The sequence below is a fragment of the Hyperolius riggenbachi genome, chromosome 2, assembly GCF_040937935.1.
Source record: "Hyperolius riggenbachi isolate aHypRig1 chromosome 2, aHypRig1.pri, whole genome shotgun sequence".
In the NCBI taxonomy this organism is placed as follows: domain Eukaryota; kingdom Metazoa; phylum Chordata; class Amphibia; order Anura; family Hyperoliidae; genus Hyperolius; species Hyperolius riggenbachi.
In genome coordinates, this window is record NC_090647.1 from 289569541 (window position 1) to 289713719 (window position 144179).

General features: G+C 42.7%; 1 protein-coding gene across 1 annotated transcript; it reads left to right on the forward strand.

The window, feature by feature from the left end:
- The first annotated feature begins 21056 nt into the window (after nt 1–21056).
- Nucleotides 21057–116467, forward strand: COL9A2 (collagen type IX alpha 2 chain). The gene is made up of 32 exons (XM_068268933.1): nt 21057–21247; nt 25871–25945; nt 40302–40334; nt 42883–42945; nt 48540–48593; nt 53078–53113; nt 53211–53234; nt 54806–54859; nt 59080–59133; nt 66079–66126; nt 81696–81752; nt 81915–81968; nt 85614–85667; nt 85971–86024; nt 88091–88144; nt 88512–88565; nt 91017–91070; nt 92666–92719; nt 92826–92879; nt 93821–93865; nt 96426–96479; nt 97459–97512; nt 97694–97747; nt 99729–99800; nt 102005–102040; nt 102154–102198; nt 105120–105152; nt 105235–105381; nt 105560–105614; nt 108171–108359; nt 111504–111581; nt 113451–116467. The coding sequence occupies exons 1-32, from the start codon at nt 21188–21190 to the stop codon at nt 113645–113647; spliced, it is 2049 nt and encodes a 682-aa protein (XP_068125034.1). The 5' UTR covers nt 21057–21187; the 3' UTR covers nt 113648–116467.
- Nucleotides 116468–144179: the final 27712 nt, after the last annotated feature.

Below are 144179 nucleotides of genomic sequence, written 5' to 3' on the forward strand. Positions count from 1 at the left end.
ACTCCTGCACGCATTATCGCAGCCGCCCTTTAGATGGGAGATGAATGAATGAGAATGCAGTGTCAATTGATCGCCGGCATCAGTGAGATCCCTGTGGTCATTGTAACTACCGAAGTAACACTTCCACGCATTACTTCCTATTCAGATAGTACGCTAACAGGAAATAATGCATGAAGACATCTTGTGGCCAAATAGTAAAATTACATCTACATACATTTATTTTAATACAAAAAATCCACATATACATTTAAAATGAACCCCTTACCTCCCACACTCCCTCATACAGTGGGATGCGAACGTTTCGGCAACCTTGTTAATCGTCATAATTTTCCTGTATAAATCGCTGGTTGTTATGATAAAAGATGTCAGTTAAATATTCCATATAGGAGACACACACAGTGATTTTTGAGAAGTTAAATGAAGTTTATTGCATTTACAGATAGTGTGAAATAATTGTTTAAATAAAATTAGGCAGGTGCATACATTTGGGGAATGTTGTCATTTTATAGATTCCAAAACCTTTAGAACTAATTATTGGAACTCAAATTGGCTTGGTAAGCTTAGTGACCCCTGACCTACATACACAGGTGAATCCAATTATGAGAAAGAGTATTTAAGGGGGGTCAATTGTAAGTTTCCTTCCTCTTTTAATTTTTTTCTGAAGAGTAGCAACATGGGGTCTCAAAACAACTCTCAAATGACTTGAGACAAAGACTACAAAGAGAAAGGGAAACTGAGAGCCCAATATAGTGTACTATTGTAATGGAACGCGGAAAAGCTGCCGCGTGTACTGACAGCAAGGCGGCTGATTCCGCGCGGCAGTTTGCACGCAGCAGCGTGCGTCTGGTGTGGCTGGGTCTGTTAGTTCACACAGATTGAGAAATACACGCGCGCGCGCTGAAAGGCAGAACCTTTATGACAGCAGAGGAGGGATCAGCTGACCAGGTTGGTCAGGTGACCTCAGAGCAAGTGACTATTGGTCAATCATTGATGGGTGGCGCCGGAGAGCGCTGCTCTATATATAGTTACTGCTAGTCAGTCTGCCTAGGTTGTCTGCCGTTGCGAACACTTACGTGGAAGCACTCAGACCTTAGTCAGATCCTACAGTGTGTTAGAACCAGGAGGACCTGGGAATTCACACTGAGCCAATTTGTCAGATGCGGTATCTGACCTAATGCTGGGTCATCCTGAGCCGAAGTCTGTTGATGAGGCCATTTCATTGGCAGTCAGGGTTGATCGTCGCCTACGTTACCAAAAACAGACTCGGAGTAGGAACAATGTGAGATATGTTTCCTACGCCTCTCCTCCACCCGTTTCACCTCCACCAGAACCAATGCAGATTGGTTGGTCAAAATCGTCCCGGGTGGAGCAGAATCGCAGAAAAACAGAACAGCTCTGTCTATACTGTGCAGAGGAGGGTCACAGAGTGCAGAATTGTCCCAAGAAGTCGGGAAACGCTGCCGCCTAGGTGTAGTCGGAGGTAATACCCTAGGCGCGCAGTCTTTACCTCTAGACGATAAACGTTTGCTCCTCCCTTGTACTATATCTTGGGAAGATCAAACAGAGGCCACTGAGGCCTTCATCAACTCTGGCTCAGCAGCCAATTTTATGGATTACGAATTTGCTAAAAAATTGGGGATTTCTATTTCCCCTTTGAATCAACAAATTCTGGTCACTGCAGTGGACGACTCTCCTCTGCAGAGTAAATACCCTCTGTCTCAGACCCCAGAGTTAAGGGTTACGGTGGGGGTGTTACATAAAGAGAATCTACAGTTTCTGGTCTTGCGGATGACGAATTTCACGATCATTCTTGGTATGCCATGGTTACAACTTCACTCTCCTCAGATCAATTGGGCTTCAGGTCAGCTAACGAGCTGGTCTACCCATTGTCATCATCATTGTTTAGCGAAGGTAACCTTGGATAACACCAAGATTCAGGTGGAAGGTTTGCCAAGCCAGTATGCAGAATTTGCGGACGTGTTTAGTCCCAAGTCAGCAGATAAACTTCCTCCTCACCGTTCTTTTGATTGTCCCATTGATCTCAGGTCTGGTTGTATGCCCCCTAGAGGTCATCTCTATAATTTATCTGGGCCAGAGAAATTAGCTATGCAAGAATACATCCGAGAAAACTTAGCTAAAGGCTTTATTCGTCCCTCTCGGTCACCAGCAGGGGCAGGATTCTTTTTTGTGAAAAAGAAGGATGGAGGCCTCCGTCCATGCATTGATTATCGGGGCTTAAATAAGATTACAGTAAAAAATCATTACCCTTTGCCTCTAATTGACGATTTGTTTACCCAGGTCACCAATGCTAAGATTTTCTCGAAGCTGGATTTGAGGGGTGCATACAACCTTGTGTGTATCAGGGACGGTGATGAATGGAAGACGGCCTTTAACACACCCGACGGGCATTACGAGTACCTAGTGATGCCCTTCGGGTTGTGTAACGCCCCGGCTGTCTTCCAAGAGCTGATTAACGAGGTGTTCAGAGAGGTGTTGGGCAAATTCGTCTTGGTGTACTTAGACGATATACTGATTTTCTCATCCAACCTCTCAGAACACAGGAAACATGTTGGGTTTGTGTTACGGAAGTTGAGACAGAATATGCTGTATGCAAAATTGGAAAAATGCATTTTCGAAGTGACCTCTGTCGCCTTTCTGGGGTACATAATCTTGGCCTCTCTACGGACCCTGGAAAGGTTTCAGCTGTCTTGGAATGGCCTCAGCCTGTAGGACTGAAAGCTCTCCAGAGATTCCTGGGGTTCGCCAACTACTACAGGAGGTTCATAAAAGGGTACTCTATGGTGATCTCGCCTCTCACCAGTCTCACCAAAAAAGGGGTAGATACTCCCCACTGGTCCCCAGAGGCCCATGCTGCTTTCCCCACTCTGAAGAAATTGTTCTGTTCTGCACCCATATTGAGACATGTAGACGTCACCTTTCCCTTTATCGTGGAGGTAGATGCCTCAGAGGTAGGGGTAGCGGCTGTGCTGTCTCAGCGTTCTGGTTTACAGGGAAAACTGCATCCTTGTGCCTATTTTTCCCGTAGATTTTCACCCGCACAGAAAAACTACGATATAGGCAATCGGGAACTTCTAGCCATCAAGTTGGCCTTTGAGGAATGGCGACATTGGCTAGAAGGGGCAGAACACACCATTACAGTTTACACTGACCACAAAAATTTGGAGTACATTGAGGGCGCTAAGAGGCTTAGCCCCCGACAGGCCCGGTGGTCGTTATTTTTCTCAAGATTCAGATTTGTAATCACGTATACCCCTGGTAGTAAGAACATCAAGGCTGATGCCTTATCCAGGTGTTTTGAGCCCGAGACAGCACAGCCCTCAGACCCTGAGACCATTATACCTCAGAAGGTGGTCCTGGCAGCCACTGAGACCTGGAAAGACTGGACTGTCACTCTGAGTCAATTTCAACAGGCTGTTCCAGAGGGGAAGCCTGAGGGGGTCATGTTTGTACCATTGCCTTTTCGCCTACAACTGTTGCAGCTGTTTCATTCCCACAAGAATGCTGGGCATCCGGGGGCCACCAGAACTCAGGATCTAATTGCTAGATGTGCTTGGTGGCCGTCATTGGCAACAGACTGTAAGGAGTATGTAAGTGAGTGTGCAGTGTGTGCTAGGAGCAAACCCTCTCGTCAGGCACCTGTTGGAACATTGCAGCCTTTACCAGTTCCGAGTGAACCTTGGACCCATTTGTCCATGGATTTTGTGTGCGAACTCCCCAGGTCTGAGGGCATGACGGTCATTTGGGTGGTAGTCGATCGATTCAGTAAGATGGCTCATTTTGTCCCCCTGAAAGGACTCCCCTCGGCCCAGGAATTGGCTGATCTATTCATCTAGCACATTTTCCGGCTGCATGCTATTCCGGAAAGTATAGTGTCAGATCGGGGAGTCCAATTTGTATCTAAGTTTTGGAGGGCATTCTGCCATCAGTTAGACATGGATCTTTCTTTTTCATCAGGCTACCACCCACAGACCAATGGCCAGACCGAAAGAGTCAATCAGTCCCTGGAACAGTTTCTGAGATGTTATGTTGCAGATGCACAAACCGACTGGGTAAATTTTTTGCCGTTTGCAGAATTTGCACACAACAATCTGAAAAGTTCCTCTTCAGGATTTTCCCCATTTCAGGTGGTGACGGGAAGGTCACCTAAGTTTGCCCCATTGCCAGTGGCTTCTACTCCGTTTCCAGCCCTGGAGAATTGGCAGAAGTCTTTAAAGCAAATTTTGGAATGGTTAAAGCAAATTTGGGGAGGGCTTTTCAGAACCAGAAGAAACAGGCTGACAGGAGATGTTCCATAGAATGGGAATTTTTTCCAGGGGATTTGGTCTGGGTGTCCACACGACATTTGGCTCTAAAGCAACTGTCACCCAAACTAGGCTCTAGATTTGTCGGTCCTTTTCCAGTGACCAGAAAATCAATAATGTCACCTATGCCATTGATCTCCCTACCAGCATGCGAGGTGTGAGATCATTCCATGTGTCTTTACTCAAGCCGGCGGTACACGTGGATTCCGCTCCGCCCCCCCCCCCCTGAGGAGTGGACTCCGGACACTTCCCACCAGGCTTTCCAGGGTGCAAGTCATGGAATTCTCTCTTCAATTCCTCTGCCTGCATACGACAGTCTGGCACCCAAGTACTCTCCTCTATGCCATATCCTTTCCAGTGAACCAAATACTGCACGGAGTTCTGCACAAGCCGTGAGTCCAGAATCTTTTCAATCTCATACTCAGGTTGGTCATCAATCAACACTCCGTGCAGTATTTGGTTCACTGGAAAGGATATGGCATAGAGGAGAGAACTTGGGTGCCAGACTGTCGTATGCAGGCAGAGGAATTGAAGAGAGAATTCCATGACTTGCACCCTGGAAAGCCTGGTGGGAAGTGTCCGGAGTCCACTCCTCAGGGGGGGTACTGTAATGGAACGCGGAAAAGCCGCCGCGTGTACTGACAGCAAGGCGGCCTATTTCCGCGTCCAGTGCGGCGGTTTGCACGCAGCAGCGTGCATCTGGTGTGGCCGGGTCTGTTAGTTCACACAGATTGAGAAATACGCGCGTGCGCGCTGAAAGGCAGAACCTTTATGACAGCAGAGGAGGGATCAGCTGACCAGGGTGGTCAGCTGACCTCAGAACAAGTGACTATTGGTCAATCACTGATGGGTGGCGCCGGAGAGCGCTGCTCTATATATAGTTACTGCTGGTCAGTCTCAGGTTGTCTGCCGTTGCGAACACTTACGTGGAAGCACTCAGACCTTAGTCAGATCCTACAGTGTGTTAGAACCAGGAGGACCTGGGAATTCACACTGAGCCAGATTACTTCTGTTTATCATTGTGTTATACTTCAGACTAGTTCCAGGGTGTCGAGACCACGGACCTCACACCCAAAATTAGGGACTTTGTGTTATCATTGTGTTATACTTCCTTCTGTCTCTGTACCTTGTCTGTCCGTGTGTTGCCGACCTGGCTTGCCCGACCTTGAGAGCTATCTCTCTCCTTAAGAGATAGTCTCCAGACCTGCTAGTGACATCCACCTTCAGGTGTCACTCACTCACAGGTCCTTCCTACTTTCAGCCTGGGACTCCACCCCTTTGGAGGTCTCAGGTTTTTGCACTTCTCAGAAGGCAGTATCGCCCATACTGCCAAAGACCGCCTGCTCCTCGGGTGGTCATACTCAAAGTCATTACTGTTGCACCAAACACTCACAATATATAGGTGTCCAGAGGTTAGTTATATTTGGATTATCGGTGATTCTGCAGATCATCAATTATCGGGTATATATCTGTATTCTTGGTGATACTGCAGATCGCCAATAATCAGATTCTCTCTGTGTGCTGACACCGATCGTTACAAGTATGTATATTAAGAGTTAATGGATAGTAAGTAAAATAATAATACTCACAAACCAGGGTCACCGTATAGGTAACCACTGTAAATGCAGATGAGGAGATTAAGACCTGTCCCAACTCAGGATTAAGATGCCAATCTCTGTAGATTAGAAGAAAAAGGGGTAAAACACCCCTCCACCAGGGGTGGACACAGGTATCACAGAAAAAGGAAACAGGGGCGCCAACAGGATAAAATATACTAACATTTCTAGGGAGACAGTGGTGGACTTACCTCCCCGAAGCAGACATGAAACTGTCGATTTTCAAACAAATTAAATGTATTCACATACTCCAGAATACAAAGCAACGCGTTTCACAGGTATATTCCTGCTTCCTCAGGCAATAACAAGGAGGAGTATACAACAGTGTAGTCTAGTGATAACGCCAGGTGCATCTGTTTTAGAAATTTTAGTATATTTTATCATGTTGGCGCCTCTGTTTCCTTTTTCTGAAGACAAAGACTGTTCAGCACCATGGCTTAGGGGAAGGGTACAGAAAGCTGTCTCAGAGATTTCATCTGTCTGTTTCCACAGTTTGGAAAACATTGAGGAAATGGAAGACCACAAGCTCAGTTCAAGTTAAAGAGACTCCGTAACAAAAATTGCATCCTGTTTTTTATCATCCTACAAGTTCCAAAAGCTATTCTAATGTGTTATGCCTTACTGCAGCACTTTCTGCTATCACAGTCTCTGTAATAAATCAATGTATCTTTCCCCTGTCAGACTTGTCAGCCTGTGTCTGGAAGGCTGCCAAGTTCTTCAGTGTTGTGGTTCTGCTATGAACTCCCCTTCCAGGCCCCTCTATGCACACTGCCTGTGTATTATTTAGATTAGGGCAGCTTTTCTCTTCTCTCTTATCTTTTACAAGCTGGATAAATCGTCCTCTGAGCTGGCTGGGCTTTTACATACTGAGGAAATTCAGACAAGGGCAAAGCTGTTTGCAGGAAGAAAAGAGCAGCCTGAAACTTCAGTGCATGAGAGATGCAGGGGGAAAGAAACACACAATGATCTCTTGAGATTCAAAAGGAAGGGTGTATAAAGCCTGCTTGTGTATGGATGTATTTTCTATGTGTGGACATACTGTACATCAACCTACTTCCTGTTTTGGTGGCCATTTTGTTTGTTTATAAACAAACTTTTTAAAACTGTTTTTAACCACTTTTAATGCGGCGGGGAGTGGCGAAATTGTGACAGAGGGTAAAAGGAGATGTCCCCTAACGCACTGGTATGTTTACTTTTGTGCGATTTTAACAATACAGATTCTCTTTAAGGCTCAAACTGGCAGACTAAGAAAAATATCAGATAAACAGAAGCGACAAACGGTGAGAACAGTTAGAGTAAACCCACAGACCAGCACCAAAGACCTACAACATCATCTTGCTGCAGATGGAGTCACTGTGCATCGTTCAACCATTCGGGGGAATTTACACAAGGAGATGCTTTATGTGACAGTGATGCAGAGGAAGCCTTTTCTCCACCCACAGCACAAACAGAGCCACTTGAGATATGCTAAAGCACATTTGACAAGCCAGCTTCATTTTAGAATAAGGTGCTGGGGACTGATGAAACTAAAATATAGTTACTTGGGCATAACAAGGGGCGTTATGCATAGAGGAAAAAGAACACAGCATTCTAAGAAAAACACCTGCTACCTACAGTAAAATATGGTGGTGGTTCCATCATGCTGTGGGGCTGAGAAATAATGCATTTTTCCCTTTTTATTCTTCTTCTTCTTATTTCTCATTTTATTCTTATTAAAATGCGTTTAGAATAAAATAATTCTTGGCAAACTGTACCACCCAAAGAAAGCCTAATTGGTGGCGAAAAAAACAATATATAGGTTGTTTTGTTGTGATAAGTAGTAATGACGTTATAGTTAAATTAATGGATGGAGCACTGAAAGGGGAAAATTGCTCTGGTACAGAAGAGGAAAAACCCCTCAGTAGTGAAGTGGTTAAATTATATCCTCTATTTTGAATGTTCAAGAATTATTGCCCATATTTATCAACAGCTAGCAGTCTTCACAATATTCATAATGTGACAATTAGCATGCTCGTCATTTTAAAGAGGAACTGTAACGACAAAACGGCCCCTGGGGGGTACTCACCTCGGGTGGGGGAAGCCTCAGGATCCTAATGAGGCTTCCCACGCCGTCCTGCGTCCCTCGGGGGTCTCGCTGTAGCCCTCCGTGCAGCGGTGACGCAATATTTACCTTCCTGGCTCCTGCGCAGGCGCTCTGATGCCTCTCGGCGCCGAAGTAGGCGGAAATACCCGATCGCCGTCGGGTCTGCTCTACTGCGCAGGCGCAAGTTTCCGGCGCCTGCGCAGTAGAGCGGACCCGACGGAGATCGGGTATTTCCGTCTATTTCCGTGCCGAAAGTCGCCACAGCGCCCCCGCTGGAGCCAGCAAAGGTAAATATTGAACTGACAGTCGGCACAGTCGCCGGCTGTTCGGAGGGCTGCGGCGAGACCCCCGTGGGACAGAGGACGGCGTGGGAAGCCTCATTAGGATCCGGAGGCTTCCCCCACCCGAGGTGAGTACCCCCCAGGGGAGGTTTTTGTTGTTACAGAGTCTCTTTAAAGATTACCAAACAGGCAGTGGCGTAGCTAAGGAGCTATGGGCCCCGATGCACGTTTGACATTGTAGCCACTCATGCACTCTATACATAATAATTGATACGGAGCACCAAAGCCTGCCAATGGCAACTACAGTGTCAGAGGTGCAAGAAGGGGATGGGGAACAGTTTGTTAATGATTACCACCATTCAAAGTATCTATAGAAGTGATTATTATGAGCACAGGACCAATAGAAAGCTAATACTGTGGTTGAGGGAAGGCCCCTCGGGGCCCCTCTGGCCCAAGGGCCCCGATGAAGTCGCAACCTCTGCACCCCCTATTGCTACGCCCCTGAAAACAGGCCTGCCACATTGAAAGAAGAGTATGCTGTTGGCTTTTGTGGTAAATACATTTCCAGAATCCGTCCCTTCCTTTCACAAGAAGCAACTATAATGCTTGTGCATGCCCTAATCATCTCCCGTCTTGACTACTGCAACACCCTACTCTGTGGTCTACCAAAAAGCAGACTGGCACCTCTCCAATCCCTACTAAACTCTGCTGCCCGTCTCATCCACCTCTCTTCTAGATCCTCCGAGGCAGCCCCTCTCTGCCAATCCCTCCATCGGTTACCAGTTGCCCAAAGGATCCAGTTTAAACTTCTCACGCTTGCATACAAAGCTCTACACAAGCTATCGCCTCCATACATTTCCTCTTTAATCTTCAGATACCTCCCTGCCCGGACCCTCCGTTCCTCACATGAGATCCTTTTGTCCTCCAGCCTTGTCACCTCCTCTCACTCTCGCATCCAAGAGTTCTCACGGACTATCCCTTTCCTTTGGAACTCTCTCCCTCAGCCAGTTCGTCATGCCACGAGTCTGGAAACCTTTAAACGTACTCTGAAAACACACCTGTTCAGACAAGCCTATAATTTGCTATAGGTAGCACTGAAGGCACACTGGCTCACCCACTAATCCTTATGTTTCCTTCCCTTTTGTTTCCTCCACACTACCCTCTAGATTGTAAGCTCGCAAGGGCCTCCTCCTAGTGGTTTTCATACATCTGTAATTTTAACATATGTGCATGTACCAACTACACATCAACCATGTATGTATCTGTATTTATTCTATTCAATGTCATGACTGTACAGTGTCTTGTATTTCTTATGTATATTTGTTCCCCTTTATTTGTTTGTATTATGTACAGCGCTACGGAAGATGTTGGTGCTATATAAATAAAACATAATAATAATAAAAATAGAATATTTTTTATTTTTTCAAACAGCCATTCGCTGTTTATGCGGGGGATTTCCACTTTAAAGCCCAATCTACACGATACGATTCTTTGTGCGATTCGATTACAATTCTATTTACGATCCGATTAAATCCGACATGTCCGATCAGGATTCAATTCAATTCGATTTGCCATTGCAATTGTCGGATTTAATCGGATCGTAAATAGAATCGTAATCGAATCGCACATAGAATTGTATCGTGTAGATGGGGCTTTAAAGTGGTGATCTGCGGTAGTAACTGAAGTGAGTGTGGGCCTCTTTTTTTCTGACCAGTGGCTGTTTTCCACATTCTGATCCAAGGGTACATTCAAACTAATTACACTTTAGATCAGAACTTTGAGTAATTATGGGGGGTTGACCAAACCACTAATCATTTCCATAAAAAATAGTTCTCCAATCAATATTTTTTTATTTTTATTTTGTTTTATTATTATTTTTCTTGCACACATCAGCAGTACTTAGAGTGTGCCTGTCCAATAGAAACAGAAATATCTTCATCAGCACGCTCTTGTGCCAAGGCAGTATTTTGCATTATAGTTTGAAGACACTTCATTAAAGTGTGCTAATATGAAGTATATACTGATAATAAATTAATTATGAAAGAAAGAACAGAATGGAAAGAAAAAGGGAAAGACAGAAAGAAAAAAGAGAAAATCAAGGAAAGGAAGATCTCCTCTTTATAAAGATAGCAATCTCAAAGGGGCAATTTGCTTACAAAAATGACGATCAAAAAGTTGATAGCCCATTCACTAAACTGGGGTTTGACAAACCAGCAATCTCTCATCTCTCTGAAAATAACTATCAGTACTTTTGAAAGGAATTAACACTTTCTACAGGATTTCCAGGTCCTCTGTGAGCTGAGTTGATCTCCATTATCACCAGGCATGGTCGGAAGAGCCCATTTCCGTTTCCGGGACAATTCCGCATACCGTCATACCGAAATTCCGCATACCGGCACATTCAGGCGGTATTCCGCGGTATTCCGCATGTATTTTCCGTAATTTTTATCCGGACTTCCGGAATTTTCGAATAATTGTGTCTATGTTGTCTATTGTCAATAAAGTTGTTGTATATTACGGAAACGTGATTGAAAAGTGTACTTTCGTAAATTTCAGCCTTTTTTATGGAAATGCTGTTTTTTTATATGCGCACTGTTTGGGGGCTGGCGCCCAGGCGGAATTTCGCGTCCATGAGCTTGTTGTCATGATTGGTCAACTCATTCCGCATCTCCTGATTGGTCAATTCATTCTGATTCCGATTTTGCCGAAATTCCGCATTATTCCGCATTCCGGTTTGACGTTTCCGGATTCAGCGGAACCATGCGGAAACCCCAATTCCGGCGGAATTTCGGTATTTTAGCTTCCGCGGAATTCGGAAGCTCATGCCTGATTATCACGCTTGGTAGTATGCGAGTGCACAGTAGTCAGTATAATTCATAGTCCAACAAAGCTAGGCTCATACACGAGTAGTCAGATGGCAGCGGTACAATGGGTCGAGACAAGGCTTGGTCAATAACAGGCTGAGGTCATACACAGAATATCAGAAGGCTAAGGTACAATAGGTCGAGACAAAGGCTTGGTCGTTTAACTGGCTGAGGTCATACACGGAATATCAGATGGCTGCAGTACAATAGGCTGAGGCAAAAGGCTTGGTCGTTAACCGGCTGGGGTCATACACAATGGTCAAATGGCTGAGGTACAGAAGGGTGAAGCGAAATCAAGGTCTAAAGACAAGCAAACATACACAATAAATCAGAATACTGGACTGGCTGGAGTATATATATATCGTCAGTGTCTGCATTTATATATAGCTCAATAACTATCTGGGCTAATCACAATCTCAAAAACAATAAATCACAAAGACAGAGTGCCCTGCACCAGCGTACTGAATGCTGTCACAGGCAAGGACTGAATGACAGACGGGTTTAAATTAACTAAAGCCCGCCCAAGCCGGCCCCAACCTGCAGCAACCAATCAGTGCCTGACCAAGCTGTCAGCTGACACTCATTGCCAACGTCGGGGGGGCATAAGAGTGGCTCTGAGCTGTGCACCCGCCCAGGGATGCCGGGGAGACGCGCACTCCCAGTCACCGCTGCAGGGGTGCTGGGGAACCGCCAGGCAAAGAAGCTCGCGGCCACACTCTGCGATCTGAGCCGGCCGAGCCAGCGCTTGAACCGCTGACAGGTGAGTCCCTCCATCCATATTTGTAAAGGGGCAGTAAGCATGGGCGTCCGCACGTTGGGCAAAATGGGGCATGCGCCCTACCCCCTCCCTGGCCAGCTGCTGCCTCCCCCTAGCCAGTGTCTCTCTCTCTGCCTTTCTGCTCTCTCTCTCTCTCTCTCTCTCTGCCTTTCTGCTGTCTGTTTCTCTCTCTGTCTTTCTGCTGCCTGTTATGTGTGGTCCGGTATTAGTCATGGAGAGAATCTGAGTACGTACTCTTGGAAGTTTCCTGTCTGTGAATCCTGTTACATTGTGAGAAATAGCTGTTTACAGCTGTTTCCAACTGCTAAAACAGCAAGCAGCAGTTACATCACTTGCCAGCATTAAAAATGTCACCATGTGATAAATGTCAGAATATAAATCAGGGATTTAAAATATTTTAGAATGGGCAAACACTGACAAAATCATTTATACATATTTTTTGTAAAAATTAAGCACTTTTTTATTACATTATTTTCACTGGAGTTCCTCTTTAAAGTTTCGAAAGCTTGCAAAGGAATCTTGTACAGTTAGTCGTTAACCTTCTTGCCGGTTATCGCGAGCTCAGCTCGGGGTAACCTGCGCAGAAGGATTATTCTGGCCCCGCTGGGCCGATTGAAACATTTTTTTTTACCCCACGCAGCTAGCACTTTGCTAGCTGCATGCATATTCCGATCGCCGCCACTTGCCGCAGATTCGCCGCTACCTGCCGTGCCCCCCCCCTCCAGACCCCTTGCAGAGCCTGGCCAATTAGTGCCAGGCAGCGCTGAGGGGTGGATCGGGATTCCCTCTGACGTCCCGACGTCCATGATGTCGGTGACGTCATCCCGCCCCGTCGCCATTTCCTGCTTGCAAAGATCGTCGGAGGCGATCGATATGGGTAGGGGGATGCCGCTTGTCAGCGGCTATCATGTAGCGAGCCCTGGGCTCGCTACATGATTTAAAAATTTTTTTTTTTAAAAGTGCTGCGCCGCCCCCTTGCCGTCAGAATTGGAACGGCAAGGGGGTTAAAGGTATCACCTAAACAACTTTTGTTGTTATGTCTTCGAATCTTCTGCTGTCTGTCTGCCTCTCTGTCTTTTTGCTGTCTCTCTCTCTCTCTCTGTGTCTTTCTATCTCTCTCTCTGCCTTTTTGCTGTCTCTTTCTCTCTCTCTCTTTCTCTCTCTCTCTCTCTCTGCCTTTCTGCTCTCTCTCTCTGCCTTTCTGCTGTCTCTCTTTGCTGCCTCTCTCTCTCTCTCTCTCTCTCTCTCTCTCTCTCTGCCTCTCAGCTGTCACTCTCCCTCTCAGCTGTCTCTCTCTGCAGTCTCTCTCTCTGCCTTTCTGCTGTCCTTACCACACACTGGCACCCTCTTCCTACCCACTGGCACCCTCCTCCCGCCCATCGTCACCCTCTCCCACCCACTGGCACTCTCCTGCAAAATCTGGGGTGTGGCTTAATGCCACGCAGGGGGCATGGCTTAATTTTCCCTGTCATTACCTAAACTGGGGGGCATCTGTGTTCGAGGCACTTACAATCTAATCCCTACCATAGCCCTAGTCTAATGTCCCATCATTGGTAAGTTCATGTAAATTCGGCTCCACCTGTGACCACACCCACATCGTGGTTCATGGCCATGCCCATTTTCAGTGCACAGTGCGCCACATGACCCCCCCCCCCTCACTCATTCCCCCCCCCCCCCCCCCTGGAAAATGTTATGTGGACGCCCATGGCAGTAAGGCTGATCACCAATTGGTGTTTACCACAATGAAAGTGGAAAAGCCATCATCTTTAGGGGCTTTTGTTTTAAACGCCTGTTTGCCACTTTGCAGCACTCACCACTGGGCACAATGCAAGGCAACTGTGCACAGATGACTACTTTTTAAGGCACTGTATGCAAGTGCGCCTGATGATGGAAAGGCAGCTCACTCCTCTCCCCTAGTGCCTCCCCAACTCCTTCCCTATGCAGAGTCCTGAGCAGAGTGTAAATGACAGGATACTCACCTGGCTCTCGACATTCCACTGACCAGATCTCCCTTCAGTCTGGGGCACCGCTAGCTACTCAATACTGAGGGTACCTCTGGCTACCTAATGCTAAGGGACACCTGTAACTACCTATGATGGGCATGGGAAGTAAGGGAGAAGTGACAGCTGGGACAGCTAGAACACTTGCAGTCCGGTCCGGTGGAGGTTTGTAGGTTCATGGAGGGTGAAGTCTAGGGTCCTAGGACATGTGTGCCTATAGGCTCCTGTGATGTAAATCCAAGCCTGCACACACTAGATGAAACTCAGCTTAGAATGTAGTTTGTGTACCGTGGCCCCCAATGCTCCCTGATGCCTCGGAAAGCAATCAGCCGGCAGGCTAGCAATGCGTCTGTACAGTCTCAGCTCTGCTATGTCACCCAAGGAATTGGGTCCAGCTCCCCACCATGTGACATGCTTCACAATGCTTAAAGGAGCACTATGGCAAAAAATTGTAACATTTAAAATATGTGCAAACATATACAAATAAGAAGTACATTTTTTCCAGAGTAAAATGAGCCATTAATTACTTATTTTCTCTTATGTTGCTGTCATAGTAGGTGGTAGAATCTGACAGAAGTGACAGGTTTTGGACTAGTCCGTCTCTTCATAGGGGATTCTCAGGGATTTATTTATTTTCAAAAGCACGTAGTGAAGGGTAGTTGCTCTGTCCAACTGTCAAAAAACTGTAGTGAGCAGGGAAGCTGGCCAGCATCATTGTATACAGTAAATCCGTTTTAGGGAATATCTTTATAAAGAATAAAAGCCTTGCTGAAAATCCCCTATGAAGAGATGGACTAGTCCAAAACCTGTCGCTTCTGTCAGATTTCTACTACTTACTGTAAGTGACAGCAACCTAAGAGAACAGTAATTTATGGCTTATTTTACTCTGGAAAAAAAACGTACTTCTTATTTGTTTATGTTTGCACATATTTTACATTTTTCTCCATAGTGCCCCTTTAAAGTGGTCCTGAACTCTTGCATAGGACACAAGGGAAATAGAGAGAAATGCACTCTACGTGCTTTTAGAGAGAAGAGACTGTTGAATTCCCCCTCATCTTCAAGTGATCATAAGTGTAATTTGATCTCTCAGCTGTGTCAGCACAGAAATTTGGCAGTCCTGGCAGACACAGCTAATATGTAAACACAGGATGTGAACCCTTTGGCTGCTTCCATGAAAGCAAGGAGTAGGCACACTGCAGATTTATCACATGAGTTCTGTAAGCTGTAACAAAGAAATGTTTTTAGAGCATAGAGGACGTTCTGAGTTCAGTTCTGCTTTAAGGCTTCATTAACGTGAATCTAGTTTTAGAGAGCCATTTTAGGGCAACTGTAGAAGGCAATCAAAAAGAGCTGATCACTACGGGGAAAAAAATAGATTGCCGTTTTTAAAATCCTGTATACTGTAATGTTATCAAGGTGCCGATCTTCTGAACGTTAAAACTGAAGAACAAAGACATGAAGACCCGCTAATCTAAATTAGTTATCATTAGGCCTATTCCTCCAAACTCGGTGAGATATAATTGCATGATTAATCTTGGTAAACTTAGAGGAACTGTAGAGAAAATTACATAATGAATAAAATAGCTTTTTTTCCCCCAATATTAATTTATAGATTGTTTAGTCAGTGTTTGGCCCTTGTAAAATCTTTCCTCTCCCTGATTTACATTCTGAAATGTATCACAAGTGGCAACATCTTTAGTTTTTCCAGGTGGTCTGTACGGAATGTTCGTTACTGAGAGTTCTATGCACAGAGAGAGATAATACTTGATTGGCAGTTGGAAATTTTATCAGCCACACAGACCCCCTGATGATCTATTTGAAGAAAAGGTAAATAGTTCTCATGGGAAAAGGGGGTATCAGCTACTGATTGAATGAAGTTCAATCCTTGGTTAAAGTTCCTCTATAGTGTGCAGACAGCACACGCTATCAGTATTGATGTAATATATGCGTTATTGGAGCACAAAAAAATCACATACCAATCACATACGGTGCTATGCAATTTCCTTGCAACTTCCATTTTATTTTCTGATGACTCATCTGGAAGAACACACACACAATCACTAGAGATGGCCCGAATGGTTCGAGCGCAAACTTCGGTGGTTTGCGTTCGCTAACGGAGGTGAACTTTACGGCGGTTCAACCCGCCCCCTATACTACAGCATTAGGGTCAACTTTGACCCTATACATCGCAGTCAGCAGGCACAGGGTAGCCAGTAAGGCTACACTCCCTCCTGGAGCCCCACCCCCCTCATAAAAAGCAGGCAGCGTCAGCCATTTCACTCAATCGTGTGGCTGCAGTAATTAGGGAAGGGAGAGGTGCTGCAGAGACATTAGGGAAAGCTTAGTTAGGCTACAATTAGGCTTGTTAGGTTGCTCTTTCTTGCTGATACTTATTGCTAAAAAGCACTCCTCATCCTCAACAGCTCTTTTGAGAGCTAATGTTGTTCTTGTGATCTATTTTTTGTGTGTGTGTCCCACAGACACTTGTGTTGCATATACAGCCCTGTCAGTCAGTTGCAGATGCTGGACCTTGGCCCCTTGGTAATACCTACTGTGCCACTGCCAGGCCCAGCACATTAAGTGACTACCTGTGTGTGTGACAGCTGCACATTTGTAATACCAATCACTGCATATACCTACTTGTTGTTCAGTGCACCCACCTACCTACGTGACCGCACGCAGTGTCACTGCACCTGTTCACGGTATCTGTGTGTGTGTGAGACAGCAGCACATTTGTAATACCAATCACTGCATACCCACCTGTTGTTGTTCAGTGCACCTACCTACCTACCTACCTACCTACCTACGTGAGCGCACGCAGTGTTATATACCACCAGTCAGTGCACCTGTTCATGGTACCTGTGTGGGTGATAGCTGCACATTTGTAATACCAGTCACTGCATACCTGTTCACTGCACCTGTGTGACCGCACACTGTTTTATATACCAGTCCATGCATACCTGTTAACTGCACCTGTGTAATCGCACATTGTTGTACCAGCAGTCACTGCAACCTGTTCACTGCACCTGTGTAACCACACATTGTTGTAGCAGCAGTCACTGCAACCTGTTCACTGCACCTGTGTAACCGTAAATTGTATTAGCCAAGTCAGTGCATACCCTTCACTTCATCCCTCCAAATATGGACAAAACAAGAGACAGAGCCAGAGGCAGGCCACCTGGCAGGTCTGTTCGAGGTCACGCTGTTGTTATTTCGTGCAGCCCTCAACCAAAGTACAGTGTTCAGAAGAAGGCACGTGCCATCAACCCCCAATATTGTCAGGACGTAGTTGACTATTTAACACAGAACACCTCATCTTCCTCAGCTTCCGCATGGAAGCGTGACATATCTTCCTCCTCCTGCTCTGATTCTGGTACCCCACTTAACACTCCGTCGGCAGCCATCACCAAAGTGCCATCATTACAGGGCTCCCGTAGAACCGTGTAGGGACAACTACCTTACGAAGGCGCATGATTACAAAGCACAAACTGCAATGGGATGACCACCCGAGGATAAGCAGCACACAAAAGCAAAGCCACACACCGCAGTGTAAGATACCAGGCTGCAATTCTTTAAAAAAAAAAGCGATACCTAAACTGTACCGTGATGTTCAAAGGCAAGTGGTGACATCTCTGGCACACAGCGTTTGGTCAAAGGTCCATCTGATCTGACCACGGATGCCTGGTCTGCAAAGCACGCTCAGGCCTGCCCGAAGACTAAGTCAGTCCCCACACACAGCATCTCTGCCTCCCCCAAGACTAAGTCGGTCCCCACACAGCATCTCTGCCTGCAGGAAAAAAGGTGAAGAAAACCGCTCACTCTACCCCAGGAGAGTGCCAGGACCAGGATAGCCAATCCAATTAGGAACTTAGAAGTAGGAGAGAGCCCGCACAATGTCCATAAAAGTGAAATCCTTTATTGTGGAAGTATCCAAAAATCACACTACATCATACAACTAACATGTTTCACACCTGTTTGTCCTTAATCAACTATGGTTAAGGACAAACAGGTCCGAAACATGTTAGTTGTATGATGTGGTGTGATTTTTGGATACGTCCACAATAAAGGATTTCACTTTTATGGACATTGTGCGGGCTCTCTCCTACTTCTAAATCTCTGCCTGCAGGCTGCTTGACTGCCTTCTCCGCCACCACCAACAGGGTCCAGGACTCCAGGCGGATTCCTGCTAGCAGCGGCCGCTATAATAATTTTTCTGGTGCGTGTACATGCCTGCCTTATTTTTCTGGCAGCACTGCAGCTGCAACAACAAAACAAAAGACATGTACATGTGTCAATTCCCCTTCATGATCATTATCTTGCCACGGTGAAGGTGCTTGCGTATCACAATGAAGCAATGACCGACGGCTATATGAGTGTCACGGGGGGGGGGGAGGGGGGGGACACCCAGGATAATAAGGTTGTTGCTTCATTGTGGACAGACCAAATTCGATCAGCTGGACAGTCACTGTTGTTCTGTCTTTGAGCTACCTCATCCCGGCGACCATATGGGCTTCAAAACCGCCATGGCCTGCACTCTCGCCATGGTGTGCACCAGTCCAGCAAGGCCGTCACTACACAAGCAGCTGTTTGTGGTGCGTTACACAGTGAGTTTGGTCTGTCAGTGTGAAGCAGTACTCTAATTACACTCCCTGATTGATGTATACACATGCAAGATGTTTTAAAGCACTTTAGGCCTCCAATTTAGCATGCAATGTGATTTCTGCCCTTAAAATGCTGCTTTGCGTCAAATCCAAATTTTCCCCCTGGACTTTTGGGGTGTATCCCACTCATCCATGCAAAAACTCAGATGTTAGAACCCTTGAAACATCTTTTCCATCACTTTTGTGGCCAGCATAAATGTTTCTAGTTTTCAAAGTTCGCATCCTCATTGAAGTCTACTGCGGTTCACGAAAGTTCTCGCGAACCGAACTTTTGCAGGAAGTTTGTGTTCGAGGTTCACGAACGGAAAATCGGAGGTTCGAGCCATCTCTAACAATCACACCATGAGAATATGATTAATCAAAAATTGAGCCAAGACGCATTAAAAAACACTTTGGTGTAAATAGAAAAAATCTGCTGAAGAAAACTATCCTACAAAAAAAGTAAGCTATCACGGTGTTGTGGTGGGTGTGCTGCTGTATACCTGTGTGCAGCATCATAACGCACTGCATGCACTGTGTTACAGCAAAGCGCACGTTTTAACTGTGACAGTGAAGCATGCTTTTCATTGACTGTATGTATCATTGTACGCCACGGTATGCGGCGCAATGCGCAGATAACATTCAGCCCTTCTTTCCCAAATTCTTTGCGTTGCGTTTCTGCTTTTAAAGGAAACACAACAGCCAATGTGAACCCAGCCTTCAGCTACATTCACAATAGGGTGTTGCGGTGTGATGTAGCGGCCGCATTATAATGCAGAACGTCGCCCTGTAATGTATAACATGTGACATTCACAGTGCAGCTGGTGTGTTCTAACGTAGTGCAACCTCCCAATGCACTGCATGCAGTGCTTTATTGCATAATGCGTGCCTTAACAGTTACAGTGAAGCATACTTTTCATTGACTGTATGCTTCACTGTATGTGATGCAACGCTCGTTTAACGTGCAGTGCAAATTTTTTATTCTGTTGCGTATTCTGTTTTTGCAGGGAACACAATGCACCTCCCACTGTTTATGTATCCAAAGGGAATTTTTACATTCATTATAAATGGGCATAAACACAGATTGTTACTGCATAAGCCTTGTTGCAAGTTGTTATTAAAAATGTCTCTTCACTTTAATCTGCAGCCAGCCATAAGTTCCCAAAAGTGTTGGCACCCACTAGGCCCCAAGCACCTGCTTAGGTTGCCTGTAGGATAATCCTGCTCTGACTCCTATGTGTCAGAAACAGTGGAACAGTCATGTTTTATATCCAAATCCACTTAAAATAAAATAAAGCAATGTTGCCATTAATCAACTGCAATAAATAGTGCTCCACTATCTGTACTAAATATTTCAACAGAAACAGTCCCTAAACACATACCTATTGGTTTCTGACTAGTCCGCAGTGACTTATTAGCCTCTAGGAAAATTGGGCTTTCACTGACCCAAACGTTACATTTCATAAGAATGTTGTTCTTCAGATGAGGTCTACAAGGTCAGCGCTCATTTCATATTATTTACATTACTGCACAGACTGGCCAACTGTACTGCTGTCTTTAGACTGGTTTGATCTGAGAGTTATTGTACACCAAACAATTACATTCTTCATCACACAGTGAAGCAAACTAACACTGAAGTGAGAATGAGCTGAGCCTTTAGGGAAGGTTGCTGCCCTCTAGTGCTCAATAAGCAAAGTATAGCATACGACTCACCTAATGCCAGACTGTGCTGCTTTCAGGACTTTTATCATACCCACATGCTGAGGTGTTCTCCCCCAGCAAAGATTGGGTTACCAGTTTTTCTTTTCCTTCTTCTTCCAGGCACTCCCCTCTGTAGTAAGAGCTTACAATGGGGCATATTATGAGAGCAGGCTGAGGTTATTATAACAGGAAGTCTATAAAGGAAAGCATATGCCTTGGATAGAGGAATATCTGTCTGCTCTGAACAAGCAGCCATTCACTCTTCTCCCCCTTCTGCTGATGTGCACCAGAAACCTGTACAGCAGTCTTCTCTCTCTCCTTGTGCTATGTTATACTTGATTCTCTGTCTATAAGCTAGCTTACACTGAATAAAATGTTTATTTCATGCTATGTGGTATATCATTGTTGAGCTTTAGCTCTATTGTGTATTCTGTCATTTATTAATTTATTGTATAGGGATTTTTATATATAATGGCCATGTAGGAAATTTGGTCTGTGATTAAGATTTCGTGCAAAACCTCTCTTTATTCTTAGCTTACAAGCACTTGAAATGCAATGATTCAATATATACCAGGAGCCAGAAATAGCTGGGATTGAAATGACATACCTGAGATGTCTAGTTAATAGTAAGTAGGGGGAGGCCCCTGTCTATTGCTCACAACCAATAGTATAGTTTCCACACTTAGCAGCTCATTTCATATTCATGGCCTCTCCTACTTTCATCAAGCTTACCTCAGTGTGCTAGTGTCAGGGAGCAGCAACCCACATCATCCTATATTTGGGATCTGGTAACACAGGGCTAGCTGGAGCTCTTGCCTTGCTAGCAGGATTTTTGCACAAGCCCTGTGCAGCCAGCTTCCCCCTCCCCGCAGATCCTCTGGCATCCAGGAGCTAGCAGCACCATGGCCAGCCTGCAGCTCTGTGTGATCCTTCAGCTCATCTGCTTATCCCTGGCACAGTTTGTAAGTCTCTTCTACTTTTTTTTCTTTTTACTTCAACCTTACTGTGGATGTATCTAAACAGTAATCAGTAAAATATTGTATTTGCTTTATGTTCCTTTTCAGATATTCATTGTGGTATTTTTTTCCTTTTTTTTTTTCATAATGAGCTAAAGTGTGATTTTCTTAGGCCAGTACTGGGTGAGATGCACTACAACTAAAAAAGTAATCAGTTAAAATCTTACAGAACCGTCAGGTTTTGGACTATTACAACTGTCAACATACTAAGATACCAGCCAGTCTCCATACACACTTGCACACTATTTTGGCAGTTAGTTTGGTTGCACACTATTTTGGTAGTTACTTAGCAACTGCTGTTCAGGAAATGCTTTTAAAAACAAAGAAATCCATGAGAATCCCCCGTGAAGAGATGGACTAGTCCAAAACTTGTCGGTTGTGTCAGATTTTAACTGCTTACTTTTTTGCTGGAGTGGTCTTTCAATGGCTGTTAAAAGAATAGATGCATTGTCTGTTGCCCTAAGCATATGAACTGTTCTCTTTCAGGGACTGATTTATTAATGATGGTGCAAAGAAAAATAAAGCAAGAGTGGAGAAGTTGCCTAGAGCAACCAAGCAGAGTTATTTTTTTCACTGAACAGCTGAAACCTGACTGGTTGCTCTGGGAAACTGTTTGCATCCATTTTCAGTGAGTGAATCTTGCTAATTCATCTTCACAGAGCTGAGGCCCAGGAATACTCTCATCAGCCTCACCACATCCCAGTCTAACTATCACCATCTTCTGTCTTAGCAAAAGAAAGTGAATTCTTTACTGCCATGGGTTACAGCATTTTTACACACTTGTTATGGATTAAAAAGTTTTTCTATTTGCCCTGAGGGGCCAGTGAGAATTCAATTTAAGTGGCTGGTTTATGAAATCTTAGGCTAAGGAGGGTAAAAGTAATCGATTTGGTTGCTACAGGCAACAAGCACACATGTTTTTCTTTAGAACACTATTCATACATGAAGGTGTACATGTAATAAGATTAAATGAACTAACCTTTACAGTGCAGTTTACTGATGTTTTAGCACTGCTCTACTAGAATAACTACATAAAAATGGTCAAGATTGAAAAGGCTATTGTGATGTGCTGATGCGGTGAACTACCATTTGATTTTGAATTTTTACATAGAACTTTTTTTGTAGTGTGATAATTGTATGAAATGGGATTCATTTTCTATTTAGAGTCTGGCTGGACTATTTCCATTAGGGATGCAGTTAGAAAGCAATGCAGAATGCTAGAAGGAAAATAGTGTATTAGGCTCCCTGCACACTGCAAATCCGTTTTCCGATTCCGTTTCCGATTCCGTTTCCGATTCCGTTTCCGATTTTCCCTGAATACATTCAACAGAAAAACGGATCAAAAAACGCAGCATGCAGTAAAGATTAAAAATCGGAATCGGAATCGGATGTAAAAACAGATTAAAAAGCGGAATCGGAATCGGAAATGTATGCAGTGTGCAAGAGGCCTTAAACAGGTAAATGAGGCTCTTGTCTGTGGTCATTATAGAAAAGGCTTTTTGCGTAGAGAGGGAGGAAGGTGTTTGTAGGTCAGGAGGCTGGAGGAATGCAGAACCCTGAGACATTTGGCATTCATATGTGAGAACAAAGTTTACCATTCAGAAGCCAGGAGTCTCATCCTGTTCCCCACACACTCACAGAGGCCCCGAACACAAACAAATGAAAAGACAGAATGCCTGCGGCTGTCTTGCCATTTTTATGCAGTCCCGCAGGGAAGGCCTCATACCATTGATTGTTAGCTGTTTAGACAATTCCTGAATTCCATACCTATTTTTACAGGCATGCATACAAATTCCACATTACAAGAATACACTCAATTCCAAGGTTTATAGGCAGCCACTCCATGGCTATTGGGGGAGGGGGGGGGGAGGGGGGGGGGAAGGGGGGGGGGTCACAGACAGCACAGGGTGATCAGACATGACATGCAAATACAATCCAACTGGTCCCCGTGCACCTTGTATATGACCTACCTATATACAGGAATGCTCAGTTCAGGTGAGCAATCCTGTTGCAATAACTCAAGGTTTTCTAAACTGTCTAATCGTTACTACACAATAGCATTCAGCCAATAGCATCTGAAGAGTAGAAGGCATAGACAAGGGAGCATGATGTGATACCTGTAGAATGTATCTGTGAGGTCAGACGTTACCAGCAGATGTATATGGTTATTGGTTATCTCTCCATACAGACCCTAGACCCTATTGGCTGCTCAGCATCTTCTGACTGCCATGTACACTCCACTTAGCCAAGTAACATGTCATGTCCTATAGAGAGGAGACAGGATGGAGAACCAAGCCCTCTATTGACAATGCATGGCTCAGTCTCCTCAGGCCATATGTAATGAGTGCGTGCAGAAGATGGTCCATGCCTGTCCAGACATCATATTGTTGCCCAAGGTGATTGCAAACAATCGTTTTCAGCTCTTTCTGATGTCTACCTAGCTGGTTATAATTGGAACGGACTGTTTATTAGGCCTTCACGCTGCATTGCTGTTGGTAAAGTTTCCTATTCTGACAGGACACTCTGAAATCTGATTGTGTGGCAAGTTTAAAATACTTGTAACTTCTGTGGAATGAACTTTATTTATGGTGTTTTGATAAGAAGGCGACTCTTTAAATACTACAGAGGTCAGACAACTGATTCTGCCAAACATTATTCTATTGCTTCAAAAGTCAGTAAATGAATTGCAATCTTTCACCAGAGGTGTCTGGTTTAGGTTTCCAGTCTCCAGAGACTGCCTACTTGCTGAGGGTCAGTGACTTGCTAAACCATGGGGTGTGTATGACTCCAGAAGACCTAGCCAGGTCTATAAATAAATAGAAAATACATGCAGCAATGGCAGTTCACATGTTTCTGACTTCCCGTACTTTAAACAATGTTTATCCTATTGCTGTAGTGGTAAACTGCAGAAGGGACACGATGGCGGTTACTCTCTTGGCATGCAGTTTTATATGTTTGGACAGCATTGTATAAGCTTTACACAGTTATCAGGGTCCTAACCACTGGAGGTATTGCTGGAAGGGTGCCCGGCTGATCCATGAGGCTTAGGCCTTAACGGGAATCTGAAGCAAGAGGTACATGGAGGCTGCCATATGTATCTCCCTTTAAACAATACCAGTTACTTGGCAGTCATGCATATCATTCTGGCATCAGCAGTGTCTGAATGGGAGCTATCATCCCCCAGGCCCCTAGACCTCTCTCCACACCCTAGGCAAATGCCTAGGTTTGCCTTGTGGATGATACAGCTCTGCTTTAGTATATAAAACACACACAAAGCCACTGTTGTATAAATAGATCACAACAAGACCTTTGCATGAATTGTGGCATTACATGGCCCTCTGACATTCTCTTTAAGATGTCCTTTGCATCTATTATCTTTCATTTATGTGCTGCATTTGTATTAGTTCTGGATGTTCTGATAATGTGATGTTATGCTCAGCTGTATGTTATTGTACTTTAGTCCTGCTGTGCTTTGAGGTACAGCATCTTCCTTCAACACAGCAGCACGGCGGTTATGTGCTAGATTTCATAACCAATGCCCTGCGTTATAAAGTTACATAAATATAACAACAGGAAATAATAATGACAGTGAGCACATTGAGAAATAAAGGTCTATAGTCTGTATTCAAAAATAAGTAAACAAAAGAATACCTTTACCCTGACATTCTCCGAGCAAGGCCTATAAACTTCTAGTATCCTTATTATAGCATGTAAACATACTGTATGTAATAAGCCTGGGAAAAATAACATTGTTCTATTTATAAATCACTAGCCAAAAACAAGCAGTTACATTTCACTTGACATAAACTTCCTCAAAAAAATCATAATTGCACATTTTAACCTTGTGTGTTCAACAAGTCTGGTCTGATTAACAAAACTCGATTTCCATGGTTTTCATTAAAAGTGTTTTCAGATATTTCTCTGTAAACAAATGGATAAGGACTATGATGCTCCAGAAACATGTAACATCTACATATCACCAGCTGTAGCTCTGCTAGTGTTGTCTAGTGCAGCTGCTAGTGGCTCTGTCCCTAACAGGCAGCAGCGTGTATCAGCGCATAGATGTGTTGTAGCCAGTAACACATCCTTGCTACAAAGTTGCTGGTATGCCATGTGTGCTGTCATAGTCCATGCCGTGCTGTTAGAGGGAAGAATGTCACACAATAAGAAGGGAGGTGGGGGCTAGTCAAATCTATTTGTACTGGGTGATGCCTGCCAGTCTCACACTGTTATTTGTGATGTGGGAATTTGTAATTCACTAGTAATTGCTTACACGTGGAAACATTTAACTGCAAGATTTCCTTCTGTTCCTCCCCCCAGGCAAATAACAAATAAACATCTATGTATATTCATTTACATGCTTATTGTGTTTATTGTCACACAAATGACTAATTAATATGCTATATAATGGCATTGTAATGAGTATTCAACTGAAGACATGTAACAAAAAACATTATTGCACACCTTAACCCATTAATGTCATGATCAGCAAGCAAAATTAGATATCTCCTATAATAGGATTTATTTAATTTGATTTTGAATGTCTGTTTCTTTCTTTCTTTTCTTTAGAGAGGTCCAGCAGGTCCGCCTGGGCCTCCAGGTCCACCAGGCCCTTCAGGGATACCGGGATCAGATGGCATTGATGTGAGTACACATTCAGAAACAAAGACCCTCTTGTGTGTACCAGCCTGAGAGCTGAGCACTTTTGCAAAACAGCCACTAGATGGCAGACTTGTGCAGCATCACACACTATTCTGTCCTATACTTCCAGACATACAAGAATGCTTTATCTTTATATGTCATTCTACAATACACTACAGTCATTAATATCAGTTACTTTCTATTTTGTCTTGTTTTCTGCTTTCTTTTGAAATTGCAAGCAAGACTTACTAAGTCACGTTGGTGTTAACATTATTAAAAACTTTATGTGTCAACACAAAAAAATGGGAAAACGTGTCATCCTGATTCAAAAGTTTCTGTCTTATGTGAAACAGCCCAAAACTTTAAAATCATACTTAAGCTTTTCTTGCTCTTGGTAAATTCAATAGCTGAAAATAGATACATATATGATCCACTAAACTAAAATGTGTTTGTTTCTACGTTTACTCATTTTTTTCAAGTTATTCTTAAGGTGGTCTCCGAATCAGCGAATGATTATTACCGAATAAATATTCGTATGAATGATTGAAAATGATCGTTTGGCACCACTAATGGGTGAAAGTCTCCTAACCAATCCCATTAGATTAATGATATTGATCCAGTTCTAGGATTGATCCCATTAATCTGATCAAATTGGTTAGGAGATTTTTGTTCGTTGGTAGTCCCAAAAGATAATTTCTGATCATTCATATGAATAATCGTTCAGTAACGATCGTTCTGCAAATTGCATCGTTAGTGGCCACCTTTACATGGATAAAGTCACACTGTCCAGTGATGAATTAATGTTACATACCTTACTTTTTAATACTTTTTGTTTACTGATGATCTTTTTTGTTGTCAAACCTAACATCTAATGAAAAACAAACAAAACAAAAAATCCATGGTGTTTGGCTGAATGTATCCATATATATTTTATGCCTCCTGCCCTAACCTTACCTACAATCCACCCTAGGGCTGGTTCACATTGGGGCGATTTTTCAGCGCTTTGCTGATCACCGGCAATCAGCAAAGCGCTGCTACAATGTATCCCTATGGATACATTCACACTGCAGCGGTTACGATTTCGATTAATGGCAAACGCACTGCATGCAGCGTTTTGGGGACGATTGCTCTGTGATTCTCGTTCTATTGAATGGAAATCACAAGCGCAAATCATGCTGAATCACAGCAAAATGCCAGATTTGGGCTGATAAATCGCGATTACGAACGCGAAAGCGCCCAATGTGAACCAGCCCTTGCACCCCTCTTCCCAATAACAATCACCAATGTATTTTACGTACCCACCTATCTCTCATCCCCACTGCCCTGCTCTTCCCTCTGTACTGGTTATTTTTCAGCTCACTGCCATCTTTCAGGAAACGCTTGCAATTAGATCTTGCAAGCAAGTTCACAAGCTTTGATGTCTTTCTTTTGATTTTTATTTCTACCTTTGAATGGAACTTTACTGAAATAATTAATGCTTACTTGTTACAGTGTGATCTGCTGTGGCATGACCTTCCCAGAGTCCAGTATCTCTCATTCACGTATCCCATGGGGCTATGGGCTTTTCACATCCCTCTTATGTCCCAGCTATACTATTGAATGACAAGTGGGTCTCAGGCTGATCTTAAACCAATGCAGCTAACTGCTGCTGATGTCATGCAGTAGAGACAAACTGGCATCAAAATGATATCAAAATCCCTTGTTTACTAGCCCATAAAATACCTGTGCTTTCATACCTTAAGAGATCTCAACGCAAGTGATGTTTGTCTGGAAGAAATGTGCAAGAGTAAAGAGATCTCCAGGGGGTAACATTACCAAGCGTAAATCCTGGATTTGCTGTATTTGTTTCCATGGACGGGGACAGTTGGAATAAAATGAGTTCTCCCACAGTAAGCGAATACAAGTGTGGCTAAAAAGAAAATCCTATATGGCTAACTTCTGTTCTGCCTGACCGGGTTGGCTCTAGAGAATATATGACTCCTGTCCAGACAGACAATCATTGTCTGATCCAACAATAAGTAATCAGTTCAGAAAATGATCATTAATATCTGTATGGATGGGACCGGGTCCTAGTGTATCCTCTTCCATACTGTGTCTGTGCTGACCACTGGAGCAGCTACGTACTTTGAGTCAGGTGGGTGGACAGGGACTGTGCTGTGTTTCATTAACCAGTTAGCAGCTTCAAACGTAGTTATAGCAGTTATAGTTACTTCATCTCTTCCTTCACCAGCGGCTGTGAACTTCTGACAAGTCATCTGGGTACCGATCACATGATATGACATGTGATCAGGATCCAGGAGACCATGTCAGTGTTACAGTGCCACCCGATGGAAGAGATGAAAGAGACTCTTCCATCTCCCCTCTTCCACCCCCGTGTGGCGCTGTAATGCTAACATGGTCTCCTGTATCCCGATCACGTCATATCATGTGATCAGAACCAAGAAGACATGTCGGGATTACACCGCCAACGTGGTGTAGGAAGAAGAAACCGATCCAGCCATCCAGACAGGTAACTATAAAAGCTCCCTGCCGCCATAGCTCCCAACTGTCCCTCTTTTGGCAGCCCTGTCCCTCTTTCCTCCTCATTTGTCCCCCTTTCAGGACTTTGTCCCTCTTTCTATGTAAATATTTATATTTCTCTACTAAAAATGTGTTTGATTGACTTTATTCCCATCCTTTTAATTGATATATTACTACTATTAAAATGATAATACGAAGGAAAATGAACCAGGATAGAAAGGACCAGTGTGGTTTGAATAATAAAACAACATATTTTTCTTATGAAATATTTATGGTACGTGTGACTAGGGGTGTGATGGGGGCGTGATCAGGGGTGTGGCAGGGGCATGGCTTAATTGTCCTCTTTCTGATTTCGAAAAGTTGGGAGGTATGCCTGCCACCCACTCTGCATACCCTGCCAAGCCTGCTATGCTGAGTAAAGCACACATCCCCAGCAGCTGGAAAAAATGTTAAAGGGTTAAGCTATGCCTCCAGGCTTACACTTGTGCTTCTTGAGCTGGCAGGGGCGTGGCTTAAGCCCAACTGACTAGAAACTGAGCGGATCGTTCAGAAACAGCCTTATCAGTCCGCCGACAGTGCGTACACACACACTACTGTCGGCTGAACGTTCGCCCAGTGGGAGAGAGTGACGGACCCGTAATTTCCGGATGTAGTGCATGTGTACGCACCTTTAAAGCTTTTAGCTTCTATTTACATTTCTGGATAGTTGACTATATTTCCAATAAGCTGTTCGGCAAACTCTTTTGCATAGATAACAACTGAAGTTTTTTGTTTTTTTTTTAACTCTTGCTGTACTAGAAAAACAGAAAGGGACTTCTGACAATTTCTTAGTGGGGCTAATACTATGTATACATATGTTTATCTCATCATGTCACATGTCACTTCAGCTATGCTTTATGACTGTAAAAGAAGCAGGAACGTTGAACTGCCGGGGAAAAGGGACCTTACTGTGCTGTCCTGTCAACAGACACACTTTTAAAAATTTGATGAGTGTAGAATTGTAGTAATGGCTTCAGAATTGGCAAGGTTTACCATCATGTGACTGTGGAAAAAGTCTATGGGATCTGAACTAAGTGATTCAATAAAACTCATTATCGACTTATCAAATGCTTAGTCCACATTTTTAGTTTATGATTTACTATAATTAAAGGGAACCTGAAGCCAGAAGCATATGGAGGCTTCCATATTAATTTCCTTTTAAACAATACCAGTTGCCTGGCAGCCCTGCGGGTCTGTTTGGCTGACCATTGTACTGCTTGTTACTCCCTTTCCATGTGCTGACTGTGCTATGCATTGTGTGATGATTTTTTGATACTTTTTGTAATAAATTAGCATTTTTATATGGATATGCTCGGCCTGCTGTTCTCTCTATTGATCTACTAAAGCTGCTACTTTTTGGTCTGAGCACTCCATTGGGCCAGTGAGGCAAGGACCTGTACACCTGTTTCTCTTTATCCTGCTATTTGGCTGCATTAGTGTCTAAATCAGTGCTGGGCAAACTACAGCCCCCAGGCTGTATCCCTGTAAATCATGTACCTGTAATTGCCTCTACTCTCCCCCTCTCTCTCTGCAGAGTCGCGTGTGGGCGATAAGAGTGGGGTAAAACTCGCCAGTTTGACCATTTTTAGCATCGCATCTCTATAGCAACAGGGTGGCACTTGACTGGCTGTCAGGACGTGCAGCATGTAATACATTGGGGCGTCCTGGCGGTGTGTCACGTGATGTCCTGTTGCCATGGAGACATGATGCTGGAATCAGCAATCAGGTGAGTTTTAACCCACTCTTATTGCCCGCTCATGACTCTGCAGGGAGGAAGGGAGGAGGGAAAGTATTTTAGGAATATGGTCTGTGGTCTGCAGCAAGCGGCCCAGGCCGTGTAAAGTTTGTCCAGGCTTGGTCTAAGTCACACCAGAAACAAACATGCAGCTATTCTTGTCGTTGACAAAAATGTCAGAAACCCCAGATCTGCATATGCTTGTTCAGGGTCTATGTCTACAAGAGACAAATAATCAGTAGGGTGTCAGGCAACTGGTATTGCTTAAAAGGAAATAAATATGGCAGCCTCCATATCCCTCTCACTTCAGGTTCCCTTTAACGGGAATCTGAAGATAAAATAAACGTATGATATAATGAATGAATTGTATGTGTAGTATAGCTAAGAAATAAAACATTAGCAGCACAGTTGTGAGTCTGATATTGTTTCCAGTACAGGAAGGGTTAAGAAACTTCAGTTGTTATCTGTGCAAAAGAGCTTCACTGAGCTCTTCGACTAAAGTCGTGGACAGCACTGTCTTTTGAAGCTGTCTTTTGAGGCTGTCCCAACTGTCTATCATTGTTTCTTGTTTGTTTATGGTTTTCCTGCAGAGGAAAGTTGAAAAAGTCATTAGCTCTGCTCTGCAGGGCTGTATTTCTGCAGGGCTGTATTTAGGGTTTGGGCTCCCCTAGGCACCCCACACCTATGGCGCCCCCCCGGAGGGTGTAGGCGGGGTGAAAATGGGCGTGGCCCCAGAATGCAGAGGGCGTGGCCATAACATACAGTGGGTGTGACCAATTAAAATTTCCTAGTAAGAGTGCAGCCCAAAGTCGGTGGGGCCATGGTTTCTCCCCGGGTATGAGTAAAATGACCCTAAAAAAGCAGGAAATGTTCCCCCCCAAAAAAAACCCAAAATACACACATTAGCCAGTGTTCTCTCACACAAAATAGTGGTAGGTATTAGAATGTGAGCTCCCCTGAGAAAAGTCAATAACATGACTATGTTCTCTGCAAAGTGCTGCAGAAGATGCCAGTGCTATATAACTACATAATAATATGGTAGGACATTAGACTATGGCAGGATTAGATTGTAAGCTCCTCAGAGGATAATCAGTGACATGACTACGTACTCTGAAGTACTGCTGTAGATGGCAGTACAATATAGTACAGTAGTATGGCAGCATGGTGGTGTAGTGGTTAGCGCTCTCGCATTGCAGCGCTGGGTTCCCGGTTCAAATCCCAGCCAGGTCAACATCTGCAAGAAGTTTGTCTGTTCTCCCTGTGTCTGTGTGGGTTTCCTTCAGACACTCTGGTTTCCTCCCACATCCCAATACGATACAGATAAGTTAATTGGCTTCCCCCTAAAAATTGGCCCTAGTGTATGATACATACATACACACACATATGACTATGGTAGGTATAAGATTGTGAGCCCCTCTGTGGGACAGTTAGTGACAAGACAATACATACTCTGTACAGCGCTGCGTAATATGTTGGCACTATATAAATAATTAGTATCAGTATAAAGTAGCCAGGTGTTCCCAATATAGACATACTATAAGTGTCCCCAGTATAGATAGCCAAGTCTATAGGTATCCCCAGTTTAGGTAGTAGTCAGGGGCTTAACTAGAAATCACTGGGCCCCCTTGCGAAAATTTGTATGGGCCCCCCCCATAGGTGCCAAATAATCGTAATGGGGCAGCGTTTCACCATAAAATAATCATAATGCAGCAATGTTTCACCATAAGATAATCGCAATGTGGGCAACATTTCACCAGAAAATAAACGCAATGAGTGCAACATTTCACCAAAAGATAAACGCAATGAGTGCAACATTTCAGCAGAAAATAAATGCAATGAGTGCAACATTTCAGCAATGAGTGCAACATTTCACCAGATAACAATCATACAGTGGGCAGCATTTCACCAGAGAATAATCGCAATGAGTGCAGCATTTCACCAGAGAATAATCGCAATGAGTGCAACATTTTACCAGAGAATAATCACAATAAGTGCAACATTTCACCAGATAATAATCGTACAGTGGGCAGCATTTCACCAGAAAATAATCGTACAGTGGACAGAATTTCACCAGAAAATAATCGCACCCTGGGTAACATTTCACCGGAAAATAATCGTACAGTGGGCAGCATTTCACCAGAAAATAATCGCAACGTGGGCAGCATTTCAGCAGAAAATCGCACAGAGGGCTGCATAACACCACAAAATAATAGGTGTCCCCAGTTTAGGAAGTTGGTATATAGATGTCCCCCAGTTTAGGTAGTAGATATATAGGTGTCCCCCAGTTTAGGAAGTCTGTATATAGGTGTCCCCCAGTTTAGGTAGTATATTTATAGGTGTCCCCCAGTTTAGGAAGTCGCTATGTAGGTGTCCCCCAGTTTAGGAAGTAGGTATATATGTGTCCCCCAGTTTAGAAAGTAGGTATATAGGTATCCCCCAGTTTAGGTAGTAGGTATATAGGTGTCCCCCAGTTTAGGTAGTAGGTATATAGGTGTCCCCCAGTTTAGGAAGTAGGTATATAGGTGTCCCCCAGTTTAGGAAGTCGCTATGTAGGTGTCCCCAGTTTAGGAAGTAGGTATATATGTGTCCCCCAGTTTAGGTAGTAGGTATGTAGGTGTCCCCCAGTTTAGGTAGTAGGTATATATGTGTCCTCTAGTTTAGGTAGTAGGTATATATATGTGTCCCCAGTTTAGGTAGTAGATATATAGGTGTCCCCCAGTTTAGGAAGTAGATATATAGGTGTCCCCCAGTTTAGGTAGTAGGTATGTAGGTGTCCCCCAGTTTAGGAAGTAGGTATATAGGTGTCCCCCAGTTTAGGAAGTAGGTATATAGGTATCCCCCAGTTTAGGTAGTAGGTATATAGGTGTCCCCCAGTTTAGGTAGTAGGTATATAGGTGTCCCCCAGTTTAGGAAGTAGGTATATAGGTGTCCCCCAGTTTAGGTAGTACATATATAGGTGTCCCCCAGTTTAGGTAGTAGGTACATAGGTGTCCCCCAGTTTAGGAAGTAGGTATATAGGTGTCCCCCAGTTTAGGAAGTAAATATATAAGTGTCCCCCAGTTTAGGAAGTAGGTATATAGGTGTCCCCCAGTTTAGGAAGTAAATATATAAGTGTCCCCCAGTTTAGGTAGTAGGTATATAGGTGTCCCCCAGTTTAGGTAGTAGGTATATAGGTGTCCCCCAGTTTAGGTAGTAGGTATATAGGTGTCCCCCAGTTTAGGTAGTAGGTATATAGGTGTCCCGCAGTTTAGGAAGTAGGTATATAGGTGTCCCCCAGTTTAGGAAGTAGGTATACAAGTGTCCCCCAGTTTAGGAAGTAGGTATATAGTTGTCCACCAGTTTAAGAAGTAGATATAATGAGTGTCCCCCAGTTTAGGTAGCCTAGAAAGTGGAGCAGCGGAGAAGCAGGGACGTCCCCTCCCTCACCTGGAGCTCCCGCTCCCCCTCCCAGTCAGTGCAGCCAGAGCAGAGACGAGTCCAGTCCAAGGGCAGCAGCCGGAGAACATCTTACCTCTTCTTCCTGGCGCGCGAGGGAATCCAATCTCTGCATGCCACTGCCAGGTCTAGTGATGTCACTGCTTAGACCAGCCAACGGCATGAAGAGTCTTACTCCAGCATCGGGAAATCTCCTTGGCCGGCCACTACTACTCTGCTGGAGGGGGGAGCATGTTCCCCTCCATGTGTGTGCGCTCCCGTCTCCGTCGCCAATTGTATCGAAAGACCATCATTTTTCCTTTTTTGGCCAATGGCCATATCGCCATTCTTTAGAGTACTAGGGTGCCAAACTAGCAAAATTAAAGATGATTTTGCTGATTACCGTTAGGTACGCTATGCCTGTGACATTTTGCAAAAATATTTCCATGGGAAATAATCCATATACCGTGTGCAGTTAATACATGCTAATCAGTGACTGTTACTACTGCTGGCATAGTGGCGGCTGACAGTCAGTGCCTGTTACTGAATGTGGCACCACAGCTAGGGCCTGCGGGCCGTATGGTATTAACAATTGTAAAGAGCTTTGGGGGCCACAAGGAAAGGCTTGACAGGCCGCATTTGGCCCCTGGAGCCAGAGTGGACATGCCTGATCTAGGCTGTTTATCTAGACAGAATTCTCCTCCCAGAGCTTTTTGGAAGACCATGGGCCTGATTCACAAAGCGGTGCTAACAGTTAGCACGCTAGTGAAAAGCCCTTTATCACACCTAGGGCCTGATTCACAAAGCGGTGCTAACAGTTAGCACCCTGGTGAAAAGCCCTTTATCATGCCTAAACTCAGTTTAGGCATGATAAGTTTAGGTGTGATAAGTTTAGGCGTGATAAGTTTAGGCATGATAAGTTTAGGTGTGATAAGTTTAGGCATGATAAGTTTAAGCACCAACTGCGTTAGCACCGCAGTGCACAGCTGATCAAAAGTTTTGCACTAGCAAAGTCTGGTGCACTTTGCATAGAGTTTAATGGCGCTGCTTTGCGTGCGGGACTTTGCACGCTATCTACACTTATCTAAACTTATCATGCCTAAACTTATCACACCTAAACTTATCATGCCTAAACTTATCACACCTAAACTGGCTTTTCACCAGCGTGGTGCAATGGTTATCATGCCTAAAGTCTCTAACTGGGTTAGCACCGCTTTGTGAATCGAGCCCTTAAACTCAGTTTAGGCATGATAAGTTTAGGTGTGATAAGTTTTTAGGCGTGATAAGTTTAAGCACCAACTGCGTTAGCACCGCGGTGTACAGCTGATCAAAAGTTTTGCGCTAGCAAAGTCTGGTGCACTTTGCATAGAGTTTAATGGCGCTGCTTTGCGTGCGGGACTTTGCCCGCGATCTAAACTTATCTAAACTTATCATGCCTAAACTTATCATGCCTAAACTGAGTTTAGGCATGATAAAATGGTTATCACACCTAGGGCTCGATTCACCAAGCGGTGCAAAGTGTTAGCACCGTGGTGAAAAGGCCCTTATCACGCCTAAAGTCACTTTAGGCATGATAAGAAGAAACTCGCGCGAAGTTGCCGCGCGCAAAGTTTTGCGCGCGCAACCGCGCGCGTGCGCGCGCAGCGTCCCCGCTTCGCGCGAAGCTCCCATTAAGCCCTATGGGACTTTGCGCGCGCTCTCACGCGCGAACGCGCGAACGCGCGTACGCGCGGTAACTTCGCGCGAAGAGCAGGAAAAAGCGGTGATAACTCAGTGGTGAAAAGGTCATCACGCCTAAAGTCTTTTAGGCGTGATAACTGGGTTATCACCGCTTTGTGAATCGAGCCCCTAAAGTCTTTAACTGGGTTATCACGGCTTTGTGAATCGAGCCCAATGTGTTGTTTCTACTTACTTCGGAAAACACAGTGTAAACAAACATTCTGCAGTGATGCACCTATCGGCAGTATAGGTGTTGAGACCTGTGGAAAATATACATGTGTAAATTAGGTTGCCGAAAAATGTTACAGTGGGCAAATGCTGACTAATTAATTTAGAAATGAATATTGTGCAATCTAAGCGATTATAATCATTAAGTTACATTCAGTAAAGTTCCTCTTTAATTTTCAATCTCAGGAAATATGTCAAGCAATAAGAAAATGCTACTTTATGGCCTTTCCACCACTTACCACCTGAACTAATATTTCAACCATAGAGTGGAGTTTCTTTTAAGACCTCCTGCAGTGTGATAATTAAAATACATCAGGTGGAAATATCTCCATTGATTGAACAGATGGTTTCTTTTTATCAGCTAATGAGATTTAGATGACTTTAATTTATTTCCTTTAATCTTAGTGGCATAGGTATATTGTTTACTCCATACTTCTTGTTTATCCATGCATGCTTCCGATCTGGCAAAGGGTATGTGGACAGACAGACAGGCATTGAGCATCATTTCAATGCATTACCCCTAATGGCCTTCAAACTTTAGACTGGTAAACAAGTCTTTGCTGTAACATCAAAGCTACAGATCTTTCTAATGCTGCCACTAATTTGAGACAGCTGTAGAAAAATAAATATTTCATTTAAACTATTTCTTTGATAGACTGAAATTGGTAATTAAAGCATGTAAATAAGATTTTTCTTCCAGAAATCAAAGTTACACTAATACAAAGAAAATGTATTGATTAAAGTATGCATAAACCATATAATCCATGAGGAGGGGTTCTAGAGAGTGAATCATTTTAAACTAATGATGTGAATGTAGATCATAAAATGGGTATCATCATGCTTTGGCAATCTTCAGTTTCTCAGGGTAGCAATGGGTAAGCTGAGAAGCACATACAGCCGGCCAATCATCTGCAGGCTTTCTCTTAGATCCTACTAACTGATGTCTGGGGAAACAGGGCCGAGAAGCCGTATTCCAGGTGACAGGCTATGGCTGGCCGTGTTCAGCTGTGAATGGAATGCCTCCATTTACGGCTGGTGGGTTGAAAGTGATGTTCAGTGCTCCCCTGATCTTGGCCTGAAAGAATTGCTCCTAATAACTGGGTCTGGGTTTTCAGGTGGAATGGTATAATGTTTCAGACAGCACAAACCTTGTTTTGTTTAGCAGATTGTTGGCTGTTGCCAAAATAACTTGGATATGAGTACATTAATGTAAACAAAGCCAACCAGCTTGATAAGTAGACCTATTCATAAGACCAATGTAATGTGTCTTAAAAAATGCATATTGCCTCCCATCTCCTTACTGCCAATGCCATATAATCGTTGGTCCGTCCAGGATCTCTGTCCCCTGGCATTCCACAGGCCATTCATTTATGTGCCAGGCAGAAAGATGTCATGCATGTGCAGGTGTTGGGGAATGTGCCAAGTACAAAGGGGGCCAGGCTTACTGACTCTGCAATTTGGTAGGGGTCTTACAAGGCATTGACTCATGAATAAGGGACCAAAATACAAAGCAGCGTTAAGGTTCATCTAGAATATGCAACTTCAGTTTTGAGCACATGCAAAAAGTGTTACTATGGAACTGTAAGTAACAATTACAAAGAATTGAAGTTATTAGTGGAATGGAGGATCTCAGTTAAAGGCTACTATAGAAAATTTAGTCAGGACCCATTTCCACTAGTGTAGAAACTGGGCCGAATTCACAGAGTTTCCCCGCAGGCAAATCACACAAGGAAACTCTGCCATAGGGAATAATGGTGTTGCCGGCCAATTCGCTTGCCCTAGTGATTCGGCCTACATTGCCATCCATTTTTGTGCAGGAGGCTGTGAATCCCATAGCCGTGCATAGCACAGCTTCTGGGATTCCTCTGCATACCCGCAGACCAGGAAGTGCTACCGCACGTCTTGCAGCCGTGTGCGGCGGCTAGTGGAAATGTAGCCTAACAGCCAATGATACTTTGGTTTCAGTGCACTGCATCCAGGCTCCATACTTGTTGTTACTGTGCTGCTCAACAGAGCTGCCTAACAATGAACTACTCCATCTTTGCTAACGCACACTTACCTTTTTTCCTTGTAATCTGTTCCAAATCTAAACAATAAATAAACATTCATTGCATAAGAAAATGCATAGCAGAAGTTAACTTCTGCAGAAAGTGCATATCAAGAGCACACAGCAGATCAAGAGATTTAACCTTTTAACTGCCCTGTCGGCACTCAGTGGTAGAAGAGCCAATCCTGCAAGGAGAGAGCAAATCCTGCATCTGGATCAGGTAAATATGAAGCACTCTCTGCCGCTCTGCATTACGGTGGTTGAGAGACAAAAGAACGTAGCGATGCAGCGCACGTAATTGAAGAAAAATCATCAGAAAAAAGGTCAATCCCCAACTCCAGGAAAATTGCTTCCTGTCCTTAGACTAAGAGCATAAGTTTTAAGTCACAAAACTCCATGGAGGTAGGAGCTTTGTGACTTAATAGCTGTATGGGATATCAATTGTCCCATAGATTTTGTATTCCATTAAAAGTTACTCTTTAGGTTGTTCTTTTAAAATGTCACTTAAAGGAAACCTAAAGCCAAATAAAGAAAAGGAGTTTCACTTACCTGGGGCTTCTACCAACCAACTCCCTGTAGCCTTCCTGTGCCCTCGCTGGTTTGAGTGAGAACGCGAAGAAGGATACACGTGGCCAGGGCCACGCAGGGGCAGTGGCCCACCAACGCCCAGTCTGCAAAACCAAAACTAAGCCGCGGCAGGGGAATGGAGGAGGAACAGAGGATCATTGAGGACCGGCGAGGGCACAGGATGGCTACAGGGGGCTGGTAGAAGCCCCAGGTAAGTGAAACTCATTTTCTTGACTAGGCTTAAGGTACACTTACACTGAAAGATAATTAGCTGTTAATCTCAATACTTGACCAGGATCGTTTTGATATGTCTCAATTGTTCCGAGCAAGCTAAAAGAGTATTCTGGGTACTTGAAGCCCACCTGCCTTTTTGAATGGAGTTTTGTATCAATTGATTCCTATCTACCTGTTGAGCTTCTTCCATGGTCATACATACCAGTTCCTCATTGTAAACCTTTTTCTGGAAAACACTATTAGATTTTTGGTTTCCTCATCAAATTAGTGCACCCCAGAGTGATTCTACCTTAACCTATGAACTGCCATTTTGGTACATTGCAAAACCATTTAGATAAATGGCAGTTGTCAAAGTTTTGAAAAGCTTTTAAAATGTACTTATTTGAAGTATGTTTTTGTACTTAGTCGGTTTGTCACTGTACACTGACAGGTCCAAACATTTTACCTTTTCCTAATTCAGCTGTAAATTTCAAATTGTATTGGTTTATATTTATATTTCTTAGAAAGCCTTTTAATGTGCTCTCAGAACTTTGCCAGATAAAAAGGAATAATCCATGAACCCTTTCCAGAGCATAAGACCTGCGCGCGACCCTTCTGCTCACTGGTGGAGCACAAACTACCCCCAGTTGGTCATGTAAAGATTTGCAAAGGCCAGTGCAAACCTTGTGCCCACTGCAAAAAGCACTCGAATCAAAGAAAAATTACGTTTCAAAATAAATAGCATACTAACTAAATGAAATGTGACTTGTTCCCTTTTAAGGTTTGATCCTGCATTAGATAATATCCTGCGGCATGGATTCCCGTCTCTTGCTCGATAACTGTGTATAGGGAGCTCACATCCACCGAGACTAGACAGTAATCCTTCCTATACACCACATCCTTGATCAGTCTTAATAAATTTGCAGTGTCCTTTAAATATGATGCTGTTTTTATTACTTTTTTAAGGAAAATTCGAGGTGAACAACCCGGATGTGCAGGAGAGACTCCGCCACTGCCCGTGACCCTCCTGCACATTACGACCACACTGCTCTTCATGCATGAACATGGCCACGCCAGTGCAGTAGCATGGAGTTGCTCATGCATGAGTGACTACGGCTTACTGCATAGGCGTTGCTTGCACAGGTACAGTACGGATGCGCATGTGCTTGAAGAGGAGCACAGTTGTGAACAGGAGCTTGTCGGATTCCTTTAAGGGGTCTGTGCTCGGCAATGGAGGACTGGAGCACGGTGTGTGATGCCTCTGGAGGATCCAGAGGCTTCCTTCTCTTTAGGTAAGTATTTAACTTTTGACCTGAGGTTCACCTCAGGTTTTCTTTAAGTAGCCATCCACATATTTCAGATAAGTTGGCAATGAGAGATGCTATACTCAATATGATCTATTAGCGGTATTTTCTGCCTATTTGTGAACCTTTGGGAGATGATAATACCCAGATAATCTGGGATATTGATTGAATATGTATTCTTTATATGTTAGAATACCCGTTGGCTTCAAAGGAATATTTGAATACTTTTACATGAGTAATTGAAGGGAAAGGTTTTGCGCATAGCCTCGTTTATGTCTATATTTTTTCTTACCTTCTGTAAGTTTGGATGTGTTCAAAACATTTTAGTGGTTTTCATGCATTTCCATACTCAAATAAGCATGGGCCTTATTTTCTGTGGACTCCATTGACATGCTGACCCTATATAAATACCTAGGTGACTGTGTCATAATTTATTGCATTTTAAACTAATCTTTGTTTAACAAAAGAACGTTTTAAACACAGGTGCTTATGTGATGTCGTATGTCTCATTTGAGGCAATCAGAATGAATTAGTAAACAATGTACTAATTAAGCTCTGTTTCTTGTTCCGCAGGGTGACAAAGGGCCGCCAGGAATTGGTCCTGCGGTGAGTACCAATTAAGAACCTAATCCTTTAGTTCACAGACTGACATGCTAATCCTTAAAGACTCTCTGGTAAACCATACTTCATTGTAGTACCAGAGGAATCCCCTTTAATACTGTAGTGTGGCCACTAACAAATTGTGTAGCTATAGAATAAAACACATGCTCTGTACTGTTTAGTCCTATTTGTTTTTCATATGTATAGAGCATAAACATAGTTCACAGAACTTTGGGGTTAGCTCACACTTACAATACGATTTTGCAATGAAATGTTCCGCCATTTGTGCTTTGTAATTTTGTTCTGGCAATTAAAGACGCATCACATTTGCTCCAAAAATGGTGCATGCAGTGCACTTGGGATTTTATACAAGTCGCAACACTGCAGTGAGAATGCTCACATAGTGTTAAATTGGCACAACACTTTGCATATCATCAATGATCAGCAAATCACTCAAAAACCTCAGAAAAGCACCACAGTGTGGACTAACCTTTAGGCCTTGTTCACATTGCGTTCCGTCCACATGTCCATCTGCTTTTGGCAATTTTTGACACAATTTTTCTTTCCGCGATTCCGTTTTTTCACTTCCTGACATCAGTCAGGAAGTGAACTCTTTGATCCAGAAGAGAATAAGTACAATGTATTTATTCTTAAGAAAGTGAAATCGCTGCACAAAGCAATTTTTTCAGCGTTTGCATTTTTCCTATACCTTCCATTTGAGGCGAAATCACCTCAAAAATGGCCCATGCACCGCTTTTCTGAGCGGAACGCGGACGAAAAGCTTCAATCTAAACTACACCATAGAGAAGCATGGTGTAGCCACTTTCAGGGCGTTTTAGAAAAAACGTCCGCGCTTAAATTTAACCAAAAATGCCTCTAGTGTGAACGAGCCCTGACTGTGTGCTCGGAACCTATTGAATAAGTACCTGTCTCTAAAGGAGCTCACAATCAAATACCGTAACCCTACATGCAATCATGCATACATACATATATACATACATACATACACTCACCACGGAAATGCCTTGTTTGTGGTTTTCCATCAGGTAGATGTTTTCGTTCAATTCATGTACACACAAACAGACTGAAAACCATTTTTTTCCATCTGCCATAAACTTGTTATTTCTCTAAAATAATAAACACTGTGAACAAATTGTTTAAATATCTGAAATACCTGGCATACTTGTATAATTTCTCTATTTCTATCTTTGTTACCATGACTATGTTCCTTATATGCAACATTGTTGTGTTACACAATGACAATACAGTGCTTGAATATGGGCATCTGCAGAATATTGAGCATCTGCAGCGTTAGAGGAACTATTTTCTTTTCTTATGCAGTAGTAAGGGACGTTGCACCTAGTGCATGAATCTTTTCTCATTAGCTATGTCACCTTGGGTCTGATGCACAAAGCTGCTGTATTTGCCTGCACACAGCAATTTTACCAGTACCAATGCTAGGTTTGCAGCTTGCGTTACCCTGTTGTGCAACATGCATATTTCTATGTTAATGTGCAGTATGCTGAGCATTTCCACAGCAAAGCAGGCGTGGTGCTGATAATGTAACAGGCTCTGCTTCCCCAGCATTAGTAGCTAGCTGTCTGCGCACATTCGTGCATCAAACCCCTCCCCTTGGGCTTTATTCATCAAGCTTGCTGAAAGGGGATATAGGTGTCAGTAAGGGAATAATGTGGAGGGAGTTGTAAATGCCTAACAAGGAAGGAGAAAGTTAGGGAAGTTAGTTTAGCTGGGAAAGTTAGGGTTAGGTGTCATCTAGCATGTGCACATAGCTTAACCTTCCCTTTGCTTAGCCTATGGTCTTAGTGCTTTCTTAAACTAAAGCCATTTACACACGCTAGTCTAAAATCAGCAGAAAGAGCTCATCAGGGCCATCACTCCCAAGAATCTATTATGCCCCATGGATCACTAAAAGATCTAGAGTGCCAAATCATCTAGGCCAAGATTATTGTGCCCCTCCTCAACCCATCTGCTGAAAGCTGCTCTGTTGTGCATCAAGTACATTGTCCCCTCTTTACTCCATTTGCTGAAAAATGATCCATTGTGCACCATGCTGTATTCTCTCCTTCCCACCTCCATAGAAACGGAACGTGTTACAAAGGCTGTAACCTAGTGACTTGTCTGCACTGCACTCAACCCTGAACTGAGTTCTGATCCCTGCGGGGAACAATCATTGTGCATGAACCCTGCATATTGATAACCATACATTATACTGTACTATCTGGACAGCTCAGCCATAGAAATAATGAGTACAGCTCTGGAAAATGTCAGGAAAAAATAGCTGTAGTTTATGGCTTTTGAATGGCTCACTAGACAAAGTACACATTAGGTTAATAAATGTAGGGAAGGGGATATTGTTGAACCATTTTATAAATTAGATTAGTTAAATGAAACACACTGACTTAACAATCTGGAAGACTCCTTAGTATTATGTCTATTTTTTATCTTTGTAGAAATGTAAGAGTGTATAACATTTTCAAATAGTATTTAGTATAGCATGTATACTATGCTGTAACTGCCTTTTTATTCATTTAAGGGTGCTAAAGGAGAACCAGGTCCCCCCGGTCCAGATGGCCCTCCCGGAGAAGCTGGGATTGATGTAAGTACATGGGAAATATGATTCTTTATTGGTAAATCATTTTCTTGAATAACATCACAAAATGGATTTAATTCTCCTCCACACCAGAAGCCTGGATAATTAACACCACATGGTATATAGAATATACCTGGAGATCCACTGCCTTTCAGGTTCACATTCATCAATCTGAGCATTGCTGCAGGCACTACTATTTTCTAGCACTTTCTCTATATTGTTTGGTAAGACTCGGTTTACACTTCAGCTGAAAAATGGTGACTTTTTGCCAATTTATCAAGAAAAAAATGAAATGGTGCAAGATAGCAGTTTTTGCCCACCGCTGATGATCACCTGCTTTTTTTTTTTTAAATAAGATTTGGTTGGGGCTAGCATCCACCATGTCCCTAGACTCTTTCCAGGCCCTAGGCAACTTCCTAGGCTTGCCTTGTGGGTGATCCGGCTCTGCATTTAATGGATCAGCTAAAGGATATGTTGATGAATCCTGTTATTAATCAGATCCAAGCACACACATCAGTTTTCAAGGACCCATTGGTCATTCAATGCAAAGTCCTAACCTGCCCAGTTTTTCTGGACAAGCAGAGGTGTTTCCTTCTTACAAACAGATGTGTTTCCCATAGAAGGAAACATCTGCCCCCGGAACATTAACAGACAACCAGTGGTACTACATCGTTCACTGCAGCTGGCTGGGCGTTGGAGATCCAGCACAAGTGAAGCATGAGCGTTATATTAATTTTTTTAAATAATAGCTTCATTTTAACTACTAAACGACCGCCTCACGCCAATTGGCGTGAGCAGGTCGGCAGCCCCAGGACCGCCTAACGCCGATCAGCGTGCAGTCCTGGGGGCGTGTTTTGCTGGGAATTGCGCTTGCTAATGTGCGCGCATCCCCACTTGAATGATGGAGTATTTAGTTTATCCTGTCTAATTCCCCTCACCTGTGACTAAGGACAAGTTGTAATTTGATCCCTTAGCTGTGTCAGCTGACTGCCATGTCAGGGAGCTAATAGGTAGACACAGGATGTTATAAATATTTCTGCTTCCATGAAAGCAGGAAGTAGACACTGCAGATTTATTGCAGGATTTGTATCAACTGTAACAAAGAAATGTCTTTCTTTAAGGCTTCTTTCCCACTAAGACGTTGCGTTAGATGACACATTAAGGTCGCATAACGTGCCCCTAACGCAACGCCTGGTGGTGTTGGAGCAGGACGCTACCAAGAGCCGCATTAAAAGCAGTTCTTGGTGCGCCTGCTCTGTCGGATGCGCTGCGGAGACCACGTGAGCGGAGCTCTCCGCATCACATGGTCCCGCCAGCCAATCAGCGCCGCTCCTGGAAGTAAACACTGCAAGTGCAGTGAATATAAAGTAGCCATGTGCCTGGCTACGTAGCGGCCTCTCCTCGTCTCCTCTCCGCCCACAAAATAAAAAAAAACACCCATACTGAGCATGTGCAAACAGTGTAACGCGGCTTAAGCCGCTAGAACGCACAGTATGCTGCACTTCAAACGAACGTGCAGCATTACTGTGTAACGCAACGTGGGCACTGTGAACAGCGCATTGATTTTTCATTGCTGTGCAGTGGGGTGTGTTACAGGCTGCACTAACGTGCGCCTGTAACATCCCACTGTGAAAGCAGCCTAAAGGTCATTACGCTGTTCCTTATTGTTTAGTGCAGAGAGCAAGTTCTGAGTTCAGGTCCGCTTTAATGATTATTACTATTAAAAGTACAATTAGCTATGATTACTACCACTGTAACAGCAATGACTGAAGACCCTCGAGTTCAGGGGCCCAGGTGCAGTGGCAACCTATGCATCCTCTATTGCTATGCCACTAGCTGCACAGTTCTTAAGGTTGTTTTTTTAAAACCATCAGTGTGTTTCCCCCACAAAGGATACAGGGAAACATTTCTTGAAACAGGATACTGATGCATGCTGTCTGTATGTGAAAAATTGTTGCTGAGAATATTTGCAGTAATTACATTTTATGAAATCTAGTCCTACAAGCTGTGCAAAAGTGGTTATACTTTCCTTCTTTATGCCCAATGTGGGATGGCTGCTTGCTGTGTCGTTTAATAGCCTTGTATTGTTCTGTGTAACGGGGAATATGGAGAGTGCAAGAATATTGCTTACATCGCTGATCACATTCCGCTTCAATTATCCTGACTTCTGGCAAAATCTGGAAACGTTACAACCCGCTTTTAGGCATAATTGCTTTCTTGGGTTTTAACTAAAGAGACGATAATAATAGAAAGTACAGTATATACAAATGGTTACATTAAATGTACATTTGTTAAGAAAATTACCAAATACAACTCGAGGAACAGGTGGAAATAATGATAGTGGCTCAGGACCTGTTAACCAGTAAGCTGCCAATATACTTTAGCAAGAATTGTTGCCCATAGCAACCAATCACGTGTCAGCCGAATTAAACAAAGCTTTCTATTGGTTGTTCTAAGCACCTTCTTTCCTTCATTTTTTGTTACTTACTTTTCTTGATAAACCTGCCATTCAATAATACCTGTGTAATGATCCACTCAGCTGTCTGCACAGACAGACAGCTGTTTAACCATTCCTTAAGTCTGTGGGCTGCAGGTCTCTGGATAAGAGACCTGTCTTTGCTTTGCAAGTTTCAGACCTGCTCTGCTGCTGAGGAATTTGCATATACTTGTTATGCAAATTGCCTAGTTGCCTCCTCTGAAGGCTTGCAGTATAAATACCTTGCTCTCCCAGAGTCCTTTGCTGGTCATGAAGGTTTGTTCCTGCAAACACTCCTAGAGTGTCAGCCTTGCTGTCGTTTGCTAAGATTATCTTAGAGTAATTCCTGGGGACTGCACTAGGCATTCCTTCTAGTGCAGTCAGGCTGTATTATTTGTATTGCCTTGTTCTCCCTCTCTGTCTCGATTGCCTTGTCGCCAGCGGCGGTCGACAGGGAATCGTTCTGTCTGTCTGGGAGTGTAGGCCAGAGCTGCGGTTGCTACTGGTTACTCCTTCTGTCTGTCTTGCCGTGTGGATCACACTCGCTCTGGTGGAAAGAGCAGTGGATCCTGCTAGGCCTATTCCTGTACTTGGATCACACTTGCTCTGGTGGAAAAGAGCAGTGGATCCTGCTAGCTCTGTTTCCGCACTTGGATCACACTTGCTCTGGTGGAAAAGAGCAGTGGATCCTGCCAGCTCTGTTTCTCTACTTGGTTCACACTTGCTCTGGTGGAAAAGAGCAGTGGATCCTGCTAGTTCTGATTCTGTACTTGGTCCACACTCGCTCTGGCAAAAAGAGCAGTGGATTCTTCCTGTCCTGTCCCTGAATCCGGATCGCACTCGCTCTGGCGGAAGAGCCTTGGATCTTATCTGACCTATTCCTGTTTTCCGTTCGTCTGTCTGTCTGGAACAAACGCTTGCGGTTGCCTGAGGTAAGGCAGCCGTTTAGCAAGCGTTCCTGTTATTTGTTCATTTGTGTTCATTCGTTAGTCAGGGAGGCATGCTTGTCTCTGTTGCGCTTATCGTGCGGAGGCCGCGCCGTAAACGCGCTTGTCGCTGTTGCGCCTAACGCGCGGTGACTGCGTTTAGGTATTGCGTTTGTTATTTTCATTGACATTCTTATTGTATGATATGCTGTGCCTTTCGCTCAGCTCCTGTGTTTAACCTTTACTCTGTCTTGTGTCACTATTGGCAATCGCCACTCTTGCGATTGCGTTCACACTTTGGTTTTCACTGTTGTATGTCGACCGTCGCCGGGCGGCGACTAGATTGGTAGACATACATACATTCTGTCTATGTGCTCTCTCCCTCGAGAGAAACTATCCTGCTCTGTATTGCCCCATTACGTACAATCCTTAACTGGCATCTGTGGCTGTGCAGAGGATCTGTTCCTCTACACTCCACAGCTCCATCTGCCGGTTGGAATTCCTCTCTACAGGTGCATAGCACCATTGCTGGGTTCTCTCCGATTATACGCTTGTGGAGGATTTCCGCAGTGTCAGCGCGCATCCTGTGCGCTGACCACGGAAATAATTACACAATCTTTACAACCTGCTTGGAAAGGTGCTACACAGGGATCCGTTCCTGACAGAACGGGTAAATAAAATGGTGTTTTTCTGTTTCTCCACTCACTTCATGAAAAAAAGAAAAACTTTTGTGAAAATGAAGCCTTGCTTTTTGTGAGGGGAGTGCAGAAACTACTTTTCAAAGAGTGTAATATGAGGTCCTAAGACCCGTTTTGCACCTCCATAAATGCCCTCCATTACCATGAACCTGGAAATTAGGTACCCTGCAAGTCATTTTTTTAGGCTCAATGCAGCGGTGTAGGCAAGGAGCTTTGGGCCCCAGTACAAGTTTTACATTGGGCCCCCAAGCACTCTATGCATGACAATTGATATGGCTCACCAAACCTGCCAAGGACAATCACAGTATGAGAGGTGCAAGAAGGGGGTGGGGAACAGTTTGGTAATGATTACCACTATTAATAGCATCTATAGAATTGATCGTTACCAGCACAGGACCAATACAGAGCCAATACTGCCATTGAGGGAGGGACCATCTGGTGCAGTCGCAATCTACCCCCCCCCCCCCCCATTGCTACGCCATTGGTTCCATGCTACTTTGAAAGCAGTTGACAGCTAATAAGAACAAAAATATATATAAAAAAATAAAAAAACTGAAGTTTCCTTTTTTTCTCTTTACAAGTATCCTTTCACATGAAACCACATAGTCATATTTATTAGCCCCTCCTCCACTGGACTGCCGAACGGGTCCAGGCATATGAACTGATCTTTATTCGGGTGGATTCTCGAAGCACATGTACTCTGCATTCTCCCCATCTGCATAATAGATTGCAAATTAAACATTTTTAAAGGCTGTATTGCTTTCTTGTTTCTTTCACATAACAGGGCATTGCAAATGCATTTGGTGTGTCTTGAATTGATCTGTACATAAAGTTTAATAACATGCAAACAGTTGTCACTGAAGAATGGTTTTATAACAAAAATAAATGTAGGTTCAAAGCCTTTTTATAGCACATCTGAACTGAGGGTGATATGGATTCTGACATATTTATTTCCTTTTAAACAATGCAAGTTGCCTGGCTGTCCTGCTGATTCTCTGCCTCTAATACTTTTAGCCATAGACCCTGAACAAGCATGTCACTCATATGTTTCTGACTGGATTAGCAATGCTTATTTAAGGTGTGTGATTCAGATACTACAGGGATCAGTAGGATGTCAGACAACTGGTATTGTTTAAAAGGAAATACATATGGCAGCCTCCATATCCCTCTCAATTCAGGTGTACTTTAAGTCTGTTTCAGAGCTACCTGTACTGAGATTTGAAACCGAGCATCCATTTGATAGCCATAGTCAAATTTTGGCATGCCCACAGTTCCCTCAGGCCGCCCTATAAATAATACTGAAAATCTGTCCTGGGCTTATTAAATAATACTAAGTCTTGCTGCATGAGAAATCACAATGGGAATTATTAGAACCCCTTGTACTGCAGTAATTTTCCAGAGAAATGTAAAAATGAGAAAAAAATGTCCTTTGTGTTGATCTATTGGATATTTTATCGGAAATTCTGTTTTTTTGTACTTACGATACATTCTCTGTTCCAGGGATTAATAGGAGCCAAGGGAGATCCCGGACCTGCAGGTCGTCCAGGTGCCAAAGTAAGTTTTGCAGATTATTGCAACTGCTATTGATTCTCACCCCCATTAGTACTGCCTGGAAGTGTACCTGTAGGGAAAAAGTGCCCCAAATGGGTGCTCATCTCAATAGAGCAGGGATGTCAAACCGGTCCATCGAGGTCTGAGGTCCGCACACATTTTTGACACAGCTCAAATTAATTTATGAGTCTGAATTAGGAAAGGTGTGGTCCATCAGGCAGAACACATTCCTCTTTCTCAGGCCATCCTAAACACTGGCATGGATCTGGACACCTGTGCAATAGATGGAAGCCACTGGATAATCCAGAGGCTTACCCATCCTCCTCCACCACCCCGTTCCAGCGATGTGTCCTCCCCAAAACCGTCAACAAGCCCTTGTTGATGGCTTGTGCTTGCACAGTAGCACGGATCTGATCAGGCTTTGCTTTTTCTGCTGAAGCGGGACTGTGCTACTGCGCAGGCACAGTACTACGAGCTTCAGGAGGACACAGTGCTGGAATGGCGAGGTAGAGGGAGACAGGAGAAGATCCAACTTTTTCCTTTTACAGGTTTACATAACTCTTCCTACAGTTGAAAAGAACTGTCTCACAATGAGACAGAGATACAGCCTGGCCTTCCTGTCTTCTGTTATACTATTGCCAGTTCCTAGTATTGTGCTAGTCTTTGCACCTACATCATAGTAAATGAGACAGTAATCCGTGGGTTGGGAAGGGATTTGGTTCTATGAGAGACACACTAACATAAGGTCAAATACATGAGTACATAATCAACTACTACTTGATTGAAAGTAATTCACAAATGGTTTGGTATACATCTACTAAATGGTAATACTACCTGCTGTGTAGCCATATCAGCTCAGTAGCACTGGCTGTTGTCACAAAGGAGACTCTCTTGAGGCCCAGAAGTCCCTAAATTTGAAACGTCCCTACTCCTTCCTTATGTGTCCAAAACCCCCTTGACCCCCCCCCCCCCAAAAAAAAAAGAAATGCCACACCTCTTCCTGCACCTATCCCACAGGTATAGAGAACTTGCCTCCGTTACTCCATTATGTTCCAGTTTATTACACTTTTATGGATGAATCAGTTTACAACCTTGACTTCATAAGGTTTTATTAAGAGTTCCACTTTGCTACTGTGTTTTCCTGTACTAGTCTGTAAGAATTTCATTAGATTATCATTACTATTTCTGTGAAGGTTCTCATTTATCCAGGTCATGGTATATACAAAGACTATGAACAATATGAAAAACAATGCAGCCTTAACTGGACTGGACACAGGGGTCCAGTAAGGGGCGTAACTAGGTCCCACTGGGCTCCCCCGCAGAAATTCTAAGCGCGCCCCCCCCCCCCCTGGGGGCCTGCTTGGGGCCATTTTGGGGGGCTGGAGGGGTCGCAGCATGATTGGAAAGCCATGCTGCACTTCGGCGGGGAGGGGGGACAGTTCACCCCCCTCCCTCGCCTCGGACTCTCCCCTCCAGCATCAATACGATTGTGTGTGCAGCGGCGGGCAGCGGCAGATACATACCTTCCGTGCGCTCCAGTGTGGACACTCCTCTTTCTCTAGCCTCTGATGCGACTTCCTGTATAAACAGGAAGTCGCGTCAGACACTAGAGGGAGAAACGTCCACGCTGGAGCGCACGGAAGGTATGTAGCTGCCGCTGCACACACAATCGTATTGATGCTGGAGGGGAGCGCAGAGGGGAGAGCCCGAGGTGAGGGAACCCGTCCCCCCTCCTAGCCGAAGTGCAGCATGGCTTTCCCCTCATGCTGCGACCCCTCCAGCCCCCTAAAACGGCCCCGGGTTCCCCGCGGGGCAGAGGCTGCAGGCCCTATTGTTACACCAGTGGGTCCAGGTGATGTGACCTAATGTTTCTTTGTATATGATAGCCACTGCTGCTATACTGTTTGGCATTTCCAAAATCTATTTTTTTTTCTTTTACTTATTCACGTGGAGTCAAAAGACAGGTGTTGTACAGTTTTTTTTCCGTTTTGGCTTGTTCTGGGTGTGACAAACATATCTGTTCTTCAATATATAAAATAAACAATGCTAGGGCAGAATATTGCAGAAACAAAAACTTTTTTTTATGTAGTACAGGATCTTCTCAAAAAATTAGCATATTATAATAAAGTTTATTATTTTCTGTAATGTACTGATAAACATTAGACTTTCATATATTTTAGATTCAAATACACACAACTGAAGTAGTTCAAGCCTTTTATTGTTTTAATATTGATGATTTTGGCATACAGCTCATGAAAACCCAAAATTCCTATCTCAAAAATTAGCATATTTCATCCGACCAATAAAAGAAAAGTGTTTTTAAAACAAAAAAAGTCAACCTTCAAATAATTATGTTCAGTTATGCACTCAATACTTGGTCGGGAATCCTTTTGCAGAAATGACAGCTTCAATGCGGCGTGGCATGGAGGCAATCAGCCTGTGGCACTGCTCAGGTGTTATGGAGGCCCAGGATGCTTCGATAGCGGCCTTAAGCTCATCTAGAGTGTTGGGTCTTGCGTCTCTCAACTTTCTCTTCACAATATCCCACAGATTCTCTATGGGGTTCAGGTCAGGAGAGTTGGCAGGCCAATTGGGCACAGTAATACCATGGTCAGTAAACCATTTTTCAGTGGTTTTGGCACTGTGAGCAGGTGCCAGGTCGTGCAGAGCAGAGAGTAAGAATTCAGGAACTCCATTCAGAGACCACTGTAGTGACTAACTGACAATACAAATTAGGCTGAAATCCAGCCCTTTTTCTGGTGGGAAGCTGATGCAGGGCTGCCCACTGGCTTAAAGGGGAACTGAAGAGAGAGGTATATGGAGGCTGTCATGTTTATTTCCTTTTAATCAATACCAGTTGCCTGGCAGCCCTGCTGGTCTATTTCTCTGCAGTAGTATCTGATTAAAACCAGAAACAAGCATGCATCTAGTCTTGTCAGATCTGACTTATAAGTCTGAACCACTGAAACACCTGATCTGCTGCATGCTTGTTCAGGGGCTATGGCTAATAGTATTAGAGGCAGAGGATCAGCAGGGCTGCCAGGCAACTGGTATTGTCTAAAAGGAAATAAACATGACAGCCTCCATATACCTCTCTCTTCAGTTCCCCTTTAATACATAGTGCCACCTCCTAGATGGCATAATTTGTAGGAAAAGCGAGGTAACTGTGATTTTGTGACCAGGGCCGGTTCTATACTTTTTGCTGCCTGAGGCAAACGTGTAAAGATCCGCCCCCCCCCCTCCCTATTTTGGAATGATCCCACAGCACCCAACAATTTACTCTGCTTCATTTAATGTTCTCACATGACATGCTGCAGCTCAATACAATAGCACACTGGCTGACTGTGAGTCTTTGACAAACAAACCCTCAGCCACTCTATTCTTCCTCAGTCAGGACAGCAGTGCCACCTCCTCCCTTCTGCTGTGCAAGTCAAATGAAACACTGCTGTTCTCCTGCCTCCCCCCTCCTCACTCACTGTCAGACTCCTCACACAGCACAACAAGCTGCTTTTCCCCAACTCTTCGCCTCGCTCTCCTCTTGCTTCTCCTCCTACTCTGATTGCATGCTATTAGTGTAAACACAATACAAACATGCTGCCCCTGTAATCTCTGCGCCTGATGCAAATGTTTCACCTTGCTTCATGAGAGAACCAGCCCTGTGTGTGACCAGATCAATAATATAGATAAGTATACATCAAAGGTCAGCGCAGGTTTAGAAAGTCATTGTATGTAGGGAATGGTAAATTCTTCACCACAATATATCAAATGCTCAGAGGTAGGTATCCGCCAAACATCAAAACTAGAAAAGGCTTACCAGCTCCCAACAACCCACATTATAAGGTTGTGAAATGGCTCATGTCACAGATAACGTCCAGGGAACATCAGAAGGGAAGGTAACAGGCGGCACCATTGTCTATTGATCTTCGATTGACCATTACATGCGCGCTAATCTTCTGGGGTTCCCTGTTTATGGGCCCCGTATGTGAGTTATCGTTTTTATGTCTACTGCCTTTTAAAGAAATTTTATCTAAATAAACGGGTTACGCTTAGATATTGCCGTTTTTGTTTTCCTATATAAATTCCTGAAACTTTACCTCCACACGGATGTCCACTGGATCTTCACGACGTCTGATGTTCCCTGGACGTTATCTGTGACATGAGCCATTTCACAACCTTATAATGTGGGTTGTTGGGAGCTGGTAAGCCTTTTCTAGTTTTGATGTTTGGCGGATACCTACCTCTGAGCATTTGATATATTGTGGTGAAGAATTTACCATTCCCTACATACAATGACTTTCTAAACCTGCGCTGACCTTTGATGTATGCCTGACTTCTGAACTTTTGGACATTGTTCTTCTCAGCGGCGGTTCCATTGTCCCTTGGCGCCGATATATTTGCTACTAAATATACATATACATATACATAAAGATGACTTCTGACTTGCATAGACCTTGACATTAACAATTTTGCATCTTTTTCATTTATAGGGACAGTCGGGGCTTCCAGGTCCTCCAGGAAAACCTGTAAGTATAATTAATATCCTAAATTAACTGATTTATCTTCTCTGTTATTTTTTTTTTAATAAATTATTAACATGATTTTTTTTGTTTTTCATATTAGGGTCCTGGTGTTGCTGGACTTCCTGTAAGTTATTTTAAAACCCTTGTTATGCTCCCAGATTTTCCAATTTTTTTAGCAAAGCCACATAGGGAACTATGCCATTTCTCACACAATTTTTATATTAAAAAATGGGAGGATGAAGTATGGCTTGAAGGCTCTTTTACACAACATACGATTTTGTTGCAATTTGATTGCAATACAATTTTGATGCAATTTTGCAAAGTCCCACATGCTACATTTTTTCTGCATTTTCTCCTTGTGTTTCTAGCATCCAATGAAAACTGCAGAAAAATCACAACAAAATTGCATTGACATTGCATTGTGACATGCAGTGTAAAAGAGCCCTTAAAGTGTACTCGGGTTGAAAAAAGTTATTTAATATATACTTATCTTGGTGTTTCAGACCCCTCAAATCTACTTCATCTGTCTGGCCTCCCATTGGTCTTGCTGCTGTATGCCCTATTCCTGCCCCTGACTTGTACCAGTCAGAGCCCGGCGCTTGCGCAGTACACTCTCTGTCCCCTCATGTATCATGCTTCCACACAGCTGTGTGTCCCAGGCATACACAGTTCGCAAATAATTGCAACTGCGCATGCCAAGGATGCTCTCGGCAACAGATGTGACACATAGGCATGTGGGAGCAAATACAGAGAAGGCGTGCAACCATAGTTAAGTTCATTCAGCAGCAAGATGCAGGGATGGTTGGACAGAAATAGTACCTTGGACGGGTCAGAAGAGTTTCTAGAACACCAAGGTAAGTATATATTTATATATATATATATATATATATATATATATATATACACTGTATATACAAAACTTTTTTTCACCTCGTGTTTACTGTAACTCTTTAGAGAGCAGATAGTACTTATATCAGTCAATGAATATCTATGTTGGAGTTCTTAGAAAAGAATAAATCATTTATAAATGAAAATGAATAACATTTTTAGATATTTTCAGAGTGCTATGAAACTCAAAATAACATTTTTGCTCTAAAACTTTAAACTCAGCAAACCCCCCCCCCCCAAAAAAAAACAAAACAAATAGAAATCATTAAAAAATGTTACCGTTGCGGCTTGCAGGACAACTTATCAGATTGTCTTGCAAGTCAGTAATTTATGACTCTGAGCAAACAAAGTAAAGAATGCCCCCCCCCATTCCCTTCCCGATAAGATCTGACGATTTTATGCATTGTTTACACAGCTAAGCATAGCTCAAGTCAATCTGATAATTTTAGTATGGATATGGCAATCTTATCAATTAGCTTTTGAGTGAGGTAAAGATTTGAATAGTAATCCTTCCAGCAGCTTCCCCACCATTCATATATTTTCCCCTATTTTTTATGCTGTGTTTAATGCTTTTTCATAGATAAAATTTGAGTTTCCTCCCACGGTAATACAATGGTTAAATAAGTTACAGAATTAGAATATACAGATATTAAAGGTACATAGATCCCGAGGTACTTGACCTATGTAAAAATGGTAAAAAAAGCTTTTATTGAGGAGTACAGTATATGCTTTTATAAAGTCACAAAACACTGCTTTAGAGAACATAACATATTCATAGCATGCTTAGAATGTCCCCTTCTTATACAGGGAAACCCGGGACCAGTTGGGCTTCCTGGAGAAATTGGAGCCACAGGATCAAAGGTAAGATATGTTTTTATGATTGTATGTTCTGCTGATGATGCATATAAACTTCATAAAGGTAGTACTAAACTGTGTGTCCATGGAATGGCCAAGGTTGTCATTATGCTCTTGTATTTAGCTCAAGTGCCCAGTACTGATGTTCCACAGAGATTTCAAGCGTACCAGTAACCTATTTTCTGCATTCCTAGGGGTTCTAAACACCATCTCATTCAGCTGAATTGGACAGAGGTTTAGTTACATTCTAAACAGTTGTGCTGCCAAGAGAATTTAATATAATCTATAACTAAATGGAAGTTTGTTCAGGTTGAACTGTAATGCTGGGGAATATTATGGAGGCTTGGATGCATCAAAGGATAAACAAGTGGATACACTAGATCTTATAAACATCTGAAATAAAACTTAATATCAGCACTCTGATTTGTCACCTTCCCAAAGTGATATAACAGTATGTTACCTTTGTTACTCTGTAACTTCATGGGATGAGACAAGTGTGTTGCTAATAATAAACCCGTCTAATGTTTGTTAATATAGTAAAAATAAATCTATATAGCGTCAAAAGTGCGTAAGATGATTGGGCGTTCCCAAATATAATAAAGCTAAGGTATATACCAAAATGTGTTACCTAAGCTAATATGAATGTCTGTACAGCTGCCACCCCCTTATCAAATTAACTCTTTGGGCTCAATTAACTAAGACCTGTTCAGTAAAACATAATAGGTGTAATGATCTGCTCAGCTGCCTGTGCAGGCAGGCAGCTTTTTGACCATTGTTCAGGTCTGCATTCTGCAGGTCTCTGGAAGAGAGACCTTTTGTCAGTTTTTCAGCTTGCTGTTGCTGAGGAATTTGCATACGTTTGTCATGCAAATTGCCTAGCCACATCCCTTGTAGGCCTGCTCGATATATACCATGTGATATCACAGAACTTGGCTGGTCATAAGAGTTAGTCCTGTGGAACACTCGCTTGGAGTGTCAGCCTTGCTCTTTGTTGAAGATTAGTGCCTAGAGTAATCCCTGGAAACTGCACTGGGCAGGTTTCCTTAGTGCAGTTAGGATTGCTTATCTGTTTTGTTTGTCTGTTGCGATTGTCCTGTCCCAGCGGTGGTCGACAGGAAATCGTTCTGTGTGTCTGGGTGCTAACCGGAACAGCGGTTGTTACTGGTAGCCCCTTCTGATCTGTTTCCCTGGATCGCACTAGCATCCTGCGCTAGTGCTGTGGATCCTTCTGTTCTGCTACTCTGTACCTGGATCGCACTAGCATCCTGCGCTAGTGCTGTGGGTCCTTCTGTTCTGCTACTCTGTACCTGGATCGCACTAGCATCCTGCGCTAGTGCTGTGGATCCTTCTGTTCTGCTACTCTGTACCTGGATCGCACTAGCATCCTGCGCTAGTGCTGTGGATCCTTCTGTTCTGCTACTCTGTACCTGGATCGCACTAGCATCCTGCGCTAGTGCTGTGGATCCTTCTGTTCTGTCTTCCTGGATCGCGCTAGCCACTTTCGCTAGTGCTGTGGATCCTATCGTTCGCTTATTCATGTTTTCGTGTGTCTGTCTTGTCTGCTACGAACGCTTGCTGGAGGCTCGGTGAGGTAACCGTTAAGCAAGCGCTCGCGTCCTCTGTTTCATGTTTGTCTGTCGGTGGTTAGTTAGGCGTGTTTGTCTCTATTGTGCTTATCACGTGGAGACCGCGCATAAACGCGTGCACTGTTGCGAATGAGTGCGGTGTTCGCGTTTAGCTAGCGTTTGTTATTTTCCGTATCTCCTCATTGTATGATTTGCTGTGCCTTTGCTACTCTCGTGCTCTGCCTTGCTGTAACCTTGTGTCACGTCTGGCGATCGCACCTCTCGCGATCGCGTTCCTACTTCATATCTGCTGTGGTGTGTGCACCGTCGCTGGTTGGCGACTAGTTTGGTGCACACACATACAATCTGTCTCTGTGCTCATTCTCAATCGCCTCTCTTGCGATTGCGTTCCGTCCCTTCGTGCAATTCCTGTCTGGCGTGTGTGGTAGGGCAGAGGAGCTGTTCCTCTGCACTCCACAGCTCCCCCTGTCGACAGGAATTTCCCTCTACAGGTGCATTGCACCTTCTGCTGGGTTTCCGCAAATTATACGTTTGTGGAGGACTTCCGCAGTGTCAGCGCACACGTCTTGTGCGCTGATCACGGAGAGAATTCCACAATCGTTACAATAGGTTAGCAAAATACCACATTCTTTATTTTGGGTCGCAATCACAGTGGGATGTTGCGGTTTAATGCGACGTTAAAGTTGCAACGTGTCTGCGTTGAGAGGTAACGCACTGCAAGCAGTGAGTTACCACAAGGCAACATTTTTTCAACGCAACTTAAATGTTGCACTGTGAACATCCCATAGGATGAGCATTGCAGTGTTGTAAAGCTGCGTTATAAGACTTTATAAAGCAGCTCTGCAACGTGGCACTGTGAATGTGACCTTAAACTTATTTCCAACTTGTTTTGTAGAATGGTTTAGATGGGCTTAAGAAGAGAAAGTGTGGGTTGTTCCCCCTGTTCCCTTTGTGCTCTTCATCCCAAGCTTGTTTTCTGGTCCTATAAAAGAAAATCCTACATGCCCCTTTGAGCTATCTCACCAATACCTCTCTCCCAGTCCCCCGTGCCTGTGATCATGTTACTTCTGTTTGCCCTGGTCTCCCTCTCACCAAACAGAGCGCTCTTTTAGTTATCCATCCTTTATTCTGGTAGGATGCAGACCCATCTGGTATCTCCTATGTCCTGCTGACTGCTTGTATTTTAATACAGTGAATGTAGGGGTTGAAGGTTAGGAGGTGATTTTCAAGCATTGCAAGTCACAGGATTCATAGACATACATCACACCACATACTTCCATGGTGATATCAATCCCCCCATCCCCACACATACACACAGACTTCCCTATTATGTGTAGTCACAGATATGCTGTAATCTCACTAGTCTACTATAAAACCCTGTTTTTTAAGTTTATTCCTACAGTAAACATCCCTAGTTATTTACGATAATTACAAAAAGGTTGCAGTAAAAGTTGACTTTTGCTGCTGAGCCATGTAGAGCCATCCTACTGCATTGAAGTGTGTTAGTTGGTGCACTTCCCAGCTCCCGCTACTAATCCACATGACCATGAGGATGTACCAGGTTAGCAGGTACTGCAAGAGGCACAGGAGTCAGCTGCTTGAACTGGACCTGCCAGCTACTCTGTTGCAGCTTGACCGTCTAACATTGATAGTGTGAGTAATCCACATCTGTTTATGTATCACCATGGAGCCACCTATACTATAGCGGCAGCACAGAACAAGCTCAGGACTCCCCTCCATTAAGCCAGTAGGTGTTTTCCTGCCTCTATCTTCCTGCAGTGTAACAGCAGAGGTGGGCAGGGATTTGCTTGTACTGCATCTGCTTCGGCCTAATTACTAAAGGCAGGAGCTCCAGCCAAATGCTAACACATTGGTTCCACTGACACTGTGTATGTGCTACAGGTTAAAACATTTCATTCATATTTTCATACCAAATAGAGGGAAAGCTTTTAGCAGTGATTATTGTTTAGAAAACTTTCATCCTGCTTTAAAATGTGGTTTTGTCTTTTTTCATCTAGATCAGTTTACACACGCAGATAATTGTTTATGCTTGACTGTCAAATTGCCACAAATGAGCACATAGACATAAACATTGTGGCTTTCCAGTGTTGTATTCATCATAAATCCCCACTGTCTGGGCAGAAAATCTCAGAGAATCCCCAGAATTTATGATATGACAGCTTTTCCTGTGATAAAAATGAGTAAAGTCCCTGGGCAACTCCACTCTGAGTACTGATTTGAGCATCGCTTATGAAAATGAGACGAGGATGTAGGTCTTTCCTAGAGGGGATAACAAGTGCTCATTATTGCACACAGAGATTTTCCATTTTGTTTCTCGAGAGAAAAGTAAGGGAAATATTAACTGCAGATGCACCACTGCTCTCTGTCAGTAATGCCAGCGAGGAGATGATGGCCAGATGCAGTACTAAGGTAACGAGCTTGAGGACAAGAAAATTGGCTCATTGCTTGTCACTCTCTGTGATGCATCTGCCCGTCTGTGGCTATTGTTCAGGAGAAAAATACACACATGGAATGACCAGTTTGCAAAGCGATATAATAATTCATAGTACAGTTTGGTACAGACTACAATGTTGATTTGTACAGGTATATCATTTAGATTTTTGTTTTTTTCTATGTTAGGGTGAAAGAGGAAGTGCTGGAGCTTCTGGACCACCCGGACCACCAGGAAAACCAGTACGTATATTAATATTTTATTTTTGAAATGTTTGTGAATGTTTGTGAATAAGAAGGAAGTATATTTGTACAACAGATGGAAAGTTTTTTTTCTTAAAGGGACACTTAAGTCAAAATGAGTTTTACTCACCTGGGGCTTCCAATAGCCCCCTGCAGCTGTCCGGTGCTCTCGCCGTCTCCCTCCGATCCTCCTAGCCCCACCGGCAGCCACTTCCTGTTTCGGTGACAGGAGGTGACAGGCTGGGGACGCGAGTGATTCTTCGCGTTCCTGGCCACAATAGCGCCATCTATGCTGCTATAGCATATATCATATACCATATAGCAGCATAGAGGGTGCTAATGTGTCTGGGAACGCGAAGAATCACTCGCGTCCCCAGCCTGTCACCTCCTGTCACCGAAACAGGAAGTGGCTGCCGGCGGGGCCAGGAGGATCGGACGGAGACGGCGAGGGTACCGGACAGCTGTAGGGTTCTATTGGAAGCCCTAGGTGAGTAAAACTCATTTTTTTTGTTTGACTTAAGTGTCCCTTTAATATAGAAAGCTCATTTCTTTTAACATGAAATGATGCGGTATATTCACTAAACTACATTCAATTTTACACACACAGATAGCACAGCATACCTGAATTGAAAATTAAAAGTCAAAATAAACATACTTTCATACTTACCTCTCGTGTAGTCTACTCCTCAATCTCTTTCTCCTCTCCCACGTCCTGTTTGTCCACTGTGATCAATGGAATTCTCTGACCTCCATTTTGAAAGTGGCCATTACCTCATAGCAGCTTACTGGTCAGCACACTGTTAAATTGTAATATCGCCCACTCGAGCCATAAGGAAACATGGACATTACCTTGCTCATCAGTTGTTTTTTCAGTTGTAACTGACAGCAACTGATGTATAACTGACAACAACTGATATAGTTCAGTTCTGTCAAAATATTGTCAGAGATGTAAGAATTCCAAGAAAATGGTGAGCTTTTGCGAGAAACTGATGGCAAGGTAAGTATGTAATATTCATTTGCAGGTACATCATGTGTTTATTTTAAATAATTTTACTTAGTTTAGGTTCACTTTATGTGGGAGTTACACAAATTATGTTATGCATGTTCTGCAAGTACACACATTAAATATACATTGCTTGTATAACATGTTACTAAGTGCAGGGGTGTAGCTAGGGGTTCTGGTGGCCGCAAGAAGACTATGGGCTTGATTCACAAAGCGGTGCTAACAGTTAGCACGCTGGTGAAAAGCCCTTTATCACGCCTAAACTCAGTTTAGGGGTGATAAGTTAAGGGGCTCGATTCACAAAGCGGTGCTAACCCAGTTAGAGACTTTAGGCGTGATAACCATTGCACCACGCTGGTGAAAAGCCAGTTTAGGCGTGATAAGTTTAGGCGTGATAAGTTTAGGTGTGATAAATTTAGGCATAGTAAGTTTAGATAAGTTTAGATCGCGCGCAAAGTCCCGCACGCAGAGCAGCGCCATTAAATTCTATGCGAAGTGCACCAGACTTTGCTAGCGCAAAACTTTTGATCAGCTGTGCACTGCGGTGCTAACCAAGTTGGTGCTTAAACTTATCATGCCTAAACTTATCACACCTAAACTTATCATGCCTAAACTTATCACACCTAAACTTATCACACCTAAATTTATCATGCCTAAACTGAGTTTAGGCATGATAAAGGGCTTTTCACCAGCGTGCTAACTGTTAGCACCACTTTGTGAATCAGGCCCAAGGTGTGATAAGTTTAGGCATGATAAGTTTAGGCGTGATAACTATAGAACCAACTGGGTTAGCACCGCAGTGCACAGCTGATCAAAAGTTTTGCGCTAGCAAAGTCTGGTGCACTTCACATAGAGTTTAATGGCGCTGCATTGCGTGCGGGACTTTGCGCGCGATCTAAACTTATCTAAACTTATCACGCCTAAACTTATCACGCCTAAACTGGCTTTTCACCAGCGTGGTGCAATGGTTATCACGCATAAAGGGCTCGATTCACAAAGCGGTGCTAACCCAGTTAGAGACTTTAGGCGTGATAACCATTTTTATCATGCCTAAACTCAGTTTAGGCATGATAAGTTTAGGCATGCTAAGTTTAGGCATGATAAGTTTAGGTGTGATAAGTTTAGGCATGCTAAGTTTGGATAAGTTTATTACGCGCGCAAAGTCCCGCACGCAAAGCAGCGCCATTAAACTCTATGCAAAGTGCACCAGACTTTGCTAGCGCAAAACTTTTGATCAGCTGTGCACTGCGGTGCTAATCCAGTTGGTGCTTAAACTTATCACGCCTAAAAACTTATCACACCTAAACTTATCATGCCTAAACTTATCACACCTAAACTTAACACACCTAAACTTATCATGCCTAAACAGAGTTTAGGCGTGATAAAGGGCTTTTCACCACGGTGCTAACTGTTAGCACCGCTTTGTGAATCAGGCCCCAAGTCTTTTAGGCGTGCTAACTGGGTTAGCACCACTTTGTGAATTAGGCCCTATAACTTGAGGCCCTACTTGTATGCTGGTGGCGAACCCTGACTAAGTGACTAACGATGACTAAGTCAGGCAGTGACGCATATTATACAAGCAAAGTACATGTTGTGTGCAGAGTGCAAGTAACACTATTTGTGTGCCATGTGTTAAGTATTGCATATCTCTTCCTAAATTTTGTGTGTGCTGTGGGTGCTCCTAAAGTTTATCACTCTATTTTGAATACACCTCAGTGTCAAATTATATTACCAGATGTAACTTGCCAAATTCCTTAAAAGTAGCTAAGCACCCTTTTTCCCCCTGGAATTTCTCCTGGCTTCTAATAGCTACAGTATAATTGTTGCCATGTCTCCCCCCTCCCCTTCTCACTGTCCTTATTAACAGAAGTCACAGATGCTATCTTCACACCTTCCCTCTGGATAAAGTCGTTGAAGCAGTTATCCTAATTACCCATTCCCCTCTGTTGATTAAGGCCCATAGTTAAGGGGGAGCTTAGTCCCGGAGGCACCCTTTTTTATTACTCCCACGTGTGGCCATGCTGGCAGCAGGTAGGTAAAAAGGGATTCTTTTTTCACCTTAAAGAGACACTTAAGCCAGAAAAAAATGAGTTTTACTCACCTGGGGCTTCTACCAGCCCCCTGCAGCAGTCCTGTGCCCTCGCAGCCACTCACTAATCCTCTGGTCCCCCGCTGCCAGCTAGTTTTGTTTTTGCCGACAGGCCCGTCAGGACTCGCCACGCGTAGCTTTTTCCGCATTCCCGGCTGTAATTAGCGCTATTGCGGACCGCAACGTGTAAAAAAATACGAGTTGCCGCATTACGAACGCATAGATATCTGTACTCGTTGTGGCACGCAATAGCGCTAATTACAGTTGGGAATGCAGAAAAAGCTACGCGTGGCCAGTCCGGACAGGCCTGTCGGCAAAAACGAAACTAGCTGGCAGTGGGGGACCAGAGGATTAGTGAGTGGCTGTGAGGGCACAGGGCTGCTGCAGGGGGCTGGTAGAAGCCCCAGGTGAGTAAAACTCATTTTTTTTTTCTGGCTTAAAGAGAGTCTGAAGCGAGAATAAATCTCGCTTCAGACCTCATAAATAGCAGGGGCACGTGTGCCCCTGCTAAAACGCCGCTATAGCGCGGCTTAACGGGGGTCCCTTCACCCCCAAATCCCCCTCGATACACCCGGGGAGCGCTTCCTGGTTGGGGCAGGGCTAGCCGCCGCAGCCCTGCCCTACGCGCGTCTGTCAGCGCGTATCTCCGCCTCTCCCCCGCCCCTCTCAGTCTTCCTTCACTGAGAGGGGCGGGGGAGAGGCGGCGATGCGCCGCTGACAGACGCGACTGGAGGCAGGGCTGCAGCCGTTAGCCCTGCTTCCAGGAAGCAATAAATCACGACCAAATCTGCGACCAAGTGTCGCAGTGGTCGTTTTGGGGGTGAAGGGACCCCCGTTAAGCCGCGCTATAGCGGCGGTTTAGCAGGGGCACACGTGCCCCTGCTATTTATGAGCTCTGAAGCGAGATTTATTCTCGCTTCAGAGTCTCTTTAAGGTTCACTTTAATGCCTGCTTGTCGGTATGGTACCACACTTAGAGTGGACCTGAACTCAGAACGTCCTCTCTGCTCTAAAAGATACACAACAGCATAATAACCTTTAAACAAAAAACATGTATTTGTTAAGCTGGCCACTAACTGTCCAATTTCTAGCGAAAAATCGTTCGAGCGATCAGGAATTCTGATCGGACGAAAAATCGTTCACTACACCATCAACTAACCAATCATTGCTTCCTATCTATCACGACCACCAAGAAAATCCAAATTTTCGTACGACGAAAATTCATTCGGGCGACATTTTTTTCACTCGTTCATAATCGATTGTGTCCACCAATGGAGATTATTTACAACCAATCCGATCAGAATTTCTAATCGCTCGAACGATTTTTCGCTAGAAATTGGACCGTTAGTGGCCAGCTTTACAGCTGATACAAATCCTAAAATAAATGTGCACAGTTTCTACTTCCTGATTCATTGAAGAAGACATATTCTTTACAGCCTGTGCTTTCAAATGGGCTTATCTGCCATAGGCAGTCATGTAACACAGGGGAGAATCAAATTACAACTTGTGATTAGACAAACATGAAGGGGAATTAGACAGACTAAACTCTCTAAATACATTCAGGGTTCATTTCTCTCTGTTTTCCTTCTGTCATGTGCAAGAGTTCCGGTCCACTTGAGGCAGGGGTCACACTTACTGGCTTTCGTACGCGTTTTCTGCACAGAAAAACTGTTTTCAACTGAGAACTCATGTTAATCAATGAGCTAGGTCACACTTGAATGCAGATTTCGCACGCAGAAAAAAAACTGACATCTTGCGCAATTTGTCAGTTTTCTCTATAAATTACATTAGCTGTTGTAAAGTAGAGGTCACACTTGTCTTTCAGTTTTCTGAAAAGTGTAGAAACTGAAAGACAAACGTGACCCCTGCCTATGTTTAGTACTGCCCTGAAAAAATAGCCCCTGTCCACTGCTGCTGCTCACTGATACCTTCAGCAGCACTAGAGGCTGGAGGAGGGGAGACCTGTAGAGACAGCCCCCATGGTAATCCAGAAGCAAGCATCCTCGAATGGTACAATTCTAGAGTGGCCAATAGCACATTATGTTATTTAAAAAAACTGTGTCATACTAGCAACATGCTGTTGTGTATATAATGCAAACTGCACTCATTGTGCAATGCATGCTATATTACTTGGTACCATTGTACAAATAAAGTCTGTAAATAAGTCTCTATGGGGTTGATCTCCATAGGAACTTATTTACAGACTCTACTTATACCATTGTGAAAGGTAAAGAGGTCAAAGCACCCCTGTCCACCATTCAACTTACATAACCTTCATGATGGGTAGCAGAGGGCACATGACAAACCTCCCGGTTACTTGCTGATATCTCTTCCTTGGTCAAAGAGCCCATTGCGTGTAATCGATGAACACTGGCTTTGAGAATTATACTTTTTTTTGCCATTTCCTTTGAATCACTCAGTTATGCTGATAGACATAGGGCATGGTATCAACGTAGGAAGAGGTTGCATTTATGCCCTTTTATGGTCATTGATGTTGATTGGAACAAAACCAATTAGGAAGGTTAAATGTGTTGTGGGCGGTACACACCAATAAACCTCAAAAGAGACGATTGGAAACCTAATATGAACCAAAGAGGAAGATGAATTCTCTGAGGATTGGTCGTAAATTTTACATGTCAAGCCTCTATATTCGTTCAACAGACTGTCAACTAAGAGAACCCAAAGCATCGATTTCTTTAGGGCATAAATTTTGCTCATACTTTAATTGTCCATATAGTTCATGGGGCAGGAGGGTGGTGCCAGAGCGAGTCCTTAATTCAGTATAGATTTGCTAAAAGAAATAGATTCTTTTTTGGCAATATGACATTTTTCACAGGCTTTTATAAATGATTATAATGTCCCCTTTGAGTGCTAGGCACTTTCTCTATATAAATCCACCACTTCAATGTTCTATAACTATCCATCATTTTATTTTGGTTTTACCTGGCTGCCAGTGTAATTGGGTGTTCATGCGTGGAAAACTGATTGCACATCTTGCAGTAATGAATGACCTCTATGGAGACTTTAAAGAGAAACTCCGACCAAGAATTGAACTTTATCCCAATCAGTAGCTGATACCCACTTTTACATGAGAAAAATAATGATTTTCACAAACAGACCATCAGGGGGCGCTGTATGACTGATTTTGTGCTGAAACCCCTCCCACAAGAGGCTCTGGTACCGTACGGTACTCTGGGCAAACTGCCACAATGTAACAATGTTCAGACAGGAAATAGCTGCTTACAGCTGTCTGTTAAAGCCAGAACAGCTACATAATCTGCCCACAGTAACAATGTCACCATGTAAAACATATGTAAAACATGTCAGAATGTGAATCTGGGAGAAGAAAGATTTTACAATGAGCAAACACTGACTAAATCATGTATACATAATTATTGTAAAAATGAAGCACTTTTTTTATTACATTATTTTCACTGGAGTTCCTCTTTAAGTTATTGCTCATATTTGTTAGTAAGAGTTTCTCTGAAACTGTCACTTTCCCATTTACCTCCGGGGAATAATGCGTTCTTCTACAGAAACTCTTTTCTTGTGTGTTGTCTCCCCTGCTGTCTTCTGCTATTTGCATTGACATACATTATGTGATATTGCAATCATCCACAGTCTCTTGCCTGTTCTCTGAGCTGTGGCCCTCTCTGCTGCCTGTGTTAAGCAGCATTCCTGCACAGTTCTTAAATCTCACAATAAACAGTAAATGCTGAGTCTATCTAATTATGGGAATTTATGAGCACACTGCAGAAATAGCTGCTACAGACAATAGCGTGTTCCACAATGGATTCAGCCTTCAGATGGATTAGCTGAAATGTACTTTAAGGTCTCATACTTCTGTGTTTCAGGGCCCCTCTGGGAGCATCCACGGCCTGGAAGGCAGCGCTGATTTCCTGGTAAGTGCCCATCGAGGGCAATTCAGTCAACTGTGTCTGATCAGGGGTCAACAACATTTATTTCTACACTTCAAGCATTTCCAAGCAATTTCCCTGCATTTTAACCATTTGTTTGTCCTAATTGCACTGCTCTGGCATTACTATATCTGCCGGTATTTAAATCCTGGGAAAGCATTTCTAATAAAATAGAACTGTCTAAATTTAGTAACATCCATTTTAAGAAATGCTAAAAAAAAAAAAAAGTAACATTTCCCCCTCTGCACAGTAAGTTATATATCCCCTGGATAACACAGTAACCAAGCAGCTCAGGGTGACCCAAACTACTAGGAATGTGTAGGGGGATAAAAGAGACCAAAAAGCCCTCCTACTAAAAATAGCAAAGCTTGGTGTATTTGCCTTCTTAAAACAGAAGGAAATTTGCAATAATTCAGCTATAAGTGAACATTTGTGGTTACCCACAATGCACTACTACTGAATATGCAAATTATCCCTTTCCGCCCTTGGTAAGCCAAGCAAGCATCCAGAACCGCTGGTGTATAGCAAGCCTATAGCTTTAAATTTTACACAGCCATATCAAACCCACATGTAGACAGCCTGTTTCAGACTTTTGGTCCTCATCAGTACATGGCATTGATAACACAATGCCTTTGCTAGATTTCATACCATCATACCAGGTAGATATCATACCAGGAGAAAACCCAGGATGTTCAGGGGGTGGGGGGTGGGGGGGGGGTGATTCCTGAAAGGTTTCCCTCGGCCAGACACAATACAATATAATATGGTAGGACACGATCAGGAGCAGTGTGGATACAGATAATGAGGACAGCCAACATTGGTAATGAAGGGGAAGTGAATCATTCACACAGCAGTGCACAGGGCTGTGCTTATACCTGACTCTGTCAAGTTCCTCAGGGCGGCACCATGCAGCGAAAGAAAAGGGGCGGTGCTGTGACCTGCAGATATTCTGGTGTCTTAACTTGTGCCTGTCCCCATACACTGCACCGGCCCTGGTCTGAGGGGTATTCTGGGCAGCTGTAATCCCCCCCTGTGTTTGCCTATGGTACCTACGGCAATAAGTAAGGATTTTTTACATAAACCACTTGGGCTTGTAGTGTTGTGATTGTTGCTCATTCGGTGTAACTGTAATATTAGCCTGTGGTATATTTGATCTCATGGATAGAACTCATTTACTAAGCTGAAGTATTGCAGTTTTTCAACTTTTTGCTTAGTATTTCCGTCGTGACAATGATAACCAGGCTGGATACAATTGTATCTTGCCCTGACGGTAATGTGGCCACGATGTGTAGAAACCATAGACTCCTACAGCTCCAATGAAACGAATGCAGAGATATAACACCATTAGCTCTTTTCATTGGTTAAGGCCACATACTTTTTTAGGCACAATGTCCATTGGGACAAAGGTACTTTGCAAGGAGAAAAGAGGATTTGTCAGCCCCCTCCCCCTTTGCACGGTACCTCCCAGTATAAAAAGTCACATAAGTTGGTGTTAGCCTGGGGACAGAGGACCATGCTCACAGGCTCCATAATCCTGACCACATCACCTACATAGTGGATGAAGAGGTTCATAATATTTTGGTTTTTTTTCATAAATAAGAATAATACAGAAAAATAAATACTCATTTGAGGTATCAGGTATGTTTAATGAACATTTTCTTTGACAAATATATATTTGAAAAACAGCATCTCAGCTATTAGCAAAACAGCATGGCTTAGTGAATTCTCAATGTGCCTAGGCAGGTGTGCGAGATCTCTTATTTAGTGTATCCAGGATTTTGATTTTCTTAATGATGACAGGTAAATGCAACATATCAAGACAAACATTAATAAAACCATTGATCTGTTACAATGAGCTTTTAGGAGGCAACCTGCCAGAAGAACTCAAAAATCAACAGCCTACCTAATCGGCAAAGAGTTTAGAGCTTGCAAAGTTGCAGTTACAAAGCACTTAAAGGTCGCCTGAAATTAGAAGAAAATGAAGGCTCAGGCTGCCGTCTATTACTTTTCTTAAATGGCATTAGACTGGCTCCAGTGCTGATCCTCATGATCTTTGACAGTATTTTCTATGTCACACTTTGGTAGAAAACACACAGCCAGTATTCAGATACAGACGGTATCTGAATACCTCCCTTACATGTTTGTTTTTCAGAAGGTACCACCAATATGTTTCCAATTAGTGTGATAGAGCTGCTAAATCATTTAGCATTAAAAAAAGGTTTGACATCAGTTTGAAAAAGATGATTTTGGTGTTTGAGAAATGTCACCTGCATATTTTCAATTTAGTATTTCTTCTTCCCCTGTCATTGTGACTTTAAGTGAGCTAGGTGCTATTTTATAGGGATGCTCATTCGGATCCGCCTCATCCGTCTCCCTGGTAACTTTGTACTCGCTGCGGGAACTCCAGGCTCACTGTGGTCACATGACAATGAAACTAGAGCTCTAGCAGTGTGCTACCTACAGCCTCACAACTCATTCCTAGAGCTCCAGTCTCAATGTCAAGTAACCACAGTGAGCCTGGAGCTCTAGCACAAGCACAAAGCTCCCATGGAGATAAGTGGGCCTAAGCAGGAGCGAGGATAGGTAGCTATGATCTACCTACATGCCTTCTGCTTAGTAGAGATGGGCTGAACATCAAATTTAACCACTTCCCCTCCCTGGGTAACTAGTAACTACTTCCCTGCAAAATCCCATATCTCCTTGCAGGGACGTAGCTACGCCCCCCGCTGCGTGTCCCTGCTCGCCCCCACGCCCCTCGTGCTCGTTACCGCTGATTGTTAGCCAGGAGATCAATCAATGGGAACACAGTTCCCATTCATTGTTCTAAGTCCCCATGTGAATGACCACCACCATCCATGAGGTGGCGCCGTCATTCACAAAAGCCAATACCTACACATCCACACATTACTTCTGGGTTGCGTAGTAATACTACGCATAGCGAAGTTATGCACGAGAACATCTTGTGGCCAAATAGTAAAGCTACATCTAAAATATACCGTATATACTCGCCTAGTCGCCTATAAGTCTAGAAATGTAGGACTGACTCAAAGTATAAAAGTGGGGGGGTTGCCTTATACTTGAGTAGTCCTAAATTTCACAACTTATAGCCGAGAATTGTAGGGGAGCCTCTTTCTCTCCCCTTACCCAGTCCTAACGCAGGCAGCTTTCCAGAAAGCCCCCCTCCCTCCCATCACCACTCAAAGGATGGCCTTCTCCCCCTCTCTCCCCCCTCTGCATCATCTAATGGTCAGCGCTGAAGCGGAAACTCACTGATTACACAGCGCGGCATCCTCTCTAGTCCCTCTGCTCACGCTGGTCTGTTTACAATACCACAGCTACAGCTCCGATGTCACATGACACATGAGTCACATGACATCGGAGCGTAGCTGTGGTAGTGTAAACTAACAGACCACAACGAGCAGAGGGACAAGAGTGGATGCCGTGCTGTGTAATCATTGAGTTTCTGCTTCAGTGCTGATGCTGCATTACATGACACAGAGAGCTGAGCGAGAGGGAGAAGCGGCCATCCTTTGCGTGGTGATGGGAGGGAGGGGGGCTTTGTGGAAAGCTGCTGGGGAGGGAGTGAGTGAGAGGGGGGCCCTTTCCTTGGTGGTGGGAAAGGGGGGCAAGCTGTGTGCTGTAGCACTTCGGGAAAGGGGAGACAGATGCTGGCTGCTGCAGCTCCTGTAAAACAGGGACCACACAGCTAGGGGACACAGGGGCCACACAGCCAGGGGGACATAGGCCACATAGCTAGAGGGGCCACACAGCCAAGGGGACACTTGGGCCACAAAGCTAGAGGGGCCACACAGCCTGGTGGACACAGGGGCCACACAGAGGGGTCACAGTGACCACACTGAGGCATCCTGGTGCCCAAGTGCAGTCTTTAACTTTCCCGGGTAGACTTAAACTTGAGTAAATAAAAAAAGTCCAGCTTAAGAGGGTCAAATATTGGGATCGACTTATACACGAGGTCGACTTGTATCCGAGTATATACGGTATATATATATCTCAAATAAAAAATACATAAACCGTTACCTAAGGGACTGAACTTTTTTTAATATGTATGTCAAGAGGGTATATTACTGGTACTTTATAAATTATGGGCTTGTAATTAGTGATGGACGCAAAACTGAAAAAACGCACCTTTATTTCCAAATAAAATATTGGCGCCATACATTGTACTAGGGCAAAAGCCCGGGACAAATGGGCAAATAAAATGTGTGGGTTTAATTTACTGTAGCATTCATTATTTTAAAACTATAATGGCCAAAAACTGAGAAATAATTAATTTTTTTCCATTTTTTTTCTTATTTTTCCTGTTAAAACACATCTAGAATAACATAATTCTTAGCAAAAAGTACCCCCAAAGAAAGCCTAATTGGTGGTGAAAAAAACAAGGTACAGGCGAATCTCCATAGATGGAAAAGTGATGGAAAAGTTGTTTCAAGGGCCCTAACATTTGAATCAAAAATTATGTAATTTACGCAGAGTCGTGTTTTCATCTCTAAAGGGCAGAAATCACATTACATTCCTAAATTGGTGAAATAAAGTGCTTAAAAATGTCCGGCGTGTGTACACCTCCATCAGGTAGTGTAAGGGTTATGCCCGCTTCACACTGATGGACCAAACGCTGCATTTAACGCTCCTCAGTCCGCAAATTACTGCAAATGCCATTAGTGATTACGTCAGGTGAGCATATCTTTGTTTTTACTAGTTGACACCTCCAGGACGTAAATGTTAGTCCTCTCGGCAATCTTTGTGTAATAGTGTGTAGTGGCCGCTTTGCTTGTGCGCATGTTAGTGGTAGTGCAGGCGATCACAGTTTTCCATCCTCTATGGTTAGGCTGAGGTAGTGCAATAACAGTTAAGTGACCAAAAAAATACTGATTCTGCACTAAGGCCTTATACAGGGGGGAGTAGTTGATACTAGATGCCGGTAGTGGAGATGAAGGATTATTGGGTTATGGTTGGTTCACTACCAGCTGACCTGTCTCCAACATCTAACTTTTGCACTGGACATAGAGCAGTAATACAATCAATACAATAGCAAGAAAAACAATGTTACAGCCCTAAGAAGGACTAAGCTGTTGAGGACAATGTGGTAGCAGCAAAACTCTGCACTGAGGACACAGAACACAGGCCTATCTAACGCTCACCCTGTCAGCAGCACACTCTCCCTGATCTGCCTAGCACAGACGCCAAACACAGACTGTAAAATGGCTGCTGTACTGGTTGTCCAGGTTGGAGGGATAGCTGATTGGCTGCCATGTGTCTGCTGACTCTGAGGTGAGGGGTCAAAGTTTGGCTCCATTATAACATATAGGGGGCAAATCGAACACCCCATGTATCCGCCTGAGAGGGCGATCTCGAACACCCCTTGTTCGCTGGGAAGTATTCGCTGGGCAAATAGTTTGGCCCATCTCTACTGCATCGGGGGTGTGGGGGGGGGGGGCAACAAAATGATATTACCCACAGATAAGTTGACTCGCCCACTTTTAGTCCAACAATTTGTTATAAAAAAGTTGCCTTATCCATGGTGATTTATGCTATTTATTTAGTGCTGATAATTGATAACAGCACGTTACAGAGCTTATTATCTTGTCACAAACTGTCCCAAGGACAGTGTCCTAATCTTTTTCCTGCTACAGTCCTACAGTTAGGTCCATAAATATTTGGATAGAGGCAACTTTTTTTTCTTCAAATTTTGGTTCTGTACATTACCACAATGTATTTTCATTGAAACATCTCAGATGCAGTCGAAGTGCAGACTTTCAGCTTTATCCCTTCATTAACATGTGTGGGGGTGTGTGTTTATGTTACAGATATGAGATATAATAATTTCACTGGTTGAGTGAATCAGCACTTGACAAAGGCCTGCGTGCCGAAATGTGTGTTCAATTTTGTGGCTATGATACAATAAAAAATGTACTTTAATTGCTTAAAAATACAGGTAGGGACTAGTGATGGGCGAACACCTGGATGTTCGGGTTCGGGAAAGTTCGCCGAACATGGCCGAGATGTTCGGCATGTTCGGGCCGAACCCCGAACTTCCCGAACATCCCTATTTTGGGGGCCCTATGGGGTCGCAGGCATAAGGGGGGAGCATGCCCCGATCGCGGGGGGGGTCGGAAATTCCCCCCACCCCCTCCGCTAGCGCTCCCCCCTCTGCCCGCTTCCCCATTCAAAAGTTTCAAGAAGTACCTGTATAGCGGATGGCCTGGCAGTGGGCGGCACTGTGGAGTGAGGAGGAGGAGGAGTCCGGAGAGTGACGAGTTGAGGGAGGCCGGGCAGCGGGCGTGAGGTCAGCGAAAGGGCGGAACTTCCGCCCTTTCTCTGACCTCACGCCCGCTGCCCGGCCTCCCTCAACTCGTCACTCTCCGGACTCCTCCTCCTCCTCACTCCACAGTGCCGCCCACTGCCAGGCCATCCGCTATACAGGTACTTCTTGAAACTTTTGAATGGGGAAGCGGGCAGAGGGGGGAGCGCTAGCGGAGGGGGTGGGGGGAATTTCCGACCCCCCCCGCGATCGGGGCATGCTCCCCCCTTATGCCTGCGACCCCATAGGGGGGCCGTATTGCGGCCTGTTCGGCCGAACAGGGCCCTGTTCGCCCGAACAGGGGCCCTGTTCGGCCCTGTTCGGGGGCATACAGAAGTTCGGGGCGAACCCGAACTTAAAAGGCCGAACACCATGAGGTGTTCGGCCGAACTCGAACATCACCCGAACAGGGTGATGTTCTGCAGAACCCGAACAGTGGCGAACACTGTTCGCCCAACACTAGTAGGGACCCAATCATTTATCCCCTAACTGTATGTCAATCACATGGATTTGAAAGAATTCAATTCATCTATGAGTATATTTTTGGGATGTGGGAGAAAACCAGAGCGACCAGAGGAAACCCATTTAAACACAGGGAGAGCATACAAACTCCATGCTGAGAGTGTCCTGACCCAGATTTTCACTGTGCTATGATGCTAGCAGCTGCTGACTTTGACAGCCCCAGTTTCAGGATGCATGAAATTTGCAAGAAACTCAGAAAATGTGCATTTAATTGATCAGATCTAGTGTTGAGTTTTGAATCTGGACTTTGTAGAGAACATTGAATCACTTAACCACTTAAGGACCACAGTCTTTTCGCCCCTTAAGGACCAGAGCCTTTTTCTCCATTCAGACCACTGCAGCTTTCACGGTTTATTGCTCGGTCATACAACCTACCACCTAAAGGAATTTTACCTCCTTTTCTTGTCACTAATACAGCTTTCTTTTGCTGCTATTTGACTGCTGCTGCGAGTTTTAGTTTTTATTATATTCATCAAAAAAGACATGAATTTTGGCAAAAAAATTACTTTTTTAACTTGCTGTGCTGACATTTTTCAAATAAAGTAAAATTTCCTATACATTTGAGCGCGAAAGTTATTCTGCTACATGTCTTTGATAAAAAAAAACAACCATTCAGTGTATATTTATTGGATTGGGTAAAAGTTATAGCGTTTACAAACTATGGTGCCAAAAGTGAATTTTCCCATTTTCAAGCATCTCTGACTTTTCTGCGCACCTGTCAGGTTTCATGAGGGGCTAAAATTCCAGGATAGTACAAATACCCCCCAAATGACCCCATTTTGGAAAGAAGACATCACAAAGTATTCAGTGAGAGGCATGGTGAGTTCATAGAAGATTTTATTTTTTGTCACAAGTTAGCGGAAAATGACACTTTCTGACAAAAAAAAGAAAAAAAAAAGTTTCCATTTCTTCTAACTTGCGACAAAAAAAAAATGAAATCTGCCACGGACTCACTATGCTCCTCTCTGAATACCTTGAAGTGTCTACTTTCCAAAATGGGGTCATTTGTGGGGTGTGTTCACTGTCCTGGCATTTTGGGGGGTGCCTAATTGTAAGCACCCCTGTAAAGCCTAAAGATGCTCATTGGACTTTTGGCCCCTTAGCGCAGTTAGGCTGCAAAAAAGTGCCACACATGTGGTATTGCCGTACTCAGGAGAAGTAGTATAATGTGTTTTGGGGTGTATTTTTACACATACCCATGCTGGGTGGGAGAAATATCTCCGTAAATGACAATTGTTTTATTTTTTTTACACACAATTGTCTATTTATAGAGATATTTCTCCCACTCAGCATGGGTATGTGGAAAAATACACCCCAAAACACATTATACTACTTCTCCTGAGTACGGCGATACCACATGTGTGGCACTTTTTTGCACCCTAACTGCGCTAAGGGGCCCAAAGTTCAATGAGTACCTTTAGGATTTCACAGGTCATTTTGAGAAATTTCGTTTCAAGACTACTCCTCACGGTTTAGGGCCCCTAAAATGCCAGGACAGTATAGGAACCCCACAAATTACCCCATTTTAGAAAGAAGACACCCCAAGGTATTCCGTTAGGAGGATGGTGAGTTCATAGAAGATTTTTTTTTTTGTCACACGTTAGCGGAAATTGATTTTAATTGTTTTTTTTCACAAAGTGTCATTTTCCGCTAACTTGTGACAAAAAATAAAATCTTCTATGAACTCACCATACTCTTAACGGAATACCTTGGGGTGTCTTCTTTCTAAAATGGGGTCATTTGTGGGGTTCCTATACTGCCCTGGCATTTTAGGGGCCCAAAACTGTGAGTAGTCTGGAAACCAAATTTCTCAAAATGACTGTTCAGGGGTATAAGCATCTGCAAATTTTGATGACAGGTGGTCTATGAGGGGGCAAATTTTGTGGAACCGGTCATAAGCAGGGTGGCCTCTTAGATGACAGGATGTTTTGGGCCTGATCTGATGGATAGGAGTGCTAGGGGGGTGACAGGAGGTGATTGATGGGTGTCTCAGGGGGCGGTTAGAGGGGAAAATAGATGCAATCAATGCACTGGGGAGGTGATCGGAAGGGGGTCTGAGGGGGATCTGAGGGTTTGGCCGAGTGATCAGGAGCCCACACAGGGCAAATTAGGGCCTGATCTGATGGGTAGGTGTGCTAGGGGGTGACAGGAGGTGATTGATGGGTGTCTCAAGGTGTGATTAGAGGGGGGAAATAGATGCAAGCAATGCACTAGCGAGGTGATCAGGGCTGGGGTCTGAGGACGTTCTGAGGTGTGGGCGGGTGATTGGGTGCCCGCAAGGGGCAGATTAGGGTCTAATCTGATGGGTAACCGTGACAGGTGGTGATGGGGGGTGATTGATGGGTAATTAGTGGGTGTTTAGAGGAGAGAAGAGATGTAAACACTGCACTTGGGAGGTGATCTGATGTCGGATCTGCGGGCGATCTATTGATGTGGGTGGGTGATCAGATTGCCCGCAAGGGGCAGGTTAGGGGCTGATTGATGGGTGGCAGTGACAGGGGGTGATTGATGGGTGGCAGTGACAGGGGGTGATTGATAGGTGATTGACAGGTGATCAGTGGGTTATTACAGGGAATAACAGATGTAAATATTGCACTGGCGAATTGATAAGGGGGGGTCTGAGGGCAATCTGAGCGTGTGGGCGGGTGATTGGGTGCCCGCAAGGGGCAGATTAGGGTCTAATCTGATGGGTAACAGTGACAGGTGGTAATAGGGGGTGATTGATGGGTAATTAGTGGGTGTTTAGAGGAGAGAAGAGATGTAAACACTGCACTTGGGAGGTGATCTGATGTCGGATCTGCGGGCGATCTATTGATGTGGGTGGGTGATCAGATTGCCCGCAAGGGGCAGGTTAGGGGCTGATTGATGGGTGGCAGTGACAGGGGGTGATTGATGGGTGGCAGTGACAGGGGGTGATTGATAGGTGATTGACAGGTGATCAGTGGGTTATTACAGGGAATAACAGATGTAAATATTGCACTGGCGAATTGATAAGGGGGGGTCTGAGGGCAATCTGAGCAGGTAGGCGGGTGATTGGGTGCCCGCAAGGGGCAGATTAGGGTCTAATCTGATAGGTAACAGTGATAGGTGGTGATAGGGGGTGATTGATGGGTAATTAGTGGGTGTTTAGAGGAGAGAAGAGATGTATACACTGCACTTGGGAGGTGATCTGATGTCGGATCTGCGGGCGATCTATTGGTGTGGGTGGGTGATCAGATTGCCCGCAAGGGGCAGGTTAGGGGCTGATTGATTGGTGGCAGTGACAGGGGGTGATTGATGGGTGGCAGTGACAGGGGGTGATTGATAGGTGATTGACAGGTGATCAGTGGGTTATTACAGGGAATAACAGATGTAAATATTGCACTGGCGAATTGATAAGGGGGGGTCTGAGGGCAATCTGAGCGTGTGGGCGGGTGATTGGGTGCCCGCAAGGGGTAGATTAGGGTCTAATCTGATGGGTAACAGTGACAGGTGGTGATAGGGGGTGATTGATGGGTGATTGATGGGTAATTAATGGGTGTTTAGAGGAGAGAAGAGATGTAAACACTGCACTTGGGAGGTGATCTGATGTCGGATCTGCGGGCGATCTATTGGTGTGGGTGGGTGATCAGATTGCCCGCAAGGGGCAGGTTAGGGGCTGATTGATGGGTAGCAGTGACAGGGGGTGATTGACGGGTGATTGACGGGTGATTGACGGGTGATTGACGGGTGATTGACAGGTGATTGACAGGTGATCAGGGGGGATAGATGCATACAGTACACGGGGGGGGGGGGGGGGGGTCTGGGGAGAATCTGAGGGGTGGGGGGTGATCAGGAGGGGGCAGTGGGCAGGGGGGGGATAAAAAAAAATAGCGTTGACAGATAGTGACAGGGAGTGATTGATGGGTGATTAGGGGGGTGACTGGGTGCAAACAGTGGTCTGGGGGGTGGGCAGTGGGGGGTCTGAGGGGTGCTGTGGGCGATCAGGGGGCAGGGGGGGGGTGAAATCAGTGTGCTTGGGTGCAGACTAGGGTGGCTGCAGCCTGCCCTGGTGGTCCCTCAGACACTGGGACCACCAGGGCAGGAGGCAGCCAGTATAATAGGCTTTGTATACATTACAAAGCCTATTATACATATGTGCAGCGGCGATCCGGGTGCTAGTAACCCGCCGGCGCTTCCGAACGGCCGGCGGGTTACTACGAGCGGTGGGCGGAGCGAGTCCCCGGCGGCTGATCGCGTCACGAATGACGCGATCGCCGCATAGCCACTCCCGCAGCCGCCCCCGCCGATGGGCGTATTGCGGTCATTTGGGCCCGGACTTTGCCGCCGCCCATCGGCTGGGGGCGGTCCTCAAGTGGTTAAAGGGCAACTGTAGTGAGAGGTTTGTGGAGGCTGCCATATTTATTTCCTTTTATTCAATACCAGTTGCCTGGCAGCCCTGCTGATATATTTGGCTGCAGTAGTGTCTGAATCACACCAGAAACAAGCATGCAGCTAATCTTGTTAGATATGACAATAATGTCAGAAAAACCTGATACTTGTTCAGGGTCTATGGCTAAATGCATTAGAGGCAGAGGATCAAGAGGATAGCCAGGTAACTGGTATTGCTTAAAATGAAATAAATATGGCAGACTCCATATACCTCTCCTTACAGTTGTCCTTTAAATCGGTCACCTGCCTTTAGGTCTTTCTCAATAAGGTGGAGCTCATAAGACAGAGAACTCTGTGGGTATTTGTCTTCATGTCTTCAGGGTCTTCTCCTTGTCAGCTTGAGGAGGAAACCTAGTACAGTATGTGGTTGCAAGGGTGGAGGAAATAGTCTTTGACTGTTGAGCCAAGGTTTCACCCCTTCACCACCTACTGGGTTGCAGGTGAATAATATTGTCCCTTACTGTGTCACAGAGTTACAAGTAGACAGATCCTCCTGCGACAGCCTACCCAAACAATGCAAATTATATGCAAATAGTATAATTCATGGAAACTAATTCCAGAGCATCTCAGCACTACAAATGCTTTCCGTAAGGAATAAGAACAATTCCTCTAATGCTAGGTACACACCATACAATTTTCTGGCAGATTTACCTACCAGATCAATTATTTCCAGCATGTCCGATCTGAATTTTGATCGATTCTTCGATTTTCCTATCAATTTCCATAGAAACGATAGTAAAAACGATCAGAAAAACGATCGGAAAATCGATCGAAATTTAGAGCGGCGTGCTGGAAATAATCGATCTGGCAGGTAAATCTGCCAGAAAATTGTATGGTGTGTACCTGTTATTAATTATTATTATTAATTGTATTTATAAAGCGCTAACATATTATGCAGCACTGGACAGTAAATAGGAATACATACATTGCAGTAAGGGGTGACAGACAGAGAGGTAGAGGCAGCTAGTACCTAGCATAAGGGCCACATCTACTGGTTAGAACAGCCTTTCTCAACCCTTTTTGACCCGAGGAACCCTTCAGAAAACGTTCAAATCTCGGGGAACCCCTGACATGTGTATATATATATATATATATATAAAATTTCCCCTATATCAAAATTGGACCCATTTCCTCTCTATAGTATGGCACCTGTCCTCTTTATTTAGTATGGCCCGCTATGTCCCCCTTTGTCCCACTTGTTAGCAGTTATGGCTCCCATGTGCCCCTATTAACAAGTGTGGCCCCCATTTGTGTGGCTGCTTTGTCCCCCCAGTTTATTTGGCTGCTATGTCCCCCTTGTTTGTGGGACTGCTTTGTCCCCTGTTTCTGTAGCTACTATGTCCCCTCATTTGTGTGGCTTCTTTGTCTGTTTGTGTGCTGCTTTGTCCTACGTTTCTGTGGCTGCTTTGTCCCCTTCCGTGCTGCTGTCCCTCCTTTCTGTGGCTGCTTTGTCCCCCCTTTCTGTGGCTGCTTTGTGCGTTTGTGTGCTGCTGTCCCCCCTTTCTGTGGCTGCTTTGTCCCCCTTTCTATGGCTGCTTTGTCCCCTTCCGTGCTGCTGTCCCTCCTTTCTGTGGCGGCTTTGTCCCCCCTTTCTGTGGCTGCTTTGTGCGTTTGTGTGCTGCTGTCCCCCCTTTCTGTGGCTGCTTTGTCCGTTTGTGTGCTGCTTTCCCCCCTTTTTGTTACTGCTTTGTCCGTTTGTGTGCTGCTGTCCCTTCTTTCTGTGGCTGCTTTTTACCCCGTTTCTGTTACTGCTTTGTCCGTTTGTGTGCTGCTGTCCCCGCTCTCTGTGGCTGCTTTGTCCCCCTTTCTGTTACTGCTTTGTCCGTTTGTGTGCTGCTGTCTCCCCTTTCTGTGGCTGCTTTGTCCCCCTTTCTGTGGCTGCTTTGTCCGTTTGTGTGCTGCTGTCCTCCCTTTTTGTTACTGCTTTGTCCGTTTGTGTGCTGCTGTCCCTTCTTTCTGTGGCTGCTTTTTACCCCGTTTCTGTTACTGCTTTGTCCGTTTGTGTGCTGCTGTCCCCGCTCTCTGTGGCTGCTTTGTCCCCCTTTCTGTTACTGCTTTGTCCGTTTGTGTGCTGCTGTCTCCCCTTTCTGTGGCTGCTTTGTTCTTTTTTGTGTGATGCTGTCCCCCCTCTCTGTGGCTGCTTTGTCCCCCGTTTCTGTTACTGCTTTGTCCGTTTGTGTGCTGCTTTCTCACCCTTCTGTGGCTGCTTTAGTCATTGGTGTCAGTGCAGGGAAAAAAAAAACCATACTTACCATCTGACGTCCTTTCCTCCTTGAAGTTGGGATCCTGTTAGAACTCCTGCGCGTTCCGGAACTATAGAGCTGGCTTCGGGTGATGCGGCTTCTTTGTAGATCCATCCGCCGCATCACTCGCAGCAGCATGAGTAAATCCTGCTGCTGCCGCTGCTATGCTATGGAGAAGTGGGACTATATTGTCTCGGGGAACCCCTGACATGTGTGTGTATATATATATATATAAAATTTCCCCTATATCAAAATTGGACCCATTTCCTCTCTATAGTATGGCACCTGCCCTCTTTATTTAGTGTGGCCCGCTATGTCCCCCTTTGTCCCACTTGTTAGCAGTTATGGCTCCCATGTGCCCCTATTAACAAGTGTGGCCCCCATTTGTGTGGCTGCTTTGTCCCCCCAGTTTATTTGGCTGCTATGTCCCCCTTGTTTGTGGGACTGCTTTGTCCCCTGTTTCTGTAGCTACTATGTCCCCTCATTTGTGTGGCTTCTTTGTCTGTTTGTGTGCTGCTTTGTCCTACGTTTCTGTGGCTGCTTTGTCCCCTTCCGTGCTGCCGTCCCCCCTTTCTGTGGCTGCTTTGTCCCCCTTTCTGTGGCTGCTTTGTGCGTTTGTGTGCTGCTGTCCCCCCTTTCTGTGGCTGCTTTGGCCCCCTTTCTATGGCTGCTTTGTCCATTTGTGTGCTGCTGTCCCCCCTCTCTGTGGCTGCTTTGTCCCCCCTTTCTGTAGCTGCTTTGTGCGTTTGTGTGCTGCTATCCCCCCTTTCTGTGGCTGCTTTGTCCCCCTTTCTATTGCTGCTTTGTCCGTTTGTGTGCTGCTGTCCCCCCTCTCTGTGGCTGCTTTGTCCCCCATTTCTGTTACTGCTTTGTCCGTTTGTGTGCTGCTGTCCCCCCTTTCTGTGGCTACTTTGTCCCCCTTTCTGTGGCTGCTTTGTCCGTTTGTGTGCTGCTGTCCTCCCTTTTTGTTACTGCTTTGTCCTTTTGTGTGCTGCTGTCCCTCCTTTCTGTGGCTGCTTTGTCCCCCATTTCTGTTACTGCTTTGTCCGTTTGTGTGCTGCTGTCCCCGCTCTCTATGGCTGCTTTGTCCCCCTTTCTGTTACTGCTTTGTCCGTTTGTGTGCTGCTGTCCCCCCTCTCTGTGGCTGCTTTGTCCCCCTTTCTGTGGCTGCTTTGTCCGTTTGTGTGCTGCTGTCCTCCCTTTTTGTTACTGCTTTGTCCTTTTGTGTGCTGCTGTCCCTCCTTTCTGTGGCTGCTTTGTCCCCCATTTCTGTTACTGCTTTGTCCGTTTGTGTGCTGCTGTCCCCGCTCTCTGTGGCTGCTTTGTCCCCCTTTCTGTTACTGCTTTGTCCGTTTGTGTGCTGCTGTCTCCCCTTTCTGTGGCTGCTTTGTTCTTTTTTGTGTGATGCTGTCCCCCCTCTCTGTGGCTGCTTTGTCCCCCGTTTCTGTTACTGCTTTGTCCGTTTGTGTGCTGCTGTCTCCCCTTTCTGTGGCTGCTTTGTTCTTTTTTGTGTGATGCTGTCCCCCCTCTCTGTGGCTGCTTTGTCCCCCGTTTCTGTTACTGCTTTGTCCGTTTGTGTGCTGCTTTCTCACCCTTCTGTGGCTGCTTTAGTCATTGGTGTCAGTGCAGGGAAAAAAAAACCCATACTTACCATCTGACGTCCTTTCCTCCTTGAAGTTGGGATCCTGTTAGAACTCCTGCGCGTTCCGGAACTATAGAGCTGGCTTCGGGTGATGCGGCTTCTTTGTAGATCCATCCGCCGCATCACTCGCAGCAGCATGAGTAAATCCTGCTATGCTATGGAGAAGTGGGACTATATTGTCCCGTGGAAGTGTCAAATTGATACGGAACCCCTTGAGGGTTCTCGCGGAACGCCAGGGTTCCACGGAACCCCGGTTGAGAATAGCTGGGTTAGAAAACTACAGCAGCAGGTAAGCAATAGACATCAATAAACAAAAACAACGTTTTTTTCTTGTAAGCAACCTCTTTTAATAGTAATTAAATTTGAAATATTTACTGGATTCTGTACGCAATGAATCATGGCTGTTATTATTTTTCAGTGTCCGACAAATTGTCCAGCAGGTCCAAAGGGACCTCAGGGACTGCAGGGCGTGAAGGTAAGTTTGTTTGTTTTCTTACACTGTATTCTCATAAATGATCTTTTTACATTTTATCTTTGTCATTTTGTTGTGCTAATGGCCAACAAAATGTTTTCTCATTTATTTAAAGCATTGGAGCTTGAGCACATTTTATTCTAAAATATTTTCTTTTCTTTAAAGGGCCATAAAGGACGTTCAGGTCCCCTTGGAGAGGCCGGACCACAAGGCAAATCTGTATGTATATCCTGAAATTCATTATGAAATTATTTTTTTTTATTACAGTGCTTAGTCTAATCAGGGCATAGATCGTCACTGAATGGCTGCTTTAATACATAGTGCAAACTGTGGTGGAGAATAAAAATGTCTGCAGCTACGGATTCAGCAGCTGTTTTGCGAGATTTGGCATTCGCACTGGTCACAATACACACCTTTGATTGATGTCACTCCTCGGGGATCAGGACTTGATTCCCTTGTGCCCTTGGACGACATCGCTGAGCTGGGTTGCACACATGTGTTAGCTGTGTGGCTGAGGATGCGCTGTGTTGCTGTGTGGAGAGAGACGACGAGTGGCTCATGCTTGACATCAAGCGGCGGGCGGGTCGTTGGGGGATAGGCGTTGCTGCGGGTGAGTAGATCCGCCCAGCAGATCGCTTGGGGTTGGGGGTTACTGGCTGCCATATAAAGGCCTGATTATCGGCTGAGGGTGTCGTTTTCAGACACTTCAGCTGACTTAAAGAGACTCTGTAACAAATTTTTCAGCCTTAGTTCTTCTATCCTATAAGTTCCTATGCCTGTTCTAATGTGCTCTGGCTTACTGCAGCCTTTCCTAATTGCACTGTCTCTGTAATAAATCTTATCTCCTTTCCTCTGTCGTGTCTGTCGGGCTAAGGCTTGAATGTGTGGAATGTGCAGGGCTGCTTGTGATTGGATAGAAGCGATACACACCCTCTGCAGGCCCCCTGCACACTCTGTATGACTCACACACTCTGTTTATGTGAGCCTATCACAAGCTGGTTAGTTTGTTTGTAAACACTGCCTAAACTGTTAGGCCCCGTTCACACTTGCGTTTTGCCATGCAAACGGACCGGATCCTGATCGGATCCTGAGCGGGTCAGGACCTGATCCGGATCTGGTCCGTTTGCATCAGGCATGCATCAGGTTGCCATCCGGATCCGTGGGCAAAAAATAGCGAAATTTAAATAAAAAAATGTTGGGGTCAGCAGAAGGTGCACTTGCTGCACCTGTAGAATCAGGTTCCTCCGCTGTAGGCCTCACCTCCACCGACATTCTACCAAACAGCTCCAGCACGTCTGTCACTGCTGCTCCACTCCAGACATGCTTGGCCCATGTGTCCCTATCCGAAATGGCCGCTTGGATACGCATAGGAAGTGGGGTAGAACGTCAGGTGTTTGTAGGCAGTGTGTTCTGTGCCTTCCATTTCCCATTGGTCTCTGTGTTCCGGATGGTGCTGTCAGGCTCCGGTCCGGCTCCGGTCCAGGTGCGTGGGCCGGAGATCCGAACCCAAAAAATAGCGCATGTTGGAAAAGTGTCCGGAGTCCGGATCCGGTCCGGCTCCGTACTGTACGGAACGGACACGTGTGAGCGTCCGCATAGCCTTTGCATTGCTATGCGGAACGTACGTTCCGTTTGTACAGTATACGGTCCGGATCCGGCCCGGCGAATCCGGACAGGGAACGCTAATGTGAACCGGGCCTTAATTACAAGCCAGGATTGCAGCAGAGAGTGGCAGAAACAGCACAGAGGGGCACAGGAGAAAATAAGGAATAGAATGGTATGCTTTTTTGTGAAAGAATATTAGAGTACAGATTCTCTTTAAAGAGACTCCGTAACAAAAATTGCATCCTGTTTTTTATCATCCTACAAGTTCCAAAAGCTATTCTAATGTGTTCTGGCTTACTGCAGCACTTTCTGCTATCACAGTCTCTGTAATAAATCAATGTATCTTTCCCCTGTCAGACTTGTCGGCCTGTGTCTGGAAGGCTGCCAAGTTCTTCAGTGTTGTGGTTCTGCTATGAACTCCCCCTTCCAGGCCCCTCTGCACACTGCCTGTGTATTATTTAGATTAGGGCAGCTTCTCTCTTCTCTCATCTTTAACAAGCTGGATAAATCGTCCTCTGAGCTGGCTGGGCTTTCACATGCTGAGGAAATTCAGACAAGGGCAAAGCTGTTTGCAGGAAGAAAAGAGCAGCCTGAAACTTCAGTGGATGAGAGCTGAAGGGGGAAAGAAACACACAATGATCTCTTGAGATTCAAAAGGAAGGCTGTATACAGCCTGCTTGTGTATGGATGTATTTTCTATGTGTGGACATACTGTACATCAACCTACTTCCTGTTTTGGTGGCCATTTTGTTTGTTTATAAACAAACTTTTTAAAACTGTTTTTAACCACTTTTAATGCGGCGGGGAGCGGCGAAATTGTGTCAGAGGGTAATAGGAGATGTCCCCTAACGCACTGGTATGTTTACTTTTGTGCGATTTTAACAATACAGATTCTCTTTAAGTCAGGTAATTGTAGGAGGCTTTACTGTTTGTTACCATCTTTGTCCTAATAAGCCTTAGGCCTTGACAAGACACTGTGACTGAAGTCATTGTATCTTCTTGACCTCCTGCTTTGTCAGGTCATCTTCTTCTTCACATGCGCTATTCATAAAAAGTATGAGTTTCTACTTATCAGTTAGTATCACTCACTGGCCATGATTCATTAAACTTTCTCCTGATTTTCCTCACAGGAAATGTTTTTTCATTTTGTCAATACCTTTTGAGCCTCCAGCCAGCAAAAAAGTACTCAAAATGAGTTGTCCAAAATTAACTTATGTTTGATATGATTTTTCTTACCAACTTTTTAGTGCTTTTTCACTTGCTACATGCTGAAATTGTATTTTATGGATAAGAAGAAAAAAACATCTCCTGTGAGAAAAATCTGGAGCTATGTTTTTTGAATCATGGCTAATAAGTTCATAAATAGATGTCTTAAAATTGGAATATGCCATAAATAGACTCTTATCCAAACTGATCTTATGAAAGATTATTAATCCCTGCACTAAGGGTCCTTACATAACGCATCTGTTGCATTCTTTTGGAACAGACAATATAATTCCAGTGCAAAGCTATTATATTTCAGTGGACTGTTCACGTAGGCACATCAGTAGTGCAGATCATAGTTTGTGTTTACTGGAGAACATGCGCATGAACAAATGCATAGTGTGAAAGGACCGTTAAATGGTGGTGGAATGAAAATTGTACCATGCAACTCTCTATTGGGCCAGGAGGAGACAGAGATTACGTCAAAGAAACTAGCTGCCCAACACTAAGATAAAAACTAGCTAATTTGTCATTGAGATAATCATCTGAGGAGGAACGCCGCTGGCATAAAATTACATTTATCAATAGTTCAGGATATACACATTTCGGGGTGTCCCACTTCATCAGGTGTACACACTGAAACATGTTGTGTATATCCTGAACTATTGATAAATACAAGTTTATGCCAGTACAGTACTTACATGATGATTTTGATGGCAAAGCAGTTGTGGGAGTTTTTGAGATCTGAAATGGCTTTATTATCTGGGAAGTCAAAAATCATAAGCATCAAAGACCAACACAATTAAATGAAAGGGCATGCATCTGTTCATGTAGGTTTAAAAAAAGGTGTTTATTAGGCAACTGAAATAATCTCAAATCCACTCTGAAATTGCTCTGCTTGTGACGGGCTGTGTTTAAATTACTGTATTAACTTTACAGAGATAACTGCTCTACAGTTGCTTTTAATAGTTTGATAAATACAGTGTGAAGCTTTTCATATATGTAGTGGATGAAAGTATTGGTATGTATGCATTCATTTTTCTCTTTTAATTTTAGGGTCCAAAGGGAGATGTTGGAATTTCAGGGGAACAAGGAATTCCAGGACCTCCGGTGACGTATAATTACTTGCCCTATTTGTGTATAGAGTACTACAGTGCAGCTCCTACTATGTTTAGTAATGGTGCTTGAATCCATCAGTTTGTTGGAAAATTTTAGTACTTCATTGATCACATTCATCAGCAGTGCCCAATTTATGATATATAATATTAATAATACACTCAATGATACGACTGAAGTATATTGAAGGAACATTGTCTTTTAATATAAAGTACTTTAACTTGAATCATGTTCGCTCCTCTACCATATTGAACCATGGCACCTGCTATTAGTAATACTTTTCATATTTTAATATAGGGCCCTCAGGGAATCCGGGGCTACCCAGGGCTTGCTGGACCAAAAGGAGAAACCGTAAGTATAAAACTATGAAGAGATGACAAAGTAACTCTGAAAATGTGGATGCAAAACTTTACGAAAATAAACTTAGAACAGATAATGGACAAGTCAGCAAACTACAAGAAAAAGATGCAGGGTGTCCCAATGGTAGGCGATCAGGACGGTTTGAATATGAACTTAAGCAATGAGGGTGGGGGAACACTTACTTCAAATGTTTTCCCTCACCCCCATTGCCTTCACCCATATTCAAACAGTCCCAACCCCCTACCGTTTTGATGATACTTTGCCTGCTTCTGCTTTCCACCTTGTATAGTACTGCCACTCAAAACAGCTCAACTAAAGATGTCAGAAGAACCAGGCATGTAGTATTCTTTAATAAGTTTCAGAAGACACTGGCCATGGCCAACAGCAATGATAATAGAAAGTCTAGCTTGTGGGAAATTCTGCCTTCTCACTTTGCCTTTCATGCATCAATGTCTCTTCATAGTGACTTATGTTGCACCTCCGCTTACAGAGACACGTTTACAGCAGCTGCATACTCTTACAACAGTGCATATCTGAAGTTCATTTTAAATTAATCTTTTAAAATCAATTTACATAAATGCCTCAGGAGGCTTCAAGGTTGCTCCAGGTAGAGCTCACAAGTGTCAAGAGGCTGCTATTGTCATCTGATGGGTTTATGCAACCCTTTGTAGGACTATCTTCCCACTAGTTAACTTGTCTTTCTTCAGGAACTGGGGGGCTCCTTTGTTTGAAAGCTAACTGTGGTGCCAATCCAGTATAATACTGAAGGGACCCCCCTGCCCTTTCTTAGCTCTTTAGGATGGCTAGTTCCATTTGCTATTGTAGGCATTAGTTGACATTTGTCTCTCAGTTGTATTGCCAGTAAACTGCAATGCCCGATGCCTCGTTTGTCTTTAGGCATCTTCAAGTTCCTGTGGCAAACTGCCACTTGTGTGACTGCCCTACTTCCCTCTCCATAGAGAAGTACATGCAGCTGAGCCAGGAGCCAAATTTTTACAGAGCCCTCTTTGAAAACTGCTACCCAAAATGATTTGCAAATTTTATTTTGAGCAACAAATATTGAATGAGTTCCAGATGATCATTTGCACAAGAGCTTTGCTAGGCTTATACTACCTTGAAAAGAGAATAATTATTGGATGTGACTTTGTTGACTGAACATACATTGCTCAAAAAAATTATAGGAGCACTTTGAAAATGCTTCAGATCTCAATGGGAAAAAAACATGCTCAATATACAGGTATATACTGATATGAACTGGGTAATATGTTAGGGACCAAATGCCAAATCATTTGATGGAAATTAAAATTATCAATCTACAGAGGGCTCAATTCAAAGTTCCCCCGAATATTTAAATTCAAAAATGATGTGGCATGCATATCATCAAAATTTCAAAATGTTATTGCAGCAAATCAGAATAATGTTCAGTGCTTTGGATGGCCCCCAAGTGCTTTTATACATGCCTAGCTGTGTAAGGGGAATGCTTCCAATGTGATCATGTTTTGGGACATCTCCCTCCAGATCTGGACCAGGACATCATTGAGCTCCTGGACAGGACTGAGGAGCAACACGGTGGCATCAGATAGACTGAGGCATAATATCCTAGAGGTGCCTTAGTCTATCCTACAGAGTTCTGTGCATCCGTCCATGATGGATATGCCTCTCCAGACCACCACTGATCCACCACCATTATTTGTTGTCAAATGATTTCTTTAATTTATTTATGATGTGTGCAATGTTCAAGTATGCACTGAATTCAGTGTGTTCCCTCACATTCCCAGGACAATGTGTACAATGCAGAAGAAATTGTATAGCTATGGTACAACTATCATTATTCCATTTAGAGGCTTAGGTGTGAACAGAATAAAAGCAATAAAGGCCATTACAGGCTATAATTACAGACTACAAAAAGATGTCACATCCTTCTGTTGAATTTAATGCCCAGCCCCTACTGAGCTTACACACGTTAGACAGAAGGAACCATGCATAGCTTACACTTTGTTATACCATTGTATATTGCTATTCTTAACTGTGATTTATTTCTTATCTAAATGTCTTAGGGGCCAACAGGATATAAAGGGATGATTGGATCAGTTGGTGCAGCAGGAAAGCCTGTAAGTTTCATTTAATTTTACATATTGTATATGGTATAAAGGTTGGACTTAGACATAGTATGACTATTTAGACTTGCACAAAGTAAAACTGATGGAATATCAGCCAGGGCTCCTTGTTTTGTTTCTATCAGTGAATAGCACAGTACTCTCAGTGACCCCATCCAGGGGTGAATCCACCTGCAGAGCATTATAGTTTGTGCAGTCAGAAGAGATGAATGTGAAATTCCCCATCTTAGTGCACATTGCTCAGTCCTCATTACAGAGTTCCCTAGAGAGCAAGAGCATTTAATTAAACTGCACTTTGGGTAGTTATTATCACTAATGAGCACAGCCTTGCAAAGCCTTCACTTCTATATGTCTGTTTCAGGGCGAGGAGGGGCCAAAGGGGCCCCCAGGAGAGGCCGGCGAGAAAGGAGATAGAGTGAGTAATACTTTCTTCCCTATTTCATGTTAAAATATAATCACTAAATATGGCATAAATTAAAAAGTATAATTTTGTGTTAAGCTCAATAATGTGAAGTTTATTTCAGATAGATTAACTTGAAGAACATAATAGTGTTATATCTAGCCTTGCTTTTTGTGTATTTGAATACTTAGGCCAAGGTTCTCAACACATGGCACACATGGCCGGATTTGAGGCAAGGCCACAAAGGCCATGGGATAGGGCACCAAGTCCGCAGCCATCCTGACAATAAACTGCCGGTGTCCCAGCAAGCATTCTCTGTCCAGGTGCTTACCCAACCCAGTATACAGAGTATCTGGTGCAGCAGTAGCCATGCTTCTCTCACCTCCTCTGAGCACTCCAGCAATGTCAATCACCCCTAACTTCTTGCTCTAGTGTCCAACATCTGCATCTCCTCATGTTGTGTGTAATCATGCACCAGACAACAGAGCAAGAAGTGAGTGGTCCACTGCTCCCCCATCCTGTGCTGCCACCACCATGGAGCACAGCACACGATAGGGGGGGGGGCAGTGGAGTACAGCACAGGATGGGAAGAGCACAGCACAGGATGGTGGCAGCACAGGATGGGGGAGCAGTGGACCACAACACAGGATGGGGAGCACAGCACAGGATGGGGGAGCACAGCACAGGATGGGGGGAGCTCAAAGGACAGGGGGAGCATGGGGTGCCCAGTTAGTTTTGTGATTAAAAATACGATCAATCATATTAGGCTGTTCTAAGGTGTTAAATAACTCATACAAATCTGTTCTCCAAGAATGCATCGTATTTTAAAATTATTTTAACCTGTTTCCTTAATACCATTCTATAATGACTACAAAGTGAGTATTCAGGAAAATATGGCTTCCATTGCTTTCTAATTAGATGAAGATATAAAGAATGCTTCAATCTTTTTTCCAGGATGGAAATAGTAATGTTTGTATGAACAGTAAAACAGAGCGATGCAGTCTGTCATCAATATCAGAAACAGCTGGGCACAGTCTAGGTCAGGTTTACTCCTGACTGGCCCTCACTATAAGCTGCAGGCAAGATCCAGCCCTCCTCAGCCAACTTGCCTGATCTCTTTTCCCTCTAACATCACTTTGTGGAATATACATGCATCTGACTGCAGTAGTCAGTCAAGCTATTTAGGTGTTAGTGAACCCTCTGGGGAATAACGTTTGAAGGATGCACTTAATATTATTTTATTTGTATGCAGCTCAGTCAAACTTTATGGATTTCTTCTTTAAGAACAATTTTTAGCACTAAGGGTATCTTAATAGCACATTTAATATGCATGCCAACAATGTGGCTCATTAGTAAAATAAACTTCAATTTTACCTCTTCTTTTTACATTTAAAAATTTAGCAGAGGTCTTTATTATCCTATTTCCTCCTACTTCCATAGCCTGCCCAACCGTAGAAGTTCAGGCAGATATGCAGCATGAGGGTTGGTAGATTGGACACTATGCTTCAAAGAGTTTACAGGAGTCACAGGTGCTTTCTTCACACCTTCTCCTGGATACATAATGGGCAGCTAGAAGGGGAGGGGGGTCCATGGCATCTCCTGTAGCTTTTAGAAACTATGAAAAAAGCGGTGCTTGGTTCCCTTTAATGTGCATGGTACAGATGGCATTGACTGTAGACTCTGTGTGGTTATCCTTGGACTAGTAGTTTATTACTGGGATGTGCTTTTAAGATCAGCCCAGCAATACCAAATTCTTTGATATTCATTTTCAAGAACATTAAAGCAGATCTTTTAAGCAGAAGTCGAAGAGGAGCAAAGACATCCCATCAGCACGTAACTGTGTAATTATCTCTCCTGCTGTGTTTTGGAGATGTATACCTCCTGTTGTGGGGTAAGTGCTGTGTGGGCTTCAGCATGACCATTGTCTACTAGCAGAGGTATACTTCTCTTCATATATACCGTGCACCACAGGGAAGAAGTTTCATCTGGCAATACCACATAGCAGAGCATCTCCGTCTGAGAGTTTAGTAGTGCAAGAAATATCTAGGCAGCTTTTGCTGATCTCTTATATTATCCGATGCCTCATTCACACCATGCTACTTCCCGTCAGATTGATGGTGGTATCGATAATTTCAAACAGGTCCGATCATTTTTCTGATCGGTTTTGTATAGAAGTGATCAGAAAATCAATAAAAAATGATTGGAAATCAGATCGGACCTGCTGGAAATTATTGATTCAACCATAAATTTGACTGGAAATTGCTTGGTGTGTACCAGGCAGGCATTAGATTTTTTTACTGTCAGACAGACTGATTTCTCCTGAGTCTTCGACACAAAATCAACATGCAGATCAGATAATAGAAATGATAATAGGAATTCTGTAACTTTACTAACTGGTCAACTTATTTCAGATGCATGACTCGTATTTACTGAGAAGATCCCCTTGTTCTTTACCTTGTGTTTCAGGGGGCTCGAGGAGTTATTGGACAATTGGGAGCGATGGGTCCAAAGGGCAATAACGTAAGTTTTATTCTTAATTTTCTCGATCTACTAAAAATGCATTGAAAACCTAGATTTTCTGTTTTGTTTTCTCATTCTATAGTAGGGCCCTTGTAATTTAATTAACATACACCTTGCTTTGCAAAACAAAAGCTGTCAAATACAAGAGGAAGCTGAACATGCATAAATTGAAATTAACTTTAGTCAGGGTCTCAAGCATATATATGTTGGTGTGCTGATCATTAAATGACGCCGTGGACACCTAGATTCATACCCGAGACATTGCAGAGTAATTATCGCAGCCAACTTTTTTTCTAGCCAGTATACAAGCCTTTACAATTAATTACTCGTGTAAAGCATTTTTATTACAAAATGACAAGTTTCCAGCTACTGGTTTAAAGAAGAATAAACGGTAGGTGCACATAATAAAGTACTTGATGGCCATTATGCTCTATGGTTTGTGTTTATTAAGACCTATTTGTCAGCAAATCTACATCCTCTGCATCTACTAATGGTTCGCGGCCTTACCTCAGTTAATTTCTCGAGGTCCATCAAGAGACTTGGCATGCGAAATGCCTCCAGTAAGGGTAAGCAAGCACAATTTAGCAAGAAGCAAAACTGTACCCACTCGTGTCTGAGAAGGGGGCCATGGCAGTGAGAGTTAACTCTTTGAAGGTCCACCTCTTGCCATGGTGCTCCATGTTGTGTTGCATCCTCCTGATACTTCCTGTTTCACAGCCGAAACTTCCTCTGTGAAATAGGCAGTATCAGAAGGGTGAAGCATTGCAACAAGAGGTGGACCCTTGAGTAAGATAGCACTCACTGCCATGGACTCTTTCTCAGACACGAGTGTGTACAATTTCACGTTATGCAAAACTGCGCTTTAGTGTAGATAAAAAATTGGCATTAAGATTTTATGTCATCAGCTTTTTGCCTTTAGACACACCAATATTTCAGTTTCATCTACTTTATATTTACCTTTTTTATATTACTTAATTTTTTTGGCTTCATATTAGCAGGGTTGATTGTCCTACTTCTTAATCAGCTCTGTGAATGTGTAGATTTGGGCAGTAATAGGCCCAAATAGAAAATGTCTTCTGGCAGTATATAACATATGCTTAGGATCCAAGATGTGTAGCTGCAAACCCAAAATGTAAGATGTGTCTTTCAAGACAGAATGGAATGGACACAGCTTTAGCTCTCTCCAGTCACTGAAGAGTCTGGTAAGGTGGGTATATCCACAGGGCAGGCAGAAATCTTGGCTTGACACATTAGTTAGTTAATGGAATTTTGTCCTTACTATTATTATTTGCTTATAGGACCAGAGGGCAATTGTTTGTTTTGAACATTTGGTTTTAGTGTTATTTTCAGCTGTGATAATAAGCAATCTTCGTTGTTTCCCATCAGAGAACTAATGTTCAGTTAGTTTGAACAATGTATTTATCTTGTTCATAACCAGTAATTAGACTTAATGAAATAGTTTCAATGTGTGATTAGGCTAGACTGCTTATCCAGATTCACATTCCCAGGGCTTTAGATAGACATGCTTTGGTGCTTCATTTTCTACCCAGATTCATTTTGATCACTCTTTTCATGCATTCTTAATTTCTTTGCAGGGACTCCCTGGCATTGATGGAAAGGATGGAACCCCAGGTGTGAATGGCGTAAAGGTGAGTATCTCATGAATTATTTTTTCTCACATTACTTATTAGTATTGTACATAGCCATTCTAGATATTGCTTGTTGTATCTCAATTCATGTTTCTCTCATGTCTAGGGCAGCCCTGGCCAAAATGGCATACCTGGTGTACCTGGTCATCAAGGTTTAGCTGTAAGTATCCTTAATGTTTTTGTAGCTAAGGCGATATGTAACATTTACTAGTGATGCATGAATACACTTGCATACTAATGCTTATACCAGTTAGTCACTTAATATGTTGTGAAGGTTGTTGCATATTCAGACATGGCAAGTCTTATATTTTTACCATTATTATTATTATCATTGATTTATATAGTACCTTGGCAAAATGTTAGCACCTCATGCCTCCAGTGTATCTTCCAACCCTAGTTCAGGACTTCATCATATCACGACTGGACTATTGCAATGTTTTTTTATACAGGCCTTCTAAACAAGGACCTGTACTGCCTGCAATTAGTACAGAATACTGCTGCAAGGCTGTTAACAAGCCATCCCTGCCATTGCCGCATAACACCAATCCTTCACTCACTACCCTAGCTTCCTATAAAAGGGGGAATTCAATTTAGGATTGGCTTATTGACATTCAAATTTTTGTACAATTTGGGCCCGGGATACCTGACACCTCTCTTAAATTTGGTCATCTCAAAACTTTTGGAGCCAGAGCCTTCTGTCATGCTTCCCCTGCGCTTTGAAACTTCCTGTCACACCCATCATAGCATCTCCATACCTGAAAACATTTAAGTCCAAACTGAAACGCCACCTGTTTAGTCTGGCATTTATGAACACTTGACTATGTTGTCTGTACCACAGTCCACCCTTTAACTATCGTAATCTGAGGCATATCTATGTGCTTTGAGGAAAAACACGTTTTGCAAATGTTGTTGTATTTTTGTATAGTATCATCTTCCATAGCACTGGTCTTTTAATCAGCTACTACAGTACATGATAACGATACTTTTTAACCACTATCCGATGCTCTGCTTGAAGAAACATTTACATGACAAGGGACTTGCTAGTAGAATACTCTTTAGATTAACAAAGTGAAATATCCTAACGTTCTTCTTCTTTTTCAGGGGTTACCTGGTCAACCAGGTACTAAAGGAGGTATTGGCCAAAAGGTATGTATAATCTGTCTTTTTAATGAATTTTATAGATATCTTAAATCATATTGCTAGATAGTTATAAATCATAGTGCTAGATCATTATAAATCATTGTGCTAGATAGTTCTTAGCGCATGATGGTCCTACTCCTTACTCAAGGAGACAGTTTTTCATCTTTTTAAAACAACTATAGCACTTCACAACTGATAAAGTGCCATACAGTAGGTGATAAGTACTAGCAAAGTTATTCTGAGTATTGTCTTGCTTGTTGGTGGCTTAAAAGGCATTTTATTGATAAGAGGTGAACATATCACCTAAGAGAAAACTTAGGATAAAAAAGTGAATTGAATAAGGTCCGATATGTGTTCCCCCAGGGTACTTTAGTTGGGCCCAGATAATCGTAGCAAATCCAGCAATGTAAATTGTGAAACTGAAAAAAGTTCAAGTCTTATATAAACAAATCTGAAAAAGTATTATGATTTACTAACTCATTTAAATCCCATTCTTTTGAAAATATATATTCACTTTATGTTATTGTGTCAGTCATCTCTAAAGGCTGGAGATTATACAAAGAGAGTCGTGCCATTACTGTATGTAGTGACTTAATACAAAACTCTAAGGCTGCATTCACAGTGGCCATTGTGTTGTGTTCCCTGAAACAGCAGGAATGCAACGGATCGAGAAAGCGGTCCCGCATGTTATCTGTGGGTTGTGTAGCATACTGTGAAGTACAGTGAAGCATACAGCTAATGAAAATGATGCTTCACTGTCACTATTAACACGCGTTTTGCAGTAATGCACTGCTTCTATGACACACCGCAAGGTACCACTGTCAATGTAGGCTAAAGCAATCCATAAATATGTAGGTATGCTCAGATATGCAGATATTTACCAGCTGCCCTAATCAGATCATTCTGTTTTAAGATTTCCGTTTTTTGTTCCTTTTTATCGCCAACTGGCCAATGAGAAAAGTGCAGTATAGCCACACCCCAGACATTCTGAAAAAAGGAACACTTTTTACTATGAAATTCCCCATACCTATACAAAAGCCTGTACTGGTCAGAAAAATACATTGCACTTTAAAATCGGTAAACCAATACTTTAGAGGTTGCTTGTAAAATACACTTGTAGTAGTTAAGTAATGCATTTTTAAATAAAGACCTGTACAAAAGATCTCAAAAGGGGGCGACTCAAGAGCAAAGAGGGCCAGCGGTGTTTGGTTAAAAAGTTGGGACTGTCCCTCCACAAGGGGTATATGTAGAGCTGCAACTAATCCCATATACACAATGTTGTCAAAAGTATTGGGACACCTACCTGTGCACACATAAACTAATGACATAAAGGGCCAACCCTTTGCAGCTATTACAGCTCTTCTGGGAAGGCGTTCCACAAGGTTTTAGGAGTGTGTTTATGGGAGCTTTTCCATTCTTCCAAGAAAGCATGTGTGAGATCAGGCACTGATGTTGTATGACTATCACTAAGGTGTTCTGTTGAAGTCAGTGCCCTGTGTAAGTCACTCAGGTTCCTCCCCACCAAACTCTTTCATCTGGGTCTTTATGGACCTTACTTCCTACGCTGGTGTGCAGTCATGTTGGTGCAGGAATAGACCACCCCAAAACTGTTTCCACAAAGTTGGGAGCATGAAATTGTCCAAAATCAAGTATTTAAAGTTCCTTTCATTGGAACTAAGGGGCCAAGCCCTATCACTGAAATACAACCCCAGTCCATAATCCCCCCTTTACCAAACTTTACACTTGTCACAGTGCAGTCATGGAAGTAATGTTCTCCTGGCATACACCAAATCCAGACTCATCCATTGGTTTGCCAGACAGAGAGTCATGAGTCATCACTCCAGAGAACATGTCTTCAATGCTCTAGAGACCAGTGGCGGCATGCTTTACAACACTGTATCCAATACATTGCCATACATTGCTCTTGGTCACATAAGGCTTAGATGCAGCTGCTTAGCCATGGAAACCCATTCCATGAAGCTTTCTACACACTGTTCTTGAGGTACTCAAAAGGCCATAAAGAGTGGTGATCAGTAGCCATTGACTCGGCTGAAAGTTGGCATCTTTTGCATATTTAATGCCTCATTATGTGTTGCCGCTCCTCTGTGAGTTTATGGAGCACACCACTTTATGGCTTAGTCAGTTGCTGTTATACGCGGTCACTTCCATTTTGTTATAATACCAATAACAGTTGACTGTGTAGTATTTAGTAGCAAGCAAATTACACATGGACTTATTACACAGGTGGCATCCTATCAAGGTACCATGCTGAAATTCACTGACCACCACCTGAGAGTAACCCATTCTTTCGCAAATGTTTGTAGACGTAATCTGCATGCCTAGGTGCTTGACTTGACTTATGACTATGGAAGTAAATGGAATGCCTGAATTCAATGATTTTGGTTAGTATCCCAATATTTTTGGCAATATAATACATGTGAATTTAAAGCTTCAATAGGAGATGTGGTTGATGTGAATATGAACATGAACGCTAATCTAGCATACCACACAGATATGCCTTATCAATATTTTAATAACCATCTTGTCAAATATGTGTTTCTTCTAGGGTGAACCAGGTTCTCGTGGAGAGCCAGGATTCAATGGTGCTCCAGGAAAACTGGTAAGTGTTGATCCAAAATATACTCATTATAATTAAAATAAAGAGATTGTCCTGCTTTTGTAGTATATTTGCATAGTACATTTAAAATTAATATTTTACGTTTGTACCAATTCTTGCAAGTTGAATCATGTGCTGACATTCCAAAGAAATTTTGAGCATTATGAAGGAGAAAAGTGTGGCAATGTAGTACCTTTATCTTAGCCTTGTGGGAGGAAGTAGAGATATAACCTTCTAGAGAGAAATCTTACCTTCAGAGTAAGTGATAAAATAAGTTGGGGGGTGATTTTACTCTCAGACCCCCAACCAAAGCTAAATTATCTGTTGTGAGTCAAGATGACATTTAAGTAAAGCCTTGTAGACACGTATGATGGATCAGGACAGGACTCGGTTCTTTGGTTAGCAGATCGGGGCCAAGTGCTGTTCTAATGCATCACTAGCCTAGAGGCTAGGAATGCATTTGATACTATGTAAGGGGTAAGGCGGGATCGCACACATTGCATAATGGAGCAGCTTCTCATGGGTGGAATGAGTAGGAGAACAATGGGGGGTCAGTTGAGTGTTGGACATTGCTAAAGATCTGACATAACTGATCTTTGGGTGATGGAAGGGGGAGGGGCTCTTTAATGATTGCTTTGGCCAAGTTTAATCCAGCATGTGTACAGAGCTTTACGTCTTTCAGTCTGTATTTTTACGTTTAGTATATTAAGAATGAAAGTTCAGTTTCTTTATTTGCACTGATTCTTGATTTTGATATATCAGAGTACAGCAGATTGCTTAAAAAAATCTCTGCACTGCTATGATTTGAAAGAAGAAACACAGGAAGCATTATTTTTAATTAAAACTAAACCGTACAGGGATCCAAAAATAAAAACTTGTGCATATGGGATCAACATATTTCACAATTTCTTACCAATCAGTTTAATTTTTGTTTTATTATTTTAAACAAGTAATATTCTGGAAATAATTTGTTGTTTTTCAGGGAGAGAGGGGACCTCCGGGAGAAGTTGGCCCAAGGGGTGTTGCTGGTATAAGAGTAAGTGCCTTTTCCATCAGAGCGTATATCATATTGTCAAAGCTGTCCACAATCTACATGCCTATCTGTTTTTCAAAAAAATTACTGAGCTCACATGCTGAATTTTTTTGACAGTATTATCAATATTCTGAATATGCTTTGATCAAGCATGCATTCATTTATTTGATTTTTTTTGTTCAAGGGAGATCGTGGTGAAAGGGGACCAGTTGGACCAGGTGGTCTTGAAGGAAAAGTGGTGAGTATGCCTGTGATGTACAAGTGTTTAGTTGCAGTTTCTGCCACTGAAGGGGCCATGGCCTTTTAAAATATTATTTAAAGGAATACTATCGATTAAAACAACTTTTTTTTAATGCTTTATGTCCAGGCACACATTACCACAAGTATAAGGAGCAATCGCTTTCCTCACACAGCTCTGCCTCTCTGCTGTAAAATCATCCATCAGCTTTAGATACAAAAGTGTCGGGCTCTGCAGGGCTGGACCATGTTCCTGCCCAGGGGGGTTGCTATCAACTCCTCAGTGTATAGTTTATTAATCACCTTGCTAAAATAATCTTATTCAGATGGTGGTAAGCGGTTAAAGATTCCAGCAATGTGTGTTTATTGTCTTCTGTTCTCTGTTTACAAAGACATTATCCGGACCTTAATAAGTGTCTCTCCCTCTCAGCATAGACACCACATAGCAGCTTAGAAAGTAGTTGCAGCCTGGAATGTAACATCAAAAGCAGCCAGTCAGTCCGGAGTAGTATATACACATTTCCCTGCCCCTGACTGCTAGTTATATTACAGCAATATTACAGCACATCTAGCTACCAGTTACCTCTTCAGATCAGCCTCCACCTCTCTTGTATGCTGTGACACAGTGAAGTATATTTGTGAGCTGTGCGAGAAATGAAGGATGATTTTTAAGCAGGGAGAGAGAACTGGGTGAATAAATAAAGTGTCCCTAACACTAGTGGTAATGTGTACCCTAATATAGAGTATTAAAGAAAAGTCATTTTAATTTATAGTGTTCCTTTAACCTGTAGGGGACCGCCTAACGCCAATGGGCGTGGCCGCGGCGGCAGCCCCAGGACCGCCTAACGCCAAGTGGCGTCAAGTCCTGGGGCTGGGATTTGCAGGATATCGCGTGCAAGGTGCACACGCATCTCATGCTCGGAGGGGCGGACCTCCGCCCCTCCTTCAGCCTCCGAGGGAGACTGTTAGATGGCGAAACCGCCATCTAATCACCATGTACAGCGCTGCGATCAGCAGCAGCGATCTACTGGGGTCAGGTGTGTGACACGGCTGTCCCCCTGTGGGACACAGGAGCGATCGGCAGTGATAGGCTGAAGCCTATCACAGCCGATCGCTGTTATAGGCTGGCCGGGGGAGGGAGGCAGGGACGGTGGCTCAGCATTAAAGAAATATAGCCTTTTTTGTAAAAAAAAACAAAAAACAAAAACAGCACATAAATATTTATAAACAAAAAAATAAACAATGGGGGGACAATCAGACCCCACCAACTCTGTTGGTGGGGAGAAAAGGGGGGGAGGGGGAAATCACTTGTGTGCTGAGTTTTTCGACCCTGCAGCTTGGCCTTAAAGATGCAGTGTTGTTTGTTTATATTATTTTCTGCACAAAAAACAAACAAAAAAACTAAACAAAAACAAAAAACAACCTGCAATGCTTTGATTTTTAGTATGCACTAAATTTTCATCAGTCAGTTATTATCATGTCAAGCTACGCTTACCCAATGGATTTCACCTGTTTAAAACTGGCCTAAATAAAAGTAAATTCACCTGCTGCTCCCTGACTCATTTCCAAATTTAGAATTCATATCCACATGCAGGAAAGAGTAAATGGTCATTACACCTAACATCCTGACAGTTTCTGTTCCCTGGAAAACCAAACAGGCAACTGAGCTCAATGCCTGCCAGATGTCAGCATCAGGCGGGTGGCTTGGTAACTGCATTAGGACCCACTATTTTAGCATCCATCTTTTGAAACAGCCTAAGTTGAAGGCCAAGTAAAAACATGTGACTGGGCCAGTCACTGGTGATCTATATTATTATATTACTATAGTACTAAGTATACAGGCCTGTCCTGTATTCTAGGGAAGGGGCAAAATATATAAAATCTTGGTTAAAAAAATACAATATAGAAATATGCTAAACCTTGATGGAAGGACAAGACGTGATTTATTTGGACACATATTAACATACTGTTTGTTTATACAGGGAGTTAAGGGTGAGCAGGGTCCCCCTGGCATACCAGGACCACAAGGCATTCCTGGAGTGAAAGGAGACAAGGTAACACATGGTAATTTGATATTAATCAGTAATCAAAATAATATGTATTTTATTTGATTCTAATATGATGTGAATTGTTTACTATAGTTGGTAAAGTGGTCTTGAAATCTGTCAGGGCCACAAAAATGAATAATAATAATAATAATTGTCATGATTATTGTTGTTATTAGTATTGCTTTAATCATTATTGTTGTTATTCTTGTCATTATTCTTGTCATTATTATTGTCTACATAATGTGGTGATGTTTTATACCACTGACTTACAGCACATAAACCAACAATGTCATCATCAGGTTGGCAAAGTTGATGTAGAGCAGCATGGGAAGTGAAAAGACTTTTTCCGGCTTCACAGTTGACTTCAGGATATTGTCAATTGGTGGAGACAAAAGAGCAGCAATATGTTACAACTTCTTATTCTACACAGAAAGAAGCCGTGCAAAGCAGGCTCAACATTAGGGCCGGAGATCCATGGCCCATGCCCAAATACATTGTCACTATATTGTCACCTGGTGAAGTTCCTGTCAAAGAACAGGCGACACACAAGCTGACAGCATCATGTAGGCGGTGTGGGCAGGCTAGTTGCATATGTATCCTCCTCCTCCTCCCACCTGTGTCCCTGCAGAGTCTTCTGAATATCTATGTGTTTCCCGCAGCTAATTATGGAGATTTGCTGTGAACTGCCATCTGCTGCCTGCTCTGAACATCTTGGTGGACAGTTGGTTTAAGGCAGTGTAAAAAGATGGTGGGTTGCTCCATTCATTTTTATCCATGACCCTGATCATCTGTAGCCCTATCCCAATTTATGTTTAAGCTTCTCACTTTATCATTTGCCTCTGCCTAATTGTTTGGTGGACAATGCCTATTTATTTAAAATGCTGCCTAATTATGTTTGAGCAGACAAGTGACTAATTTTTGGGGTGGCACACTGCCTCATGTATTTTGAAACACTGCTTAATTATGTGTGTGTGTGTGTGTGTGTTTTTGAGGGTGGGGGACTTTGTCTAATTGTGTTTGAGGAGGTAATGCTGTCTCTTAATGTTAACTAGAGCCGGCAAACTACTTAGTTATGTATTTTGGGAGACACGCTGCTCATTGACATGCTTGGTGCACGCACTGCTGAATTCTGTGTTTTGCGGAAAATGTTTTGTTACATCTCATCAGGCTGTATTGCATGGTCGCTACGGCCTTATACTGTATTTGCTTTTTGGTTTTGTTGTTCTTAAATGGAAAGGGGGATCATCCAAAGTTTTATGTATAGGCCCACTGTCTTTGAATTACACCCCTGCTAGGTCCATGCACATTTAGCTAGGTCTGTGATACATCTAGATCATGCTGCACTCTTTATGTCCAGGGGTGCCCCAGATTTTCCAGGATCCTAGCAACACCCCTAGCAACTTTTATTAATAGCCTTTTAGTATCTTAGCATGGGGAGGCTTTTACCAGCATGGAAAGTCAATGCCACTGATTATACTGGGGATTACAGGAGACTGAGGGCCCACACGCAAAGGGAGAACACTGAATCTAATAAATAGTGGGTATAAGTCATGTGACCACTATTTTCAAATCAAACTTTGGTAAAGGCCTCCCTTTATATGGTGACGTGTCAATAGTAAATCTACCATCGGTGAACTATGCATAATAGAATATACAGCTACTTAATAATTGCCTGTACTCTAAAAGCTATTACAGCTTAATATTACTGGAACCTCTCATGTTTCATATATATTAAAATTAATTTTGTTACACTAAAGATTTTATCCTTGCTTTGCTCCACATCCTATTTCAAAGCAATGCAGGTTTCTTGAGACATGAGCATCTACTGATAACTTGAAGACTGATGATGGCTCTTTACAGTTACCTTATCTGTACAACATTTACGGTAGTTAGGGTCACTTCAGTTTAGAGGTTATAGTTCCTCGTATTTCCAACAAATAATAAAACTACCATTTTCAGATTGTGTCTTTTTAAGGGAAGCTGGAAAGAAAGGAATACATGTATTGGTTGTATCTGATTATGGGCTACTGCTTGGATAGACCTGGTACAGTGCAGGAGGTCACTTACTGCAATAACTTCAGTTCATTCACGTTGAGTTCCATTTTGTAAATTAAGCCTTAAGGAGAAATAGAAACTATAAGGTGTGGTTTTATATGTTATTTGAACAGCTTAAGGACGTTACATATGTCATGGTCTTCTTGTCTTTATAGGGCTTCCCTGGAAAGGTTGGAGGCAAGGGTGACGTAGTAAGTGATTTTTTTCCTTTGCAAACTGAGTAGACACCAATTCTGACTAGACACCGGAATGTATTAGCATTTCACTGACCTGCACTTGTGACTGATCATTCTCTTTATTTCAGGGTGACCCTGGAGTTGAAGGTTTGGCTGGTGAGAATGGAGAAAAGGTAAGAAACTGATGCCGGTCATGTTTTATGTGTTGTTCATATCAGCTCAGCTACAGCAATTGTAGTAACACTTCTCCCAGTATTATTTATTTGCTGTTTACATGAATTATACAAAATCTGCTCACATGGTTTGTCCAGGGAGAGAGGGAAAGCAGGGGAAACACTGCCATTTTCCAAGGACACAAGCATTAAGGGGCCCATACACTCAGCCGCTTTTTGGCCGATCGATCGATCAAAATCGATCGATCAATTGGTCGATTGCAAATCGATTGACCAATCGACCGATTTGCGGCCGATTTCGATCGATTTTATTCGATTTCATTCGATCTGGCAGGCTGGAAAATCTAGGTCGATCTGTTGAGATTGCTTATCATTTTGCATTGGACCTAATGGAAATCTGATGGCAAAAAAATGCCATCAGATCGATTTTCAATAGATTTCAAACTGAAATCTATTGGAAATCTGTTCTTAGTAAAAAATGTTCCTAAACACACCAGATAGATCAGAAATCTATCTGATGATCTATCTGCTGCTAATCTAACGAGTGTATGGCCACCTTTACAGCCGAACTAAAGTCATAAAAAAAAATCCAAGCTACAAGATGTTTATGAACAGGGCCGGATTTACCATAAGGCACTGTAGGCACGTGCCTACAGGCGCCCGATGATAGAAAGGCAGCTCACTCCCCTCCTCCAGTGCCTCGCGCCCTCCTTCCCTATTCAGAGTCCCAAGCAGAGCATAAATTGAGCTTACTCACCCAACTCTCGGAATTTCAGTAATGAAATCTCCCTTCAGTCGGGGGCACCACAAGCTACTTAATACTGAGGGCACCTCTCACTACCTAATGCTAAGGGACACCTGTAGCTATGACAGGCAAGAGAAGTGAGGGAGAAGTGACAGCTGGGACAGCCAGCACACTGGCGGTGTGGTTTGGTGGGTGTTTGTAAGTTCATGGAGGGCACGGTCTAGGGTGCCAGGACATTTGTGCCTATAGGCTCCTGTGATGTAAATCCGGGCCTGTTTATGAAGCATAACAGATCTGCATGTTTTCCATGAGTAGGTCTGCTCACATACTATGTAAAAGTTCTTGCTGTATGTGGCTGTTCAGGAGAATTTACAACAATAGACTTTGCTAATGGGAAAAGATTTGGTCTGAATCAAGGGTTGTTCCAATTTCCCACAGTACCCAGTGTGTAGTCATTGCTTTCTTATCAGTTCAACATAAAGTCATGGCCAACATAAAGTGATCGTAGCCAGAGGCTTTTTTTTTCTGTGAAAAGAAAATCCATATCAAAACACTCAATACTGAGAGATCCAAGCAGCTGAGGTCTAGTAAAAATAAATGTGTATTTAGCTACATCTGTTTCCTATTGTTTACTGACAACACACATCACAAATAGAGGGTAAAACTAACTGGCCAAAATTTGCATACAGTATAAATTTAGCAGCCAATATTTCTGAAGCTGCTGTTCTTTTTGGCAAAAAGCTTTCACTGATTATGTATTTTTTTTTTCATTAAAAGATTAATTTGGATTGCCTAGGTTTTGACAAGTATACACAGTGATGACAATTTTTAGTTGTAATTATCTAGAAAACTTAAAGCACACATACAATAAGAGAGATATATATGCTGACATATTTATTTCCTTTTAAACAATGCAAATTGCCTACTTTTTCTGCTGGTCCTTGGCCTCTGATACTTTTAGCCATAGACCCTGAACAAGCTTGCATCAGATCTGGTGTTTCTGACATTATTGTCAGATCTGATACGATTAGCTGCATGCTTGTTTCTGGTGTGATTCAGACACTACTGCAGCCATATAGACTAGCAGGGCTGCAGGCAACTGGTATTGTTTAAAAGGAAATACATATGGCAGCCACCATATCCCTATTAGTGCATATGTTCTTTAAGAGCCACATTAAGGTAGATTAAATGTTTGCTGACTGGTGATGAATAAACATGCAACACTTAGTGAGTTGAAGATCATTACCACCTTTATTAATTCACTATTTTGGTCTTTACTATCTTAGTCAGGGCTGGATTTAATTCTCAGATGCTTATGGGCAGAGACGTTTTGGCTCCATAACCCCGCAGTCTGCCAAACCTACAAATCCTGGTGTAAACACTGGTTTGCCAGTTGACCTGCTGAACTGCACTGCAGTTGTGCTGGCTGTCTCCTAGAAGGATTGCAACCCATGGCACCAAACAACACTATCTGATTTGAAATGTGCAACAAGGATTGCTTTGTTGCATACATGCCTATGCTACTTAATGCCTGTGTACAGGATGGGTGGAGTGACTGGATTCCTGATCAGGTTGAGGGCCCTTTTCCACTAGCAATCGCAATCACAAATCACAAACGCCAGTGATTGCGATTGCGATTTTTCATTAATTCTGTTATGCGATTGCGATTTGCGATTTTCATTTGCATTGTATTATCATTGTAAAAATCGCTCCAGCAAGCGATTGCGATTTGCGATTAGCGATTTCCAAATCGAATCACTGTAGTGGAAAATACTTCTCATGCTTTCTATGATAAAGTAACAACCCTAGCGATTTAAAAATCACTAGCGATTTGCGATTTTGCGATTCAGCAATCACAATCGCTCTAGTGGAAAAGGGCCCTAAGTATTTCACATCAGCTGAACAAAGATTGTCTACACAGATAAGAAAAAAAAGCTGGTGCTGCATGGGACTAGTAAAATATTTTTTACCTGTAGCTGGATTTTAAAATCTAAAACGTCCATTCCAAAGGCTTAATAGAAGCAAGCAATAGCTAAGAAGCACAAAAGATATACAGACATTTAATAGGAATTATAACTAATGTGTTACCACCCTGACAAATATAATCTGTTGAGAATATGATACACACAAATGTGTTTTTAAAAAGGCTGACGTTCATTTATTTCCTCTTTTGTAGGGAGAATCTGGTGAACCAGGTCCTAAAGGGCAGGTAATTATTTCAGGATATTTGTGTCCTTTTTCATGCACAATCATCTGCTGTCATTTCATGTTTTTTTTGTACTTCTGCTTAGCAAGGTGTATATGGAGAAGTGGGCTACACAGGTCCTAGCGGAGATCCTGGCCAACCCGGAATACAAGGACTCGCAGGACAACCAGGGCGAAGAGGTCTAAATGGAGAGAGGGGAGTCCCAGGAATGCCAGGGCGACCAGGAGTTCCAGTATGTAAAGTTTAACGTAATTTATTGATCACAGCATTTGCTGAAAAACAACATTTATTTTTAAGTACCCTTTGCATCTCCAACCACACATTCTGTATGAATGCAGTGTAAAACTGCACACTGGCATAAAAATATTAATAATACCTACCAAATTGTCTGATGCATTCTTTTTTTACAGGGCAGGGATACTGGAGATCAGCACATTATTGATGTTGTCTTGAAAATGTTGCAAGGTGAGAAATCATCAATTACTATCCATACACTTTATAATGCTGCAGAAGAACTCCACTTGGGGGTGATTAATTGTCAGTTTCTCGGCTAGCTTTGTACTGTAAACACATCAGAGGCTGGTTTATAAAATGAGCGCTTAGTGAATGATACAGTGTAGTGACCAGCTGTGTAAGACAAGCAGGCAGAGTATATAATGTTAGCCTAGACTGGTAATATAGCACAAATAAAATTAGTTTATAAAGTAAGAAGTTAACATTTGCAAATGAGAAAGACTTAAAGGACATCTAAAGTAAAATAAAAAGTTAAGCTTTTTTTTACCTGGGGCTTCTTCCAGCCCCTTTAGGTCTATCTGATCCAGCGCTGAAGTTCCATTGTTCTTCAGGCTGCCACTGTGACCTCCATATAATCGCAGCTCATTAGCTGGGTCATGAACTTCTGCACATGCGTGGGCTGGCCATGCACCTCCTGTGAACACACTTCTGTGGCCCGGAGCATTGTGTGCTTGCAGTTTGCACAACTGCAGGATGCTCCAAGCCATGGGAGCGCGATTGGGAGAGGCCTGCATTGCGCCCAAGCATGTGCAGAAGCTCATGACCCAATCGGGGGTTGGCTATATTATGGAGGGAGTAGCGGCAGCCTGGAGGACAGCAAAACTTTAGCGCACTATCAGATAGACTTCTAGCGTCTGGAAGAAGCCCAAGGTAAGTAAAGCTTAACTTTTGTTTTTTCTCTCAGATATGCTTTAAAGGAGCACTTTGATGAAAATTTTAAATACATGTGTACATATGCACATAAAATGCACCAACATAAAATGCACTGTAAATAAATGTTACAATCAGTGTTAATAATTACTGACATGTTTAGGACTATTCCATATCTTCTTGAGGGAGATTCCAGGTTTCCATGATTAACTGCCATTTGGTAGGTGCTTTTGAAAATAAAACTCTGAGAATCCCACATGGGGAGATGGACCAGTTCAAAACCTGTTAGCAAGAGACCAGAGCTGTCAGATTATGAGCACTTACTGTAAGTGACTACTTCATAAGAATAAAGTCATTTATAGTGCATTTTACTCTTGGAAAAATGTATGCCCTATATGTACGTGTACATATGTATTTTAAGTGTTACAGTTTTCATAGTGCACTCTAGGTTCACGCTAGGGCTTAAAAAGGTCTGTTTCACAGAATGGACCAACAGAAATGTCGATGGTCCCTTAGTTAACCATAGGATCTGTTCAGACGTGTCCCAACAGGTTCAGTCTGTCTGGTGTCTGCTGCAACAATAAGACAAAGTCCCAACCAGCACAATTTTTCCGGAAAACATATGGGGCTTGATTCACAAAGCGGTGCAAACTGTTAGCATGCGTCTGAAAAGCCCCTCTTCACGCCTAAACTCAGTTTAGGCGTGATAAAGTCAACCTGTGTGCAAAGTCCCGCACGCAAAACTTTGCGTGCGTACAGCGCGGTGCGCGCAAAATGCTGCACCGCTATGTGACGATAACGGCACATCCGATGTGCCTATAAGGTCGCATGGGGTGCGATGTAAAAGTCACACCCCATGCAACCTTATAGGCGCATCAGATGCACCGTTATCATTGCATCGCGGTGCAATGTTTTGCGCGCACTGCGCTGTGTGCGTGCAAAGTTTTGCGCGGGGGACTTTGCGCGCAATCTTATTGTCGAAACGGTGCTAACCTAGTTAGCACCTTACTTATCATGCCCAAAGTCTTTAGACGTGCTAACTAGGTTAGCACCGCTTTGTGAATCAAGCCCCTGGAATTCAGACTTGTCATAGATGGAGTGCAACATATCTTGATCTATATCTATCTTTAACTCACTAAACAGTGAAAATGTCTGTGCTGTACTTTTGCGAGCTGTGTGGTGCTATTAAGAGATCTCCGCTAGTAAAAAGGAGTCTATAGTCTTCTTCCAAATGTACAACTAATCACTTCCAGTGACTAGCACAACCCAAATTACCTTGGTGACACAAATATTGCTAGGGTAATGAACATTACGCCAGTAACCTAGCACACAGTATGCAAGCATCACTTGTACTTACTGATTGAGCATTTTTTTAATATGAGTAATAACCCCACTTGCAGAGTTGGCAGGGCAGGGGAGAGTAGATTTTTGCCTTTATTCCAATGAGAATTTGAAGTGGTACACACCTATTGTCAGACTGCTAAGACATGCATTGGTGCTGCTGCTCTGAGGCCATACAAAAACAGTACCTGTATTTGCCTGTTGGTCATTTCAACTGACGAGAGCCTACACACATTTTTAAGTAGTTTGAATGCCACGTAGACATCCAAATAAAATAATAAAAATATGAAAGATCGTGCACATGTTGAAAAAAAGTAAATTCATTTGGTTATTTAGTGGGATCTGTCAAGCTACATTAACTTTTGACTAGCTGTTGTTTTGTTAACTGTACGTTATTTTTTCTTCACATAATACTTTAAGTGGAATGCTTGTATTAGGATTACTGTTACTTTATGAATTTCTGTATTTTAAGCTTAAGTATTCTCTTTTATACTATGCGGTTACTTCCTCACACAGAGCAACTAGCAGAGGTGGCTGTCAGTGCACAGAGAGCTGCTCTAGGTGGAGTTGGTATCACAGGACCACCTGGGCCACCTGGCCCACCAGGATCCCCCGGAGAGCAAGGACCTCATGGATTCGTAGGACCACGTGGTATTCCTGGAATTGTGGGCGTAATGGGTCAAATTGGAAATACCGGACCTAAAGGTCAGTATACTATTATGTATATGACTATTAAATACAGAGCATTTTATTGGTCTTGTATACAGGTATACATTTACCTATGTTTTGATAATGGTAACAGCAGTTTTAACTTGGACTCCAGATAAAGAGCAGGCACATGTTAAATTTAGAATCACCTTTAACTGGCTTAAATGAATGAAATCCCGACGGCCATTTCTTTGGTTAAATTATTTTTGCTATAGATAATCCAGGAAGTGTGTGTCAACAAATATACCAACATGGGCCTGGGCCATACCAAACAACCAAATAGAGTGCTTAGTAGAGGAAAGAATGGCAATATAATAGCACCATCTGTTGTAGCAATAAATAACAATACTTTATTCAATCAATGTAATCCAAATCTTTAAAAGCATTTAAAATCCAGAATCAAGAAATCTCCTTCCATAATATTATAAAGAGGCAAATTTGTAACTAAAGTTCATTTCAGTACCATCCTTGAACTTGTCACCATCCTCTATAATAAGATCCCTGTGTCCCTGCATCTTCTCCTGTCCCTGTGTCCATGCATTTGCTATCCTGTGCATGTGTGGCATGCAGGCAGATGTTGGAGAGCAGGAGGACGGGTGCAGGGGGGGGGGGGGGCGCGGCCATGCGCAGCAGGAAGCTCGGCCATGCACGCTCGCAGCGGGGAGCGCGGCATGGGTAAGGTGGTGGTGAGGGGGACCGCAGCTGAGCCCTAGTGCCTGTTTTAAATAAGCGGACTTATACCTAGTATTTTATAATTATCCTATGTATTGACCAATAGGATTCATCATCAGTAAAGAATCTCATTGGTCAGTTCATAGACCAATTCATCTCACACAATGGCCAAATACATTGGTTGGACCATTGATTTTCAAAAATATGCATAATCCTCTAATTATCTATCGTTCCTCAGAACCTTACATTTGCTGGACTGATCGATTTGCTCATCTCTGAACAGATTTAACCAGTGCATGCAAGGTTAAACTAAAATTTACTAAAAGCACTGATCCTGCAAGGCAACAAAAAAGAGAAAATTCCTCTCCAATTCTTGTGTGATGGCTGCTGCCAAATGAAGGATCGCTTTTTGTAAACTCTGCAAACTGTTAGCCGCTGAACTCAGTTGTCGTCTTCTCTACATTACTTCTAGCAGATTCCAGTCTGATTCTGCCAGAATGAGTCATAAGGGAGATAAGAGATGTACTAAATCAGGAGAATAAGTTAAATCCACAGGGCTTTGGTACAGAATCTGTACTCAGGCTCTCATATACTAAAAAATCTCTGACAGTCCTGCTGTCATTTTTAGCACACCTAATACGCCTGCTGCAGATAAAAAATGTAAAATAGGAAGCAAGGACGAAAAAAAAGAACAATACTTCTTTTCTCTGTTGCTTCTTGTTTTTCAGTTATGCTGTACTTGCTTCCTCAGAATTTACACTCTCTGCACTTCCTGTAGTTATGTCATAATAAAAAATAAATAACTCCAATGTCCAAGCATTTATAAGTCTAGTGCTGCTTCATCATCTGTAATAAATGAAAGCAAGCAACAAAATGTAGTTCTTAGGAATGGCTGTGCAAGGCACATTAACCCATTCAGGTTCCGTGGTTTTCACGAGAGAAATGTTCACCTCCCATTCATTAGCCTATAACTTTATCACTACTTATCACAATGAACTGATCTATATCTTGTTTTTTTTCCGCCACCAATTAGGCTTTCTTTGGGGGGTACATTTTTCTAAGAGCCACTTTACTGTAAATGCATTTTAACAGGAAGAATAAGAAAAAAATGGAAAAATTCATTATTTCTCAGTTTTCAGCCATTATAGTTTTAAAATAATACATGCCTCCATAATTAAAACTCACGTATTGTATATGCCCATATGTCCCGGTTATTACACCATTAAAATTATGTCCCTATCACAATGTATGGCGACAATATTTTATTTGGAAATAAAGGTGCATTTTTTCCATTTTGCATCTATCACTATTAACAAGTTTAAAATAAAAAAAATATAGAAATATTTCATCTTTACATTGATATTTAAAAAGTTTAGACCCTTAGGTAAATATTTACATGTTTTTTGTTTTTTTTATTGTAATGGTTTTTTTTATTTATAGTAAACATTTTATTTGGGTAGTTTTGGGAGGGTGGGGGGTAAACAATAGATTTATAATGTAAATGTGTGTTGATTTTAATTTATTTTCATTTTCAGGTGTAGTATTACTTTTTGGCCACAAGATGGCGGCCATGAGTTTGTTTACATGACGTCACTCTAAGCGTAACACACGCTTAGAGTGGCGCATCAGGAAGGGAACGGCCAGAAAAGGCGCAGCTTCCGAGAGAAGCTGTCGCTTTTTCAGCGGGGGAGAGGAATCAGTGATCGGGCTTCATAGCCCGATATATTGATTCCCTGACTACCGAATCCTCGGCCGGGAGTGCGCGTGCACGCCCGCGATCGGCCGCAGGGGCGCGCGGTAGCGCACATGGTTTCTGGACGTAGTTTCTACGTCCAGAAACCAAAATAGGTTAAAGAGACACTGAAGCGAAAAAAAAAATATGATATAGTGAATTGGTTGTGTACTATGAATAATTACTAGAAGATTAGCAGCAAAGAAAATATTGTCATACTTTTATTTTCAGGTATATAGTGTTTTTTCTAACATTGCATCATTCTATAATATGTGCAGATTACGCAACACTCAGCATTCAAAATGAGTCTTTCAGAGCAGTCTGTGAAGTAATGACCTCTCCTCTAGCAGAGGAAAAGTAAATAGTCCAGGAACAGTTGAGATAATAAAAGTCAGATAACAGCCCTCTCCACGACTAACTTAGTCGGAGAGCTTAATGTCTTGTTTGCATAGAGATAACAACTGGAGTTTCTAAACTCTTCCTGTACTGGAAACAATTACACTGATGTATCTGATCTTAATGTTTTATTTCTTAGCTGTGCTACACATGGAGTTGTACTTTGTACTGGTTGAACTCGATGGACGTATGTCTTTTTTCAGCCAAAATAACTATGTAACTATGTAACTATGTAACATACAAATCATAATATCATCTTTTTTTTTCGCTTCAGTGTCTCTTTAAGATTCCTCTGTAAAAGAAGCCATACTGAATAAAGTTTTTCATTGATGTGCTTACAGGAAAACGAGGAGAAAAGGGAGACCGTGGTGATACTGGACGTGGACACCAGGGTTTGCCCGGACCCCATGGCATTCAAGGTGATGAGAATGACTTTGGATTATGATACTTTAGAAATGAGAGTTAAATTGTATTTGTAACATTGAGGGGCAACTCATAATCACTGATCACTAGGCACATTGCCATTCATTTGGATGCTTCTTGGGACACAAACTAAATATCACTTTAAAGGAAACCTGTGACTGAAAAGTGCCCCAAATGTACTTACATTGGGAGAGAGAAGCCTCTGGATCCTCCAGAGACTTCCTACGTCAGCCTCTGCTGGTCTGCTTCGGGGCTGTCCCTGGAGTCCATTCAGTATCAGCGTTGACGATTTCAGCGCAGGGTGAAGCTGAAAAATGGCCCACTTTGCTCCTGCACAAACTCCGGGCACACGCTGATTATTATTCCCCATGCGAGTTGTAGCAACTTGGGGGACACGTTATTAGGAAACTGCCTATTGCCTGCGGCCTAATTATCGGTTTTTTTTAGCTAATTTGTGCAGCACCTGGCTGAAGCTCACAGTGTCCAAATCAGGCGCGGAGCGCTGGTGCTAAAAAGATTGGCACAAAAATCAGCTGCCTCATGTCTTTGCTGAAAAATTCATGCATGTATAATAGCACAGACCCACTCCTACTTCGGCAGAAAAAGCCAAGCCCGATCCATGCAATTGTGCATGTGCAAGCTTGCCTGTACAGTAGCAAGGACCCAATTCGACTAATCTTTTTCCACCAAATCCCGAGCGGATCTGTGTAACTGCGCAATGTGCCCTGGGGGCTCAGCACTGGAACGGAAGAAGACGGGGAACTCACTGGAGGATCCAGAGGCTTCCCTCTCCCAAGGTGAGTATCCATTTTTTGCATTTTAAATTTTTAAAAAGTCACAGGTTTACTTTAAAGATTCTCATTTTTCAAGTCATAGTACATCCAAACAAAAATAAGGTATTTGCAGCTGGACACCCTTTTATGTTGTAGAATATGTTTTGCTGTTTTTTTACCAGCAACTGTGTTTACAACAAGAGATTGGTTAAGTTGCTTGTAATAGGAAGGAAACATCCAGAAGACAAGTGCTGAGCGAATAGGGTCATATTTATTTTGCCAGAATTTTTGTGAAAGGGTATCATTTTCACACAGATGAGAATAATTGTGAAGCTAGATGAGAATGAGGAAACACATCTTTGTACAGATAACACATTTTGTAGAAATATATGGGCATGAGAAAACTCATTTTTTTGGCACAGATGAGCATTTGAGTGAAAATAGATGGGTTTGCATTTGAAAACAAATTTTCTCCAGATGCACTGAAGTCAAAGGGCATGAAAAAACACATTTTCAATTAAATTCAAATTTTCACAAAAATGCAACTTTTTATGCAGACATGACTTTTGCAAAAATTCAAGCTTGTCCCTATCGGTATCTTCACCTGTATTTTCTCATTTAAGTCAATTCTTTCAAAAATGCAATGTTATGCATGACAGTGTATTTCAATGCATGCATTTTTGGTGTGAACAAACTTTATATATCAAAATATGTAAATTAATAATCAGTATGAGATATGATCATACTACCAACCAAATATTCCATAAGAACATTGCTATTTTTTAAGATAGGGGGTTCAATCAAGCCACATTATATCTTTTGAAAGGGGTTCTTGCATACAGCAAAAGCATAGTTACTTTTTTTCCTGTTTAGAGATAAGCTGCCATGCTCTACTGTGCCCCACAGGATAAAAAGATGGAAACACTGAGCCTTTTAGCCCATACTGTTCTGTTATGCATTCTGTAAAATAGAAATCTTATAGTCAATTTTTTTATTAATGATTTACGGATTTAAAAATTGTGAAGCTAGAGAAGCTGGAAAAAATTAAGAAAAACACTGACTTGTTTGCTGCCCTTTATGTCTCATCACCAGGTCTCCCTGGCATCCCTGGTCAAGCTGTTGATGGAAAAGATGGAGACAGAGGTCCTGAAGGATCACCAGGAGAACCTGGCAGACCTGGCTTTCCTGGTCCAGCTGGTCTCCCAGGATTTTGTGAGGCAGCAGCATGTTTGGCAGCATCTGCATACGCTCCAGCTTCTCTGACTGAACCCGGTGCTGTCAAAGGTTAAAAATCCCACTGACCCAATCAATCACTTCCTGGACACAAAGACAAACTAAATAATGTAAAATAACATCAGATGGAATGTATTCCCTGTTATAAGGGCCTTCACCCCAAATACATAATTACCAAGGGTCCTTGTGGTAGAAAGGAGGTTATTAGGAAAATAATGGTTAATTGTGGCATGGCCAAAGGAGGAACAAGGGAGAAATTTTCTTACACTCAGAAGTGTCATCGTTTCTGTCGGCAGCATGCAATTTGCCACTTTCCTCCTAAACGCAGACCTCATCATCATCATCATTCTTTCTCATTCCATGACTTTGGGGAAATCATCTGACTTCTTGTAACCCTCAAAGACTGTACTGTCAATGAATCAAAGGCCATAAATGAAATGTGAATCATACTTTTCATAGTGTAGTGTACTGATGCTCTGAGGCTCTCACCGATACAGAAATCCAGACCCAGAGTAAATGTAAATGTACTACTATCCAAACATTTAGGTACCTGTGGAAAAATGCTTTGAAGTAAGGATGGTTTAAAAGTAATACAGTCAAATGCCCTTGTCAATTAAAAGTGCATAGACAGCAAAAAAAAAAAAAAAAAGAATTTCAATATTTGTTGTGATGATCTTTTGCCTTTAAAACTATTTCAGCTCTCCTGGTTACAGACAGTCTTTTAAGATACTTGGTAGGCTGTTTTCCCCTCCACATTAAGTGTTACAAACCACAGTTCTTCTGTTCATTGATCTAGGCTGTCTCTGTTGCTTCTGCCTCTTAATGCAATGCAAGAAGATGACATTATGTTGATAATATATGTAGACTCTGAACAGAGCACCTTCTGTTATAATTCTTTGTGCCAAGTTTTGTGGTGGAAGTATGGGCTTTTTACACAAACGTCCGCTATGAAGACCATTTCTGTCTAGACTTCTCTGGGTTGTAGATAGGTGTTCAATAGCACCACTGGATTCTGCCAGATCTAAGTTTCTTTGGCTGACTACTGCATTTTCCGTCCTCACGTTTGGTTGTGCTTCTGCAGAAAAGCTTGGGCAGCACATCTGAAAATATCTGTCTTTCTAAAATGTCTTCCATTTTTAGTCCTTACTGGTGCAGTAAATCTGCCTTGTGTCTTATTGCTGTGCTTAGTCTTGCCATTGTGTCATTTTTTTTACACTAAATTACCTGGGGTGATCTCAGCTTTAAGAAGAACCTGTATTTTCCTCAAAGAGTTTTATCTATCCTATACATTTGATTCTATTTCATTTAATGCTTGTGGTTTAACCTGCACTTTTTTGCAGTTATTTTTGGCATATGCTAGGAATAGTTGTTGAATCTCGCACTGGTCCATATGACAGAAATATCCTTACTTATGCAGGTGTACCTGGGGGGATTGATGCTGCAAAAAGTGGTCTCATCAAATATTGATATGAATTAGATATTTTTCTGTTTATGCATTTTTACATCGATTAAGGGAAAAAAACCCTCCCCATTATGTTTTAAAGCATTTTCTCACTAGTGCCTAAATAGTTTGCACAGTAATGCACATACAATATTTGTCCTATGTTTGTGATTAGACCTGGTTGAGCTTTATTCCAACACTGAGTGGTGTCTCAATTTATTTTAATATATTACAAGATATGAATTTAAATGCAGTGCACAAGTCATTGACTCAGATTTAAGGGACACAGAATTTACCCAAATGGTAAGACAGGCATAATTGGCATTATGCAGAAATCCTGAATAGAACTCTAGTTAAACTGGTGTTTAAGAAAATAATATGCAACAGCCTATAGCAAATTATTGGAATTCACCTCTGATAAGTCTGGCTAATTATATATACCAATCAGCTGTTTTGTGGTTTGCTAAGGGTGCATCATTGCTCTTTTCTGTGTTTGTTCATTGTAACTTTTACATGTTGATTAATATAGAATTCAAATAGATGAAAACAGCTTGAGAGAGGAGATTGCATACTGGAGCACTTTACCAAGTTTGCAGGGAGTTTGAATTACACTTGTAGAAATAAGAATGTTTGTTCTTCTACTGCAGGTTTGATAATGAATCAAAACTGCTATGAATTTTAACCTGCTTTTCTTTGCCTGCTGTTTTAAAGCCCTGTCTTGGGCTCAGTTTTAAATGCATTTAATGTTATGTTATTTTTTATTAATTTGGGCTAAAATAGTTTTGTAAAAAAAACACCTAGTTTTTGCAAAAAATAGAAAAGGAAAATGCCTGCTGCACCTTTTCCCAGATTTCTAATTTACCCCTCAGTGACTAAAAACTGCTTACTCACTCCTAGTCAGTCTGAAACACTCCCCCTTGGGACTGGTGGACAGAGGAAGGAAGGTGGAAAGAAACAGTAATTGTTCTGTCCACTGAAGCCATGGATTCGGACTGGCAGGAGATCTATTCATGTAGTACAGATGCTGTTTAAATATTTGTATACAATAATTTTCTATTAAATGTGTATATAAAAATTGGTGGCTAAACTTAGGCTTTGTGTGGCCTTTATGTAGAAAACACATGATTCGCAAAGGCTGGATTGTCTTCTACATCAAGTGCTATTTCTAAACTCTTTCAAATTCTTAGTCCATCTTTTTGAAGGCATATGGCAATCAGTCTTCTCTGTACAGTATGTATATGTGTGCCAGACATAGGGCTTGATTCACAAAGCTGTGCTAACCTACTTAGCACCTTTGGGCGTGATAAGCAGGGTGCTAAGTAAGTTAGCACCATTTTAACAATAAGATCGCGCACAAAGTCCTGCGCAGAACTTTGCGCGTGCACGGCGCGGTGCGCGCGAAACATCGCACCGTGATGCGACCTAAATGTCACATCCGATGCACCTACAAGATCGCATGGGGTGTGCCTTTAATGTCGCACCCCATGCAACCTTATAGGTGCATCGTATGCGGCGTTAAAGTCGCGCTGTGCGCTGAAAGTTTTGCGCACTGGACTTTGCACGTGGGTTGATTTTATCACGCTTAAACTGAGTTAAGGCGTGAAGGGGGGCTTTTCATAAGCGTGCTAACAGTTAGCACTGCTTTGTGAATCAAGCCCATGGGGTCTTGTATTGCATTTGTTAGGGTTGTTTGCACTTCCAGTGTGCATGCACATGTTTACACATACAGAACACAGACTATTATTCCCTTTGTTGTTTATAGACTGTATATGACTATATAACAAATGAAGCAAGTGGCTGTAATTTTTGCTGCAGTTAAGTGTGTTCCCTTGTCTTTCTTGTGTGTCCTTTCTGCTTTTCTGTAATTGTATTTTGTTTGTGCCTTTTCTGTGTGTGTGATTTGCTGTGATTCCTCCATTGCCTTGTCCCAAGGTCTGTGCTCATTAGTTTGATATGTAACACAGTATACCTTCTCTTCTGTGCTTTATTTATGGCCTAGTTCTGTTCTTTATTTATGTGCCAGGCCCTATCATAATATTAGTCTTCCACTTGTGATGTAGTATATGTTTCTGCTACTTGTATGTTTATTCTTGTACTGTCCACGTAGTTGAATGAGAATACAAAGCAAAGAAAAGTAAAGGTCAGATGCCTATAGCAACACCACGTAACTGTATGTATCAGTACATTGACAGCTAGCATCTCACATGTTGCTGTTGGTTACAGCACATCACATTTCTGTTTGCTTTGGCTGTTAGCTTGCCATGTAAACCTATGCAGTGAGGAGCAAGGTTCCGTGCTGTGCAATAGCTTCTGCTCCCAGTTAGATGGTTACACATACCTGCTACTTCTGTTTTAAATGAGTGTCCTTAAAAGCGTTTAAGCTGTGCTATGTGTTGTCTTGCATGTAAATGTAATATATGGTATATTTCCTCCTGATTAAATATCTCTTGTTTGAGATCTAACACTCTTGGTATTCGATGGATACTTTTTATTTTAGAAACATCAATTGTACCTTTCCTTTCCTAGAACTTCATGACTTTCCTTTCTTATCGGTTTGTCTCTGGATTGAGAACTTGTGTCAAGCTTTAGTCCTGCATGTGTGTTGTCTGTCCATTGTGCCTCTTTGTAAGATACCCCTGTGTTCTTTTGTAGTGTGTGTCCTTTGTCTTGTTGTGATTATTGTCAGCTTTGGTGTATTTCTGTCTGTTGCTGCAAAAAGAAAACCCATGCCGCATCTGTATTTGTATTTGGTGTATTTCAACGGTTATGTGATGCCACAGAAGAGATGCCATCACACCTTATATGTACAAGCTCATTGTATAAACAAGCCATCAACTTATGAGACATTAATCAAAGACTGTTTATAGAGAAACCCTTCTAATTTCAAGGTGGTGCATGCATTAAACTGTGTTAAGCATAATAACTTGCGTAAAAAGTCTTACCACACAATGAATAGATTGTAATGCATTGCATTAAATGTATTGCATTCTGCACTACTTATCATGCTGTAGGACTTCATGCATGTTGTTCTGCTTAAAGGGAACCAAGTACCACTTTTTTCCTGGTTTCTAAAAGCTATAGGAGTTGCCATGTTCCCCCTCCCCCTTTAGCTGCCTTTTATTTATCCAGGAGAAGGTGTGAAGATAGCATCTGTGACCTTTGTAATAGCGTCCAATCTACCTGCCTCCCCCCCTCTAATTAAAGCTTTTTGTTACTTTTTTGCTAATGTGTGCAATAGAATAATAACATAATTCCTTATCTGCCCGAAACTCCTGTGGTCAGGAAGGCCTCAGAAGTAGGCTAATAAAAAACCTCTGCTAAACTTTTAAATGTAAAAAGAAGAGGTAAAATTGGAAGGGTGTTTTTATTAATGAGCCACATTGTTGGCATGCATACTATTGAGATGCCCTGGGTGCTAAAAATAGTGCTTGGTTCACTTTAATGCAGTTCAGTGCATACACCCCAATGTGCCTTATTTAAATCATCTTCTTTAAACAATTTAAGACTTATACATAAAAGCCTTACAAAAAGTAAAACTGTGATCCCATAGTAGTCAGTTATTTCATTTTCTAAACTGCACTAGAAGAATTACGTTCTGCAATTGCTTGCTTGCTTTGGTAACGTGCTCCAGGGTTTGTTAAAAGCTATTTTTCTTGCATAAATCTGTGAAGTTGTGACCTAGAAGGTTTAGTGTCAGCATTTGCTGGCCAGACTGAGGCTGTGTAGTTAATAGCACTGGGTGAGCTGATCATGCTACACATAGAAAGATTCCAAATCACCCAAGACAAGACCACCCTCACCTGCTGCTTCTAGCAATGCAGTCTTACATTGGCCCATATAACTGAGGGCTGAATTCTCTGGGCCAGCTTTGGTAATGTGTCTGCATTTCAGAAAATTCAGAAAATGTAGTTTTTCTTCCCTTAAATTTCATTAATAATGTTGTTTGAAATATTTAAAACATTTGTTTTTGGGGGGCAAATGTGAGATATTGTTTATTCATGTTTCATGTGTATCTAATATATTCAGTCGGTGGCATGCTCCTTCACAAATCAGTATCCGATCAGCTCTTTGAATAGGATGCTGTGCTTTAACTCCTTCCCTTTACACCTCTCTCTGCCTTCCCTGCCAGAATCCCTACTTTCCTTGCTTCTGCCTATGCAGGGAATATCAAAGTACTGTATCTTCTTCCTTCTCATTCCAAGTTTGCAAAGTTGCGTCTACTGGCCTTAACAATGATCCCAAAGCAAGGGGCTGATAGGCGAAGGAGCACAACACTGTCTGGAAATGTTTGTGAAAATTTAAATATTCATGTACAATATTTCATATTTATCTACATCCAAAAATAAAACAAAAACCAACAAACAAAACCAAATCTGATTTTTTTTTTATTTAAACACAATTATTAATGAAATAAACCAAAAATAAAATATCTAAACAAGCATACATTAAAACTCTGTACTTGTAAATGTGTCCTTTGTATGAATATTATGTTTGATATGTACATATGGTTACTGTTACGTTATTAAACCAGCAAGGGGGTGTTTTGTGACCAGATATCATTGTATCAGAAGGAACTGAGAAGCCTACATCATATATGGATTGCAGAATGAGACAGAAAATTACTTGAGGTCTGTGTTTTAGGGTTTAGGGATTTAAGTTCTTTTTATTAGTCATCAAAACAATGACACAATGTGATGATTTATTGTTTAATTTTGAGGTGTTTTTCTCCATAACATTGCACAATATTCAAATTTACCTCACGTTATTTTCCATTTTTTGTTATAGTTAGTCAAATTAAATTGCAGGTAAGATATTTCTGACAAATTTTGGTTTTGTAAAGCTGTAAATTAAGTGTGTTTTTTTACATTTCTCTTTCCCAATCCCAACACAAGTACATGAATCATCCATAGCTAAATGCCTGTAAAGCGTGGATTACTTAACTATGAGGTGTTACATTTCAGGTGCCAGGCCTATTAAGTTAACGTTCCTCCTCCTCATGTAAATCTGTGTAAATGATTATTTTATAAATAACTGAAAAAAAGAATAACTGGCGTTAAAGAAGAATAAAGCAAAGTTGGGGTGTAGTTTCTTTCCTTTGCTTGATGCTTTATTTTTCCAAATCTGCAATGTTAGTAACAAAGCTTATAGAGGTTGTGTGATGGCCTCCTAATCCCGCCCTGTTTGACAGGATGAGGTTGTTATAAAGGTGCTGGTCAACTGCTACATCAACATCACAAGCCACTTTTGGATTTCTCCCCAAGAGGTGGGAAAGATTATAAGTTGTATGGGTCCTTCAATATGCTATTGTCCCCTTATAATTTAAAAATGATAATGCCTGTGTGCCTGTCGAGATAGAAGAAAGATAATTCAGTGGTGAAGTTATTGTTGCACATCTGATCCCTGGTTGAAAATATTCTCACTATCTACCCAACTAAAATTCTTAAATTGGATATAAATTTAGAACTAACTCTCTGCTCTAAAAGATTAGTCAGTAGCCTTTAGGCCAAACAATTTTCTTCATTACAATTTATGAAAATCCTAAAAATACCCAATTTAACTCAGGCTCGATTCCCACTTGCACCGGATCACATTTGGCCAGTGGGAGCGGACAATGTAGTGTCCACTGTGATAGTCTTCTGTGGTTTGGCTGGAGCCCGGGGCAGGTGCATCACCACCATAGGCTATATGGTGAACACATCCGCCTTCCCAGGATTAACATGGACTGCACAGAAGTGTGGCCCGCTTACCACAACGGATCCCACAGAACCATTGTAGAGTGACAAGTGTGAACAGATTCTATATATAAAATAGGAGCTGTTTACTGTCAATTTTGCGATGAGTGGAGAAAGGGCAAAAAATGTCCATTCTCAGCTCAAGTGGGAACAGAGCCTCAGTGTATACTTATAAGCAGAGAGCCTCAGCGGTGTGTTTCACAGCTGCTCAGAGGAGCTAATTACACAGGTTGGTCTGCCAAAACACACACAGAGAACACACAACAGTGAATTTCTTCAGCAACTATATGTGGAATAAAGACTTTTCACTGTGTGTTGTACAAGAGTTTGGGTCCACTTTAAAAATTAGCATTTTTAGATGATGGCTTTGAATAAGTTTGAAATAATGAACTGTAATTTAAATATGCCTATGCGTTAAGTCTGAACTAGAGCAGTTCCATGTGTGCTAGTGGTGTCTGAGCGCCTTTGAAAATATATCATTGGTTGGGGTAAAATTTCTAGGACATCTAAACATGAGTTCAAATTTCTTCTTTTGAAAAAGTAAAAGCCAAAAGCAAAATACATTCACCTAAGATAACCAAAATAATTATCTTGCACTGCTGTGGCATAAAATATTGGCATAAAATATTAAGATTCACAAAAGTTTGTTTTTTCATTCAACGCAAAAATACAAGGTAATCTGATATCATGATGGGTGGGGCTATTGCCATGAATAAGTAGGCCTTGTCATGTAGCCTCACACATGGGTCACGTTTGGGATATGTAAGCATGAGCATTCAGGTACCAGTTAGCAGTTGTATTGAGAGATCTCTGTCACTGCTGTGGTATTTAGTCTCTCTGACTGCTTCCTGGACCTGTGTTTGAAAACTCTGCATTACTGTTGCCAGTCTTGCTTGTTCCTGCCTACTGACTATCCTGCCAATTCTGCACTGCTGATTTCTACTACTAACCCTAAACTCCACTGACCATGCATTACCTTTTGAATCTGTTTCCATCTTGCCTACCTGTTGCTGGCTTACATTATTCTTGACTTTGCTTTCTTACTGCTGAATCTGCTCTAGTCCTATCTGACAGTGCTAAGCCGTTCAGTTAACGATCATCACTTGCCTACATCATCTTGATCATCTGCTCACCTTATGCTGTGTAAAAGCAGTGGTGGCTCCAGCTTCAAATGTTTGGGGGCACAATGCCTGACTGGTAGGGCCCATTTGGGTGATCAAAATTGATGTTTGTATGGTGAGCTTCAGATATTTTTTGCATGACTCAGATAAAAAGTCTAACTAGTTCAGCAATTATAGTAACCAAATGTAAACATCACAAACAGAACTTTTAAGCAGAGCAGATTTTCCAAATGATGGTGCTATTATTGAAGAAAAGTTACCTACAGATTTACTTGGCTAGTTGGTTGCCATGCTTTAGGACCTTGGTTTACTTAACACCTACATAGACTCAAGCTGACATGGAGAGTTTTTTGACTATCCTGTTCAGTGTATACTGCTGGAGCCTGGAAACAGTTATCTGTATGTTACTGAGCAGGGAGGCACTCATGGGTGTACAGAGATTCTGGGGGATAGGGGCAGTTCCCCAGTGTAGCACCACCACTGTGTAAAAGAGGCTGACTTCATCACTGTCTCCATCTCACAACAGGTATGTAACAAAAGTTGTTCTGTGATTTCCCTTGGCTGTGGTCACATGATTGCACATACAGGAAAGCTGTCAACTCAGATGCATGCTGATAGAAACACTGAGCATTAACATATGGTACATTTCTCTCCCAGCATGCAATGTAGTCAGCAGCTTTCTGTAGACATAATCATGTCACCATTACCTAGGGAAAAATATAGTTCGGCTGTGTTTAGCCTTAAAAAAACAAAAATACAACTTTTGCAATGCTCTCTATTTCGTGCCACAGGAAATGCAGAGCATTTATTTCAAACAGTATATACTGAGAAAGAAATCAACTTGTTGAACTTGTTGTGGCTAACTAACTACATTTTAAAGAAAGGCTAAAGTCAAGTGAAGAAAGTAGTCCAGCATGTAGTATTTTAAATTCAAAGCTAAAACAATGTTTAAAGCCTGAGGGACCTGTTTATACAGAATGCTGAAATATGACACCATTTGAAGTCTGACATCTGAAAATATGGTCCCACATAAAATGATAGACTATTTGTAAACATATGGCCCTCCATTTACTAAACCAAGAGATTGCAAATGGCAAAATAATGATATAAAAGAATGTGCCAGCTCCTATACATTTTAACCCCTTGTCCCTGATTCACATTGGTATTCCACAGGGACACATTTAAGGGCCACTTTCCCCTTTTTCAGAGATCTCTTTTCCCATGTTATTGACACAGAGATAATCTATATATCAATATTTATAAGTTTGGTTAATCACCCTTACATATGTGTTCCCAGAAAGGACATGGTGGAATCTGCATACCTCCCAACTTTTTGAGATAAGAAAGAGAGACACTTTGAGGCACGCCCCTGCCACACCTCTAAGCACGCCCCCAAGACACCCCTCACCATGTATATCCCAAAGATTTCAAAACCAAAGGATGTAGTTTTATCATACGAATCACACTGATCCTTTTTATCATCATTACTTTTTCTTAATTTAACATATGAAATATAAGAAATATATCAATTTAATTGATGGGAATAAAGTTTAGAGTCAGCTAAACACTGACAAATGAGGAAGAAAGAGGGACAGAAGGATTTGGTTACCAACGAGGGACTGTCCCTCCAAAAGAGGGACAGTTGGGAGGCAGGAGCTATGGAATCTGGGATCCCCGGCCGTTAATAATAATACCCTTAGATCACTGCCCTCCCCAGGCACAAAGGTAAAAAGGGGTAATTTGTGACAGCCTATTTAAAACAAAGTGTTAATATGAAATGCTTATTTAAAATAAAGATACAAATCTTTTTGTTTTGTTTTTAAAGAAAAAGACACTTTTTCTTTCCTGCTGTAGTTATAGTCTAATGTCCCTCCCACAGATTTAAGGTGCATACACATGTTAGAATAAATCTATTGTGGCCAGCTCGGCTAAAGCTTATTTAACCGCAGCGATTGAAATCTACGCCCTGTTTTGATCCCCTAATACCTGCCAGGGCATAGATTTCACTTCACCGCTGCCGCGCGTCTCGCCGCTTCCGACGATCTCGTAGCTCTCTGCCCCCCACAGCTCACTCGCCCTGCCGCTGCTATGAAAGCGTCTCCTCACCAGCTCTCAGAGCTCTGCTGTCATAAGAGATGGCAAAGTGGGTGGCCTGAGGCTGGCGGTTGCAGTTGTTATGTGCGGCGATACGTTGGTATCTGGCGGTTTCTTGTACCAGCGGTCTCTGGTCTTTAAGGTGGAAGAGACCAATGGTACTTAAGTGGTTAAAGATTCGGAATGCAAGCTCTGTAAACAGCAGCGGCCCCTGAGTGCAAGAATTGTTCCCCCTCCTTTCCCCACCTGCCAGAAACCACTCCATTGTATGCCATCATCCTTCCTCCCTGACCCATAGAAACAGCATGTGTTGCTCTGCTACAGCACCGTTGCCCTAATCCCTAAAGACATCAATTGTTGTGAGCATTTACGCACCTGAAGGCATTTTTTTTTGGGGGGGGGGGGGGGAGGGGAATAATTTATCTGTATGTTTTAGGACTGTTGGGGATAATCCACAAAAGACACAAAACATAGGTAGAACATATGAACTCTATACAGAACTTTATTATGATAATATGACTTTCTAAATTTGATTTTCTAAATTTGATAATATTTTAAAAAATACAGTCCTTAACCAAACCAAAGTGTTTGTTACATTCATAAATGCATGTAGTACACAAGGCCTTGCTGAATGATCTGAATGATCTGTTTTGTTGACAAATTCCACTGGGCCCTCTGCAATCAGCAGTCATGGTATGTTGAGGGGTAATAATGACAGTGGACCTGGTTGTATTTTAATTCCAGAGAAATATATGGCTTATGTGGGTTTGGCCAGTATATGTTATTTCTTGATATCTGCATCATTGCAGATAGTGCCTTACATGGTCAATTTCTGCATGCTTACACAGTCTCTTCCACAAGAAAATGATTGAAGATAACACTGTCACTAATTATCTTCTGGTACTTTGTGTATGCAGTTTATATCCATCCTAACCTGGGGCAATGAGTACCACTTGGCCAGTTGACATGCATACATTTCAAAAAGGTGCAAATGGCGCAGGATAACGGTAGTAGAATATTGGTGAATTTACCAATATTCTACTACTTCATTCAGGTAGTAAAATATTGGTAATATTTACAGATATTTTACTATGACCCTTAACCCTTAACCCCTCCCCTGATGAGCAACTAACTTAATGCGGATCCGAGATGAAAAACTAACTATAACAAGTAACTTGTCTATATATCTTATCTAAAGTTTAGATAGTTTGCACAGCAAATCTAGCTGAAAACAGCTTTAATAGAAAATGATTATTTCTTCCTGTGATACAATGACAGCAGCCATGTTGTTTGTAAACATTACACAGAGGCAGGCTTATCTGTATCTTGAGCACTCAGCCTGTGTACAAAAAACTAATCCCCCCCTACTCCCTCCTCTCCTCTGCCTCTGAAATCAATGGCTAGTAACACCTCCTCCTCCTCCTGCCCAGACTGAGCTCCCATCATGAGCCCTTGCTACTGCCAAGGCTCTCTGAAAACCTGTGGGCGTGGTTTATTTAGTTTATAGGGAATTAGAGTATTAAAACAAAAACAAAGAAGTATTTGGCTTGAGAAATGCCCTATAAACAATAGGAAAGGAACACAATTATGCTATGAGTAAAAGTTCACCTCGGATCCAATTTAACCCCCCACCACCAGTGGGCTGCTAAGTTTAACCTCCCACCCCCTCCCTGGCTTCCTCCCAGTAAGCTCTGCTGTGCAGCTGTGCTCACCGAGTGGACCAGTAGCAGGCTACTGCGCATGTCTCAGGTTTATTTTAAGTGCTGAAAAAATCTTCATAATATAATAAGGAGATACAGTAGAGACAGAAGGAAAACTTTAGAACCCAGGAGATTCTTTCAGATGCAGATTTTTCAAACAGGGACCACACACTGCACCTAGCAACATCTCATACTGTGCATACTGGAGATGATACTGGTATAAAATCAAAAGTGTAAGGTTATTGTTATCAGGACCCCATATTAAGACACTGTAAGCACACATAATAACAAGTACATCCACACTTCAAGCTATTTCTAATATTCATGTAAATTGTTTCCAAAACTCAAAATAAGCAAGGAAAATGTAGGGATAAATAAAATGTTCTATACCTCATGTTATGCTGCTGTGCTAAAAATTGTTAAACAGAATTCACACTACCAATCTGAGAAAAGCATGCCACAATTTTGCTGGTATCGCTGAGCGGTCATATGTTCTGCTGTTTTTTCCTGTATGCTCTCCAGCTGCCACAAATTGGCAGTAGATTGAAACTTCACAGTCAGATATCTGCAGTTTAACCTCTGTACCGCGCGTTACATTCAGCAAAATGTTCCTAAAAATAATGATACGGTAATGCTAAAAGCGACAATGTCCAGGGAACTGTAAGCAATGAGCTACTAATCTCAGTTGGATTGTTTTGCATCATGTTTTTATGATCTTTCCTAGGCCATTGGGAATAGATATTGAAGATAATGATATTGTTTGAAGCATACAGGCTGTGTCAATAAGGTGGTCAAATAGCATCAATGAAGAGAAAAGTGTACTACTCCACAGCTGCCAGGTTCTACTTTTAATCAGGATTCAGCAGTATGGAAATTATTGGCTGCTATTGCATACTGAAAGTCATCGATTAATTTCATTAAAGCCTAATTCCACCAAAACTTTGGATAGAACAAAGAAGATTAAAGGAATACTATCGATGTATGCATTTATTTTTAAATGCTGTATGTTGTAGCACACATTAGGACAAGTACTAGGAGCAATTTGATTCCTCACACAGCTGTTCCTCTCAGCTGTAAAATCCTCCGTCAGTTTTGGCCGTCAGTGTTTGATACAAATGTATCTATATGCTGAGGGCTCCCAGAGGGCTAAGCCCATGTCTGCACAGGGGAGATGCTATCAACTCCTCAGTTTATAGTTTAATTATCACCTTGCTGAAAGAATCTTATTGATATGGTGGTAAGGGGTTAAAGATTCTAGCAATGTGTGTTTATTATCTTTGCTTCTCTTGACTGATAAAGATACTAATAATGCTAATTGTAAACAGTGGTCTGCCCCTCTCAGCAGCTTGTAAAGTGGATGCAGCCTGGAGTGAATCACCACAAGCAGGCAGCCAGACTGAGTGTAAACACAGACTATTGTTTATAGCTAGTTATATTCCAGCAATATTCCAGCTCATTTAGTTACCTGTTACCACCTCAGATCAGCCTATTTCTCCTCATGTCTCCTGCATGCTGTGAGTGACACAGTGAAATATATTTGTGAGCTGTGTGACAGAGTAACCAAGCAGCTCAGGGTGACCCAAACTACTATGAGCTGTGTGAGAAATGAATTTTTAAGCAGGGATAGCAAGAGAGAGACCTGGGTGAATAAATAAAGTGCCCCTAGCACTAGTGGTAATGTGTACACTAATATACAGTATTAAAAAAAAAAGTCGTTTCAATCGATAGTACTCCTTTAAGAACTCCTTTCAGACTCCTACTGCACACACTGGGGAGGATTCCACTCACTTTCTCTGGCAAACAAATTAAGGGAACTAAGGTGAAATTTGAACACCAGGGGCCATATGCAATTCACTTTTTCACCTGAGTTTTCTCCTAGGCGGTATTTTCACAACATGTAAATAAAATGCCTTTTACACCCCCAGCAAGCAAACAAACACTCTAAATAATTTTGGTGGTACTTTTTTGCCCACTTTTGGTACTTTTTCCATTGCAGAGTTCTAAAAGGGTTATTTAAATTGAAGATGACAAATTTTCTCCTAGGAGAAAACTCAGGAGAAAAAGTGAAATGCATGTGGCCCCAGGGGCATAGAGAGGCATGCATATGAAAAAAGTCGCAAGATGAAAAGGGATAGCGGAAATAGAATATCGGTAGTGTTACAGATTCTAATATCAGGTAAAACTTTTTTTGTGTATGAGCCTATTTGTATTTAAAAGCACACTTGCCTCTGCATTTGCCTTATGCTTAGAGGAAAATCATGACCTGTGCTTGCATCCATGACTTTACTCTAAATGTATTAGATGTTTACTTTTCTTCTCAAGCTGAGAGCATTGGATATTTTCCAACAAGATAAAAAGAAGTGGACATTGAGGGAAGCAAAGTAGTACAGAATGTCACAGCTGTGTAGCAATTCCTGAACTCAGGTTACAGTTATTACAAAAAGGTCTTTTATGCAGCATGCAGACAGACACAACTGAAGCGCTACAGCTGAATAGCCTTTAGGGAGAAATTGAATTAAACCCGTCTGAAAATAATATCAGTGTACAAGAAAATAAAATAGTACAATACAAACTCAAAATGCACTGTGGTAATCATATTTCCAAACCATGAATGCTCAGACTTAAAGAGTACCACAGGGAAGGAGGGGGGGGGCAGATGGTTCACAGAGGCACGTTCCCTGCTGCAGGACATGCCTCTGTGTGCCCCCCACATCGCTCTCTGCCCCCCCTCCACTGCCATGCTATAACCCCCCAAAATTAGCAACCAGCGATTGTCGCTATTTCAGAGAGTAAGGGAGAAGAGAGGTATTCCCTACTTAAACGCCCACTAGGAGCATTCCTGCAGGCCTTCCAAAGCTGCCATTGGGCAATTCTCTCTCTCCCTGGCCACGTCCCCTGCCGCTCCCCCATTTCCCTGCACTTTGCTCTGTGACAGCAGCTCTTTCAGTGTCCTGACCCCAGGGGTTATGAAAGTGAGAGCAGGAGATTGCAGGCCACCGGAGCAGCAGAGATAGTGGCTACCTGATCCGCCCAGCCCCCGAATCAAGTGGCATTGATCTTTTTTTAATGTACTGCCCCACCTCGGGTTCTCTTTAAAACCAAGGCCATACTTACCTCCAGTTTTACTAAAGAGGACTGGTAGACAGCAGAAATGGGCCCAGAGACAGCCACTTGTTTTGCATTAGAATACATTACAGAGAATGGGCAAGAAACAGATCTGGGCTGACAAATGCAAAGTGCACTCATCCTTACCGCATAAGCACCATGCTACTCCTTAATCCCCCGGCAGCATAATGCACACTTCCAACATGACAAATGATACCTAAGGGTAGTAATGGAGATGCAGGAACACCTATGCAAAGTTTAAAACCCTAATGTTTGGAAATTTATATAGCCGAGTAGGGAGTCTATGCAGCAGCAGTACAGAGTGGCGAGGGTAAGTACGGAGGTCATTCCTGTGTATGGAAGGTTCATGAGAACCAGTCATTTGCTAAACGTTTTGCTTTGCTACCACGTTTTGCTTGCTACCACAGACCCAGGAAGGGGATTAAAATCGCTTTGGCTCCATTTTTAAGTCACTGGGAAATCAGAAGAGCAGATAATGTTCTCTACTTTGTTTGCTCAGGAATTACTTAATGACAAGACAATCTGATACTTTGTCCTGCAAAGGCAATGTTATCAATTAGCTTCAGTGAAGTGTAAATATGCCTTCAAATGAAATTATGCCTGGCACACACCATGCAATTTCCCTTCAGATCGACAGGTCAAATTGATAATTTCCAACAGGTTCGATCAGATTTCCAATCGGTTTTCCAATTACTTCTATGCAAAAGTGATTGGAAAATTGATTGGAAACCTGATGGCACTTGTCAGAAATTAATGATTCAACCTATCAAACAGATGGTAATTTGCATGGTGTGTACATTAGACTCGTTTTTTATGTTTTCTATTAGCTTTTTGTTGTGCTTAATGTTTTAGAGAAAACATTTAATCTTGATTTCATACCACTTTTATGGAAGCCATTCATAAGGTTACAATGTGTAAAACTAATTGAATCTCCCAATCATCACCAAAGAATTTTGATTGAAATTATTTTAAACATTAATTAGATAGACTTTTTTAAATTATTGAATTGTTGTTCTCCTGTACATTTAGAAATAAAGTTGGACATATATTAGATTTCTATCTAGCTTAATAAAGGAACCTGATCAATTTATTCAGACAACGTCCATGCTGTAATTACAGCTAGAACTACTGTAACAAGCAAGGGAAATGCTGATCTTAAATAGGTTGAAAAGTATCTTTTCTGTGCAGCGGATAGTGGAAAGTTTTGGTTATTTAATGTCCAAACATCTATATGGATTTGGAAAATATATGGTGTGCCTGATTTAATTAGTGGAATTGTTCTGATTACAGACTGCAAACACTGTTATCTTGTAATTATCGCCAGGAGCATGCCATTAGCACATGATTAAGTGCACTGTCTGCCTGCCTAGACCTCTGCTTGCAAAATGCTTTATGATCTTAATTAGCAGGAAATGATGGAGGAGGAATGGAGATGTTTCCAAAGAGTAAGGAGATGTCTCATTTTGAACAATAGGAAATGTCTAATGAAGGCCACATGAATCTGAAATCTTGAAACGCTGAACTTAGCAGCTTTGCAAACAAGCCAGCTCTTTATGCCTTAATTGTTTGTCCAGTAGTAGGAGAGACATGATAGATCTGTAAAACTGCAATGGATAGATTCAGTCGGAAAGTACTTATAGTTAGAGTTGGGCCGAACGGTTCGCCGGCGAACGTGGTTCGCGCGAACGTAGGACCGCACGCGAACCTTTTGCGGAAGAAGTTCGGTTCGCCCCATAATGCACTGAGGGTCAACTTTGACCCTCTACATCACAGTCAGCAGGCCCAGTGTAGCCAATTAGGCTACACTAGCCCCTGGAGCCCCACCCCCCTTATATAAGGCAGGCAGCGGCGGCCATTACGGCCACTCGTGTGCCTGCATTAGTGAGAGTAGGGCGAGCTGCTGCAGTCTCTCATATAGGGAAAGATTAGTTAGGCTTAACTTCTTCCTGGCTGCATACCTGTTCTGTTCAGTGAGCCCTCAGCCCACTGCATACCTGTACTGTGATCCTGCCACTGCATACCTGTTCAGTGATCCTGCCACTGCATACCTGTTCAGTGATCCTGCCACTGCATACCTGTTCTGTTCAGTGAGCCCTCAGCCCACTGCATACCTGTACTGTGATCCTGCCACTCCATACCTGTTCAGTGATCCTGCCACTGCATACCTGTTCTGTTCAGTGAGCCCTCAGCCCACTGCATACCTGTACTGTGATCCTGCCACTCCATACCTGTTCAGTGATCCTGCCACTGCATACCTGTTCTGTTCAGTGAGCCCTCAGCCCACTGCATACCTGTACTGTGATCCTGCCACTCGAAACCTGTTCAGTGATCCTGCCACTGCATACCTGTTCTGTTCAGTGAGCCCTCAGCCCACTGCATACCTGTACTGTGATCCTGCCACTCCATACCTGTTCAGTGATCCTGCCACTGCATACCTGTTCAGTGATCCTGCCACTGCATACCTGTTCTGTGAACCCGCCACTGTATACCTGTTCTGTTCAGTGGACCCGCCACTGTATACCTGTTCTGTGAACCCGCCACTGTATACCTGTTCTGTTCAGTGGACCCGCCACTGTATACCTGTTCTGTTCAGTGGACCCGCCACTGTATACCTGTTCTGTTCAGTGGACCCGCCACTGTATACCTGTTCTGTGAACCCGCCACTGTATACCTGTTCTGTTCAGTGGACCCGCCACTGTATACCTGTTTAGTGAACACGCCACTGCATACCTATTGTGTTCAGTGATCCTGCCACTGCATACCTGTTCTGTGAACCCGCCACTGTATACCTGTTCTGTTCAGTGGACCCGCCACTGTATACCTGTTCAGTGAACCCGCCACTGCATACCTGTTCTGTTCAGTGAACAGTTTGGTGTGTCAGTGTGAAGCAGTACCTTAATTACACTACCTGATTGATGTATACACATGCAAGATGTTTTAAAGCACTTTAGGCCTGTCATTTAGCATTCAATGTGATTTCTGCCCTTAAAACGCTGCTTTGCGTCAAATCCAGATTTTTCCCGGGGACTTTTGGCGTGTATCCCACTCCGCCATGCCCCCCTCCAGGTGTTAGACCCCTTGAAACATCTTTTCCATCACTTTTGTGGCCAGCATAATTATTTTTTTTTTCAAAGTTCGCATCCCCATTGAAGTCTATTGCGGTTCGCGAACTTTAACGCGAACCGAACGTTCCGCGAAAGTTCGCGAACCCGGTTCGCGAACCTAAAATCGGAGGTTCGGCTCAACTCTACTTATAGTGAACCTCCGGACTAAAAATCGACTCAGCAGCACTGAAAAGGCTTTATGTTTCTTTAACAGTTTCACAGCATCAGAACTTTGTTTCTCTTATACAAGCCTCATTTTTAGCTGCACAGAAGAAAACTGCCCGGGCTTTTTTCCCCTGATGCTGTGCAAAGCATGACGGGATTTCTGATTTTGTTGTTCTCGTTCTGCTGTTTTGGTGCAATTTTTTTTTTACATTTTGAATTTGACATTTGAAGCCTAGCGTGCGCAGCTGGGAGGGGTAATAAGGACACAGGACAGTTGGAACGGTGTCCCCTACTCTTTGTCACCTCCTTTCAACCAAAAAAATGGCTGCCCCCATGACAATGATGGCAGCCCCCATGAATCACAAACATTTGCCTGTTCTTTTAAAACAGGGTGGGTAAGATATTATATTACCTATCTATTCTAATTAACAGAACTAATGTAACTTGATGACAGTATGTTTGTTTACGCTGAAGTTCCCCTTTAAGTACAGAAAGTCTTGATCTCAGTGAATCTCTGCAGGGAAATGCATTGCTGTGGCATAATTGTATTGGGTGTTTTGGTACAAGTGCAGTTAAAGAGGCTTGTCATGGAACTCTTTTTTTGCCTTAACATTAATCTAAAGCTGGTCATGCACTATTCAATCTTGATTGTATAATCGTGTTTAATTTTACCAAAACGATGTAGTTATAAGGTGGGCATGTGATACAATTTGCCGGATGATCGTTTACGAACGATTATTCATATGAATGATTGGAAATGATCGTTGAGGACCACTAACGTACAAAATTCTCCTAACCAAGTCGATAAGATTGATGGGCTTGATCCGAAAATTGCATCCATCCCACCAAGTCTAACCTTAACCCCCCCCCCCCAAAGCCTATCACTAAGGACCCCCCCCCACTCCTCACATTACCCCCACCCCACTATTTGTAGCTGCTTTACACCTACTGCTTGTAACTGTAATTGTAACTGGAGTTGTAACTGCACAGCGGGCCCCCGCTATTTTATCAGGCACCTTTTTCAACAGGATGTGTCTTGCACCCTTTTCAACTGTTCTGTTGTCCAGCCATGGAAGCAGAGTTCCTCTGTACAGTACACCAATTAAGTACTGTTTGGAAAATTTTCCTTCAACAGCATATCTGCATGAACTTGCTTTGAAAAAATCTTTCATTTTAAAGCAGTGAAAATATGAAGTCCAGCCCCCTGGGTCATGTGTCCTGCATCACTGCCCACGTGTCACAATTCTCTGTAGTTTGTCACTGCCCATTTAAAGCAAACATGAGCTGATATAACCATGAGGGCTGCCTTCTGGATTCGTGATTCAATGCATACAATAAAATACTCCCCAGGTTTTATCAGGTACTGCAATTTATTCTCAAAGGCCTGGTGCACACCAAAACCCGCTAGCAGATCCGCAAAATGCTAGCAGATTTTGAAACGCTTTTTCTTATTTTTCTGTAGCGTTTCAGCTAGCGTTTTGCAGTTTTGTGTAGCGGTTTTGGTGTAGTAGATTTCATATATTGTTACAGTAAAGCTGTTACTGAACAGCTTCTGTAACAAAAACGCCGGCAAAACCGCTCTGAACAGGCGTTCTTCAGAGCGGTTTGCGTTTTTCCTATACTTTAACATTGAGGCAGAAACGCATCCGAAATCCAAAAAATGCCTCACCCCGGGAGGATTCGTTTCTGCAAAACGCCTCCCACTCTGGTGTGCACCACCCCATTGAGATACATTGACCAAGTGGATCCGCAGCCGCAAGCGGCTGCAGAAATGCTGAATAAGCCTCTCAGTGTGCACCAGCCCTAACACATTTTTTATTCACTTATAATCCTCCTTGAAAGATCACGTAAATATCCTTGTTCTGTCCTTGAAAAGTTAAAGTGTGTCTTGCTTTCAGTTTAAATGACCTGCCAGAAGGCAGCTCCATACCTCTTGCTGTGCTAACAAAGATAAGCAAGATAAGCAAGCTGACTCTGTTTTAATCTGTGGAACTGTCATTCAAGAGATCTGTCTCACTAATTAACCCTCAGACTAATTCGCAGGCATTAGTCTGAATTCTGATGAATGACAGGGTGTGCGCGCTATTCAAACGTTTTGACGCTTATAAAGTTTGATGGATATAATAAAATTAAAGTTCTTCTTCTTTTTTTTTTTTCTTCCTAGTCCAGTGACCCTATATTTTTTTTTTTTTTTTTTTTATAAATGAGTTGTGATAAAATGCTAGTTTAGAAATAAACACCCAATTCAGGGAATATTCATACTGCTGATATTTACAATTCAAAGTGAGGAGAGTAATAATTAAGGATGGCAGACAGATCGCATAACTTAACTCTTGGTCAGAAGATGCAGAGTGAAGAAAAAAGCTCAGTTAAAGCCCATTCACACTTGAGCGTTTTGCCGGCGATTTCTGCAAAACGCTCAAACACTAGCGCTGCTTTTGAAAGCACTAGTGTAATTAAACCCTATGGGCCCGTTCTTACTTAGGCGATTTGCGCTAATTCCCCAAAAACGTGAAACGCAAACGCGTCACCTGCACCATTTTCAGGCGATTTCTTGGCGATCGCGTTTCAGTGCACGGAAAAATCGCAGCAGTGTTCAGTGATTTTTCCGCTGAAAAATCACGCAAAACGCCGGCAAAAATCGCTGGTGTTTTGCATTTCTAAGTGTGATTGGGCCATTAGCGCCAGTCAGCAATTTCATGAAGTTTGCCTAGTTTTTAAAAACACAGCAGAATACAGAAGTTTTTTACCCTTTTTTTTTTATTTTTTTTATTAGACTTTCTAAAAGTAAACCTGAGACAAGAGGAACCACAGGATTTTTACTTCCCTGGGGCTTCTTCCAATCCCCTGTAGTCCGCCTGTGACTGTCAGCTCCCTCGTTGTCCTCCCGGTCCAATCCGATGAGTTGCTGCAGCCAAATGAAAGTCTGCAATCCCTACTGCGCATGCAAAGCCATGCAACTCCTCGATCGCGCTCCCCAGTTCTCTGCTGCACGGTTTGTTAAGGCTGTAACTGCGCATGCACAGAACACTTCCTGCCACAGGAGTGCAATTAATGAGTTGCATGGTTTGGGCAGCGCATGCGCAGTACTTTGCAACTGAGCTCAGTCGTGGACTTTATTAGGACTGAGGACAGAGGATACTGGAGGACTCTGAGAGAGCTGACAGACTATAGGGGGCTGGGGGCTCAGGTATACTACATGTAATCTGCATTTTTGTGGTATTGACATTTGTTAATACCCAATTGGCTGTGTTTTGTATGCACACAAAAAAAGAAGAAGGTCAACAAGCTAAACTAATGTTTGCCATTACTCATTGCACTGTATAGAGCTGAACTGCTGAATGACTTGTTTTATACAACTAGAGTGGAATTTCCCTGTATTGACTGGACAGTAGCTTTCTTTCTTGCATTTTTATGTACCACTTTGCCATGCTGAGCTTTGCTTGGCAACTGAAGGCACAGTCATTTCTAATGCAGTCAATAAGAGTTCATTATTCACTGTAATAGCAGATACTCTACAGCATTCTTATGTTTTAATGATAGTCAATTTAATCTGTTAGTTCATTTTAGCTTTTTTTTTGTTAAATTTGACTAATGCTTAATTTGTTATAAAGGATTCCACAGAATAGCGGAGTATATGTGAGGATAATTCAGTACAATGCAGCCTTTCACAACACACAAGTTAAATTTGTACCTAGACTTCCAATACATATTTTGGACTAATAGGACATTTTATGTCTGTTCCCAGCTGGCACCTCGCCTCAACGCCTCTTTAATTAAGAATAATGTCTGGTCAGCTTCCAGTAATGAGGTGTCCTTCATGTGACAGGCACTAGGGTTTATGTAGCCTGACACATGGAAAACCTGTGCACTCCTCTCAAGGGACTTCACTTTCAAGAGTTGTACAAGACACCTGCTCTTACCTGTCCTCCTGGCAAAGCTTCTCTGAGAGGTTATTGTGTACACTGGCATTATGTCTGGAATACATAATTACGGTATCTCTTCACAACTTCCTGTTAGGGCCTGATTGAAAAGTTAGTGTACATCTTTAGCTTAGTACATGTATGCCTAGATACATTCTATTCTCTCAGAATATAGTGTGTTTGAGCTAACACAGGCTTTGAGATGGACGTTAAATAAAAAACACACCTACAGGATTTTATGATATACGTACCTCATTACCAAAAAAAAGTGAGATGCTTTATAAAAGTTAATAAAAGATGTATGTGATAATTTGAAAATCAGGTAGCCCCCGTATTTAATTGGAAATGATGCACGGACCACATCACAAATGTTTAAACAGAAATATATATATATATATATATATATATATATATATATATATATATATATATATATATATATATATATATATACATATATATATATATATATATATACAGTGGGTTGCAAAAGTATTTGGCCCCCTTGAAGTTTTCCACATTTTTCCACATTACTGCCACAAACATGAATCAATTTTATTGGAATTACACATGAAAGACCAACACAAAGTGGTGTACACATGAGAAGTGGAACGAAAATCATACATGATTCCAAACATTTTTTACAAATAAATAACTGCAAAGTGGTGTATGCATAATTATTCGGCCCCCTTTGATCTAAATGCAGTCAGTTGCCTATAGACATTGCCTGATGAGTGCTAATGTCTAAATAGAGTGCACCTGTGTGTAATCTAATGTCAGTACAAATACAGCTGCTCTGTGACGGCCTCAGAGGTTGTCTAAGAGAATATTGGGAGCAACAACACCGTGAAGTCCAAAGAACACACCAGACAGGTCAGGGATCAAGTTATTGAGAAATTTAAAGCAGGCTTAGGCTACAAAAAGATTTCCAAAGCCTTGAATATCCCACGGAGCACTGTTCAAACGATCATTCATCAACTTTCAGCAGGACAATGACCCTAAACATAAAGCCAGGGCAACAATAGAATGGTTTAAAACAAAACATATCCATGTGTTAGAATGGCCCAGTCAAAGTCCAGATCTAAATCCAATCGAGAATCTGTGGCAAGATCTGAAAACTGCTGTTCACAAACGCTGTCCGTCTAATCTGACTGAGCTGGAGCTGTTTTGCAAAGAAGAATGGGCAAGGATTTCAGTCTCTAGATGTGCAAAGCTGGTAGAGACATACCCTGAAAGACTGGCAGCTGTAATTGCAGCAAAAGGTGGTTCTACAAAGTATTGACTCAGGGGGCCGAATAATTACGCACACCCCACTTTGCAGTTATTTATTTGTAAAAAGTGTTTGGAATGATGTATGATTTTTGATCCACTTCTCATGTGTACACCACTTTGTATTGGTCTTTCACATCGAATTTCAATAAAATTGATGCATGTTTGTGGCAGTAATGTGACAAAATGTGGAAAACTTCAAGGGGGCCGAATACTTTTGCAACCCACTGTATATATATATATATATATATATATATATATATATATATATATTCACACACACACACAAACAAAGTGCTGCAGCACACAACAGGAAAAAACAGTGACAGGGGCTCTTGGTCACGCTTTAGAACACTAGTAAAAGTGCTTAAGCTCACCGACTGTGCCAAGCGCTTAACCAGCCGGGCGGTATGGACGAGCTCAGCTCGTCCATCACCGCCGGAGGCTGCCGCTCAGGCCCTGCTGGGCCGATTTTCATCAAATAAAGAGCAGCACACGCAGCCGGCACTTTGCCAGCCGCGTGTGCTGCCTGATCGCCGCCGCTCTGCGGCGATCCGCCGCGAGCAGCGGCGAAAGAGGGTCCCCCCAGCCGCCTGAGCCCAGCGTAGCCAGAACAAAAAGTTCCGGCCAGCGCTAAGGGCTGGATCGGAGGCGGCTGACGTCAGGACGTTGGCTGACGTCCATGACGTCACTCCGCTCGTCGCTATGGCGACGATGTAAGCAAAACAAGGAAGGCCGCTCATTGCGGCCTTCCTTGTTTATTCTGGGCGCCGGAGGCGATCAGAAGAACGCCTCCGGAGCGCCCTCTAGTGGGCTTTCATGCAGCCAACTTTCAGTTGGCTGCATGAAATAGTTTTTTTTTTATTTAAAAAAAAACCCTCCCGCAGCCGCCCTGGCGATCTTAATAGAACGCCAGGGTGGTTAAAGGAGCATTATCGCGAAAATTGTAAATTTTACAATACATGTAAACACATACACATAAGAAATACATTTCCTCCGGAGTAAAATGAGCCACAAATTACTTTTCTCCTATGTTGCTGTCATTTACAGTAGGTAGTAGAAATCTGACACGATAGTGGTCCTTTAAGCTCACCGACAGTCCATCTGTAATGACCATGGAACGAGAGAATGTGGAAGCGTTTTTGGATCATGTTTGTACATGTTTTGTCTTTGCAGGGTAGAGTTTAACTTTCATTTCTAGAAACATGATGAACTGTGTTAGAAAAAATTTGAGTTCCTCTATAGAATTACAAATGCTTTTAAAGCGGGAGTGTCACCATAAAAATCAAATTTCAACAGCAACTGGTCTGAGCGTATTAAGTGATAAAGATGCTAATCCTGCATTCAAAACTTTCAAAACTTTTTCTGCTGTTATGATTTAGAGTTATCACATACTTAAGGAGCACTGGTCCTTTAGTAGTCAGTGCCAAACAGTTGCATGCTGGGGGTTCTTTTTATCTATAATATATTCCTCCTCTTCCCTTTATTTCCCTGCTTAGCTACTTATCTGAAACACGATCCCCTGCTCACTTGTGTTTACAAGCAAGGCTGAGGTGACTCAGCGATTGGAGGAGACGAGAAAAAAAAGTAAAGGGCAGAAATGACATCAGGATGTAGCCTAAACTGTGGGCAAAAGACATGGCCCCCACCAGGAACAGAATTCTCTTCATTTACTGTATAAAATTCACTGAAATCAAAACGTGGACAGTACAATACATGTGTTATGTAAGTAGATGAAGTATTTATCTACTTATATATGTGTTTTTTTAATCCTGGCTTAGTATGGCTGATCCTACTGCTTTAATGCTGTACTGCCTGTAGCATGTAGATCACACCTATCCACCACTGGCTTGTAGCCTTGTACCTTTTTAACAATAATACATACAGTAAATAATGAAATTCCTAAATTGAGTGCAAATTTTATTTTGAATAGCATTAATTTTAAATTGTTGAACTATTTGTATGTGCAATGTCTCACGGACAGGGGTACTCCTTGTCATCTTCTTTCTTGGAGATTCTCTGCTTTTTATACACCCCATCTTGTGACTTCTTGCTGGCAGTTAACCTGAGAGAACCAGTTAAAGAAATTAAGAAATGAAATTAATTATTTCCCAGGGTTTTATTTTTTCTTTCTAGCGTTCCACCATTTGTTGTCCATGTCCCAATGTTTTGGAAACGTGATGATGGTATCAGATTCAAAATGAATATATAGTCTAGTCTTCATAAAACAATGAAATTCTCAGTACCAACATTTATTGTGTTGTTTTTGTACAATTTTTTTATAAATGTTGTGTTTAAATGATTAGTAATTCAACAATTTTACACACTGTTAAGGTGGCCATTAACAGTCCAATTTCTAGCGAAAAATCGTTTGAGCAATCAGAAATTCTGATCGGATTGGTTGTAAATAATCTCAGTTGATGGGCACAATCGATTACGAACGATTATAAAAAGAGTCGTCCGATTGGATTTTTGTGAAACCAAAATTTGGATTTTCTTGTTGGTTGTGATAGATAGGAAGCAAAAATTGGCTCGTTGAAGGTGTAGTGAACGATTTTTCCTCTGATCAGAATTATCTGATCACTCAAATTATTATTATTTTTTTAAATTAGACCGGTTGTGTCCACCTTTACATTTTTGTGGTTGTGACTGTGGTTGTATACAAATAATTCGGAAAACCACAGGTATAGAACTATCAAAACTAAGAGAAATAATGCAGGATATCACATTCTAGAGGATCCTAAAGGTGGCCACTAACGGTCCAATTTCTAGTGAAAAATCATTTGAGCGATCAGAAATTCTGATCGGATTGGTTGTAAATAATCTCCATTGATGGGCACAATCGATTAGGAACAATTATAAAAATAGCTGTCCGATTAGATTTTTGTCAAACCAAAATTTGGATTCTCTTTTTGGTTGTGATAGATAGCAAGCAAAGATTGGTTAGTTGATGCTGTAGTGAACGATTTTTCTTCCGATTAGAATTTCTGATCGCTTGAACGATTTTTCATTAGAAATTGGATCGTTAGTGGCCACCTTTACCCTGATCATGATGCTGACAAGCTCTCCCTCCACTGGCGAACTCAGGGGGCTATTCCGGGTGCCTGGAACCTCCCCCCTGCACTGAGCTGTGTATTCAGCCAGGGAAGCCCGCATAATATAAACAGCCTCATTCTCCCTCCCTTCTTACTTCTGGTGCCTCCCTCCAGCTAATAGAATGAGAGAGGCAGCCGAGCTTCCCTCACAACCCTCACAAGAAGATGCAGCCTGCAGTGAGAGAATGTTGATTATGGAGTCCTGGACTCTCCACAGCACAGAAGTGTCCGAAATGATGAAATTAGAGTGCAGGCAAGCTGGTAAATATGCACAGCATGATGCAGAGCTTGCCTGGACTCAGGGTCTGTGGGCAAACATCTGTCTGGTCTCTCCCCATTGTTATAATGACTGCATTGTGTGGATAAGGTGTGGATAACAAGCTGAAAAGTTTTTGACAGTCCCTAGACTCCAGGAGGGCTTCTTTCTGACTTGTGTGAGAGACTGACAGGGACAGGAGTCCGATTACAGGCAAGTAGCCTGTGTGATGTGGGACTGCAATACAGATAAGTTCTCTGCTCCATCTCAGGCTATTCTCAATTTCTCCACTCCTCTCTCTGGGCTAGTGCACGCCAAAATGACAATAGCAATCGCTAGCAATTTGTGAGTGTGATTTTGTGAAGTGATTTTCAGAGCGATTTTTGAATGAATTGCTCAAAAACATGCTACATGCAGTATACCTGCGATTTTGAAAAAATCACAACGCTGCTGTGGGAACACTGTCATAGGGTAACATTAGCCAAGCGCTTTTCAAATCACTGTTGATTTGAAAAACGCTCAGAAGCCCTCTTGGTGTGCACCAGCCTCCCTCATTTACCTTTGTTTCCCTCTTCCCCTAGTGCTGGCTGGCTGTGTCTTCTTGTCATACAGGAAAGCTAAATAAAAGTGCAATCCTGGTGAGGCAAAATATTATTATTTAGTATTTATATAGCGCCGCCATCTTCCGCAGATGCATATATCCCTGCATCATATGGGTATCGCTTGCGCTATGTGAAACTATGTAGCATATTCCACTGAATTGTCCAAACTAAGTCTATCTCCTGTTCCTCTCTTGGGGAGTTGTTCCAGCGCTGTCCCCTGTTCAAATTTGCTGCTACCAGAAGTCCTCAGAAACACTCGTGTCCTTGAGTACTTCCAAAGATAGGCAGCTCCGTAATACGCCAGCGCACTTTTGTGCATGGGCAGTATAGAGCCACCTGTATTCGGAAGCACTCGGGGACATACGTGCTTCTGGACCTTTCAGGAACCGCCCCCTTAAAAATCCTGTGTTTGCCCCTCCCCTCCATACTTACCATGTAAATCTTACTGTCAGTCAGTTACTGCCTTGTTTGGTCTTGCAGTAATATTACTCTTTTTCAACTTTGGATTTTTGCCATTCATGTTAATACTCAGCACTTTTTATATTGGGCATGGCTGGCTGCATAATGTAATGGTTAAGGACTCTGCCTCTGACATAGGCATCCGGGGTTCAAGCTTTGGCTCTTCCTGTTCAGTCCTGCAGGAAGTCAGGGCCCATTGACACTTAATCAGTTTGTGTGTGTTAGTATGCGTTTTTTCCATAGCAGTGCATTGGGAAGAAGATTTCAGTTAAAACGCGTTAAGGAGAAACTCCGACCAAGAATTGAACTTTATCCCAATCAGTAGCTGAGACCCCCTTTTACAAGAGAAATCTCTCTGCAGTGGCTTCACGGCTGCTCTGTGGAGTATCAAATACTTCTTCACATTGGGATAGTGTGAGTGTAATCAGATAGTGTCTCTCTGCTCCCAGTCATTCAGAAACAGTTGTTGGGGTCACACAGCATCGTAACACAAAATTGTAAACAGGGCCAGCGCTACCATAAGGGCAAGCAAGGCAATTGCTCCAGGGCCTCAGCAGCAATGCGCCTTGCACCAAGCGTCTGCCACCACCCCACAAATTATCTTGCACACTCCCCCCTGCAGCATTACAGAGGCAGTGGTGACAGGCACACACTCGCCTCCTCCAAGTTCTAGGCATTGCAGATCCATTTGTCTTCTCTTTAGTGTTCTTTATCTGCACTTCCTGCTTCTCCGTTCAGGCTCTAGTGGCTGTTGCGAGAGGCAGGAAGTGCAGAGCAGCAACACTAATAACACTACAGAGGAGACAGATGGGACTTCCAGTGCCTGGAACCCAGAGGAGGCGAGTGTCTGCCTGTCACCCGTGCCTCCATCACACTGGGGAGGGGTGGTTGTTAGTTAGGAGCACCCCTGACTATTATACTTGGGGGATGGGGGTGGGTGGCAGGGGGCCCCCAGGTTAATTTTGCCCCTGGGCCCCATTGTAGCTAGAACTGGCCCAGATTGTAAAACAACCATTTTCAAACAACAATTGCAAAAAAACTATGAAAACTGCTGAATAAAGTTAGTCTATTCAATTTCAACTCGGCCATGTTGACAGCTGTACTGAATTGCTTTATTGACTGGAGTTACACTTTAACTATGACATTGTATACAGATTAAGGAACAATTGACTGTTCATATAATAATGAACGGCAATCAGCAATGTCCTTTTTTACCCCACTTAAAGACATGTCCTTTTTACCCTTTAATTTGGATGATAGATAATTTCTTTGGATATTTATGTTCTCTTTGTCAGCTCTTCCATAATTTCTCTTAAAAGCAAACCAATAAAGGACATAAGAATTACAGCCTCCCATAATAAGCGCAGTGTAACCTTGGCTGCGGTAGGGCATCATAAAAAGATCCTCAGTCCTGCAACACAACCTGCAGATAGAAATAACAGTAAAGTGTAAGTGTACCAACAGTATGTTCAAAAACCTACAAACATTACAAATATGCCTATATCATTATGGCATATGGCGAAGAAATACCACAAGATAGCTGGTACACACTGTTTAATTGGATCCCCAACTGTCTGCATATACAATTCTGCTACTGTCACGCTCATTTCTTAGCTCTGTTACCGCAGCCCTTTGGTCAATAACACTTAAGAGAAATATATTATTCCCAGCTATTGCTGCCAGCACATCATTTCATGAGTAGTATAGCTTAGATGGGTAAAGCCAAGAGAAGCTCTCCCTGGGATCTGTTTATGTTAATATGCAGTTACAGATACATAGATAGTTTATTTCTATGTACTCATAGTCAACATCAGACCCAAAATTAATAATGACATATGTTAGCATCATTGATGTAGCTCTGCATACTAGTTCTAGTACCTCAGGGTAACTGTAAAGAATCACTTGGATATTAGGGCCAGAGAAGAATTAAAGCAGACCTGAACTCAGAACTTCCTTCTGCTCTAAAAGATAAGCAACATCATAATCACCTTTAAAGAAAAACATTTCTTCACTACAACTTACAGAACTTCCACAGAGATCCTGCAGTGTGGTTACTCCCTGGTTTGCTGGGAGCACAGAAAGGGTTCATGTCCTGTGTTTACATATTAGCTCACAACTTGGCAGACTCTGCAAACAGTTGACAGCTCAAATTAGACTAGCTCATTACTTGTTGAGAAGGGAGGATTAGACGGGCTGTTCCATATAAACTTGCACAGGGTGAACACAGGGTGGATTTCTCAGTGTTTCCTTCTCTCCTGTGCAAGAGTTCAGGTCCTGTTTAATGTGAAATGGGGCCCTAGGCAACACAGCAAATTTGGCACCCTCTACTGGCCACCTAACTTCTTTGATAAGGTAAGATGGAGAATAGGAGTCAGGAAAGGTGCCAACCAGGACCCTGAATACCCCAAAAGTCATAGGCACCTGCTTAACCTCCCTGGCGGTTTATTTATTTTGCCAGGGAGGCTGCAACGTGGTTTTTTTTTAATAAAAAAAAAAATATT

What these genes read in the sequence shown, in the direction of transcription:
- COL9A2 (XM_068268933.1), top strand. Translation starts at nt 21,188, where the DNA reads ATGGCCAGCCTGCAGCTCTGTGTGATCCTTCAGCTCATCTGCTTATCC. An exon ending in AAGGCAGCGCTGATTTCCTG is followed by an intron (nt 66,127 to 81,695) that starts GTAAGTGCCCAT and finishes ATTATTTTTCAG; the next exon opens with TGTCCGACAAATTGTCCAGC. An exon ending in CTGGTCATCAAGGTTTAGCT is followed by an intron (nt 92,880 to 93,820) that starts GTAAGTATCCTT and finishes CTTCTTTTTCAG; the next exon opens with GGGTTACCTGGTCAACCAGG.